The 144179-nt window shown below is 38.6% G+C and overlaps 3 long non-coding RNA genes across 3 annotated transcripts; 1 reads left to right on the top strand and 2 right to left on the bottom strand.

The window, feature by feature from the left end:
• Nucleotides 1-13992: 13992 nt before the first annotated feature.
• LOC123371203 lies at nucleotides 13993-27237 on the bottom strand. The gene is made up of 3 exons (XR_006579724.1): nucleotides 27141-27237; nucleotides 16067-16171; nucleotides 13993-14045 (listed from the first exon to the last, which is right to left on the bottom strand). It is a non-coding gene; the product is annotated as an uncharacterized LOC123371203 (long non-coding RNA).
• A 5978-nt stretch (nucleotides 27238-33215) lies between these two features.
• Nucleotides 33216-59458, top strand: LOC123371566. Its single transcript, XR_006579844.1, has 4 exons — nucleotides 33216-33288; nucleotides 35236-35360; nucleotides 35785-35870; nucleotides 58569-59458. It is a non-coding gene; the product is annotated as an uncharacterized LOC123371566 (long non-coding RNA).
• Nucleotides 56259-67006, bottom strand: LOC123371567. Its single transcript, XR_006579845.1, has 3 exons — nucleotides 66927-67006; nucleotides 66415-66515; nucleotides 56259-56493 (listed from the first exon to the last, which is right to left on the bottom strand). It is a non-coding gene; the product is annotated as an uncharacterized LOC123371567 (long non-coding RNA).
• Nucleotides 67007-144179: the final 77173 nt, after the last annotated feature.

Below are 144179 nucleotides of genomic sequence, written 5' to 3' on the forward strand. Positions count from 1 at the left end.
CCCTGCTCATTCATATCCTCCCATCACTCTCTTTCCCCACCACTATTCATTCCTTTCACTAACCCTCCCCAAATAAGATGTTGTGGCTTTTGACCCACCCTCTTGTGTGGTGCTGCTCCCCTCAGGGACACCTTTTGCTTGAAGAGTATAGGCATGTCAGGATCAGTCATCTCCTCACTCATTTGACTGATCTTAAATATATTGATCTATAGGGTACTGTGTAAAACCTCTGGGGTATGTGTGCACACGCGCACACACACACATCCTAATACCCCATACTTTTTACCGAGGTCCTAGACCCAATCTTGAAGTCTTTAATTCTCTGAGTAGGCTTCTGAAGCTTATGGGGCTGCACACAGGTTTAAGGCTGCAAGATCTAGCCACTTATCTTGAAACAGTTGATTAGCACAATGCTGGCACTTGCAGGAAGAAACAAGTAAAGCTAGATATTTACTTCAAAGTTTTTCAGCAAGGCAACATGGCATTCAAGAATTACAGTATTAATTACAATCTATTGTTACACAACGACGGGTCATTCTGCTCAAATGCTCACAGTTGCCCACGGTGCCACCTTGTCACGGATACTCAAGAAAAGTTATATTTTTTATTTTGTTTGAAATCTAAGTGTGCCAGGTGAATCATATTTTAGTACAATATGCAGGTGGTATTTAAAAACTCTGAGTGAAAATTCTTACAAATATGCTTAACTTTAAGTACACCAGTAATTCTTTTGAAGTCTTTTGGACTACTCATATGCTTAAAGTTAAGAATATGCAGAAGCATTTACAGGACAGTACTTAAGTTAGGTCTTTTAAATTAATTTAAAACAGATTATTACACAATACAGGAAAGAAATGCTTTATGTGTGAGGAAAAAAAGAGATTCATCTGGTTCTGCATGAGATGCACAATGTACGCAAACTGATTTTACTAATAAAAGCTATATAACATATTAAAAAAGTCAAAATAATTCTTTTTGTGGAGCTCAAGATGTTTATTATCCATGGGTAATGAGTGAGTTCTCTCTTCTCTTTGCACTCAAGGTAATTTAATTGTTTTTTTTTAAATTTTGTTCCACATTGAAGTTTGATCCAAGTAGCAAATTGTATTGTTTTTCACAAATACCTCTGCTGCTTCAGATATGAATTCCTGGAGGGGGAAAGGGCCTGTCAGGTGACTGCTGTTTGTTCTAGGAGATGTTCTTAGTGTGATGTCCTTCAAAATCAGTGAGATTAGCGGGCATTAATTGATCATAGCTCATTAACATGCATGTTGTCATTTGTCAGCTAATTGGTTACCATAAGTGCTGTATAGATTGCCAATGATGTTTGTGGTATTCTTTCTTTCAGATTTAATTTTTATTCCCTAGCTATGTTTCTCTATCTTATCAGTGTTATTATGTAATTACCGGTATCAGTCTTAGTGCTGTGTGTGCTAAGTTTATGTGGTTCTTTGTATTTTATCCCTTTATGATCAAGGATGATTGTCAATTAATTTGCATAAATCTTAGTCAAATATTCTTTAGTTGATACTACTTGGTATAATGTACTAAAGCTTCTGGGAATTTTTTTGTGTTCTTTTATTTTCCTGTAGCGCTTGAAAAAAAAATTCACAATGCATATTGATTACTCACTGTTTTATACCAGTTGTAGACCAATTTTTCCCCAAAATGATAATCTAAATTTGGTATTAAACATACATTTCACAAAACTACAATAAAAATGGGTTTATTTGTTGGGTATTAATAGTTTTATATGTGATTTTGTGATTTCATAAGTATATATATATATATACACACCACACCCTTTTAGGCCCCAAACCAAGCCAACAGAAAGGAATATAGGATCTAAAGCACCAAGGACAAGCTAATTAAAACTATCCTCCCTGTATCTCTGTGTGAAAAGTTACAAGGACAACATGCTAATTGTACTAGCACATCCACACACAAAGAGTCTGTTCGAGGAGGTGATAAGAGCTGTTGTAAAAACAACTGTGCTCTGGAATTGGTCTTGCAGAAACCCTCTAGCCCCCCTCCCCTTCATTTATTGCTCTGCTTGTTTTCTACTATTGTATCAGAAAAGTTAAATAGATTGATGGGAGTCTGTCACATCTGAAAAATAGAATTGTAAAATAAGAATGTCATGGAAGAGGAGGTAGTAAAACAAAAGTGAAAGATGTGAATTAAAGATAGAGAATGAATGTAAATGAATGCATGTGATGCAAATAAATAATTAGCAAATCAAAGGTGCCAGCCTAAAAGTTATAACTGTGATATCCCATGGCCGAAGAATGCAAGATAACCTGATCACCCAGCAGGGCAAGCCGGAATCCACCCAAGTGCCTCCCTCCTCCCCAATAGAGGGCTGAAGACTCGAAGAACAAGATAACACTCAATCATCAGGGCTGTGCCATCTGCTGATTGATTATCATTTCAAACAAACATCAGCATGATGAAGCAATTACCATAGACTTGTATAAGGACAAAAACCAAAAACCTCAGGGACTTTGAATCTAGTTCTGCAACCACCCTCCAGGAGCATCGGATGCGCATCTGACAATGACTTGGCTCCACCCTCATGTCCAGGCTACCTAGCCAGTAATTTGGCATGAGCAACCTCTAGGCTGGTAACTATAACAACTTCAGGTTGCAGATGTGTGTCTGTGTAGGGTTGTCTTTATAGAGGATTGTATTTTGTTTCCTTTCATAACTGAACTACTGTTTTGTATTTACAATAAATGCGGTGCTTTTGCGTTATCCCTTTTACAAGATTCTGTTGGTCTTTATTGATATAACATAATATCTCAATAGGATCTGCATCAACCTGCTAAAGAGTCCAAAAGCCCTTTACAGTGCATCCTGGCTTCTGAGTTCACTGTCATCTGGAAAGAGCTAGACTCTGTATAAATAATGTTTAAGGCCCTGTGGCAGGGTGATGACTCACTGGGTGTGGCACCTCCTGCTGGTCATCCAGGGAATTAGCTCTTCCAGTGCAGAGCACCCTTGGCGGACCGGTGTCCCGCCTGCCGTTATACCCCCCCTGCCCATGTCTCTCTCAGACCCCGGTGCCCTTGTATACCAGGGTTCTGCCCCCAGCAGTAAACCATCTGTCTCTGGGTCTCCCCTCCCAGGGCAACTCCCAACCCCCTATCCCCACCTTGCCTACTGCCAGTCATTGTCTAGCCCTCACTTCCTGGGGCAGACTGCAGTCTGTAAACCATTCATCATCAGCAAGGGGCGTTGGATCAGCTGCCTCTGCCTATATCAGGGCAGCCCCAGTACCCTCTTATGGGCCCTTGGCTTGGCCTGCAGCTTTGCTAGGCTGGAGCTCCCCAGCTCCCTCTGCACTTTCCCAGCACTGTTCCACCCCAGGTACCCTCCTCAGCTTCCCAGGTAGCCAGGTCCTTCTCCCTCATACAGCTAGAGTAAGACTGTGTCTAGCTCCTGGCCCACTGCCATCTTATAAGGGCCAGCTGGGCCCTGATTGAGCTGGCCACAGCTGCAGATGCTTCCTTAATCAGCCCAGCTTTTCTGGTTGCAGCCTGCTCCAGGGCTGTTTTTAACCCCTGTTTACTGGGGTGGGGCAGTTGCCCCACCACAGGCCCTTTGGTTTTGTTTTTTACTAAACTTCTCTGAAAAATTCCCAGGTTTGGAAAAAGTCATTTGCCAGTTTTAACCCAATTTTTGCAAGTGTCAAATCTCTGGACCTTGCTCCCCATTCAGATTCCTTGCTAAATGGCACAGTGCATCTGAAATTGGCAGGCTGCAAAGGTGGCACACAGTCATATAGGTGCCTCCCTTTCTAAACCATGGCTGAGCTCAGTTTGGCCACAGTTAAGTATCAAAATCAAGAGAGTTTAAATATCAGCTCTTATCCACCCATTACCATTTGTTGCCTATTCTTCTCACTTAGGACTCAAAGCAGTGAATGCTCCTGTGAAGTACTGACATGAAGGGAGCTGAAGGGTCTCAGAACCTCCCAGGAATGTTCAGCATAATGCAGAATCAAATTTTTAGGTTCCTTTATACATGGAGCTATAGAACCATCAAAAAGAGTGTCCACATTCTACACATTCATCTCTGATATTTATTTCAATACAATTACTGGCTTAATAAACTCATCACTTGCTCATAGTCGATAGTATTGATCTGCAGGAACCCCATCCCATATTTTATATCCTTATGTACAGAATTGTCTGGGTTTGGTGCATTTTGTATATTTTTAAACTATTTCACCAATAGTAACAGATTACATAGTGACTACATGAGATAATTGCAAAAATGCATATTAACTTGATGGTGTATTGATTTTAAACACTACCATTAAAAACAAAGTAATGTTGAACATCTGATTTAAACCCATAAAAAGGAGAGAAATTTGGAATTAAAGCTAAATTTATGAGCTGAAAAGGTAGTTATATGCCTAGCATCCATTGAACCTTTCAAGTTTAAAAACAAGTATAGTTTCTATTGTGATTTTTTGCAGTTTTAAAACACCTGGATTGTTGATTTTCTCATGGTAGAGCATATTATATATTGGTAACATATCTCTCCATTCACATTCTAGTTCAATTGTAATAAAGATGAGTTAAAACGATATTCACTGGTATTTTCTTTTTCTCTTATCAGAGGAACTTTACAAGTTACTTAACAATATTAAGAGTTAGTGTAGTCCAGTGGTTAATCAAGAAAGGGGAATATGAAGGATTCAGGGCTCAGATCCCATTTGAGACCCTTATCTTGCACACTTGAACATCACAGATGTGTGTAGTCTTATTGAAGTCAGTTCTCTGTGAGTGTAAAGGGACCTTAGCGTAAATGAAAATCAGGCCTATTGGGACTACTCAGGTGCTTAAAGTACAGTACATGCATAAATCTTCAAAGTTGGGCTGAGTCAAGAACTCACTATGTGATCTCCAGCAAGTCATCTGAAAGCATCATATTTCTGTTAGGCAACTTGTAAAACTGGGAAAACCAGATATGCTTTCCTAGGCAAATTATTTTAAAATCACAGATGTGTATTCACATATACTCAACAGTACAGAAACAAGCTAGTACATTTATATAATATCTTCTTGTTGGTTCTGGTCCTCGAAGGATTTAATATTCTTTTGATACATGCACATTTTGGAATTCTATTTGTTTTCCGTACATGTCCTTTTAGACCACAGGGAAACATCACTCAGCAGTTTTGGAACTATTTGGCAATTTCAGTGTTTTGTAATTAAGAAATTAGGAAGTTTGTAGTCATCTGTTTTCATGCTATATCCAGCTCCTCTATATCATCCCCTAGCTCTTCCCTCACCTCAAAATGAAGTGTTAGTAAATATGGAAGTACTTAGAGAAACCTTGCCATTTCAAATAAATCAACATGTTCAATGTTCAGAAGAACAATGATGGTCAAATCTGAAAAGGTTCAAAAACATTCAGAAATTCATAATCCTCTCCAGACTGCTAATAATTAAGCTAGAAATCTCACTGGCCTGGCTTTTCTCATGTTTTCCCCAAGGTTAGAAATCAAGTGAGCATGGCATTTCCTGTAGTGTTTTATTATTTTATTTCCACTCTGAAACCCAAAACATTTTTAAGTATATGAAAGGAAAATAAAACAGTTATCTGAACTTTGTGCTTCTAAGGAGGTTCAGGTCTGGTTTGGTTGAAGTTTTAAGTAAAGATTCAAGGCAGTTTTTAATTTAATTCAAAAAGGTTTAGTAATCCATACTAGAGAATAGATATGATTGCCTTAACTAAATGCAAGAGAATTAATTTTAAACTGATCTTGGGAGGAAAAAAAGTGCAGAATTAACTTTAAAAGGCTAGAGAAGTCAGGGAAGACCTGAGCTATTTATCCTTGAGGTCGTGGATGTGATAGTTCAATAATTGATTATGGTCTGTGAGAACTATAATGACTGAATAGTGCTATCAAAATAATATATACTGTAAATTTATAGTAAGCTTGCAGATTAATATTACTTTCAGGAATGCCAAAAAATATATTTCTATTTTCCTCCCACAGCTTTATTTTATGTTCCCACTGTTGCTTTCCCTTTCTCACTAGTCCCCAGAGCCTTTCATTGTGTCTTGTTAGATCTTGTATTAACTTAGTTCTTGATCCTTCATTTCTTACACACCCATAACTTTCATTAATTTCACGGAGAGCTTTGGGTGCATGAAGAATGTAAGATCAGACCCTTAGACTGTAAATTCTTTAATACCAGTGCATTGTCTTTTATACATCTATAAAATTCCATGTACATTTGTGGGACTCTACAAATAATACTAACACTATTCCCTTATCACTAGTCAAACCAATAACTGCAATGATTCCATGTAGAGTGCCACACTGAAAATTAACATCTAATGGGTGGCATGGTTGAACAAAACAAACTAGTATATCTTTTTACAGATTCTCAAAAGTATTGTAAAAATCAGGCCCTAGCAGTGTCAGAAGCTCTAACAGGATTTACAGCACCTGTAGATGAGGTAGCCAGAAGTATGAAAACATAAATTTTTTAGTTATGTTGTGAACTTTCTTTTTTAATGGAGTTTTCTCTCAATCTATGCCCTCCAAAGATATTGTTATCTGACGTGTATCTGATGATCAGCAGGGAACACACAAAGATGTGTGTGTGTGCACATGTGTGTGCATGCACATATCTGGTACCTGGATGTTTGATTTGATTTTATTGTACTAGGCAAATAATTTTTGTGGATGTACTAGGCAAATAATTTTTGTGGATGTGAGGAAGAAATTAATAAAACATAGTTGCTAAGGAGGGGGTCACTATTACAGATGATTTTGCTTTTCAGAAAAAAAATGTTTTTTCAACAAAAGCCAATGCTTTTATTCTTTCTCACTAAGGTCCTAGTTCAGCAAGATACTTAAGTACATTTGTCATTTTAAGCATGGGAGTAGACCTATTAACTTCAATGGGACTACTCATGTATCTTGCTGAGTTGGAGCCTGAATTACTACTTTCTTAATCCTGTTCAACCACTGGTTAGTTCTTGAGGAAAAACAGAACTTACCTGAAGCCTGCTCATTACAGCTGTAACTGACAGCTGAAAGTTCTTTCATTCTTGAGGGCACTACAACAGGGTTTGCCCTTTTCGGATACATGGAATAGCATACAGAAAAGGGAGGAAGAGTGAACAACTTGTTTAGGTATAACTGTGAAATAAAAAAAATACAGTAAGAAAACAGTGAGAACTTCTGTTATTCAATTTAAAAGTTGGTTGAAAGCTTTTTGCTACATCCTCATGTGTGTTTTAAAGTTTTTCTCAGTAAGATTCCCCTCCCCCCGCCAATATCATTGTTTACTGGCCACTGGCACATATCTGCCAGAGTTCAACAAATTTCCTTTGGGAAATTACTATGAATCTCTCAGCCACCTATGTATTTGCTTCAAATACCATTAGCTTTTTTCAATTTGTGAATGGGTGCAAGAAGTTGCCTGATTTTAAGTCCTTGCATAAGGACAACTGTTCCTCTGTTGTGTCACTCAGTTCTAAAGTGCTTGAACTCCCACATGGAAGTTCAGTGTAATTACAGCTGCTTACTTTTAACAATGATAAATGGGTGTAGGAATCTCTCTCTGAGCACTGGGAACTGAGATCTGGGACAGAAACAACCAGCAGGGAAATCTGTAGAAACACTGAGCCTCTGAGAAAAAGCTTCAGATGAGGTTTATCATGGTGATTATTTGAGTTACTAATAGAATCAGAGCTCAGGAAGGAAGCTCAGTGGCAGTGGTGCTCAAACTGCCCAGCTCTAACAGGTTAAAATAGAGAGGTGCTCAAGGCAGAGGGTAAGCTACAGTATAAATAACAAGAAGTTCTTACTTTCAACCCTCTTCTTCTACAAGTGAAGAGTTATAACATCTTAATTTAATCTAAATATATCCCCCAAAGGGCAATCTCCCCAGTCCTTTCAGCATACCATATCTCTTTGTGGTGTATTCTGCAATGACTGTTTTATCTAGGGAAGGGAAATAAAGGGAATAGTTGTTTATAATCTCAAAGATTTTTTTTCTGTGCTCAGACAGCTGGAGAGGATGAGTAAATCCAACAGTTCCCCACTTCAGCAAGAAGTTCTCTGTACTTCTTGATATGCTCTTACTCTACATCCTCCTACATAATAAGCTCAGCACAGGATTTGATTCCCAAGTCACACATCTATCTTTAAGCTTCAGAACAAAGCATATAACACAGGACCTAGGAAAATAGTTCAAAATAAAGCTTGGCATTTTGAAAAATAGTGATTTGTTAATTTTATGCAGGACACAGTATAATGGCCCTTTCATCAAAAAGGGTAAGCACTCCTGGATTAAAAGTTGGGGATTCTGATCTCACTTATACTGGTTCAAATCGGGGCGGGGGGGGGGAACAAATGAAGTCACTGAGTCACACTGCTGTGAAATCACTGTCAGTTAGATCATAATCTAACCCAAAGTGTTGCTTCAGTACCTTCTGAACAGTTTGTAGCACAGTGGACTAGAAACTCATTTTGGACCACCTCAGTGCCACTAGATGAAGTGAAGCAGTGGGTGAAGAATGAGAGGCAGTAAAGAAAATGCAATAAATAGCAACAGGAAATATCAAAGGCAGAGCTAATCTCAGAGCAGGAAGATGAAAACTCATTCTCATTTAATTCCTACCTCTCATCTCACTTTGCTGCTGATTTCATGCTAGAGTAATGCCACGTGCATGCTAGAATTGCATGCTAGAGTAATGCCACGTGCATGTTATTCTGATTGTAAAGATGCAGCAATGATGATGAATGAGATAGCAAAAGATTAATGAAGGTGATGTGAAATACTGAAGTATACTTGAAAGAGAGTAGTCTTTTATGGAAGAAACACAATACAAGGGCTCTATTTTGAAATCCTTCTTCACATGAGTAGTCCGATTAAGAACAACTGGATTACTCATGTGAGTAAGAGCTATTTGAATGGTTTACAAGACCAATACTCAATCATTTGACAAATTTCATTTTCTTCCCGCTGAGTGCAGCTTTCACTTTGGTTCTGCTCCCATTTATCCTGTTCCTGAATTGTAGCCATACATGAGAGGTTTTGACATCCTAAAAATGTAATGGTTTTATGTGTAGGAAATATGTCTAGGATGCAGAGGATGGACAATAGCTTAACATGTATTTTTGCCATTGTAGACCTAGTCAACTATTACAAATTGGGAAAACTTCAGGAAGTTTGAAGTTTACATTTCAAGCTTAAAAATGTGGACGTTTATCCAAACCCTTCCCAAACTCCTCTGAGCCTGATTTCCTCTGGTCTAGGAATTCTGCAAGAACAGCTCTTCTTGTGGTATTTTGGTACTTCCCCTTCCAATTCTTGCCATCTCTAGGAAGTACAGAGACATATATATATAAGCAACAAAAGCATATTAACACAATGGAGCTTCTGAAATCTACTTAACAAACAGTTAAATTCTGCCTTCTTCTCCTGGTTGAATACAAGGATTTGACACATGGGGTCTCAGAAACTGGAAAGGATCTTTCCTCCTCCCAGATAATGGAGTAATAAAAGTGATTTCACTGCCTCACCCCTCTCCTAGTCCAACTTTGCTCTCAAGTCCTTTTGCGTTTGTATATGCAGGGAGCATTCTGGGACCTTCTGTGGCTGCAAAGAAGGGATAAGATTTGCTCCAAATAGCTGAGATGTTAAGAAACGTTTGGTAGAGGACTGAAATTCTTATTTCAGAGTGATCATCATTCGCATACACTGTTAACCATGAAATGTTACCCCTGGTAGCCTCTGTCTGAAAAGGGTCCCATGTGCATTTCAGATTAGAGTACAGCTGTGTGTGTTTGCGGGGTGGGGGAAGGATTCTTAATGAATTCAAACAGAAAAAATAATACTTTATGAAGTACGGCCAAATACTTAGGAGACATGAACAAACAGCTTTTTATATATGAATACTTGAGGGGTGAAAACTGGTAGTGATGTACAGGTTTTGTGCTCAGATTCCCTTTATAGTGCTCCCATCTAACATGCTAATGAGATGAGACATCAGATAAGAAGCACCAACACATTCTATATATAGATTGATAAAAGAACCTCATCTCACTCACTAACAAGGCTTTCCTTCCCATGTTAAAACTGCTGGTGCTTTTGAGAGGCAGCTTGGATCATTATTTTCTTAATTTTTATCCATAAACTCCAGATGGCTACCATCCCACTAAAGCATTTTTCTTTGTCACTATATTATGCTGCAACATGCACTGGTCAATAATGAATACTTACATTATTTTTTCTCGTTGCATTTCTATGATTTTTTTTTTATTTTGGATTTCTAAGTAACTATTTCAAGCAAATGAATCTGCTTAGTTACTCTAATGAGCATTATCTTTAATGTAAGCCAATGGGAAAAGGAAAACTAACCAAGAAATCATTTTCTTAAAGGGATCAAAAGAACACAGAAAGAGGTAACAATATTCCTTATCATGAATAATAGTGTAGCTCTTTCTTCTGACACTGTTTCATTTTTTACACCAGTGCTGACCCTCTACCAAGTGGCAGAAGTCCATTGCCTTGCAGGTTGGGTTCCCAGTAGAGGAGAAATCAGTGTGACATGGAGGTTGACTATATTCTCATTGTCATCTGCTTTATATACATCAGTCCTGAAGAGAGGCAGTCACAAACAGTATGCAGGCTCTTCTTTGTACCAGAAATCTTAGCCCAAAACATCCATGTCCAGTTCTCAAGATGCCACTTTGCCATCAAATTTGCCTTGAAATACAGAGAATAACACAAAGAGACAACCTTCTGCCATCTGGCACAGCTTGTCTCAAAGAACTACTGCATAACAAAACAATTTAGTAGAGATGGTTGGGAAACAAGGAGTTGAAAGCCTAAAATTGTGGGAGCCACTGCTGAGCCATAAGCATCTCTGCTTGGACTCCAGGGTTAATTTTGTTTCAATATTTTAAAAAACCCCAACATTCTGATTATTTCAAAATGATTTTTTTTTCAGATTTCCTTTTCACTGGAAATTTCAAAATTCTGCTTTTGGTTCCAAAATGGAATTAAGTGTCCTTCAGATTTTCAGAATGTCCCATGGAACAGAAATTCTGTCTTTCAACCAGTTCTACAATACAACATTTCTTCAACTACTAAAAACATTCCTATAAACTAAGAAAAAGTTCTTGTAATACTATGTAACATCACCATCCAGTGACCCCCATCATAACATTAAGGAGAAAACAGAGGAGTTTGCAATTGTACCTATAGTGATGCATCTACCACCTATTCAACAGCTAATGTCAATAGTATCTTCTTCTTTATTTGAAGCCAAACAATGCTTCTTCATTTGTGTAAATTGACCCCAAAGGTAAAGAGGGAAGCTCAATTTATTGTAGAAATCAAACAACCAAGTGTTCTAAAAGTACAGCACATGCTTGTCACTAGAAGTATTTAAGTGTTACACACACGCTTATCTAAGAACAAAAGGACCTTGAGAAATAAAATGAGTATGCTTAATGCTATGACATTTTCCCACTTTGATCTTTGAAGGGAATTCAGGAGAGTTATTTGACATAAATAAAGATGTTTACTAAACAGGAGAACAATAAAAAAACTTACAAAGGCAAATGTGTTTTCCCTTACTCCATTGTGTTCCTTCAAATGTGTAAAACTCTAGCATGTCTCCTTGTAATGACCTAACTGATAATCTGCATGTAGAATTTTAAGGAGTCTATAGTGACAGAAAGAATTGATTTAGTGCAGAGAAGTTGGTGCCAGTACTTCATGCTTCCTTGGCCTTATTCTAATCATCCTGTCTTGTGTCTAAAGAAATAGGATGTTACAGGTTAAGTTAAGCAAGATGAGGAGCTCTCACATGTCATTATTTATTTATTTGCAGCAGTGGTTTGGAGCCCCATTCATGGACCAGAGCCCCCATTGTGCTAGGTGCTGTACAAACACATACCAAAGAGATGGCCCCTGCCCCAATCGGAATAGGTGATGGACAGGTGTTCAGGATTTCATAATGACCTTGAGCCTTTTTCTTACAAGGTGACTGTGAGGTCTGACCCAACTAGCATCTTAATCTAAACTGGGTTAGGTGGTGGCACCTCCAAGTAGGACCAGGCAACCACCTCCCTTGGACTGGAATTTGACCCACCTGCAGAGACACTACTGCTACTTGAATGATCCAAAGTTACTGAAGTGGGAGAGGTATTTTACTCTATATTTGCATATATTCTGTTGCTGTGTCTCCCAAGTTTATGACTGTGTTCCCATTCCCCTCTGTTCCCTTGTTTTGTACAGTCTCAGACTGCTTGTGAGTGGGGAAGTTCTGCCTGTTAAGTGAATGCAGGGACCATGTGCTTAGTTTTCCCAGGTTTCTGAGCTAGTTTAGTCATTGTCAAAAGAGACCCTTGCTGCCCTGTTTCCTCCTGTTAACCACTTTGCAGATAATCACATATGGAATAAACGGTTATTGGCAGAATAATTTGCTCTGTCCATATCCAAATGGAAACCAACTGGTTGCATTCACAAATTCAAAAAATTGTGCTAGTTTTCAATTAGCTATGAAAATTGCTGATTAGTAGAAAGAACGCTGCTAATACCTTTTAAAGAGATTTTTAAATCCTTTGATTAATGCAAATCAAAATCCTTAATCAAGAAACAATTCTAAAAATACCTCCAACTCAGAGATATTATAAAACTGAGACCCATAGAATGTCATTAAAAGATCTTTTTAGAAAGGATTCTCTTTAATAATCTTTACTTACAAAGCAAAATATTTTACAAAATCTGTTCAGTTTCAATGGCACTCATTTAAGGCTCTCTCCTGAAATTTAAGTAAAAAAGGAAACGTCTGTAAATATGGATGTGGTTAATAAGAATTGGTCCAAAATCCACGAGCAAATTTTAAAAAGTACCAAGCACTATTAAACAGTGTTTTATAAGAAAATACTCTCCACCATGCACAATCAGTCCTAAAAATGTTAATTGATTATTAGTCTTGGGTTTCTTATCACAGGGTACTACCTTTATGTTGCTGCTAAGATAGTGTGATAAGGAGGCAACTGATGGAGAATGCTGATTTGTAGAAACATGGGTGACATCCTTCAGATCCCAGTTACTGAGACACAGACCCACCAGCTGCCAGGGGGCTGCCTAGCCACCTCCCTGTGCCATGCACTCCTCATTTCTACTCTTCGAAGCTGCAGACTGCTATTGAGGGGACATCAGGGAGTGTGGGGAGTTAGTCACCCACATGGACAGAGCAGTGAACAGATTTAAAGTACTATTTGTTTAACTTTACCTGCATTCAGCTTCACTCTTTGCAAATGAAACAGGTTTACAGGTTTGTATGTAATGAAAACCAATCCAAACCCTAGGCCATAAAGAAACAAATACAAACTGAACTACTGAAGTTTTGGAAAAAAAAAAACTGGCCCACTTCTAAAAGCCAATTTTCATTTTGCATGCATCTGAGCTTCCTGATTCAAGCTGAGACTGGAAGCAGAAGTGCTGAAATATCCCAAAATCACTGCTTATAGTAGTTTCAACCTGACCAGAAATGTCAGGTACTAGAATCTTGTGAGAGATCCTTGTCTAATGAAATTAGTTTGAGCCCAGCTCTGAATACCCAGTCAGCTTGGATAATTCAGGTGAATATGTTTCTAAACTTTTGGGTGCATGTCTGAATCAAATCTAATAACTACTGTAGGCTAGATGCTGCCTCGCCCTACTGTGGGTTCATGGTGTGAGGTAGAAAAGATTGTCTGGAGCCTGCCCTCCCCTTGTAAGGTGTGCTTAAGGTGCAGGCAATCCTTGGACTCCGTACCTACTGCCTTAGGAATGCACATCCACCCAAAGAAGGCAAGGAGAAGGTGAACTGATGGCTCTGCCGTCCCCACAACCCAGCCATAGTATACAGTGCAAAAGATAAGCAACACCTCATAAACGGTTGTAGTAATATGGGCAAAACTCTCCTTGCATGCCAGGGAGTTCAGGACATCATTGTGTTTCTCTGGTCCCATACAGTGGCACTGGGCTACCATTCAATCTGGGTTGAATCTAAGTAGAAAACAAACCAACAAAGCAGGGTACTGCACACCTAAGGCAGAAAAGAAGGATTACTCAGCTTTTTCTGTAAGTATCTACCTTCCAACATATCTAGGGCTTCTGATTTTGGTTTTAACCACAAAACATTGATAACACAATAAATAAATAAAGTAATGAAATCTTTGTGTTTATCAAAAAAAACCCAGAAAACCAGCAGCAATTGTTATTTATCTCTAAGGGCTTGTCTAGGTGAAGCAGTAACATGGACTACACCGGTATGATTTCTAAAATGCACTAACGTGTTTTGCATTAATTGATCCATGTAGACCCTACTGGTGCTCATCAAAGATTCCCTGGTGCACTTTAACTTAGTGCTGTTTGAAACTACAGAACATTACAAAGAGATTACTCATTAGAGTATATATATTGCTCATTAAAGTTTATACAAAGAGAGAGCCCCAAACCCATCCGACCCTTCCCTGCAATTTTTGGATATCTAGATAAAACTTTAAAATAGCTAAAATAAACTCAAAAAATGAAATTAATAAACCCTGGAAAACATAATCCCTTATCATGTGTCTGGAATGGCTTCATCATTGCTGTTGTTTCTCTGCTTTTTTGACTTCTCTAAAATAGGAAATCTCCACAGCAACATACAGTGTTGCAAGGGTATGGGAACAGGCTATAGAAGTCCTGCTGAAAGTGGCTGTAAATCTGGTAATTTGTTAAAGGGATTTTCTATTCCAAACGGGTCATTTTACACCACTTAAATTAAAGCATGGTACTGAACAATGTATTACTGTCTTTTGGTCAATTCCCATGTTATGGAGATTCTAGCTGATGTTAAGACCCTGTGCATCACACCAATGAAGTTAGGCAGCTGAGGATTCCTCTGGCAATGAATATTTTGACTGGGGTAACATCTATCCTGATTCTATGGGAGCATTCCAGAGATGGGAAGCGGTCCAGCAAGAGTGCAGCGTGATCTGGAGACCCCACGCAGCATAACGGTCTCTAGAAGTCCACGACAATCTAGCATAATTTAGATAAATCCATTTTCGAGACTACTTGAAGTTGCACCTGAGGCCAAACAAGCCCAGAGCCAGTACCAGGACTGGAGGGAGCTATAGGGAAAGGTGCACGGAATGCTGCTCCAGAGCACTTGAGGACTGAGTCCCAACTCTCCTAGGGTTTGCCAGTTTAATTCCACTGATTTCAAGGAAGTCATTCTGGTGTTAATGAGAGAAAAAATTGGCCTGGAGTCAAGATTTATTTGAAAGCTCCTATAGAGTTTCATAACATCAAAAACTTCTTTAGATAAATGAACACAATCCTGAACTCTCCATTTTTGAACTATATATTAGCCAATCAATAAACATACAGTGAAATACAGTAAACCTACAACTAAACATTTTGTATGCTATCTGCAAGCACTATCTTTGAAATTGCAACACATAGGAAAACAAAAACCAGAAAATGGTGAGTTCCCAAAATGCACACACTTCCTGTCTGCTGAAAGCAGAAGAAACTTGCTTTGGGGAGATATCTAAAGTAATGAAAAGACCTTTTGTATTTTACTTTTTTTTTTTTTTTAAAATCAAGTTTCTTCTCCCAAAACCATCTGCCATGTAATCAGATTCTGGGGTCATCACAGACAGTTTCAGTAAAATCAAAGTACAGATGGTGGCTTATTACAAAACAACATAGCAGGCTTAGAATAGATGATACATTTGGTCATTTTTGCACACAAACTCCCTGATTAAGTATGAAAAATGTGAATGTTTGTTTATCTTGGAAAAACTGCTATTACTTGTCAAGCATGACCAATTAGGTATTTCTAAATGGTTACCCATATAATTAAGAAAAACAGCCATCTGTAAAGTTAGAAGTTTTGTCTCTCCTTTTTTCTGATCCACATGTAAATGTAGTTTCTCTAATCTGATTTACTCACAAGACAGTTACCAGACAGAGCACAGAGGCTGATGATTGAAACTGGTCTATTTTACTTTAATTTTTCCTTATTTTCCACTTACATTTTTCTTATGACAGATGTTGGGCGCTAATAAGAGCAGACAGGAGGAAATCTTCTCAAAATATTTATCACTTCATCCTCTACTGCACTTGAGGGATGTACAAGACTGAGAAAACAACAACAAAAGTTTCTTTTATATTATTATTCAGTGTTGTTTGATAGTTTGAATTTTAAAATTCAGAGAGAAAAACAAATAAATGTTCAGTCCATTTCTGAATTCTGTAAGATTAAAGCAAAGATGGGACATGGGAATGGATCTATTTTGACTCTTTTCAAGTAATAACAAACACGTAGGACTTTTTAATCCACAACCCATGGTGGAGGAGTAGGCATGAGAAGAGGCAGAGATGCCCCATGCCAGTAGGAGTCCCTAGAAGCAGTTCAATTCAGCTAGAAGTTATTTTATACTTGGAAAACACCCACTGAAGCAAAGGCTGAAACACACTTGCACCAGAAACACTGTCCACCATCATTTGCACACAGAAATACTGAGAGCATCCTGCACAGAATTCATATGGACTCAATTTTATACATTAAGGGCTCTCATCCAGCTCCTGCTGAAATCAATGGGACTCTTCTAATTGACACAAATAGGAGCTAGATCAGGCCACCAGGGAAAATCCCGATATGATTTCACTGTGCAGGATTTTGTAAGACCACATAAATGTGAGCTCAGTCAGCTCTTCCTGGTGCAGGGTAGCTGGAAATCTTCTGTTACTTTATGAAAGTCTAAGAAAGTATTGCTTTTTCTTTCTGAAACAACCCTAAATTTAGCAGGATAAAATAATTCCATTTAGCACTGTAACATGCCCTCCTGGCTCCTCCACAAAACTCAGTTGGAGACCCCCTCAAGTGTATGCACCAGTGTTCTTTTATTCCTTTGTGCTAGTTCCCACCACCAGCTATATACACTTTCTTCAGGCCAACACTCTGGGGGACTGCTAGTTTTCCCTAACAGCAGGGACCTAGAACCATGCACTCCTCCCTTTCTTTATGCTCATTCTAAGCAAAGAAGTAGCATGAGAGGGGAAGCAAGTAAGGGCCACAATAGAGGTACACTTCAGCAAGCCATGTTTAAAAACAAATTCCCCAAAGTTTCAGATAGTCTGGATAAGAAACAGAAATTTTGGGTGCTTATCCCAGCCAAATCACTAAATTGTTCAAAGGTCACCTTTCAGGAGTTTTGCAATTTACTCATCCAAATTGCTCATCAACAGAAGGTCATATTAAGTACAGTAGTACAGATAGTACATTATGTAAATTATAATTATGCTTTCCAACCAAAGCCCTAGTTCAGCAAAGGTAAATTTAAATATGTTAGTAGTCTCACTGAAGTCTGTGGGAATACTTTTGTGCTTACATGTAGGCAGACGCTTAAATACCTGTCTGAATTGGAGCCAAAACATGGATGTGAACCAAAGGAAATATACACAGTATAAGTGAACCTGATGTACCAGTTGCTCTTTGAACCATCATCTAAAAGTTATAGGATATTGACATCATTCTTTTGAAAGAGATTTGGAAAAATGTGTTTCGGGGTTCAGTAATGTTAAAGGAGCCTGTGAAATGCTATTGAAAAAATGTTAATGACTACAAAAGTCTAATAATGTAACATAACAGTTTATTTAGAACACAGAAACTATCAAATGAAATAGGAAGTTGGCATCATGTTTTGGAGAATAAGTCTTCTTTAAGTCTTGGATTTTTAGAAGACTGTGTATTATTGAGCAGTTGGGGTGAGAGAAACATAAGGTGGTAACATGCTGCCTGTTAGACAACAGCATACAATGTTTCATAAAGTTATTAATCATTCTGAATAATTAAGATGGAAACTATAACATTATTCATAGAATCATAGAATATCAAGGTTGGAAGGGACCTCAGGAGGTCATCTAGTCCAACCCCCTGCTCAAAGCAGGACCAATTCCCAACTAAATCATCCCAGCCAGGGCTTTGTCAAGCCTGACCTTAAAACCCTCTAAGGAAGGATATTCCACCACCTCCCTAAGTAACCCATTCCAGTGCTTCACCACCACCCTCCTAGTGAAAAAGTTTTTCCTAATATCCAACGTAAACCTCCCCCACTGCAACTTGAGGCTCCTTGTTCTGTCATCTGGTACCACTGAGAACAGTCTAGATCCATTCTCTTTGGAACCCCCTTTCAGGTAGTTGAAAGCAGCTATCAAAATCCCCCCTCATTCTTCTCTTCTGCAAACTAAACAACCCCACTTCCCTCAGCCTCTCCTCATAAGTCATGTGCTCCAGCCCCCTAATCATTTTTGTTGCCCTCCATTGGACTCCTTCCAATTTTTCCACATCCTTCTTGTAGTGTGGGGCCCAAACTGGACACACTACTCCAGTTGAGGCCTCACCAGTGTCGAATAGAGGGGAATGATCACGTCCCTCGATCTGCTGGCAATGCCCCTACTTATACAGCCCAAAATGCTGTTAGCCTTCTTGGCAACAAGGGCACACTGTTGACTCATATCCAGCTTCCCGTCCACTGTAACCTCTAGGTCCTTTTCTGCAGAACTGCTGCCTAGCCATTCGGTCCCTAGTCTGTAGCAGTGCAAGGGATTCTTCCATCCTAAGTGCAAGACTCTGTACTTGTCCTTGTTGAATCTCATCAGGTTTCTTTTGGCCCAATCCTTTAATTTGTCTAGGTCCCTCTGTATTCTATCCCTACCCTCCAGCGTATCTCCCACTCCTCCCAGATTAGTGTTATCTGCAAACTTGCTGAGAGTGCAGTCCACGCCATCCTCCAGATCATTAATGAAGATATTGAACAAAACCAGCCCCAGGACCAACCCTTAGGGCACTCCGCTTGATACCGGCTGCCAACTAGTCATGGAGCCATTGATCACTACCCGTTGAGCCTGATGATCTAGCCAGCTTTCTATCCACCTTATAGTCCAATCATCCAGCCAATACTTCTTTAACTTACCGGCAAGAATACTGTGGGAGACCGTATCAAAAGCTTTGCTAAAGTCAAGGAATAACATGTCCACTGCTTTCCCCTCGTCTGCAGACCCAGTTATCTCTTCATAGAAGGCAATTAGATTAGTCAGGCATAACTTTCCCTTGGTGAATCTATACTGACTGTTCCTGATCACTTTCCTCTCCTCTAAGTGCTTCAGTATTGATTCCTTGAGGACCTGCTCCATGATTTTTTCCAAGGACTGAGGTGAGACTGACTGCTCCGTATTCCCCGAATCCTTCTTCTTCCCTTTTTTAAAGATGGGCACTACATTAGCCTTTTTCCAGTCATCCGGGACCTCTCCCGATCACCATGAGTTTTCAAAGATAATGGCCAATGGCTCTGCAATCACATCCACCAACTCCTTTAGCACCGTCGGATGCAGCGCATCCGGCCCCATGGATTTGTGCTCATCCAGATTTTCTAAATAGTCCTGAACCACTTCTTTCTCCACAGAGGGCTGGTCACCTCCTCTCCATGCTGTGCTGCCCAGTGAGCTGCCCAGTGAGCTGGGAGTTGACTTTGTTCGTGAAGACAGAGGCAAAAAAAGCATTGAGTACATTAGCTTTTTCCACATCCTCTGTCACTAGGTTAAAAGAAAGAAAGAGTCCTGTGGCACCTTATAGACTAACAGTTATTCTATAAGGTGCCACAGGACTCTTTGTTGCTTTTTACAGATCCAGACTAACATGGCTACCCCTCTGATACTTGTCATTAGGTTTCCTCACTCATTCAGTAAGTGGCCCACACTTTCCTTGACTTTCTTCTTGTTGCTAACATACCTGAAGAAACTCTTCTTGTTACTCTTAACATCTCTTTCTAGCTGCAACTCCAAGTGTGATTTGGCCTTCCTGATTTCACTCCTGCATGCCTGAGCAATATTTTTATACTTCTCTCTGGTCATTTGTCCAATCTTCCACTTCTTGTAAGCTTCTTTTTTGTGTTTAAGATCAGCCAGGATTTCACTGTTAAGCCAAGCTGGTTGCCTGCCATATTTACTATTCTTTCTACACATCAGGATGGTTTGTTCCTGCAACCTCAGTAACGATTCTTTAAAATACAGCCAGCTCTCCTGGACTCCTTTGCCGCTCATGTCATTCTCTCAGGGGATCCTGCCCATCAGTTCCCTGAGGGAGTCAAAGTCTGCTTTTCTGAAGTCCAGGGTCCATATACTGCTGCTCTCCTTTCCTCCTTGTGCCAGGATCCTGAACTTGACCATCTCATGGTCACTGCCTCCCAGGTTCCCATCCACTTTTGCTTCCCCTACTAATTCTTCCTGGTTTGTGAGCAGAAGGTCAAGAATAGCTCTGCCCCTAGTTGGCTCCTCCAGCACTTGCACCAGGAAATTGTCCACTACACTTTCCAAAAACTTCCTGGATTGTCTGTGCACTGCTATATTGCTCTCCCAGAAGATATCAGGGTGATTAAAGTCTCCCATGAGAACCAAGGCCTGTGATCTAGAAACTTCTGTTAGTTGCTGGAAGAAAGCCTCGCCCACCTCATCCCCCTGGTCTGGTGATCTATAGCATGCTCCCATCATGATATCACCCTTGTTGCTCGCACTTCTAAACTTAATCCAGAGACTCTCAGATTTTTCTGAAGTTTCATACCAGAGCTCTGAGCAGTCATACTGCTGCTCTCTTACATACTATGCTACTCCCTCAACCTTTTCTGCCCTGCCTGTCCTTTTTGAACAGTTTATATCCATCCATTATTCTGCCTATGGAATAAAGTTCATCGTCATCGGCTACATCTTGATACAAGGATGATGTCTGCCAGGGGGAAAAAGCTATTGATGAGACTTAAGATGGCTGAGGAGTCCAATCTGTGCTCTACAGGTTTTTCCACATATATGTCAGGTGGTTGCTTGGCGAGAGCACAACTGCTGGCCAGTATTCTGTACCCTTTCCTTCCTCCTCTGCCATTTCTCAGCCTCATGAGCAAGTCAATTCTCTTCAAAAGGGGATGCAGCTTGATGTATGATGAAACTCCATTGCAGTCTATTGCCAGCCAGCTCTTCCCAATTTGTGGGGTCAATGCCGCCCTTCTTAAGAAATATTTTCAAGGTGTTCTTGTAGCATTTCCTCTGTCCCCCGTGAGTCCTCTTACCATGAATATGTTGAGAAAAGAGGAGTTGCTTTGGAAGATGAGTATCAGCCATCCTCACACAATGGCCAGTCCAGTGAAGTTGATGTTTCATAATCTTCACTGCAATGCTGGCGATGTTAACTAAAGCGAGAACACTGGCATTGGTGTAATGATCTTCCCATCTGATATGGAAAATCTTCCTAAGGCAGTGCTGGTGGTACCACTCCAGATGCTTAAGATGGTTTTGCTATGTCACCCATGACTTGCACCCACTAATAAGAGTGGGGATGACTACTGCATTGTAGACCAGGATCTTAGTTTCCATTCACAGATCTCTCTCAATAAAAACACAACAAAGCAACTTTCCAAAGGATGTGCTGGAACAACACATTCTGTGTTTGATCTCCACATCAAGATTGGCTATCAAGGAGAGGTGGCTACCAAGGTAAGGGAAATGATCAATATTTTCCAGGGGGTTCTTCACCAATGACAATTTGTGGGAGAATTGGGACAACTTGTGCTGGGGCAGGTTGATGGAGCACCTTCACCATGCCAATATTGAGGGAAAGTCCCAGGCTATGATAGGCATCTAAGAAAAGATATAGTGTGGATTGCAAGTTAACCTTGATATGCGAGAAGATAGCACAGTCGTCAGCATACTGAAGGTCAGTGATAACTGTCCTGATTATCTTAGTTTTAGAATGAAGATGCTGTAGGTTGAAGAGCTGGCCATCCATGCGATACTCAGTCCCAATTCCAGAAGAAAGGCGCTCATAAATGAGACTCAAGATCACGGCAAGATAGATGGAAAAAAGGGTTATGGCAAGCCCTGCTTAACACTAGTATGGATGGTGACCAGGTCCATCTCCAACCCATTACAGAAGACAGTGGCAGTCATCCCATCATGATTAGTCTGAGAACGTGAATGAACTTCATGGACAACCGAACCTAGACAGCACCTTCCATAATGCTTCATGATTGATGGAATCAAAGGCCTTAGTTAGGTCAATAAATGCCATAAACAATGGCTAGTGTTGTTCTCTACGCTTCTCTTGCATCTGTTGTGCAACACAAATCATGTCAGTGGTGTCCCGAGATGGCCTGAAACTACATTGAGATTTTGGAAAGATGTCTTTGGCAAGAACGAGGAAATGGTTCAAAAGGATGTGAGCAAGGATCTTCCTGGCAAGGGAAAGGAGGGCAATGCCTTGGTAATGCCTATACATTGACTTGTCCCCTTTCTTAAAAATTGTCACAATATTGGCATTCTTTAGGTCAGGTGGAAGTTCCTCGTTAACCCAAATTCTAACAAGAAGTTGATGAAGTTTTTCACAAGTGCTATTCCACCAGCTTTGACGACCTCCACAGGTATGGCATCTGGGCCTGGCCCCTTGTTGTTTCTAGTCTGAGTGATGGCACACTAAACTCCACTGGCTGAAGGTGGCTGCTCAGGGTTGCTGCTCTGTGCAGTAAATTCCTCCCAATGTGTTTGGATATCATTAATTTTTGTCAGGTAGGTCAGAGAGCCTCTCTACCACAACAATGTTATGGTCCAAGGTGAGGGGAAGGAAATGGTTATTTTCAGGGAATTTGAAATATCTGAAGACTACTTAACTGTAGTTTCAATTTGATAAATTATTTTTCTACATTTCCTCTCCTAAAGGGTCCCATAGAAACATGGTGTGAAATCCCAGCCCAAGTTCAAGTCAATGGGAATTTTGTATAACTCACTATATGTTCTGCTATTCAACCTATATTTCCCTTTCTAATTTGCATTCCATTGTTCCTTTATGTCCTATGCCCTAAATACTTTTCTTTCCTGCATCATGTTTATATTGCTGAGCTATAAATACAGATATTTTAATTTCCATGCATACATGAAGTCTTCCAGCCCCCTGCTTATCGTTTGTTGCTCTTAAAATTACTTCCAGTTTGTCGAAACTTGCAGATAAGGTGGCACCTAAGATATTCCAGATGGGCTGCAACAACATCATACAGAAAGCAACTGATCCAGAGCCACACAGGGGAAGACAAGATGTGATACCTGAGTATGCAGACCCAAAATGGCATTAGCCTCTTTTGCTGCAATATCACATAGCAAAATCATTGATGTTCACTAGCAGCCCTAAGTCTCTTTCAGCATCACAGTTTCCTAGGTTTCTTGCACCCATCAAGAAACTAGATTTCAGATTATTTTGTCCACAGATGTATTATCTTGTATTTTTCCTATTTGAATCGCATGCTAATTTCTGCCCATGTTTCCAACCTCTAAGGTCCCTTTGTATTATTACTTTATTCTCACAATTTGCAATTCTTTGCAGTTTAGAGTCCTCTGCAAATTTCACTTAAATGCTTCTTACTCATTTTTAATAAACCATTTGTGAAGATGTTAAATACTATCACAGCCAATGTGGATCCCTTCAGTTTCCCACTAGTATCTCCCTCTAGCCTGATACACTGCCTTTTATCATTCATTTTATTTCTTCTATAGCAGTTTTCTTCTAAATTTCCATATTTCAAGGGTGTGGCTAAATTCCAGCGTGGTACACTAGCATATATAGTCACATGATGATTGCTAAATTCAGCTGGAGATGTGCAATTAAATCCCTACATGACAAGTTGATATATAGGGGTTAGAGTTTACTCTATAAAGTAGTTGACTAAACAATCTAGAGTAATGAGTTAGAATGTTGTTGGTAGCTATTAGCAATTCTGCTGTAAAGCAGCTGCTTGATTTAATTGGCAGACACTTGTTCTTTTCATTTACAGGCAGAATTAGCACCTCTCCGCTTGCCAACAAGTTAAAGATTGTATGAGTTCTGAAATAGGCACTACTTAACATGGTTCATAATTAATTCAGAAAACTCCCTCCTTACATAGTTAGCCCTGCCTGGTATGGGCACTTAAAAATGAAAAGGTAATTAATGCTCAGCACATGATTTAGCTAGCAGGAACTCACTTTACATGAATCCTTGAAATCTCATCCCCTGCCCCCCCTCTACCCTCCACAAGGGTTTGTGTTTTTTTAAAACTGAGAGAATTCAACTGAGTCAAATTTTGGAGAAAGTAGTTTAGATGGGGCATAACAGCAACGTTACAGAGGGGAATGGATCAGCATTCATGTTGCATTCCCCATCCATACCCAGCCCAGCCCGGAAAAACTAATGATCCAACCAGCAGACAAAATTCGGTGATGAATCCTGGTCATGTGCAACCTGAGGCACGTTGCACATAAACTAAGAAGAAGTAATGTTACAGACACTTTAAATGACAACTGAAACTACCGAATTGAATTGTGATGTGTAAGCCCCAAATTTCTTCATGTTTTTATTACTATTTCCCCTTCAATCCCTGCTGTACTCTATAATATATTGTGTTATTCTTCCAGCAGTGGCTGGTCTCCTCTTAGTTTCTGCACAGAACTCTTCCCTTCTAATCATTAAGCTAAAAATAGGCTGGAAGTTGGACAAAATCAACTATAAGGTTATATGTTGAAAGCTGGATGCCTAAGTTAGGCACATAACTCTAAAATGTGCATTGGGACTTAAAAATAGCATTTTGCCATAGTGCTCTTATTAGTGCTAGTTCATTTGAGATTGTGGAAAAGGACTATGTATATGCCTAGTGTCTGGCTTGAGATGTGAGACAACTAGGTTCAAGTCCCTGCTCTACCTGAATTAGAGCTATCTGGGGTGAAAAAACTCTACTCTGAATTAGGCAGTGCAGGGAACTGAAGCCAGGTTCCTCACATCCCAAAGCAGTACCCTAAATACCAGACCCTAGAGCACATGCATGCACACACACTATTTTGACACAATTTCATTTTTACCAACATTCTAAAGGTGAATAAAAACAAGTTTTGATACCACAAAAGTTGTCATGTAACAAAATTGGTGTCGTCTGGTCAGTTGTAATAAAGACCCTTGTGTCCAAGGACTTCATACATAAAAGCAGCAAAGAATCCTGTGGCACCTTATAGACTAACAGACGTTTTGGAGCATGAGCTTTCGTGCATCCGACGAAGTGGGTATTCACCCACGAAAGCTCATGCTCCAAAACATCTGTTAGTCTATAAGGTGCCACAGGATTCTTTGCTGCTTTTACAGATCCAGACTAACACGGCTACCCCTCTGATACTTCATACATAAAGTCTGTCATTGACCATTTTGTCAAGTCCTAACTCCATAGTGATCTAGTGAGATGTTCCATGACTTGCTTTTAGTTAGTGTTATATACTCGATACAACTGTAGTCTGATGAACTATAATTTTCAACAGCTACTGATCCTGCAATCCCCCTTCAGATTTGTTTACACTCATTATGCAGGAATTATTGTTGTTGGGAGCTGTAGTTGCAGCGGAACATAGTGTGTCTCTTGCTAATCCTCTAGCCACTATCAGGTTACAAAAAATCCAGGCAAGATAAGACCTTTTGGTCTTGTAACCTCAGAAGTACAACACTTAAGAAAATAAGAATGGCCATACTGGGGCAGACCAATGGTCCATCTAGCTCAGTGTCATGTCTTCTGACAGTAGCCAGTGCCAGATGCTTCAAAGGGAATAAATAGAACAGGGCAATTTTGAGTGATCTAACCCTTGTTGTTCATTCTCAAGTTCTGGGAGTCAGAGATTTAGGAACACCCCAAGCATGGGATTGAATCCCTGACCAGCTTGGCAAATAGCCATTAATGGACCTATCCTTTATATCTTTCCTAGAACATTTAACTTTTTAACTTGGTGCAGGCCTCATATGTTTTCAGTCAGGTAAGAGAATCAAGGAAGATTAAAAGGTCATCAACATGTTTTCCAGTTACAAAGAGCTGTATTTTTAACTAGTTTGGGTAACACTGAAAAAAAATGGGATCCAAAAGGTGAACTGAAGGACAATCACAGTGATGGATTTAACATCTTTGGATTGTCTCATCCATTTGCTGAAAGGCAGCAAAACAGCCCAAACTTCCAAAAAGCAGCACAACCCTCCTACACCTCAAGTCTGGCCCTATATTTGCCATGACAGAAGTTTGGCTAGCAACAGCAAAGGTAATATCTAGTTTGTGAATGCCCAATAAGGGCTTGTTCTTTGAGAGCGGGCTATTTAATTGTCTCCTTGTTGGGAAAGAAATAGGCCAGAAGAGACTATCATGATCATCTAGTCTGAGCTCCTGCACATTGCAGGCCACAGAACCTCATCCATCCACTCCTGTAATAGACCCATAACATCTGGCTGAGTTACTGAAGTCCTCAAATCGTGATTTAAAGACTTCAAGTTACAGAGAATCCACCATTTACACTAGTTTAAACCTGCAAGTGACCTATGTGCCATGCTGAAGAGGAAGGCAAAAAACAACAACAAAGTTTCTCTGCCAGTCTGACTTGGGGAAAATTCCTTCCTGACCCCAAATATGGTGATCAGTTAGACCCTGAGCATGTGGGCAAGACCATTCTGCCAGACACCTCGGAAAGAATTCTCTGCATTAACTTAGAGCCCTCTCCATCTAGTATTCCATCAGCAGCTGTTGGAGAGATTTGCTCCTAGCAGTCACAGATTGCTTACAATGGCATGTAGCCTGTCTCATCAAGCTATCCCTTCCATAAACTTATCAAGCTCTGACTTGAAGCCAGTTAGTGGTTTGCCCCAACTACTCTTCTTGGAAATGAATGGAGTCAGACTCAGAATATTCCTTCTTAGTTTATTTTTATTTACATTTCAAATTGTGAACATGGATGGCTAAAACTTGCAAAAACAAACAGCAAAATGGACACAGATGTAGCATCCTATTCAGAGCTCTAGAAGAAGAGCTCTGTGTTCATGTTCTTCAGCCAAACACTGACAAGATACAGCATAACACAGTGAATTTACTGATTCGATATTTTCACCACTCTTGTTTACTATACAGCTACTACACAGCACGTGGGCCTCTTCACTTTAAAGTCTCAGTATTAAAATCATGGGGTTTTCCCCCAAGTTACCGCAAAAGATTTCACAAAATATACACATTCTAGTTGATTTACCTTAACTTTCATGTCTTGAGTCTCCCTCATTTTCACTTATTTCTGAACCAATTTCTTGACATTTCTCATGTGGGAACACTTGCCAGCATGTTTTGATACTGCCAGGGAAGGAATGCAAAAGAAACGTCATTTTCGTTCACCACCTTAAAATTGGAAATGAATTGCTGTGTGTTCTTTTGAATAGGATTTACAGTGTAATTTAAGAAGAAGATTTCATCTGCTGTTCCTGTTAACTTCTATATGGTCACCAGTCTTGTCTGACATGGTAGACAGCTAAATCTCTCTTCAGAGCTGGCTGTAATCTTAATATATCAAAAAGCGACCAGGGACCATTTAAATGTTACATTGTCCTTTAAGCAGTATTACACTGAAATATACAGAGAGACATCTGTTTACTGTTTCTGTTAACATCACTACAGGGCTGGGTCTTTCACACATCAACAGTGCTGCCATCTCTTTCGGGGGCTGTAGCATGTATCAAAACTTGAACATAAGACCCAGGTCAGGAAAAAAAGATTAATTTTAACAGGAATATCTGCTAAATCAAATGTGCTTTATGATTATTTTAAATGACAGGCAATTTTTGCAATGTCAAGAAAATATTTGTAATTTTTGCTACATCACATGAGCTTTTTTCTATTTTAGGTTTTGTAGATATTCTGTAGTGCAGTCTCTTTCTCTGGGAGATTCAGATGCTTGCATATACTTGTAAAAAGTTCTCATGGTGCTGCACACTACTCTACAAACCATTTTCTGAATCAGGACTAGTTTGTTTACAATTATCGATTCAATAGATTCTTAATGAAGAGTAATTGTTAGTTTAAAAATAAAATAAAGATTTTCAATTTCACTGAGCAGATGGGCTATGCAGCAATCGAACCTTGCACAGTGCATTGGCATACAGTTCTAAACCCAATGCTTCCAGGGGTTTATCAAAAATTACAGGGTTTTCTATTAAATTATAATTCTAATGGACAGCAGGTCAGATATTTTGCTTCAAAAGAAGAAGGAAATCAAGGAAATAATTCTAAAATATTGAGAAGAACACAGAAAATAAAGATTTTCTGGAGTGTGATTTTTTTTATTACATTTTTATTTGTTTATCCTTTAGAGCATACTGAAAAAAATAAGTAAAACAAACAACATAAGAAAAAAATTGATTCCACTTACCCCTATTTGTAGACTCCAGCCTCCAGCATCACAGAATGTGGGGAGATTAATATTACCATTAGGGTGTGTGTATGTATATACATACATATGTATAAATGGGCGGTCAAGCAATTTAAAAAATCGTGATTAATCACACTGTTAAACAATAATAGAATAACATTTATTTAAATATTTTGGATGTTTTCCACATTTTCAAATATATTGATTTCAATTTCAACACAGAATACCCAGTATACTGTGCTCACTTTATATTTATTTATTTTTATTATTTATAATTTGCACTGTAAAAATAAAATAAATAGTATTTTTCAATTCACTTAGTATATGTATTGTAGAGCAACCTCTTTACCATGAAAGTTGAACTTACAAATGTAGAATTATGCACAAAATCTAACTGCACTCAAAAATAAAACAATGCCAAACTTTAAAGACTACAAGTCCACTCAGTCCTACTTCCTGTTCAGCCAATTGCTCAGATAACAAGTTTGTTAACATGTGCAGGACATAATGCTGCCCGCTTCTTGTTTACAGTGTCACCTGAAAGTGAGAACAGGCATTCGCATGGCACTGTTGTAGCCGGTGTTGCACAATATCTACGTGCCAATTGCGCTAAAGATTCATATGATCCTTCATGCTTCATCCACCATTCCAGGGGACATGCGTCCATGCTGATGATGGATTCTGCTTGATAAGATCCAAAGCAGTGCAGACCAATGCATGTTCATTTTCATCGTCTGAGTCATATGCCACCAGCAGAAGGGTGATTTTCTTTTTGGTTGTTCGGGTTCTGTAGTTTCTGCTTCAGAGTGTTGCTCTTTTAAGACTTCTGAAAGCATGCTCAATACCTCATTCCTATCAGATTTTGGAAGGCACTTCAGATTCTTAAACCTTGGCTCAAGTATTGTAGCTATCTTTAGAAATTTCACATTGGTACCTTTGCGTTTTGTCAAATCCGCAGTGAAAGTGTTCTTAAAATGAACAACATGCTTGGTCATCATCCGAGACTGCTATAACATGAAATATATGGCAGAATGTGGGTAAAACAGAGAGCAGGAGATATACAAGTCTCCCCTAAGGAATTCAGTCAAAAATTTAATTAACACATTACTTTTTTAATGAGCATCATCAGCATGGAAGCACGTCCTCCGGAATAGTGGCCAAAGCATGAAGGGGCATAAGAATGTTTAGTATATCTGGCATGTAAATACTTTGCAATGCCGGCTACAAAAATGCCATGCGAACACAAGTGCTCACTTTCAGGTGACGTAAATAAGAAGTGGGCAGCATTATGTCCCATAAACATGAACAAACTTGTTTGTCTTAGAGATTGCCTGAACAAGAAGTAGGACTGAGTGGACTTGTAGGCGCTAAAGTTTTACATTGTTTTGTTTTTGAGTGCAGTTATTTAACAACAACAAAATCTACATTTGTAAGTTGCACTTCCACAATAAAGAGATTGCACGATAGTACTTGTATGAGGTGAACTGAAAAAATACTATTTCATTTGTTTATAATTTTTACAGTGCAAATATTTGTAATAAAATAATAAAAGGTGAGCACTGCACACTTTGTACTCTATATTATAATTGAAATCAATATGTTTGAAAATTTAGAAAAACATCCACAAATATTTAATACATATCTATTGGTATTCTATTTTTTAACAGTGTGATTAAAGCTGCGATTAACTGTGATTATTTTTTTTGAGTTAATCGCATGAGCTAACTGTGATTAATCAACAGCCCTAAGATATATATAGGTTATATTTTATAAAATGCATTAAGGGCTCAGTTATGTCACTTTTACTCATGCCAAGTTATCATTAATCTGCAAGTAGTGCCACTGAAATTCCATTAATATCTAGATTAACTTTATATAAAATGTTACATATTTGCTATTTTTTCATTATATTTGCAAATGCATTTTGCCATGCCATTTTTGAAAATATAAATATATTCACAGATGACCTTATATAATAGCCGTTTTCCATTCACTCTCAATGCCTGTTGAGCCCAATCTCGGTCCCCCTCTCATCTTTCAAGTATATTTGACATAAGAAAATAATATGTTACCATTGTAACTGTTCAAGAAACAGGACTGAACAACTAAAATAATAGGGGGAAAACATGAAAAATATAGTCTAATGAGTTGAGAAAAGTTAGATTTCTACTAATTGGGAACTGGGACATAGAGTCACAGGTGGGGTGAACTGGAACATGAAGAACAGAGTGGAGACATTAGGACATGAAGTTGGGAGGGGAGAACTGGCACTGACACAAGGAGTGGCTGGAGGAGTTAGGGGAGAAGGGTCTGTAATCCCTACAATACACTCCCCTCAGACCCTGGAATAGAACATAGGATTTCAGATTCGCAACATTTTTTTGCTTCAGCAATTAGCTGTGAAACCCACTGGCAGAGCTTGCCTTTTCTACTGTCTTGTTCACATACAGGATGGCCCTCCTGTTATCAGCTATTCTTTTAGCTCCAGAGTTTTGTACTGTGGATCTATAGGTTCCATCTCTGCTGACCATTAAACACAGAGGTGTCAATGTGATCCCACATGAGGGGGATTTCTGTTTTTGTTTTTTCCTATTCAGTTTGTTTTTTTTTCAAAATCCTAGGAAATAAAAAATAATACATTAAAAGAATGTTAAGATTAGAAACTCAAATACTCAAAATTAGGAAATGCCAGAATTAAGGTTGAAATTTTAATTCAGTTCCCTTGTGAATATGCATTATGATACAGTCTTTAATTACATGACCACATCCTTCTTTTTCCCTGCAGTAACCCTGGCTCATTCAGTGCACAGGATGGACTCTGAGGATGAATCAAGGTGGCATAATGAAGGAGTCTTGTCTGTACGATCCCTGCCTTATTTGGTGCAGAACATGGAAGGTGTGCAGTGAACAAAACAGGAAAATAACTTTATGTTGCTGAATTGCATCTGGGAGAATTGACTGCTGTCCCTGATTTTGCCACAGACTTCCTATGTGATGCTCAGCAACTATTTAAACCAAACTTTTCAGAGAGGGCTACTAATTGCATATTCTTCAATTTCTGGGTACCCAATTTGAGACAATTTGATTTGTAGAAGTCCTCATTTACAGCTGCAAATGAAGTCAATGACAGCTGTGCTCTAAACAATGTGTTTCAGTTTCCCCATCTCTAAAATGGGAATAAAAATATTACCTTACCTCAGAGGGGTATTGTGAAGATAAACTCGGGAAAATTTGAGAAGTTACATACTATAATGATGAGTGCCATAGAAAAGCCCATAATAATTCAAAGCACATTTGAATTATGTGTAGGCACAAAAGGCACTGGGACAAACATTCAATGATGTGGGCAAAACAAAATACTGACTAACTTCATTCAGTGAGCACTATCCATTCTGTGCACTGAATGAAGCAGAAGTCCTGTGGAGAAAATAGTATGTCAGCATATAATTAAAGACTGTATCATAATCAGTGGTGCAAGTATGATGGTGCGGTCCCTGGTACGCCATATCAGTAAGATATTTATAGCCAGTACTCCATACCAGAAACACACAGGAGGAGCAGAACGTGGGGCCACCGGGCAGCCCCATGCCGACAGCTCCTCTGGTAAGGCTGTACCCGCCCTCAGACCTTCCACACAGCTGCATCTCCTGTCTGGGGTCTGTCGAGCCGCCCCACCAGAGGACAGAGCTTGGGGTGGTACAGCCTTGCTGGAGGAGCTGCCGGCTGCCCTACGTTCTGCTCCTTTGGCGGCGGCAGTTCCCAGGAGAGCCCTGAGATTCAGAAGTCTCTGGTGCAGTAGCAGGAGGACAGAGACCCCCCCACCCCAAGTTAACATGGGATGGATCATGGGGAGGGGACGGGGAGAGCGCAGGGGCCCCGGGCTGGGGGCAGGAGGAGTAGCATGGGGGGAGGGCACATGCCCCCCTTTAGCTGGTGCCCCAACTTCGTGTCCCTCCCATGAGTGCAGCGTGCCAATAAGAAATTAATTCTACTTGCATCACTTTTAATATATATGCACAAGAGGGCCAAATTAAGTTTGCACAGGTTAACTTAATTCTGGCATTTCCTAATTTGAGTGTAACCCCCAGGCTTTATACTGCAACATTTGGCTGTTTCTCCAGGGGATGGGAAGAGAAATGGATTTTAGCTAGATACTCTGCCTTTGCACATCTGCAGAAAGCAAACGAAGGCAACTCAGAATGACCGGAAACTTCCAGAACAGAGTAACCAGACATGCTTAGTAGTTGTTCTGATGCTGTATGGGAAGTTTTCATTGTGGGCAACCTACCTTGCAGTTCATATCCTATTTACTATCTGTGAATTGAGTCAGTCAGTGGGTGTGTGATGGGTACAAATAGAGATGAAAATAGGCTTGTGGACTCAGCTGCTGATTAAGATAGCACCAAGAATTATGTTTGTTCTGAATGCTGGGTCCCAATATCTGTTTGATTTTAGATACAGGTAAGTGCTATTCCAGCTGTATTTATTAAGGAAGCCCCCAGTTAGGATAATGTTTGGTCCACAGCAGTGGACTAAAGGGAAAGATAGATGTAAGCATTTGTGACCCCATAGTGGCTAAAGAGCCTGGTGGAATTTAGATGGTGCTATCAGTTCACTGCTTTAACTGGGAATCTGTCTCAGTTGAAAAAGAATGGGGGACAGCGTTTGAATTCTTTGTGAATTCATTGTGAATTCTTACCTGATTTAGATGGACTTGTGGGGAGTAGAGAGCACCTTATAGAGTGAGAATCTTGTAGAGATTGAGGGAATGGATGTTTTATATGCTGATCTGAATCCCTATACAACTTTTGATACAGATTTCTGTTTCACCAGCAACTCAGATTACTAGTTAGCCATTAACCCAAGGGCTGAAATGCTGTTACCTCTGGAGATCCCCAGATTGCTTTTTTCTGACAAGTTCTGAAGCATTTGAGAGGACTGATATGCTACCATTCTCCTCAAACTTGGAGAACACCAGGTAACAAACATTACATATGATTACACTATAAAGACTGAGAAATCATCCCTGAGGGGAAAAAATTAAAGGAGAATGATAGTATTGATATTTATGATAAGTATGCATAATGTTATGTATTTGCATATTTGTAACACAAACAAAAGAGGGAAGTTACTGTAAGGAAGAGTAGATCTATTGTCTAAAAACTTTTGTTTAAAAGCTATTCATAATATTCCAAATACTATTTACAATGTGTTGTGTGTGTATTACGTGTTTTACTAAGAAAGTTTATGGTACTCTTTGAAGTTGACTGGAACTATTAACATCCATTTATCAGGGTTTTACATACACTAGCTCAGAGGTTAAATTCTTTGTAATGCTTTTTGAAAATCCTGGAAAGACAAAACTGTGGTCAGTGCCTCAGCAAAGTGTTAAGCTCTGGAGCAGGAGGAAGGAAAATATCATAGATGTGGACAGAATAGTGTCTGACCATTCTCTCTTCTGTTACATGCACACTTGGCTTTGCAACCTTAATGTTCTGTTAATGTAGGGTGATTTTTTTTCTTAATATAATTTAACATATATATTGAATTAGCATTAGTGGTCTCAGCTACATTGGACCCTATTATGCTGAACGTGACACAAGATTCAGAAAATAGCAGTCCCCTTATTGTTGACAGTCTAAAAAGATACAAAATCTCATGTGGATGAGACAAACAAGAGGCTTTGGGTTAAGGCAGGGGAGACAAAGTAACAAAACTAATAAGACAAATACCATACTTAATCACTCAGGAGCAGTATTCACAACTGGCTATTTGACTAGCTATTATCTATGCAGATAGTTTCCTATTTGTAGGAGAAAAACAATACATTGAAGGGAAAGGAACTAACAATTTTGCCAGAAATGTAGGAAAGTTCTCTTTTTGAGCAAAAATACAATATTTTGTTTTCTGAAAACAAGCTGTGCACCTCAGTCAAAGAGCACTGCAAAAAGTCAAGGGTAAATTCCAATTACTGTGACTTGTTCTCTGAAAACTGAATCTTAACCTTTGTAAAGGTTCAGATGAAACATTTACCAGCTGAATTAATCATGACATGTAAGTGATGGGGAAACCTCAAAGTTCAACTTACAAAAGTTTATCTGAACTATCCAAAATATTTGAGCCAGCAAAATCAGCTGGAAGTCTGTAAAAACAGACACTTGAAATTTTCCCATTTCCACTTCCAATAGCCACCAGAAATACCATGAGGGCAGATATGCTATTTTTGGTACTTCTAGCTCCAGCTCTACCTGGAAGCCAAAGTGAAAAGACCTTGTTTGGACTTTCCAGGATGTCAAATATGGATCATTTAAGTAATTTGGGGCAGGGATTGTGCATAACTGGCAATTAGCAAATCATAGGAACTACTGGAATTCCTCTATTGCTACTACTAAGTAATATAAGACAAGATTTTAGGGAAGTTTTTCCTCCCCACTCCCCCAAATTTGCCACCACTTCAAAAGATCTTTTGGACCTTCTTTCAAACTCGCCCCCCTCAACCACTCAATGGATAGCTGCTTCAAACATTGAAAAAATGATGTTTGGAACTATGATTATGAGTTTGAGAACAACAAAACAGGGGAAATGTGACTGGAAGGGAGGGGGGAATTTCTACTGTCCTACTGCACACAAGTATCAAGTTTTATTCCATTGACTAGGTAGGGGCAAGGAACATGCTAATGTGATATTGGGATAGCTGTAAAGGTAATATCAGCTGTAAGGGTGCCATTGTACATCATCTTTTCCTCACCCTAATAGTTGTCAGCAACTCATAATGCTCTTCCTTGCCCCAGCCCAGTTCCTTTTCTATAATCCACTATCACCTGTGTCACATCCCACAGTAGTCTAAAGAAGGATATTGTATTGCAAGAATCAAATAAATATAATCCTAATGAGTAACTTATTAGTGTTTTTATGTATTTTACAGGTTGTGACGTGTTGATATTCTAGAAGTATCTATCTTACGGGTTCTTTTATAACACCTGTCGTAGTAATTTCTAAGTGCTTCCCAAGTAAATTAGACACTCAATGAAGTCTCCAAGAGCACCTGAGGTGAGGGCAGAGGCAATGCATCCTTCACTTCGGCACCTTCTCTCTCCAGCATCATTGACTTAGTCACTATTCCTGTTGCAGAAATAGCAGTAAGCATTTTAGTGCTCAGTAAGGAGAGAAATATTAATGGAAAAATTTGTATATGCAAACTTGTAACAACTTAAGCTACATTCAGTTTAAATATTTTAGAAAGTGGAAGTACAGGAAAATATCAAAAGCAAAAGCATTGGATAAATGGTCAAATTTGTCGCATTTAAAAAAGTACATTAGCATGATGAATCTCCTTGATTAATTCCCTAATTATGTTTTTCTAGTCTCCTTGTATTGCTTATCTAATGTTATTTTTAAGTGCGTTCATTAGTGTATAGTATTTATTTTTCACCAATATCTCCTTCAACTGTCTTATTTTCTTTTCTTTGTACAGGTCAAAAGCTTTCCACACAAAGTATTAACACAAAAGACAGATGAATGAGATTCAGATAAAAATTGGGAAGCTGACTCAGTTACCAGGTTTGTAACCTTTGGCCTGTGGACTCTAATTGAGATTGTTAGTGGAAAATTGTATTACTTTTCAAACATGGCTGAAATTAATTGAAGTTATGAGGATGGCTACAACTTGGTCATTCTTCCTGTGAGAGAAGACTGAATTCCTAGAGAATAATGTGGATAGCAACACACAAACTAGTAAGCATGTCCATATTGATTGGTAGACTTAATCTGCAAAACTATTATAGGCATGCAGTGAATCACCCTTGCTGAAACTAACGTATCTTTAGAATAATAATAATAAAAAAGGCTAATATGGGGGAGGGAAGCACCCAACATGTGTTCTTCCCCATTTATGTATAGATCTATTGATCCCAAAATGGGAATGTTTTGAAAGCTTGTTGTATATTCTAGAACAGGGGTGGGCAAACTTTTTGGCCCAGTGGCCACATCTGCGTATGGAAATTGTATGGCAGCCCATGAATGCTCATGAAACTGGGGTTGGAGTGCTGGAGGTGGTGATGGCTCTGGCTGGGGTTGCAGGCTCCGGGGTGGGGCTGGGGATGAGGGGTTTGGGATATGGGAGGGGGATCAAGGCTGGGGAAAGGAATTGGGGCACGTGGGGGTGAGGGCTCTGGGATATGGGAGGGGGATCAAGGCTGGGGAAAGGAATTGGGGCACGTGGGGGTGAGGGCTCTGGCTGGGGGTGTAGACTCTGGGGTGGGGCTGAGGATCAGGGGTTTGTGATGCAGGAGGGGGCTCCAGTCTGGAACAAGGAGTTTGGTGGGCGGGAGGGGGATCAGGGCTGGGGCAGAGGGTTGGGGCACAGGGGGAGGGTGGGTGGCTCAGGGGTGCAGGCTCCAGGCAGCACTTACCTCAAGCAGCTCCCAGAAGCAGCGGCATGTCCCCACTCTAGCTCCTATGCATAGGGGAAGCCAGAGGGCTCGGCTCCACACACTGTCCCTGCCCCAAGCACCTCCCCTGCAGCTCCCATTGGCCATGGTTCCTGGCCAATGGGAGCTGTGGGGCAGTGCTTAGAGCAGAGAGAGTGTGTGGAGCTGAGCCCTCTGGCTGTCCCTATGCATAGGAGCTATAGTGGGGACATGCCGCTGCTTCCGGGAGCCACACAGAGTGGCCCCCAACCATGCTCCCCGTCTGGAGCGGGACAAGCCCCAGACCCGAGTCCCCAGCGAGAGCTCAAGGGCCGGATTAAAACAGCTGGTGGTCTGGATGCAGCCCATGGGCTGTAGTTTGCCCATCCCTGCACTAGAGGTATGATAAGGGCCCTACCCTGCTATTCCACTGCACACAGAACTCCAATTCACTTCTCTGAGAGATGTATGTGCTGAGCTGCTACAAGATTAATCTCCATGTTTATTTCTGGGAATTACATTATCATCAGAGCTAGGCAAAATATTTTGGACAAATTTATTCACTGAAAAATGCAGTTTCTGTAGACTCAAAACTACACAGTAATTTGACATATATGATCTAAATAGTTTTGGCCAAAAATGGGTTTTATGGGGACTTAGAGGCCATTCAAAATGGCTGGAGAATGAGAAGATGGTGTTGGCACAACCTTTAGCCCAATGATTAGGACAATCATCTAGGATGTGGGAGATCTAAGTTCAGGCACCTGCTCCAATGACTGTGTTTAGTTATACAAAACTGAACAGCTTTAACAGGAAAGAATGAGAGAGACCCAGATCAGAATATCCTATAGCCCAGTGGGAGACTGGAGTTCAAATCCCTTCTCCACATCAGGCAGATATGGGCATAGAACCCATATCTCCCACATCCTATTTGACTACACTAGCCACTAGGCCAAAGGTTAAAATAGAGGCAGCAGCAGCTCCTCCTCCAGCCATTCCATTTCTTTTGATTTAATGTCCAAAAGTGCCAGGAAACAAAACTATTCATTTTGAGTCAAACAATGTTTTGTTTGACATGGAACAAAATCTGTGTTGACCCTTTTGATTTGACAAAAGTTTCTGGAATTTTCAGTTTTGGATTGGGTCAACGTGAAGTTTTCAGAACAGTCAGTGAAATTAAAAGTCAATGATTCCTACAGCTGTAGTTATTGGATAGTTTCCAGGAACAAACATGGGTGTCAGTCTTGTAGCCAGTGGGAAGTCTGTGTGCAGAACAGTTGCAGAATATGACCCTCTGCTGTATCTAGCCCATTTTCAAAACTTTGGCAATTCCATTTTGTGATCATGGGGCCACACTCACCACTAGGATACCTTGGGCTGGGGATTAGCTCTTTCCAGGTCCAATGCACCCTTCCACTGCTTGTTCATATGCTCTGCTACCTCACTGCAATTCAGGGTGCTCTCTCTTCATGGCTTGGCCCTCTAGTCAGGTCACTATAGACAACTGTTCTAGGCAGTCTTCTGCTCCACTGCCTGATCCCTCAACTTCCCCAGCAGCTTGTCAGAGAAACCAGGTCCACCCACCACTCCAGATTCCAGCCCAGGGTTCCTACATTTGGCAGCCAAGGTTTTCACTGTCCCAAACTTTGCAACTGTTTTCCTGGGCTGTTTCCTACTTCACCTCAGTCAGGCTCCTTCTCCACCCTCCTCCGGGTACTCTCTTCTCCCAAGGCCAGGATCTTAGGGCCTCTATTCTCCACATGGTTTTAGCCTCTCTCTCTCTAAGGCTAGAGAGTAACTACAGGCCATCACATTGCAACCCTCTCTGTTCTCAGCTCCCTAGTTTTATATAAGCTCAGCCTGTTCTGGCCTAGTAAGGTTCCATCTTCTATTAGGGCTTGCCTATCCAGCCTAATCCTCCTCCAGGTGCACCCTATCAGGTTAATTAGCCCCTGCCTAGCTACCTTAACCCTCTCAGGTGAGGTGTGGAGTGGACTCCATAGCACATATCCCTGTATAGTAGGGACATAATGTGGGGGAAAGCATCCAGTATAACTGTCATCAAACTGTTTATTGCTCTAAGCATATAAGTTAGTTTTGGTGAGGGTGGTACACTTCATGTCCCTAATAGTCACACAGGTTCAGTCTACTAATCAAAACAAATATTTTATTGTAGATTCCATTTGATTGACAGTTTATGCTGACAGAAAGCATACACATCTCTCTGAGGAAGTCTTCAAAAGGAAAGGGGATTGACTTGTTAAAATAGTGCTTTTAAAAACACTTTTTACTGTAACGAATAAGTTTAATGACCTGCTAATGTCAACAAAGTGATGTTTTAATTAACAAAGTCATCCATCTCTTTTAGACCTCGGTTTAAAAGTTCTGTACTGAGAGGCATACTCATTAAGTCTCTATGCCATCTTTGCACTTATCACTTCCTACACACAGTTGTGGGAGTAGAATCATAATTTATTCCAGATTTTTTTTAGATAGGAAATCTTACATTTCATTTTCACTTTGACTCATACATCTGTGAAGCTTCTCTTGGAATTATTGTTAGACTGGGGAGAGGGTGGAGACTTTCAAAAATATTTACCAAAAGAATACATACCAAAATTGTGTGCCAGAGACAGGAAATTTTTGGAAACTGAAGTTGGACTCATAAATATATTTAAACTCTTAAATAAATACCCAGAAAGCTGAAAATGAAGGCATTCTGCATTTTTCAGGTCAAACTTATCTAGAAGCCACAGTATGGTCTTTCCCACTTATTTTAAAGCTCTAATGTTTGAAAATCTTGGCCTGTATATTTTTAAATGTCTCTTCCCTTGCTCTTTATAACTAAGGACTAGGGAACTGGGACTTTCCTAACCTTGAGTGGTTATTTACACATATGCAAAATGAGTGGGAAATGCTACCAAATCATAATTCTTTATTCACAGAGGCAATAACATTTTGTGCTCTCTTGACAAGATGTAAATGACAACACAAGGTACACAGGTGGGGGGAAATTAGGTCCAGAATACTATATGTTAAGAATTCATCTGCTCTTTTTGCTGAATTTGGATCTCTTAAAATCCTATCATACTTATTTCTACAGTATCTGAGAATATCACAGGGTATTGTATAAACAGCAGGATCAGATCAAATTTTAAAATACAAAGATCCTCTTTTTATGTTCATGACTTTTTATAAAGGCTAATGAAACAAAAAACACAGAAAATCATTTATCTAAGCAGAATGTTTCTAAAGAGAATATTTTTCAAACTCATCAACCATTTGTCAGCTGACAATGATCAATTATATACAGGCCAAGATTAGGAATAATCATTTTTTAAAAAAACAAAAATAAATAGTAATATTAGGACCAGAGCATGTGGAGTAGTCTTTTGCCAAGTGTAGGTGCATTGCAGGCCGATGTTTAATTTTTTTTTTTAATAAAAAAATACAGAGTTGAACTAATAGCGTTGATATCTCCTACAGGTACATTACCTAGGATGACTTTTTCATCTTGTTTTTCTTTAAGCAGACAATATATTTTTGCAATTGACTAAAGAACCATCAGGACTCATTGTTTGTCATACAACATATCAACTGAGAAGAGAAAAAAGACTCTAGTGAATCCATGTTTCATTTTTAGTGACCAACATTCTACCTTGGAACCACACTGCCTTGTTACCAAGAAATGTTCACTTATCCAAAATATATCCAAGAATCAAACTTAAAGGGAAGGCTCCAACTTACCATCCAATATCAAATCGGTCCTTTGATCCACCTCATACCAGAAATTCTTGATACAGGGTCACTCCCTAAACATATGAGCTAATGTAGCACCAAGGGAGTTAAATTTTCAACAGTGGTCAGGATTTATGAAGCCCATTACCATTAGCCTATGTGGAGACCAGTAGATTTGAATGTGCCTTTTGCTAAATAAGCTGTACTCTCAGGCCTATACTTGCTTTTCAACATTAGATACAATTGTATTCCATTAGGTCGGAGATAGTTGTGTATCCAAATCCCTTTTCCAAGCAACTCACAAATTATCAACCTTTGGCAGAGTTTTTTGGCCCAGAAAATCATAAAAGGATACTGCTGGCTATGTAAATCCAGGAAGTTTCTGGAGGTTCTGGAGCTCCCAATGAATCTGGTCCACATACATTTGTAAGTGCATGCTTTAACTGGAGGTACTACCATGCTCCAGAGCAGGGCAAACAATATTGTTGCTGAAGATCTACCAATGATCTACATTTATCATTGTCAATTAGCTGCAACACAGTGAAAATTCCTCTTTCCATCAAATCCCTCTACATTAATGTTTTGCCACCAATTTTAAGGAGAGGATTGCTTCATAGTTTTGCCTCTACCTAGAAGAATGGATGGAAGCAGAACTTTCTAGCCAAGTTTGACCAAGCTTGCCTCTCAGCCATTGTGGGATCTCAGGAATCATCAAATCTGTAATAATTTGATCCTACAATGCCTGAAAGGGAAAGAAGGTATAGCAATTCTCATTTAATCTGAATCCAAGGTTGGGTTACATCTAATAGCCACAAAAATGCCAGGCTTAACAAAAAGAAGATATAATTTTCCAAGTTGGGAAAATGAAGAGATGGGGGATCTGTAATTTGTTTAGAGACAGTCTAGATTTCTTACTTGCACCTCAAACATTCTCAAAATGTTATTGAGTTTATTAAAATAAATTTAGGGAACAGAAATAGGGAGACCGTTCAGGACATATTAAATTCTGGGAAGGATGTTCATTTTGAATACATTAATTTTACCACACAAACGGGGTTAATGAATTACTTTTCCCCAAATTTTTAGTCACTTAGGCAATAATTTGTTCTATCTTTATCTTAGAGATGTCCTGAATATTTTTGGGATTCAGTATTCTTAACTATTTCATATAAGAGGATTGCCATTGAAAATCCCCATTTGAGGAAAGGCCTTTGTGGCATATTTGTTAATGGCTAAGACTTCTGATTTATTCCAATTAATTTTATATCCTGAGAGAAGTCCAGTCTTAATAGTGGTTAGAAGTTAAGAAATGGTAACCTCAAGCTTAGATACAGATACCTTATAGAGCATAATTTTTGTGCTCACTCTCATACCATGAGTATGTTGATTTGCTTAGATGACAATGCCTAAAGGTTCTATTGCTAAATCAAATAGAAAAGGAGAAAGAGGGCAACTCTCCCTCATACCTCTCTTTAATGGAAATGGAACAGAAATAATACTATTGGTAACTACCCAAAAAGTTGAATTAGAGTATAAAAACTTAATTCAAGCAATAAATTAGTTACCAAATCCAGATTTTGCTAACACATGAAAAAGACTATGTGGTCAAAGTCCTTTTCAACATCTAAAGAAATGACAGCTAAGGGTTCTTTAGAATGTCTCGAAGTGGCAATAATATCAGTCAATCGATGCAAATTATCTGAGCCATGTCTATTATGAAGGAAGCCTACCTGATTTATGTGTATAATGTGAGGGAGAACTTTATCCAGCCGCATAGCAAGACCTTTAGCTAAAATGTTAGCATCATAATTGATTAAAGCAATTAGTCTATAATTACGACATAGTCCAAGGTCTTTCCCAGGTTTAGGAATAACTGAAAGTAAGAGTAAGCAGGAGAGTTTGCCAATTCTTGGCTTCATTAAACATATCCAATAATCTAGGTGTTAAAGTTTCAGAAAACTTTTTGTAACATTAATCTGGGAACCCATCTATACCAAGAGTCTTTCCAATCTTAATTTCTTTTATAGCCTAAGTCAGTTCTTCAATTTCTAGAGAAACATCTAAAAGTTCCTTCTGAGAATGAGAGATCTGTGGCAGAGACTATCCACTAAATAGATAAATAGATATAGATAGCATCTTTACTGATTCCCTCTTCAGCTAAATAACTGAATAAAACTGTCGAAACTGTTTATTAATATCTGACTGTTACATATAATGTATTGCTACTATCACAAATCGCAGCAATTTTATTTTTGTTAGACTTTTGCTTAAGTCTCTATGCCAACATCTTGCCTGCTCTCTCAACAGATTCCCACTAGGTTTGCTTCAAATAGAATAGAGCAAACTCAGCCTTTGGGGACAGAAGTTTGTTAATTAAGTTTTGAGTTTCTCTGGTGAGGGGACAGAAGCTTTAGCTCACGAAAGCTCATGCTAAAATAAATTTGTTAGTCTTTAAGGTGCCACAAGTACTCCTGGTTTTTTTTGCGGATACAGACTAACACGGCTGCTACTCTGAATCCTAGGACTTAGTTTCCTTCACAAGTGTATCAATTCTATGTTCACTCCATTACTTTTTAAAGGTGGCATAAGAGATGATATGGCCTCTAATGAAGGCTTTAAAAGCTTCCTATTGTGTGGTAATTGATGAAGAAGTGGGGGTATTTATTTTTTTAAATGTTCTAAGTCCCCCTGGATAGAGTTAACAAATGATGTATCAAACAGCAGAGAAGTATTTGATCTCCATATTTTAGTTGAGGATACATATCCTGGGGGCCTAAAAGACTTATTTATAAAACGTGGTCGGATGTAACAATGTCACAGTCAGTGACAGAACGGATCAAGTCTTGTGACACTAAGAAATAGTCCAATCTTGAATATACTGAATGAGCTGAAAAGAAAAAAAAACCTATAGTCTCTGGCTGTAGGATTACTTAGTCTCCACACATCTTGTGAACCTAAATCATATATGTACATATAAAGTACCTGATGAGTAGTTATGTTCTTATATGAAGATGGAAAAATTTGTCTAGGGCTTTATTTAAGTCTCCAACAATAATAATAGGATGGTGAGCCATGTCTTTTATACTAAAAAAATTATGAAAAAATCTGGGATCATCCTGGTTCGGTCCATAGAGACTGGCAAAGATGATTATCAAATTGCCAATTTTAGAACTTTAAATCTGCTCTCACCGTCAGACCTTGTGCTCAGAATGTTAACATTCAACTTTTTTTTTTAAAATGTATTAGTATACCAATGCCCTTTGTTTTAGTATTAAAGTAATTAGTTGAGAGGGCTACCCAACCTCTGTTCAGTTTACAAGCTTTCAATTCTGTCAGATGTGTCTCCTGGAGCACGGCAATGTCAGCATTCCCTTTTTAAAGCATTGAGTATATATCTTTTAAGAGGGCTATTAAAAGCCTTTATATTCAGGAGACACATTTAATTGCTGGAACCAAAATTGTCAAAATATACCACATAAAATATAAAGTCACTTTGTGAATAAATGAGAAATTGCAGGTTTTCCTGAGCTGCATACAGTTCTTACATAGCTATGCAGTGCAAGTTATATAATCCAACGATAGGGTATTGCTTCCCAGTACATTCTCTACAAGAGTAAGAAGAGAAATCCCAGCATGGAAAGGGGAAGAAAAGGGAATTAAATAAGTGAAAAAACAAAATGGAAAAGATAGTGGAAGAAGAAATACACATTTGACACCCAGAAAGGGTGGGCAAATCAGGTGAAACTTGGAGATCCTCAAACCTACTTGGCACCCAAACATTACAAGTATGGTAATCATGTATTACCAATAGAACCTTGATACATTAGTCAATAAGGAAGTACCATCTAATAAGGCAATTATATAATATACATAATTACTAACCAAATTATACATTTTATATTGATTCTTCTTTCCCATGAGTTAATGCAATAGGAAGTAAATTCATATTAACCCTTTAATCTTCAACCCCAATGAAAGAGAAAAAAGAGAAAAGGAGCTAACATATCAATTAACTCCCATCAACTTGTTAACTGCAACCATATCAGATTTCAGAGAGCAATATATACATTCCATTTGGTCAGATCATTACCGAGATGTCTCCTCTTCAGAGGGAGGAGTTTGCATATTTTGCAGTATTTTTCTGCTCCTGAGGGAACTTAATGATACCATCTTCTCACCACTGTTAATATGGAGTGTTGCTGGGTATTTAATAAAATACTTCATGTCCATCTTCCTGGCCAATTTTTTTTCTTGATTAAAATTTTCCCTCAGGAACTTTACAACACTTTAGGTCAATCTCCTGGAGCTGGCTTGGAGGCAAGGGCCTGGCGAGCCTGTACTGTATCAAAACAAAAATCTACCAGCAGATCCAACAACTTAGTTAGCAGTTTAGGACAAATTCAGTAGGTTTACCTTTCTGTATTCCCTCAGGGACACCCATAATCCTGATGTTACATCAAAGTGAGCAGTTTTCTAGATCAATTTGTTTGGTTTTATAGTCTTGATATCATTACAGTGCTTCATAACATCTAATTTATTCTCTTTAAAATCATCTTCCACTTCAAAAATTCTGTGTTCTGCTTCACCCATCCATCTGGATAGGTGTTGTAGTACACTCTGAATAACAGTCATAGTGGTCTGTAGGGTGGAATTTGTACATTTCATTTCAACAGTATCTGCAGCCACTTGTTGCAGTACAGCCATCAGCTGCATTCCATCAGGCTCAGGAGGGGAGGTAGATCTCTGGTTTTACAATACTTTCGGATTTGGAGAGGAAGATGCAGAGCTAGAGGGCATTTCGGAGGTTTCAGTAGTCAGGTGCAATATTTCTTGGTGTTTGATGGTGGGGTTTAAGGGACAATGTTTGGAGATTCCTCATGGGTTGCTTCAGAGCTCAAGCAACCTGTATCCACCTTGGTCTCAGCATCCTGTGGTGTCCTTCATCTGGCTTCTTGATATTAAACAACTATATTTGTCTTTACCTAGCACTTTTTCATCGTACATCCAGTACTTCAAGATGTACTTCAAGATAATTCAAAAAGTAGCAACAATAAATGAGAAATTGCAGATTCAGCTACACACGCAATAATGATTTATTCTGCTTCTCATCAGAGTTGTTTCCTAAAGCATGTATAGTATTTGTATCTATATTGAGTCCTCTGTCTAAACCTATTTGTTTTATAGAATCATAGAAGTGTAGACTGGAAGGGACCTCGAGAGGTCATCTAAGCGAGGCCCCTACACTCAAGTCAGGACTAAGCGTTATCCAGACCATTCCTGACAGGTGTTTGTCTAATCTTAAAAACCTCCAATGACAGAGATTCCACAGCCTCCTTAGGCAAGTTATTAATCATGCTGACAGCTAGGAAGTTTGTCCTAATATCCAACCCAAGACTCTCTTGCTGCAATTTAAGTCCATTGCTTCTCAACCAATCCTCAGAGGTTAAAAACAATTTTTCACCCTCCTCCTTGTAACACTCTTTTATGTACTTGAAAACTGTTATTATGTCTCCCCTCAGTCTTCTCTTCTACAGACTAAATTAACCCAATTTTTTCAATCTTTCCTCATAGACCTTTAATCATTTTTGCTGCTGTCCTCTGGACTTTCTCCAATTTGTACACATCTTTCCTGAAATGTGGTGCCCAGAACTGGACACATTAATCCAGCTGTGGCCCTTCCTCTTGTCAGAGGAAAAGGGGTAACTCAGTCTCCATCCCTGACTGCAGCCTAACAATGTAGGCTGCATCATTCAACAGCAAAAATTGTTCTTAAATTGCCATTTGACACAACATTTGGGGGATTTAAAATTTGTTTTAGTTAATAAAAATTAAAACAATTAATGTGTTTAATCATATCCAAGATATATTTTATAATTGTTAGTTGGAGATAGAATCAAGTACTTCATGGATTTGATGGTATTTGCTATTTGTTCACTTTTTTCATCAATTACTTAGTTCTAAATATCAATCTCCTTGTCAGCCAATTATTACTCTGAAGCAGAACTGCCCATTTTAGAAGTTATCACATGTTTAGTTTATTGTGTGATTTCTTTTCTAATTTGGCCAGAACATTTAATCCAGTGTGTCACTGTGTATCATTGGGCTCGGGGATTGATATCAAGAATTAAGCATTATATTTATTGATTTTTAGTAATAATGCATAACATACAAATAGGTCTTTAATGTTCAAAAGGTAAAATGGGATATAGTAACTCTGCACTGTTTACAGTGGTTGCTCTTAATGAACACTGCTGTTGAAGTACTGTATTCAATAGTTTAAACAATAGCAATTCCATTTCAAGAGGTTGTCACTGGTCTGTGAGAACAACAGTGCTGGAAATAAGTGTTACAACAAATTCACATGCAGTGGTGATCAATAATCCAGCTCTGTTATGAGGAAGTGTAAGCTGCAAACCAGCACAAGGTACATATCAGAGTGAGAGTGCATTATGAACTCCAATACGTTTCTGGGCATTAAATAGATATTGGGGTTCAGCTTCCATTCCTTGTGTTCCTAAAACAACCATCAATCCAACTGCCCTTCCCCGTCCCTGCAGCATCACAAGAGAAGAGGCTTTGTCTGAGATAGCAGCAGGGAACTAAAACCCTTGGACCCTGTAATGTTTGCACACACACACACACACACACACACACACACACACACACACACACACACACACACACACACACACACCTTGTTGGCACTCAGTCTCTTTGTAAGGTTGAAGAGGGGAGCTTTGTGGCTGAATGACTGGACAGAAGGGTGCAGCATAAGCTGCTTGGCTTCTCCACACACCAAAGGGAGGCTTATAAGTCCTACCCCCTACCCACACATTCTGTGCAGGAAGTAAAGCTCCCTACTAGGGGCATCATTTCAGAAAAATTCAGCAGGGAAGGGGAGGGGAAATTTATGTCAACATATAGAACATTATATGTAATTATATTATATTTTGCAAAGTCGGGGTAGGGGGCAGAGTGGGAGTTATAATGGAGCATATAGCTATATGAAAAGTCAGGGGGCATACCAAGGTGTAGGGGGAAACTGCCTGACTTGCCCCATTGCAAATGATGCCTCTGCTTCCCATTCCCCTCTCCTTACTATCCCCCTCAGAAGTAAAGCAGTATGGGTTCAGGGGTCTTGCTGTGGGCATCTTGTTAGTTGTGTTTTGGGGGATGGGGAGGAATTTTTTTTCTTTCACTGCTAGATTGTCCAGGGTGGGACAGGTTTTTTCACTGGCCTCTCAGAAGCCCAGGGACCTGGTGAGTAGGTTAGGTTATAAAGCACATTTTGTCACAACATGGCCAGTGAACCAGTGTTTCTTCAGCCTTTATAAATATGTCAGCTCTTTCCAAGTGGTTGCCTCTCTAAAATATCTCTCCTTTAGAGCTTCATCCTGGAATGCTATTTTTTTTCTTTGTACTAGTAGATGGTTTATTTTAATATTAGCAAATTTTTAGTGAGACTTGTGTGTAGTTTTTTTACATGAACTAGATACATAGCTTTGTGCTAAATGACCAAATAGAAAAGGCAAGAGGGGCTTTCAGCATAATTTTTAGTGCTATGCCCTATCCTACAACAAGTAAAAAATGACATTATTTTTAAGTTAGTATTAAAAAATGCAGAGTCCACTTCATTAAAACCAAAAATCCCCAAGCCCTGTCCACAACATTCAAAAGATTCAAGCAGGACAGCTCAACACATGGCTTTCACAAATACGTGGGGGAATTTTTATGACACTTACCTACCTAAAAATAATCTCAATGTACAATAGCTTTAGCAATGCTAGCCCCACTGTAACTACCTCAGTGAAGTATTTTTTGGATAGATTTGCTGTCCTCTGAGAAACAGCTGCTTCAGCTTCTTCAGTTAACACTCGGGCAATGGGTCAAGGGGGCATCACTTGGTTCCTCATTCTGAAAGCCAATAATGCCCAGTATCCGTCTTCAGAGGATGGAACATCTGCTGCACAATACTTCTAATCACTAGTTGCTCTCATAGCACTGGAGTGGTAAATGGTGAGGAAAGAAAAAAAAGACATGGATAAGAAACAAACAAACTGCAATGAGCCAGTGATCTAGAATGCTTAATCAGGGAATATTTAGAGGAGAGAAAACATAGACAAATTGAGACAGATGGATTTTCACTATATTTTTCAAAATAAATATGTGTGAGGAGAGTACAAAAGGAAAATAAAGATGAAACATGAACAATTATTTGACTGACACTGAAACATTTGAAATAATAGAGAAAAAATTATTTCTCTGAAGCAGAACTGCCCATTTTAGAAGTTATCTAGTTTACTACTATGGTCTAGTAGTAAAACAACAGGATTGGGATTACGGATAACTGAATTCTATTCACTTCTCTGCCACTGATTTGCTCCATGATTTTGGGCAAGTCACTTAGTTTCTCTGTGCTGCCAGATAAAGGTGTTATTAGCCTTAATATCTGTAACACTGTGAAAGGTACTATGTAAATACAACTGTTTGTTTTTGCATGCAATGTAGATGCTATATTGAAAAAAGAATCCTTTAGTAATTCTGGACAAGTAAATTTTAAGATTATTTGATTTGTCATATCGATACTATTTGTATTTTACAATATAAATTAGAAATACTGTACTCATTTTCCAGTTTAATAAGCAAGTTGGACATTTCTAACAATTTTGCTTCATGTTGTTAATACTACATTTCTACTTATACTGCAGTCTATGTGATACAACTCTTCTGTTCCATGCTTAAATGAATTCTCTTTTATATGTTTTGTTCGTTTTGAATAAAAAGTTAAAATGCTTAACTGCAGCTTTTCTGAACTACCTGAAACTCTTAACTCTCTTTCTATATGATCATCTAGTAATCTCCCAGTTCTGTTCCCTTTGAATAGGTTTTGTTTTATTGAATATTGTCCCAAATTCCTCTGTGTGTTTTATGAGGCCCAATTCTGCAGCTCTGGTCCCATTATGAGGAAGGGATTAAACACACACAGTTTGCCTTTACAGCTAGCATGAAATTTATTTGTCTCCCTGAAATGTTGAATACTACCCAGGGTGGCTACTTCCATTGTGGATCATGGGTTGTCTCAAATGTCTTTTTATAAATCAATCAGCTCTGCCTTTGATTCTATTTAACTTTAACATCAACATTGCAAAGTTTGAGATTAATAGTCTAAGCTTGTTTGTGAATACTGTATATGAGCAAATATCCCTGGAAATTAGTATCACTCACCCCTGTTTGGCCTTTATTCCTTTGCCTCCATACATATACTCCAAGTGTCCTTTTTTCCTTTTATTTCCCATACATGGCAGGGCAGACCTCAACTGTCCTGTTTTCCATTCACATTACTGCAATTCTAGAGAGAACTCAATTCTCTTAAAAGGAAATTGCTATAGCATTCCCTTTTTTCCACAAGAGAAATCTTTTCCTTGCTAACTCTTGTTTCTACTTCATTGTTGCTGGGCAACCTGTATTTTCATTTAATAACATGTAAGTGATATTTTTAAACATATAGGCTACTAAGCAGCTCAAGGGGACAGCAGAATGAGGGGATTGGAGCAAAAAGTCAGTTTTAAACTCTCCCTGTTCTTCCAAGGTGCCAGGCTCCAGGAGTAGCCCTCCAGACCTTTAACTCTCTTGCATTATGGAAGCAGAGCTTTTCAGAAAAATTCACCAAAATTAGAGGGGGTGGATGTTGGATACCCCCCTTCCTAATTATTTCTAATAGAAAGTAAGTTGGAAGTGACTGCTCTGCAACAAACTGCTTCTGAAAGAGAAGTCAGACTTTTAAAGAAATGAGGGAGAGATGTCCAGATAATCTAGCAAAGTCTTTAAACTGGGTAAAAAACCAAAACAATATAGATAAAATATTAAGGAATATGACATGCTTTTCTTCTCTTAGCCTTTTACTGGGTTCTACTTTTTGTAGGGGAAAAATATATTGAATATAACTTCTGAAGTATGGTTATGTTTTTTAAAAAAACTTAAGATTAAAGAGCCACCCTCTAATAGCAATAAACTCCATTGGTCTGTTTATGAGGCTACACCTACACAACAGGTGCTACAACATCATATCTACAACACCATATCCATACCAGTATAATCCTGTGGGTGTAGAGGTTGACCTAGCTACATCTACACTGGAGATTAGGTCAGCACAGCTATGGCACTCAGAGGTGTGGATTTTCCACACCCCTGAGCATCAGAGTTGAATCAATCTAAATTTTAAGTGCAGATTATGCCTTGGTAAGATACTGGTAAACTTTGCTCTTTTGCCTTGCAGCATGCTTGATGCATGCACAAATAGTCTACTAATGCACAGTCTGCTGTGGCTTATTACTATGTTGTGGCCAGATTTTCAGGAGTGTTCAATAGAAAGTCCTATTGTTCTCTGTGGGAAGTTAGCATTTTTGAAAATCTGGCCTCTTGTGACCACAGGCACAATACTTTACATGTGTTAGAGGGGCAGTGTGTTCTAAATATTTGAACAAGTGTTGCAAAGGAGGAAGTCCTACATTCTAATACCAAAATGGCCCTGTCATCTGCTCAATATAAAGCCTTGAGCAAGTTGCTTCTTAATGCTTAAGTTTCCTCACCTGTAAAATGGGGATAGTATTTATCCTACAGCGATATTAATTAATGCTTTGAAAATGATACAGTACATAAAATTATTATTAGAGCTGTACAGAAAACAGTTTTCCCATCCTATCAAAAGGTTTAAGATTTTTTTTTTAAATCCCGTTCAACATAAGGATGGAACAGATTTTTTTAAAAAACAAACAAACAAAGTAAGAGAGGAGGGACATGCACCCTGGAATAGCCAACAGCCTGGTGGTCAAGTTACTCACATGGGATATGGGAGACTAGGTTCAAGTCCCTGCTGTGTCTCCCATATCCCAGGTGAGTAATCTAACCACCAGCTATTCAGGGAACTCCCTCTCTAAATTCCATTCCAGACCTCAAAAAAACTTCCTGATCAAAGTTTCATTGTCACAAATAGTTTAAATTTTACAAATCTGCATTTTCCAACAAAAAAACCTTGTCAAAAAATTCTGAACCTTTGGACAAATTCTGTCCTTCTGTGCATAGCTAAAGTCAAATGGGAGTTGCATGTGCATGTGGGCAAAATCCACAAATCTTACTGTCCCATACTCTTATTTTCTACCTCTTGTTTTATTTGTGTACATCACTGTGACTGTATGGCACAAGGGACGACAGGGATGATAGGAAAAAAGTAGTAATTTACTAGAACAATCACCTCCTAGGCTTTCTCATATAAAGTCTATGAAATGTACTTGCCTGACTAGAGCATTTTTTCATGAATAAATCTTAATCTCCCTTACAAGTGTAGTACATTCTAAACAGTCTAATTATGCATTTGTATTGCTCATGCAATTTTGAACTAATTGGACTGCATCTAGATTAATCTCTTTCATACTTGTTAAACTTCAATAATTGTTCTTTTAACAATCAATACCCATTTAATTAATAGGAAAACAATTGACCTATTAAATTAAAGTTACTTCCCCATGTTTTGCTGAATATATGCATTGTGTTACCATTTCCCTTCCAGCAAAGAAGTTCAATTTAGAGATGACAGGATCTAATCCTGTAGGCCATTTTTCAGGCATTGAAGCCAATGTGACTTTTCATGCATAGGAAATGCAAGACTGAGCCCCGTACAGCTGTTATACATCTGATACACTTTCTTTAAACCCATTATCAGATAAGTAAAGTTTTTGTAATAAATAATAGCAAATAAAGCATATACTATGGATCCAGTAGGACTCTGTAGATATTCTGTATATGGAGCACATATTCTAATACCAGTCACGTAAGTATTAACATCCACATTAAAGCTCCTACTTTAAACAAACATCTAGGACACCTTCCTCTGGAAACACTGGGAAAGTGGGAAATAAACAGTTCATGAGATGCCTTTAGCATTTGTTCCTCCACTCTCACTGAAAATACTGCCACTAGGAGTTCATAGATACATTGTTGCTATGGCCTTTGCTGCTTTGAGATACTAGTTACCGGTAATACAGCAAAGAGTCCTGTGGCACCTTATAGACTAACAGACATATTGGAGCATGAGCTGGTATTCACCCACGAAAGCTCATGCTCCAATACGTCTGTTAGTCTACAAGGAGCCACCGGATTCTTTGCTGCGTTTACAGATCCAGACTAACATGGCTACCCCTCTGATACTAGTTAATACAAAAATTCTTTTGTCCACTGCTGATAGGAATGGGGTCATAGCCATTCCAGAGTATTGAAAGTGCAAAAGAAACATGTATGCAGTGCAAATGAAGGCAATTCTGTAATTTGGGTGTCAACTTCACTTGCATTGTAGGAAAATTGGACCAAAAGCCCCCACCATTTTTTTTTATAATCCTTTAAGTCGTATTCTATTTTTATCTTGTTGATATGCAGAACATCTCAAAATCTCTCTGTATCATTTAATTCTGCTTATATAGTGTGTACAATCAAACTAAGCTTTTTGCTAATGAATAGATAATGAACTGATTTTATGAAATGATTTTATTAATTAGTAACAACCAACCAATTTGGTAGCCCCTTTAATGAGCTTAGCTGCAATACAAAGCTTCAGCATTTTGGAGGACTGAATATGCAATTAGAAGAACACTACCAACTGACCTGGCTAGGTTATTAAAGAATTTCAGGCATAAACTAAACTAAATTCCAATTAACCTACCTTTGGACTGAGAAACTGCTCAGCAGATCTGTGAATCAGGCAGTGAAAAGTTAATTGGGGGAGAAAACTCAGTGTGTAGAAGTTATTAAAAATATTACAAATTCACTATTCCTATAACTTACTACTTCCATTAGGGTATACACATCTTTGAAGAAGACCCCTATTCACATATGAGTGAATGGAAAGATGACCTCAGTGCTTCATGGGAGTCTGTTCAAAATATGATTGTTCAACCAATATATGTTTCCATCTGAATTTGGGTAACATTTTCAAAAGTGCCTAAGTAACATAAGGCTCAAAGCCCTATTGACTTTCAACGAGACTTAGGCTTCTAAGTGCCTAAGTCACTTTGGAATTGGGACTTGGGCACAAGCGTATTTTATGAGAATGGAATTGGGCTAGATGTTCGAGGGGCTAGATCTGCTGCAGCAAACCGGTGTAGTTCCATTAATTTCAGTGGAGCTATCCCAATTTACATCAGCTGTGGATCCAATTAAATTATTTTTAAAATAATGTCTACACCACAGCTTAACTGTCAAAACATATACCTTAAAATGTACTAACATTTAATTTGAACAGATGGACAAAGCTTCTTTTTTTATCTGGAACAAAAGAAAAGCTTAAATTAAAATGTTTAAAACTGCAGGCACCAGTAAGGAAGCGACGTTTTAAGTGGTTGTCTAGTTTTATCTCAAAAGGTATTCATGCTCCAGCAGCACAGTTCACTCTGGATTCCAGAGGCAAATCATCTCATCTGGGTTTCAATGAAATAGCACCTTTCTAATTCACATAAGCATGGTGCTTATTTGGTGCTATCAGCTGAAGATTTTAAAACCCAGTTATCCAGAACTGTAGGAACATTTGGTCTGTGGTTTTACAATATTGAACCTGGAAGAAAAGCAAACAAAACAAAATCAGGGTACAGCGCAAGGCAAGGATCTGCAGTAATTCATAGATTAGAACTGAAAGTGTCAGCAACAATTGCTACACTTTTTTTTCTTTCTTTACTTCAGTGGCTATCAAAAAGGAATTATATACATCTTGGCTCTCTATTCGCAGAGTTCTGCAGGCAGCCAAATGCCTTTTAGGAGTTGGCATCTAAGGGTAGATCTGGCCTGCCTTGTGCACAGCATTTTTTTTAGAATGTTGTCTAAATATTAGGATAACGTTTACAAAGGGGAAGACCTCAAAAATGAGTTGCAGTTAAAATGTGAGGGTAGCAGCAATGACTTTCTATGATCTCCATTCACAAAATATACATAAGTCAAGCCATGAGTCTCCCCAGTCCTGAGGGTCGATGACCATTGGCTGGAGGAATTTGCTCCCATGGACAACACACTTACACCAGTTTCAAAATGGACTTGACTCAGACAGATTTTTTTTTTAATGGAGAGAATGGAAGGACGTGGCAATGCTCCAAACCAAACTATTGATTGCGTCAAAAGGGAGGGAAGTAAAACATGAGCACCTTTGTTCCCCCTGCTCCAGCTAAGGCATCCAAGATGCTAAGGATAGTCATGGAAGATGGAAACCAAATACTACTCTTAAATTACCCACCCTATCGACACCTGCGCACGCCCCCTTTCCCATTATTGCTTTTTTTTGTTTTCATAACTTGTCTTAAAGATTGAAAATAGGGATGGATCAGAATTGGCTGCAAGGCCATCAGAGAAAACTTCCAAGGTGTCAGCAGAATCTTTTCAGAAATCCACTTAAAATGATGGTCTATTCTGCTGTGGAGAACATAGTGTATCTACTAACAGGTCGTGTTCATCAAAAAGAAAATATTTTTTATTTTGTTTGGTATTAGTAAGTTTTAATTATATTAATTAGGACATGAAGGTGGAAAAATAAAATTGCTCTAGTGGAAATTACCACTTTTCATTACATATGTAAAAACAGCACTTAAAATATCAGATTTCACTGTTATATCTCCATATGTCAAGGTTTATATAAATTTCAAGTCATTATTAATTATAATTATTTGTGCTCGAGTTTGGATTTTAACAAAGAACTAGGCTAGTAATATGAAATACAGTGGAATTGATTGAATTCGGTGGTGCATACTTGGGTCTGCAAGGTCAGCTGCAAAGAGTGAAATCCAGCCACAGGATATGCAAGTGTAAGTACTGACTCTGCCTTCTCCCTGGATTCCTCCAGTTAAGAGAAACTTTAGTTTATGACTTGAGCTCCATGGTAATGTGGAATGTGTTGTCTCACTCAGAGTCAATTGGTGAACCAAAGGTACACCCGGTACAACTGAACAAGAAGTGATAATATGAGATTTCAAAACAAATTCCCATCTGAAATCAGAATAAAAAGTTTTAATCTCAGACATTTTACAAAAAAAGAATTCAGTTTGGGTCAACTGAAATTAAACATTTTTGTTTTGATTTGATTTAATTATCTTAAACTCTAAACAAAGTATTTTTGAACCAGACAAGAAGATTTATTTTGAAAATAATTTTAAAACTTTTTAAAAACTTTTAAAAAAATGAGTCAAGAAAAGTTTTGATTTAAGCAAATCAGATTTTTCTGATAAAAAATGCTTTGTTAAAAATTCCTGACCAGTTCCAGTTGCAGTGATTTGTGCTGGGTTTCTCCAAGAAGTCTTTCCAGAACATAACAGAACTGAATTCACTCCAATCTTCATTGTCCCTTTGACAAGTCCAAAATATATCCCTGTGGCCACACTGAGATTGCTCAAATCTGGGCAAACTGCAAAGAATGGGGCAGACAAACCCCCAAACTGGTAGTTATTCTAATATTTAGATCCACCAAGCTAGCAACAAAACAGCTTCTCTAATACCTTACTGGTTGCCCAGAAGCCAAAACATAGTTCCCTTAAAGCAACCCAGCCTGGCACTTCCAACCATTCAAATATGATGAGGATTACTGGAAATCTTGTTCATCATATAAAATGGTTCTACCAGTACTGGACACATTACCTCACAGGTTAATGAATATTTCAGATCTTACTTAAATACATGCTTACTGCCATTTTTATTAACTAAACTAACATTTATTTACAAAGAAAAGAGAGAGAGAGTATTGTTTCAAAGATCACTATACATACAGCGATGAATACAGTTTTGAGGCCAGTATCATAGTAGAGGTGGTAAGCTTTAGTGTTGCAAAGAGTTCTTGGATCAGGCTTGAAGAAGTTTATGCCATCACTGGTTCAGTCTCTGGTTGCTCTCAAATGATTGGAAGATCCTCAGTCCCTTGGTTAGAATGCTCCCACTTGTATAAATCCATAATCCAGAGATCAGAGCAGGAAAGAGGCAAAATGGAGATGTCTCCAGGGCCTTTCATAGCTTCTGCCCTGTGGAGGGAAACTCATTGTTCTAATTTGTGGAAAATTACAGGTAATAAGATGGAGTTTGGAGTCACATGGGCAAGTGTTGGCCACCGCTTCCCGTAGCTCCCATTGGCCAGCGCCAGTGAACTGCGGCCACTGGGAGCTGCTTGCGGTACCTGTGGATGCTCAGTTTTCAATAAACTGTCTTGTGGCCCGCCAGCGCAATACTCTGATAGGCCACAGGTTGCCCACCACTGCTTTAAGGGGCTTGCAAATGTCATAACAATCTCATCATGTGTCAATGAAAGTCTGTTGAGACCACACATTACAATGTCATGATGAAATGAAGCGTCAATGCAAGTCTACAGAGTCTTACTCCTACTATATAACATTAATCTGACAAAATTAACTTTAATACAATTCTGTATTAAAGCTACATTCAAAGCTACATTCAAAACACAATATACTGCTATTCCAAGAATGTCCAAACCGTGTTAATATAAAAATTTGCAAACTTGCAATGATTATCACAAAATTCTTAAACTAGGCTATTATTCCTTTCTGTGTCATCACATACATTTGTCCTCCACTGAATTCTAGAAGAGAAGATGTATTACATACAGACTGGAAAACTGCTTTTAAACTGTACTAATGATATTGTCTATGCTTTTGTATTTTAATATCATAATCTACTTGTAGAGAAATAGAAAGCTTCGTATTAGGATGATGTAGATTTTTTCAGTATTTTTACTCAAAATTTATTTTCTGTACTCTTATAGTAAGGTCATTACTGTCAATATTTATATTCACCATGCTTAGACAGTTGCATTGCTTTATATGGACTCCACGCTGCAAATTTCAGATCCATGTTTGAATCCAAACTTCATTCATGTTTGCAACAGACTTTTCTCTTCTACATACTTTCATATCCTTCCACTGAAATTTCTTTCATATTAATGGAGTTACAGGAAGAAGGGTTTGGTCTATTGTTTCAAAGTCTGTTAACTTTTGAAAACCTTTCCTTTTTCAAACTCATAACTTTTAAATTTACATCAATGCCATCCATGTGAAGGTCATGTAAGCCTAATATTATAACAGGATGTTTGTCAGTGATCAGTCCTCTGAGTTCCCTACTGCTCAGCCCCTAGACTCACATATATCAGAAAGACCACTATACTGGACATTGAGCTCGGTGGTATGGTCCCAGGGTAAATCAGCCAAGTGGGATTTGTACAAAGAAGTACTAGTAAACTGGTCAGGAGGCATTAGCAAATATTTTTTTCTGTTTATTGTGCCAAATCATATAAGAATACAATTTAGAAAAAAATATCTATCATAGTAATGTAAATTAGATATCAATACAAGCTTTAAATAAAAAAAAGGGGGAAAGGGTCCTTTCATTAGTGCATCATATATCAAATCCTAAAATCAACTCATCACAACTTAGTGGGCTAATTTTTTAATAAGAACAGACAAACATAAATCTTACAAAAATATATGAAATATATCTGTGAATAGGATTACAAATGGAAGTCAGAGTGGGACTGTAAAATAAGAAATTGGGGTGAAATTCACCTACATGTAGAGAGTTGTACGCTACTTAAACCTATTTAAAACTCTCAACAGGTGACTAAAGTGTTGTGTATGTCTTGTGCCAGCCCCTTCAATAGGGATGAATTTCATTCTCACAGGTAATGGGGGAATGCCATTATTTGAAATGATGGGTATAAGTAGGTTCTCTCTCTTATATTTCTCATTCTGCCCTGTTCTGCTCATTCCCTCTGAAGCCTCTGGCACTGGCCATTGTCAGAACAAAGAATACTGGGCTAGATGGACCATTGGTCTGACCTAGTATGGCTATTCTTATGCCATTTGAAAAGCACTAGGTATGAAACTTCAAAATGAAAGGGGAAGAAAGGCAGATTAGAAAGACAGCATAAAGTCAGAGTGGGACAAACTCTGATACTCCTCAGGTTGCGTAGCACCTGATTCCACAACTGATCCCATTGACTTAAATGAGTGGCTCATCTACCACACCTACGTAATCCTCACTCAGGAAGGAGAATGATAATGTTGACCTTGCTGTGTTCTCTTTACAGGATGCAGGAGCACATCTGAGCCCAGAGCCCTGGCTGGGAGGTCATGAATAGCCTTAATTAAAGAGCTACACCAGCAGGCTAGGAAGATGGTACACTTTGGCCTGGCAGAGTGATGAGCTGGGGACCCACTCCTTCCTAGCTCAATGAAGTCCCTGAGTGATGACTCAGAGCTCTCGAGCTCTCTCTCCCAGTACTCACAACACTGGGGCCTGCAACAGAGCACAGGGTTGGGAAAGCTCCTTCCACTTGGCCCACCTGAAAAGCAGCAGTGACAGCAGCAACCAGAGCTGTGACCGAAGACAAACATATGGCAGAGTACTCGTCTGAGAGAGAAGGACAACATTAAACATGGTGTTATTTCTTACTATTTCTGTCAGAAGAGCAGAGCAAATGTACCCATTGATGGGTGAGCTGGAATCTGTTCTGGTTTTCACACCACCAACAGAATTGTTCAACTTAGTTGTGACTGCACAGTCTTTATTTCTGTTGAGAATACTTGATCCAGAAACAAAACACTTTCAGATCCCAGATGAGTTTACAGGATTGACAGTTAGAACAAAGTTTTCATTGTCAAAGCAGATTTGGGAGTCATTGAGAAACAGTAAACATGGAACTTCATGATACACTTTTCACAGAGTATTTTTTCCAGAGTAGAACTTCATTAAACAGTTCTAGTCCTCGCTTCCACAGTCTGAAAGTATAAAGATACAAGGGACTGACGAAAACTGGACCATCATGTGAAGCTAAGACTAACGGGTAACAGAAAAGAGCTTCGTGTAGCTCTAAAGCTTGTAATTTTCATTAACAGAAGTTGGTCCAGTAAGATATTATTACCTCAACTTCTTTATCTCTCTGGGCTCAGGAACCCTGTGAAGTGGGAGGATGCCAGAGCCCGGGCTCCAGACTGAACCTGGAAGTTTTCACAGCAAAGAAAAACCTGCAAGCTGGCCTGTGCCAGCAGGCTTGGGCTCGTGGGGCTGTTTCATTATTGTGTAGACTTCCAAGCTCAGTCTGGAGCTTGGCCTCTGGCACCCTCCCATCACACAGGGTCCCCGAAACCAGAAGTCTACACAGCAATGAAACAGCCCCACGAGCCCGCAGCCCCAGACCAGGTCAGCTAGCACAGGCAAGCCATGAGTTTTTCTTTGCTGTGTAGACAAATCTTGTCTACTCTTAGCCAAATCTTGATACTGGTTTACTTTGTTTATTTGTCTACCCAATTATTGCCTGGTTCTGCATTCATAATTACAGAATGTTTCAAAAAAAATTCATGCAAATTGACTGTGCGGTTAGGTTTTACTCTCTAAATGCTGCGCACTGCTGTGCACTGCAGCTATTTGCTGCTCACTTTTTAGTGTTCACACTTTCATCAACTGCAGTACTAGGGACCAGTCTTGCACAGACATGAGTATTTTTTCTTTCTATTGAATTCAGTGTAGAGTTATTCATGTCAGTGTTTCTAAAATTGGTCTCTTATATTATATACAAGAGTATATGCTTTACAATCTGAGCATATCTTTATGTGTTTTCTTCAAAGATCAATAAAATGTCTAAAGAAAAAAAACACTTAAATATCAAGGCTTCCCAAAATCTTGATTTCTATTAATTGCAAAGGTTACGCAAGTTGGGTTTTAGAAAAATAAGGTAATTCTATTTGTAGGAAAGACTTACATCACTGCATTTTATTAGCAAGGTTTCCAAGCAGGTTTCTCCTGAGAAATATTGTGCATATTAAGCAGATTGTCTCTGTTATAAATAGTTGTTTGTTCTAGACATTGCTAGGTGAACTATAAATTGTCATGTTAAATGTGCCCACATAGATCAAAAATTTTAAGTGTTAATTGTGTTCATATTTAAATTTAAACATTGATGAGTTCAATTATTTTTCCCTAAGGAAGAAGGAATTAGCATCTAAGAATTACTGGAAGAGTACAAAGTCTGAGTGAAATAGATTTTTCAAAAGTCAGGGAACAAATTACAAGAATTTGAGTTGTTAGGATGAACAAAGAGGTGTACAATTTATAACACAAACTATTACAGCTAACAGTAAAAGATTTCAGTGTGTTCAAATTAGTTGTCAGGATACACATTTCAGACAAAAATGACATTTGCAAAAACAATATATACAAAACATTAAAATCTACTGAAGTCTTTAGATTTGTACATTGTTGAACCAATGCACTTGAAGAGTTATTGTCTTGTAAAGAGACTATCACAACTGAGGATAGAAATAGAGCTCTACGTATTGAAGAAAATGAGTATGTCTATTACATTTCTAATTAATACTCATCTTGAAATATTCCTCCAAATAAAGATTCCTAGAAATCAAATAGATCTTAACTTGATGTTACATCAAGTTTAACCAGTAATTAGCATATAGCCAGCTCTGCTTATTCTTGTTTCCAGAAAATTGCCTTTCATAGAATCATAGAATATCAGGGTTGGAAGGGACCTCAGGAGGTCATCTAGTCCAACCCCCTGCTCAAAGCAGGACTTTCCTATTTGCTATGTCAGGTGCTCCTCTTTGTGTTGTATCTCAAACAGCTAATCAATTAACAACAGTTAAAGCACTTTTGAAAGATATGAACCAAAGAAGTAGGCAACTACGGAACTTTATTTAAGCTATAGAAAATTGGTAACTGGGTGCCCAAGCACATACAGGCAGCACACATAACAATGCCTACAGTTAAGGCTGTCCAACTCTTTACATTATAAGATCCAGTTTTCAGTTCCTTATATTTTTGCTTTGAAATTTTCCAAGTCAGGTGTCTGATTCAGGATGGTGAGGTTTTCATGTTTTTGTTTTAATTTTGTAAAAACAGTTCAGCCTTCTCTCAGAAATGATGACTAAGTGCAAAGAAGTGGAGACGCAGAAGTAGTCTGTCTACCTACTGGGTGTTTTACTGACTGGATTTTACCCCCATTTCTAGACTCAGGTAAGCTGTTCAGCCATCTAATGGTTCTAATGTAATAGTGATATAGATGAGCATTATCCATATATTGGTGATATCGCAGGACATATCACTTCACTACTTCCCCATCAACTTTGCATACCTGTTGAACAGTAGAGGAGACACAGGAGAGCCCTGTGGTATCCTGCATGGCAAGGCCCTCACCACTACCCTTTGGATTCACCCCGCAATCATAATTCTCTCAATCCTAGCGAGGAAGAGCCATGACAGCAGTATGATCAACGTTATCCAGGCCAGCTAACAATTCTCAGGAAACCTGATTGTAACCTCTTGGGGGCCAGGACTGTCTTCATTCCATGTTTGGCAAAGCACTGGCCACATTAATTTAACAACAACAAAAAAAGACAATTTTTTTTCTCCGTCACCCACAGGTTACTGACTCATAAAGCCAGTCCATGTTCTAAATCATAATATCTGATTGACCGGTGTTAATGAAATCAGAGATCAGTCAAGGTATTGCTCAAGTCCCCCTGCCTGTTGAACAATCACTTCCTTAACTGAAAGTGGCATCTTGCCCTGCTATAATGGGGATGCACCGGAAGATTCCCTGTCTCTCCACGAGATTTTACGAGCTAGGAGAGGTACGCCTTTAATTTGAGTATGGAAGCCTGAAGTTCACCCAGCATCTACAGAATTTCAGTGAGTGATACTGGATATAACTCAAGCAGAGAAAATCCCACATTTCCCATTTTAAAGAACTGGCTCTACTGTCAAAGAGATTGACTCTGCCTAATCTGCACTGTAAGAAATTATTCACTCTTGTCATCTTTTGATAGTTTTTTCTCTTATAAATATTATTTATTTTGCTTAGTTAAGTATTGATGGTGTGTTCTTTGCTCTAGAAGGAAAAGAGCTAAGAATCTGATAAGAGATAAGACAAAATGGAAGACATAACCTAGAGTGTTAATTTGGACATTTTTTTCCCTTATACTGTATTTTGTGAGTTAGGAGAGTGTTTGAAGGGTATGGGTTAGAGTCTGTGTGTCTTTCAGAGAAGTCGCTCTGTAGGTGATAGTAAATGAGAAAAGGATTGGCATTACGTGCACTAGTACTAAAACGGTCATTATCTATATAAATGCAGGAAAGAAAAAGGCAACTTTTTCATTTTTAATTTAGGGTCTAATCCTGTACCATGGGCGTTAATGTGGCTTTTCCATTAACGTTAATGGGAGTGTTAGAAGGCCCATGGAAAATGATCATTTCATAGGAACAATGTCTTTAGACCAGAACATTTTCTGTGAAATAGTGCCCAAATAGTCCTTTTTAATTAATGCAAATTCCACTCTAATTAAATGATTAAAAAAATTAATGTAACTCTTTTTGAATATTAGTTTATATTTTGACTATATTTCAGCAAAGTTTTCAGTTTATCATACATATAAATTCTTTTGACCTCAGCAGAAACATAAAATCTCAATGCTCTAATCTTTAAATGCCTTCCAAATTTCAATTTAAAGAACCAGAACCTAAAGCCATGTGTTATGAAATTACAGTAATTTAATGCTTTTTTTATACCTGCCTTTTCCTAGAAGTCAGTGCCAGCAGACCATCTATAAGTGTCTAGTCACCAGAACATAAGAATATTACTTATCTTTTCAAAATGATTATTTTACCATTCAGTTGCAGACATAACTATTCATTGTTTGTTTGTAGGATTTTTGCATTTTAATTGTAACAGACTTGTTTAGATCTTGTATATAGAGAAAGTTTTTTTTCCATATAAAATTCAACCTTATGCTTTTCCCCACTTGTCCTATAATAATCTGAGCCCTATAATAATCTGAGTCTGAGGAATGTGAAATAATGGCATTCATACATCTTTAACTGAGAAAGACAAATGCCTGATGGAATTCTTTGCTTTCCTTGACTATAATGTAGCAGCTTGTTAAAATAATTCAGTGTTGTAGAATGGCAGCATTCACTTGTTACAAATATAGGGTGGTCTAACTGGTTATTTTCCAGGCATCACTCATTTTAATGAGAAGGGATTGAATGAATAAACCCATTTATTTATTTATTTATTATTTTAGAGCCTACAACAAAGAATCCTTTTCAAATATTCTGGGTGGAATTATTATTTTGTATTTGCATTTACCTGCACTCCATAGCATTGCTATAGCAAAACTAGAGCTTTCAATTATAAACAATATATTACAGAGGGGAGGAGTTATTATTTGTATTTCATTCTTCCTCATGTTTTTGGTAGCAAAACAAAAACAAAGTGGGGGAGGGGAAAGTGAGTGGTTTCTAATAAAATGGATTTAGACTAAAATCATAAGGGGTCTAATTTATACTGATTTTTTGGAGGGGGAGGATTAACATTTTGGAGATTGGGAACAAATGCAAGCTATTATGCAGGATTATGGCTATAGAGGACAATCAGGCAGAATCTAGTCTATTCAGTACTGTTCACATTAATGACAAATGCTCCACAAACATAAATTAAAATGCTGATGAATCAAGCCACTGAAAAAGAATACTACTATACTACCTAGATCAGTTTGCATCAGAGAAACAGATCAAAGCGAGAGACAAAGAAAACAAAGTGGAAACATATAGTTTTTTTTTGTTGTTTTTTTTTAAATCTGCCTATAACAGAGTACAATTTTAAAAATCAGCAACATATTATCTGTCCCAAATTCACAAATTCCTTGGATTACATTGCAAAATTACTGGAATTAAATACAAATACAAAGTAGTTGTCATAGACTACTTTTTTTTTTAACATTCCATGAGCTTTGATAATATTTTTATTTCTAAAATAATGAAAAACACAGAAACCAACACTAAAAGTATTTCAAGAAGGTATTTTTACCACCATCCAGGGCCTTTTTTATTTTTTAGGCAAATAATCCCAAATGAACTAGTTGGATCCCAAGAAAATAACCAGCCATATCCCCGCATATACGCCCGCATACACAAACACCGCAATAAAAAGTGTTTCTCATGGAGTAGTGTCACATGACTTGGACCAGAGTATGTCCAAAATTTAAAATTTACCAAACAAAAACACAACGCTTTCTCCCCTCAGCACAACTCATTGTATATATAATGTTTTTAGAAATACAAACCTGTGAACTGTCTCTCTCTCCCAGGAGGCCATGGGTAGAACAAAGTAAAAAAGTGTGAAAAAATGAAATAATGAAAAATACAAAGGAAAAAAAAATCACCACTCAAAAGTCATACTCCCACTGAAATCCATAAGTGCTAAATCAGCCAGATATTTATTCTTTATTTCAGTAATTTAATGTAGCAATTTATTAATAATAATCTCTCCTGAACCTATCAACTTGTAGAGGGTAGATTTTCCTGACCCTCCAGTGGGTGCTGTTGAGTATTTAACACTTCCCAAAGTCAGGCTGCTTATATGCACCTAACTATGGATTTAGGAGTCTAACTTAAGACATCCACTTTGAAAAAAAAATAGGCTTGATCTAGTGGACTGTGAAGGTAGAGGTAATGTTACTGGGATCAATAAAGAGGTCACTGTGTGAAAGTGAATGGCCTGTGCTATATAGATCAAACTAAGTAATGTAATGGGGCTTCTGGCCTTAAACTCTATGAAATATGTGAACCCATATGAAATGACAAGAGCTAGGGTATTATAAATTTACTTTTGCAGTAAGAAGATATCGGAGGTGTTATAGTGTACCATCTTTCTGGAATGGTCCAGTTGTCACAGTAGGACCTAAGTGAGTGGCTGGCATACTGCTGGATTTTGCTGACCACTTTAAAAGAGAGAAAAAGAGGACAGAATATCTGTTATCTGGAGTACAATGTAATTTGGTCTATTGCATTAGCCTTATAAAAAATAATGGAACACTTGCTGATTAATGGCATGATCCTACAAGGAGCTGAGAATTCTGGCCTTAGTCTGACAAAGCACTTAATCACACAATTCACTTAAAGCTTGTGAGTAAGTCCCATTAGATATTATGCAGTTGCTTATAAGTCAGATTTTCAGAAGAATTTTGAGCCAGATATTCAAAAGTGCTCATACCTACAAGGGCCAGGTATTTATAGGGTTCTGCACCTATCATCTCTCATTGTGACACTCATGACCAGATTTTCAAAAATCTTACCACCCAATGAGTTGATTTTTTTATGGAACCACCTTAAGTCTCTAAATGAGAATTGTGCACTTTTGAAAATCTTGTTCCACATGTTTTGTTGGATCATGGACAGAGTATTCCTCTAACATTTGGATATAGCAAAAATGTAATTTTTACTATATGTTTGTATTGTCTTTTATTTCCCCCTTCATCTTTTACATAATTATGATCCCAGAACACTTTCAAGGACTGCTGTGCTTTATTTGTGTTGCATATTGATATAAATGGCTCAAATATACATGAGTAATTCACATTGCAACTAAGCAGAAAAAGAACTAACTTGTTCCGATATATATGTGGGCAAAGTTAACCTCAGTGAGGCAGTTATGCTTCTATTGTAATGGATACTGTATATGATTCCTAAACAACAGAAAAACAAACATAATTGTGTATTTCTCTATTAAGCCTGTTCATGACTCCATCTTTTCAATAGCACGACTACAGTAGTTTAAAAAGAAAACCTTGATTACATAGACTGTACTGCTTAATCTCAAATTATGTCTACCTTACAATGAACTAAAGTTAATACTTTTAGCATTTTATGGGAGTTGAAACAGCATCAGATCAATTTTGTCCCCTCTGATTTCAGCCTTTGACTGCAGAATTATTACAAACTGCCTTGAGACATACCTTTCTTTTTAATAACATGCAGAAAATGCAAACCTTCAACTGTAGTTATTGTTCAGTATTATGTAGTGGAAGAGAAGTGGCATATAGTTATTAAATTGTCAGAACATTAAAAATGCATAAATCATAACAAACCTTGTAACACATTGTGCACCAGCCAAGGTTTATAATTTTTCATGAGAAATTCCAGGAGACGGCGAAACAACTTGAGTGTGAAAGATGCAAATGACAACTGTCTGCACACACAAACATATACAAAGGAACAAAAATAAAGAAAACTAAACCAGAGATAATGTGATCTAATATAATATGCAATACCAACCATAACTCATAGAGGAAGCAAAGTGGAGAAGGAGTTACTCTTATTCCTGGTGCAGTATATAACATTTTCTTTACTTAATAAATGCATTTGAGCTCTGTTTTTTCAGTTGTCTTTGTACAGTGCCTAGCATAATTGGGTCTTGATCATGTCTGGAGCAATTGGGCACTATTGAAATATAAACATTGTTAATAAAAAAGAGAGCATGCTTTGTATACTAAGGTTAGCATTTGATAGGCTGTAAACTAGAGATTCCTAGAGATCAAGGGGTAACATGAACTTTGTTCCATATGATTTTTTTTTAAAACCAGAATCATTTGTTGCTTACCTGATCATTGCATTTATATCCTATTAATCATTTGATAGCGCAGGAAGAATTCATATTCATTGAGCACCACTAAAATAGAGAGACCTTAGAAAAGGAAATAAGGTTAGTAATAAAGCTATCAATAATAAAATGAAATAAATAATTCAAAGTAAAAGCATTTAAAGAAAAAAGTCCTGTTTTTGTTACCTAAAAAGTTACTGTAAAATATTTTGATATGTTGTTACAATGGAATTTCAGCTACTTCAACATTGCTATATAACATTGTTGAAACCTGAGATTTCTTGAAGTATTCAATCAGAACAAGATTTTCACTCGTTTTGCCTCAGTGTAGCGTCCTTCACTGTCTCAGAGGAAAAAAATCTAGAACACATTTCAAAAGCTTCTTGCTTATTATTTTAATAAATATTAAGATGAATATTGGCATAATGTTGTCAAAAGGCATACATCACATTATAGCTTTACTGAGCTCAGTAATATCAGGCACTTTCTGAAGAAGGGGGAAAACAGTATACCAATTTTAAATATCTTAATAATTAAACTTGTCATTTATAGCTCTTCTAAATTAAAGAAAGTTTGAACTTATTATTACAGTAAAATATTGAACAAATTTGTATACACTAATAATTGATACCCATGAGCATACTCTACAATTTTTAACATTTAGTCAAGACAGCAAGATAAAAAGTTCAAACTATGACGCTATTGGCATCAGCACTTGTAAGTATTTGATCATATTCAGGTTTGTGGCATTATTCCATGCACTTTATAATTATTCATGATAGGTGAGTTTCAAAAGTTTCTGAAGGTCAGTTCACTTATTTTATTTAATCTTTATCCCTTTTCAGCCTCCCCAGAATCTCCTCCCCATTTCCTTCCCCAAAGTACTCCTGTTATAGTTGCTGTTGCCAGAAACTCCAGGGGACTCTGTAGTTCCCTTCCCTGATCCCCTTTGTCCCCGACACACACTCTAATAGCATGAACAGTCTTAAAAGAAGCTTTATGAATCCTTCCAAAAGAAGGTCAGTTCAGGGGATGTTCTGTCTTCAGGGGATCCTCTGTCTGGTGCACAGTGAACTACAAGTGCATTTTTTTTTTGGTCTGTAGAGCAAAACATTCTGAGAAACGAACACTGAAGAATTAGAAAGTTAAAACAGGTAAAGTTTCATGAGGGGAATTTTTCTATTATGAAGCTGTCAGTAGAAAGAAAGAGAAGGAGGCAAAAAGAAAATAACCCCTTTACGCATTCTTGATGCTGCACCATTAAATATATCATCACTCACTGTGAGGCTTCTGTTAGTCATGTTTCAAGGGAATGGCTCACGATTCTGAAGTAAGACTAAGAAAGAAGCTCCAAAGGTTATTTGAAGGGATCAGTGATATAAAGCAGTCACAAGACCCTTACCCCAAGACCCTTAACTAACCAACCAAACATGACTGTTGCTTTGTCTGAAGTTCACCCACTGAAAATAGCTATCAACAACAGTGCATAAGAAGTTAATGCACACATGAAAACTCTTTGAATATGGATAGAAGCCCACTGGAGATACAAAGTGAATCTTGTCCATTCACTCTTTTCCCCAGTTAATAAAATAAATAAATGCAAATAAAATTATTTACTGGGACAAATAGGAGGTGGGCATGCTCTGTCCTGCTCTTGGGTGAAGGATCAGAGAAGAGAAAGAAAAGAGAATGTGAGCAATGGGAACTGAAAAAGGAGAGGACTGTGGGGACTCTAATGGGAAGCAAGGAAGGAGGAGAGGGATTGAGGGGACTATATGTGGAAGTGATCAGAAGGAGGGTATTTAGGGTTGAGATTATGAAGAAGTTAACTGTGAAAGGGGTTATGCTTGATAGAGGTTATTTTTCCCTCCCTGGGCAATTCAGTAATAGGAACATTGCTATGCTAGATCAAACCTGTCCGAACTCTCTGGTCTGACAGTGGCCTATACCAGATACTTCAGAAAAAGTACTTTAGGGAAGTTTCCCTGATGTGCACTTTCTATGGAATCAACTGCTCATAAAAAAAATCATTCAAAATCTGTTTGTTAATGGTTGGTTTATTCCCTGAAACATAAGGGTTTATATTCTCTAAATATTAAAAAAGCTATATAATGTTCTCCTTACCAAGATACATTTTAATCCTTTTTAAAAATCCTACTAAACTCTCAATTTCAGTGATTTCTTATGGCAGTGAGCTCTACAGGTTAAATAAGTACTTTCTTTTATTAATTTTTGACATTGTTGACTTTCAATGTCATTGGATGTTCCTTTGTTTCTGCATTATGAGAAAAGGTAAACATGAGCACCTGATTTACCTTTGCTGTACCTTTCATTATTTTGAACCTCTCTAACATAACTAGGCTGATTGCTGAACAGAGTGATTATTGCACAGTTCAATAATTTCACTTTAGGGAAGTTTCCCTGATGTGCACTCTAAATTTTCATCTACTTATTTTCATTCCATTTCTCCAAGTTAATACCCCCTTCCCCAGCTCATTTATAACATGAAATAAATCCTTTCTTCCTTATTCAAACATATGTAGACTCTTACATTTGTTGGCCTTGTTTTTTGAAGCTTTCAGAGCCTCCAAACTTTCTCAGGTTCACCATCAAACACGGATGCTTAAGCATCATGTTTCTGATTCACGGACACAAAGACAAACAGTATGATAATTTTACTCAACTGACAAATAGTTTCCTTGGAGAAGAATTTTTATATGAGCTTTTACTTTTGCAACTGTCAATTTAAAGTAATAGAATGTTACCTTAATTAAACATAAACCAACTTTGAATGTCCTTTGTCATATATTACAAGTTTCTAGATGTAACAATATTAAAAACACTAAAAAGATGTAGTGTGTACACAGGGACATTTCCCTTCCTTCCCCCTCAAACGTATTTGCCAGTTACATAGTCCATACTACAATTCATCCAGGAAATAAGTGCCTTTGCATTCCACAGTGTCCATTGTTTATATTGGTGAGACTCAGATGAATACATATTTAAATGAAGAAATTTACTACGAGGATGGGATAACATTCTGTGTTTGCCAGTAAAGGATACCAGCAATAGCGGGAACTTATGGATGTCTGTATTTGATGCAAAAGCAATTCTTATACTTTACTAGATGGTTGTAATTGCAAGAGCTGGTGACTGAAAAGCTTGTGTTTTGGGTGCAGTTTGCATCACCTGTATCTGCAGGATTACCTTGGCCCAATATTTGTATTTGAATACTGTAAATAGCTGGATCTGAGATGAAAGAGAAAAGCTCATAACTCAAATATATAGTAATGACACCCAATTACCTATATTATATATATGGTAGTGGATACTGACTGTATGAGACTGTGACACTGAAAGGCCAGCTGAGATCAAAACCATAGACTAATTCACAATTGTGGGTGAATATCAAAAAATGTCAGTGTTATTGTCTCCACTTACCTATAACCTGTTGTTTACTATCACATTCCATTATGTATACCTGGTAATTAGATAACCAAAAATTAAAGTGTGTGTTAGTGTTAAGATTTGAATGTACTAAATGTGTAAACTTCATGAAAACTAATGAAGGATTTCTTCTGGCTATTACATTATGTTTACATTACATTTACCCATCATAGGAGATTGGAGCCTTGGAAATGTAAAAGATTGTTAACTTCAAAGCATGGGTCATTGTGTTCAACAATGGAAATTCACAGACTCTGTTTACATTTAAGCAACAAAGGAAGAGCCCATGCTGTGAATGAAAACACTTGCCAAATTGCCTTCCATGGAAAGATATAAGAATGGATCTAGGGATCGATCCTGTAGCTCTGAACTGTTTTGGATTCTACCAAGGTGGAATACTGAACAAGTGGACCGAGATCCCCAAAATTACTGGGTATCCCTGAGGAACGTTTTTGGAAATTTAGCAGATTTCTACAACTCTGTTAATATTTTGGACTTACAAAATTTGACTAATCTGTTAATGCATTTTACCTGCTTTACCCCCTCAATGACTCTCATTACTTTTTCTTAACTAATAAACCTTTAGTTAATTACTAGAGAAATTGGCTGCCAGCATTGTCTTTGGTGAGAGATCAGAAGTATTAATTGACCAGGGGTAAATGACCAACCCTTTGGGGTTAGGAGTAATGTCATGTGATGTAGTATTTGGTACAGCGGACAGTATCACAAAATCCAGTTTGTCTAAGTGGCAAGTAGGCTGGAGAGCTTAAGGGAACTGTTTGTGACTTCATGGTAAGACCAGGAGTTCACATATGTTACTGGCTTGGTGAAATCTAATTATAGAATATGCCACCAGTTTGGGACATCTGCCCTGTTTTCCGACAGTCTGACCTGAAATTGGCACTCTCAGTTGAGAGCAACTTCAGACACCATGACAGAGACCACTTCTCTCTGCATCCTGGTGAGTCAACTTCAGTCAATAGTGGCACTTGGGCTGATTTAGCCCAGGATATACCTCAGAAGGTCAAGGGACAAAACATTTCCATCAAGTCTTAGAACAAGCTGAGTGCCAGTCTTGCTATAGTCAGAGCATGGTACAGGATTAATCTCTTAATGGACACATTTTCCTGACAGCTGTGTGGTCACCACACTACCATGTAGAATTGCTCTGTTCTGGTAAGAGGTTCTGAGATAGCAGAGTGTGGGAGTACGTTTTCTGCAGTCCTGTACACTAAACTTTAGGAAAATAATACCCAGCAACTATAGTGTGAGTGCTTTAAAAACATGTAATAATAATAACATAATAAATATAGTACAGTGGACATATTGCAATTTGCATAATTATTTTGATGAGATGACTGATGCGTGTAACAGCTTCCGCCTCTGTCTGGTATTTCACAGCAGTGATGTGACCTTTGAAAGGAAGGCTGACAGCTTTATTGAGAGTGAATGTCTTGCCACATATGTAATTTTTTCTTCCATATGGTGGTAAACACACCATCATTCAGCACATTAAAATTAGAAAAGAATCCATGATTATCTTACTACGGCAGTCTTCCAACTACAGGAAACTTTAGAAAAAATATTCAAGTAATTTACATTAAAATATATTAAAGGAAATGACAGTTTATAATATGAATTTGTAATATACTATTTAATCTGTAGAATAAAGAATGACAGTGCACAATTTGGGACGGTGCTTTGACATTTCAGTGCATCATCAATTTTATACTGAAAAGGGGATGGGTGGAAGCAAAACCTACAGTATATTTCTTCTTCTTCCCTTCCAGTGTTCTTTAGGTTTGGGTTTTTTTTGTTTGTTTGTTTTGTGGTTTTTTAAGAAACAGATTACACGGGTCAAAGCAGGAGTATATCTGTGGTTGACAGAATCTGAAATATGTAATATCCAGTAGCAGTTTCTTTCTAAGTCACTATAATTATTGCTGTTCTGAGGTAACTTAATAAATAGTGGACAGTGAGTATTTTATTTAATGATACTCTTCTTCCTTATAACTTACAGATAATAAGCATGTGAATAACTCTCGGGTGAACCAAAACTGATGTTATCCTATACTGGAATCTCACAAATCTTTGCTTGCCTCAACCCTATCATCATGCCAGCATGCAACTGTACATTAAGCTTCTTTATAGGAAGAGTCCACACTAGGTTATGAATAAAGAAGTGGATGCAATGGGACAAACTGTGCAAATTGTTTGTTTTACTTATTTATTAGAAGTAGAACACAGGTATGACTATTTTAACAGATCATAAGGGTTCCTTTCTACTGGTATTTTTAAACTATTGCACAGTACACTTAAGTTAGTATAGATAGAAGAGAAGGTGTTGAAAAAGCTAAAAATTGGAATATTCTTTATTGCACAGATTGATTATAAAAAAGATATTATTAATAAGTGGACTGCCACAGAAAAAAAGTAATTGCGTAAGTCCAACTTCAAAACATTGGGTCAGACCAGTGGTTCTCAAACTTGTTCCACTGCTTGTGCAGGGAAAACCTGGCGGGCCAGTTTATTTACCTGCCACATTCACAGGTTCGGACAATCCCAGGTCCCAGTGGCTGTGGTTCACTGCTCCAGGCCCATGGGAGCTGCTGGAAGCAGTGCAGGCCAAGGGACGTACTGGCTGCCGCTTCCAGCAGCTCCCATTGGCCTGGAGCAGCAAACCGCGGACACTGGGAACCGGGATCGGCCGAACCTGCGGATGAGGCAGGTAAACAAACCATCCTGGCCTGACAGGGGCTTTCTCTGCACATGCGGCAGAACAAGTTTGGGAACCACTGGGTTAGACAGACAAACTATAAATCCAAATTCTCTGTCCAAACATATTTTAAATACTACCTCCTCTAGAGCAATTACCTTTCATAGAGTTCATATACCACTACCTTTAGGTATTATAACTTGTAATGTTATTTGGCATTTCTTGTGTATGCTTAACTGTGATGTCACACTCCATATTCTTCATAGAAATATTGTTATGATATGAATATGGAATAACTAAGATTGTTTTATGCAAGATAGGTCATGTGAGAGATCATTGGAAAGGTTATTATTTACTGAATATGATTATCTAATTTGTATGCATGCATCATTTCTGTATCTATAATTAGGAATATTGAGTATAAGCAACAAAGAATCCTGTGGCACCTTATAGACTAACAGACGTTTTGCAGCATGAGCTTTCGTGGGTGAATACCCACTTCTTCAGATGCAAGAAGAAGAATGCTTCTTGCATCTGAAGAAGTGGGTATTCACCCACGAAAGCTCATGCTGCAAAACGTCTGTTAGTCTATAAGGTGCCACAGGATTCTTTGTTGCTTTTACAGATCCAGACTAACACGGCTACCCCTCTGAATATTGAGTATGTAACAATTACAAGTGTGTGTGTACTTGGGAAACACCCACCAGACAGCAGTCCATCAGCCTTGATGGGCCATTAGGGAGAAACAATAAGACTTTGAAGATACTAATCTCTCTCCTTCCTGAGAAGCTGGGACATTGCTTTGACACTACAAGGTCACCTGGTACTAAACAACATCTTGGACTTCTAGTGATTTTCCACTAAAAGGAGGGAGAGGTCAAGATTGGGAAACAAAAGGTTCCTGCCTTATGTAAATTCTATTTAAGGCTGGGGAGTAAGTTGATCTAGGTTCACTCTTCACTGAATCCTCACCCAGGATGGCAGCTGGAAAGATCTGAGAAATAAAGACACGGTGGGGGTGGGGGGAGTGGGGGGGAAGGAGTCCAGGCTGGAAAAGGGATCTGGTCTGTGAATATGAAGTCTGAAGATTTAAATTGCAAGCAGGGTAGCTAATCTTCAATAATTTCCACATACTGCCCAAAAGCAACATTTAAGGTGAGAAATTACTTTTTGAAACAAATCTCTTTAAGATCTTAAGTTTAGTATGCATTTTGTTTTATTTGCTTAGTAATCTGCTTTGTTCTGTTTGCTATCCTTTCTAATCACTTAAAGTCTGCCTTTTGTAGTTAAGTTTGTTTTTGTTTATTATAAAACCTAGTTTGTGCAATCTATAACTGGAAGCGGGGGTGGCAAGAAGTTGTGCATGTCTTCCTCCACATTGAGGGAGGGGGCAAATTTATGAGCTTATGTTGTATAGATTTCTCTACAGCGCAAGACAATATTATTTTGTCCAGAGGGGAGCTGAACTTGAGTGCTGGGAAATTTCGTAACTGAATTTTTCCATAGAGAGCTGTTTGCAGACTCTGTGAATCTACAGCTGGTGTGTCCCTGCCTGTATACGTGTGCGCCAGAGGCCAGATTCAGCAAAACCCAAGCTAGTGGAGCAGGCAGGCTCCGTGAAACCCTAGTACATCAGATGGCATCTCGGACGGGGGACAGGGTCCAACCCGTCACTTTTACATTTTTAGGATCTTCTAGTAATTGCTATTTATTATTTAACTCCCCATTACCCTTTTAAGAAGCATTTTTTCTTGGTTTCCTCTGCTTATCTTGGACAAGATTATGTCATCCTTATTTATATTGAGTAGTACACTAAACTGTGAGCATTCTTAATGATTTATTAGGCCTATTCATAGACTAAGGGGCTACGTAACATGAATGAAAGTGGCAAAATCTGGTCCTTTAGCATCTTTGACATAGTGTAATGCCTTACAGAAACAGCTTCTCATTTAAAAATAAATTGGAGATACTAGTCATGACTGTCATTTTAAAGGTTAGCTCCTTCATATTTTTATTTATAATCTTCCACTATATTTTTCATGGTTTCACTTAAACTTCTGCAGTTCAAATGCTCTCTGGCTCCAACCATTTACTCTGATTCTAAACTTTCCTCACTGGTTTCTCTAAAATTCCAGATTGATTTGAAAGTTGACATACTTTAAATTTCTCAATAATAAAATACTCTCACTAATCATGTTCTATAATAACTTTCTATTCACATTCACACAGAACAATCTTGCAATCTTTACTCAACCCCATCAATGCTCAAGTCATCCATTGATTTAAATGAGACTTTTGCCTAAGTAAGGTCTGAATAAGTAATGCAGGATGGGTCTTCAAAGTGAAGTCTGTGGACTGCTTTGTATGTTGGCAATATAATTATCAGAGCCAGAGCTCTCAGTAATTATACTTCAGAGCTTTGATATCAGCTTCAGTTGGAAATTTGTAAAGCTGAAAGTCTTTGCAGTGTAGCTGAAGTACAGTCAAGTGACTCTCTGAAAATTAACATTGCAGAATTACGATGGCTTTTCTAACTGCCAACCCCGCAAACTCAGCTTGAGATCTGAACATTGAGTGCTATTCTTTTAGCCTGTTTTATCATTACCAGGATAGATTCTGAAACCAGGAAGTTTTATTTTAATCTGATGACACAAGGGACAGAATACCCAATTCACTGTGCCACAGGTTCACTTGCACTACAGTGCTATTATTAAAATTTTAGTTGTGTCCATAAAGAAGCAGATGAATTCAGAACACACAGTGTGAACAAGAAGATATTTTACATAGTTGTTTTTATGGATATGGTCATGCTTTAAATCAAAATAAAAGAGGTACTTCTCTGTATTTCATGCTGCTTGTAACTGGAGCACTCAATCTGTAAAGCATTGTGAATATTATTTTGAAGCACTCTAAAATGCACTCAGTATAGGAGAGTTGCAGTATGCTACATGAGTAGTACAGTCTATTGGTCTGAACTGCAGTAGCTGAAAATCAGCAAAAAGAGCCCATTAAATGGTAGCATGCATTAAACTGCAGAATTTTGATTCTGTATTGTTATTTCAAGCTTCTCTCCTATGCCATCTTAATCTTGTTTCCAGATTCACAGATTAATGTGGAAATCTTGCTAGTATGTAGACTTCCAGCCACCAAAGACTTCACAGAGGAATGATTCAGATGCTGTATGATTAAGTCCACAAGTTTCATTGTCTTTGGAAATGTTGGTGTTCACATGAAAAATGCCTCTGATTTGACAGCACCAAGATCTTATCAAAACTCCTCACCATACGAGGTCTCACAGACAATCCTTTCAATCAAAATCCACTGCCTGCCAAACCCTGGACTGGCTCCTCAGGCTGAACTTGGGCATAAGAAACACAAACTATCTGTTGTCCTGATCAAACAACTTTCTCCTTTATGGAAAAATCCAAACTCTCCACACTCCAAGTTTAGAACAAGCCATGACAATAGTCCACTCCTGAAAACTCTTGGACCCTTTGAAATTCCAAAGCTTACTTAGAGAAAACTCTACTCAAGTCTACTCAATCAAGATGCCAATTAATGGAAGTATTCATGAGGCACTACAACCACTTCCCAACTACTGTTCCACTGCAATGCCTTTTCCACTTCACCATCGCCATAGATTGTCATAAACATTGCTTTTAATACACATTTTAAACAGTATTTTTTTTATGTAAGAATCATTCGAATTATTGCAAGGAATGCATTGTGTGTCTGCTCCTGTAACTGATTTGTTAGTGGCTCATGAAGCCATCCAGAGTATGGGTGGGCTCCTCTATGATGTTATATACTCATTCTTTGCAGCATGAGACACTGAATTCAGAGGTTGAGTGGAGGTACCCTGGGATTACAAAAACAATGTATAGCCTATACAAGTTCTACAGGATGTAACTTTTCTTGTTCTTTGTTGCAAAGAAATAGGCATAGGTTTGTAGAAGTTCCTTGTGTTGAATCAAACAAGTGTTTGGGTTATTTGCTTGGATTTGCTTGGATTTTCTTCCATTCTCCTTTTATTTTGTTCCAAAGTTGTTCCAATAATTCGAATGATTCTTACATAAAAAAATACTGTTTAAAATGTGTATTAAAAGCAATGTTTATACATGTAATTTCAATGTGTTCTCTCTTTGTATCAAACACAACTGAAGAGAAGAAGGAAGAAAGTCGGTCCCTATTCAACTTCCTCCAACAAACCCGAAGTAGCTACATGGTTTTGCTAAAACAATCAGCAGTGAAATAGTTAATGAGAATAAAGTGGTCATGCCTGAGTTTTCTGAGTTTGCAACCCATTAGATGAAAGGTGGTGTTCTGTACCTCTTTGGAGTTTTTATATCAGGCAATGGACTTTATCCTGCAAACTTTTAATCGGAGTCCCATTGGAGTCACTGGGACTACTCACATGAATAAGGGCAATTAGTGTCTTTGCAGGACTGGGGCATTGATTTTATTTATTTAAGCTTACATTTTGAAATATTTATGCATTATTTCTTCCTTGCCCTAACTCCCATGGAATACCTTTTGAAAGCAGTCCACACAGCTTGGACACACATTTTTAGCATTATTTTCCCCTCTCCAAGTTAATTTATGCAATGTGGTCCAGGATGTCGTAAGCCATCTCTAGGTCAGTGGCCAGCAAGACAGACCATGGAGTTTAGCCCCAAATCCAAGGCCAGGTCCACGGGAGGAAATCAACAAACACCCACCACTCCAAAAGTGCAATTCTGAGAAAACTATATGTGTGAATCTCTCTTGTATGAGATGTTCCTGTTTGTGCTACAATCTATTCCACGCATATTATAATAAAGTGGCAATAGCACAATAAATATAAAACATGTTACTTCAAAGGGAACAGAGAAGGTAGTAGAAATGACAATATATTCAGCCTTAACTGTCTCTAACTTATCTTCTATATATTATTCTACCCCTTCACACATTGTGGAAGATCTTGATGCTGCAACATGTTACACACAGCTGCGTACATGATGGCCAGTGGAAGTCAATGGAGATTCACATGTAATAACACTAAGAAATGTTCCCTTTGTGATTTATAATAGGTAGATATTTTGTTTCTTAGTATGAAGAGAAGGACTTACAGTTTGTACTTTTAATTTAGCTTGATAAAACAGAGTCAGCTACCCTTCTTTGAATAAATAGATGATGAGGAAGAATCTGAATTTAGATTTACTTTGTTAAAGAGCAAAATAAGAAAAACTAACACCCTTAGTCAATAATTTTTGGGTCAACATGTGAATTGTATTTCCCATGGTTGCTAATAAACATACTCATAACAGCCCAATATGTCCCTCGGTAGGCTATGCTGTCATTCTTAACTGCTAAGTAATATGAAACTGCCTTATGGTAGCAAACTTTGCCTGACTCCATACTATTGAAGATTTGTTTCTCATCTGTCAGATATTAAGAGATTAACATTAGAACCATTTCAATTTTAAAGATTGAAGTAAACAAAGTAAAACTTGGTGGGTCAATTGGAAAGTATGGAGAACTACATGTATTAAAACCTTTACAGATCTAGTTCACGAGAGATCATATGAATCTTTTCAAAACATCATGCAGCAATGCTCTGGGAAGAAATGAAGTAAAATAAGTGAGAAAGGATACTGTCATCAAATCTGACTTAAGCAGGATTAAAAATGGTTACGGTGTAAATGTTTACACTGCTTAATAAGATCCATATGGACTTTTCTGTAAAGGATTACTATGGTATGACAATTGTTGGAGATGCCATCCAAGAAGCAGGTATATTGGGCCAAAGTCAGATGTAGCATAAGCAGGCACAGACATTCTAAATTAATCTTATTTTGCTCAGATATAGTTAGGTGGGACTAAAACAGATGGAAGCTTTGTTTTATCATGAATAGAGCATAGTCAATTGGCAGCATTAACTTTTATTTTAAATCAAATCTGAACATAACTTCACAATGCCTCAGACCACATTGTGTACCTGGGCATGTGAGAATTAAATATGGAGGAGAGAAGCAGCTGAACCACACAAAATCTTTAAATGATGGGGTGAGATCTGGGAACAAAGACCACTTGCCTGGGAAGCCATCTGGAAAACACAGTGCAAAACAGAGGCAGGAGAAATTTGAATGGATGGTGGTTCTAGGGTGAAACAAAGGAGGAAATTTGATAGGGGCAAGACAAGATTTGATAAGGGGCTGTTGTGAAGAGGCAGATTTCTAAGTCTCCTGAACTGAACTTGATCCCTGTGGTGTGAGTAACAATGTAATTTTTGTTTCCCCCCCTTTCGTTGTACTTCACCTTTAAATATCTAAACAGTGTACTGATCTGTACTGGCAAGCTGACATCTTGTAAAGCAGAGAGATGCAGCATGCTACAGAAGCGATACACATGCTTTTTCATGAAGAATTTATTGACTTTTTCTGTTCACCTTAACCTGAAATAATAATTCATGATGAAAGTATAGAGTTCCTTTTTGTGCAAGAAAATAACATAATACAACAATCCCGAACCTTAAAGAATGGCTTGTGTTCCTTGAGGAGAATAAATTAGATTCAGATATTATAATTGCTAGGTATAATTGACTTAAGCTAAATTACATACAACTTTGTATAACTGTAAATAAACCCGCCACGTGGTCCATTTTAATAATATCATCAGTAGTTAAAAGTTAAAAATGAGAAATAATTTCTTGCTGATTTTTTTTATGGTTGAGACACTGAAGGAAAATTATCTAAAATATTGTTGGTTTCAAAAACACAAACTATTTTATAAAAAAATTGACTAGTTTCATGTCTGTAGATTTTTTAGAGCCATGATTGTTCTCCATAAAGATAAGGCTCAAAATATCCATTAGTTTAAATCCATTAGAGTGTTACTATTCTGCTCTCTCTCCCTCTCACTTACTTGATGATAAAATTGATAAAAATCAGGCAGTGTAGCTAAAATATGGGCAATGTGCTTAATAAAAGTTCACTTTTAGAGAGACCAGTTCAGTTTAACTCCAAAAAAGTCAGAGGAGGGCTTCTACTTTGAAATTGACTAATTTGGCACAAAATGACTTTTCCATGAAAAAAAAAATCAAGATTCTGTGCTTTTACATAAATGAATGGCTATAGTAGGCTGTATAACATAGTCACATGTGAAAGCGCTGCACATTATGGTTGCATTTGTACTCATTTAATTTTCAAATAATGTTCTTCCTATTTTTAGGAAGTTGAAACTTATGCACACATTGGTCATTGCTTCCTTCTCCTCTTCCCAGCATCTAACAATAAATCACTAAGGTGGACATAGAATCAAACTATAGGGCTGGAAGGGACCTTGAGAAGTCACCGAGTCCAGCCTCCTGTACTGAGGGAGGAGTAAGAAAACTTATACCATCCCTGACTAGTGTTTGTCCAACATGTTCTTAAAAACCTCCAGTGATGGGGATTCTACAACCTCCATCGGAAGCCTATTCCAGAGCCTAACTACTCTTATAATAACAAAGTTTTTCTCTAATAGCTAACCTAAATCTCCCTTGCTGCACATTAAGCCCATTACATCTTATTTCACATTCCATGGACATGGAGAACAACTGATCACAGTCCTCTTTAAAACAGACCTTAACATATTTGAAGATTGTTACCAAGTCCCTCTTCAGTCTTCTTTTCTCAAGACTAAACATTCCCAGGGTTTTTTTTTAAACTTTCCTCATAGATTATGTTTTATAAACCTTTTATCATTTTTGTTGTTCTCCTCTGGACTCCCTCCAGTGTGTCCACATCCTTCCTAAAGCATGGCACCCAAAACTGGACACAATATTCCTGCTAAGTGCTGAACAAAGTGAGACAATTACCTCCTCTTTCTTACATACAGCAAAGAATCCTGTGGCACCTTATGGACTAACAGACGTTTTGCAGCATGAGCTTTCGTGGGTGAATACTTGCATCCGAAGAAGTGGGTATTCACCCACGAAAGCTCATGCTGCAAAACGTCTGTTAGTCTATAAGGTGCCACAGGATTCTTTGCTGCTTCTACAGAACTAGACTAACACGGCTACCCCTCTGATACTTTCTTACATACAACACTCATGTTAATACACCCCAGAATTATAGCAGTCTTTTTTGCAACTGCATCACATTGTTGACTCGTATTCAATTTGTGATTCACTATAACCTCCAGGTCCTTTCAGCAATATTACCACCTAGCCAGTTAATCCCCACTTTGTAGTTGGAGATTTGATTGTTCCTCCTTACTTGAAATATTTTGTACTTGTCTTTATTGAATTTCATCTTATTGAATTCAGACCAATTCTCCAATTGGTCAAGACCATTTTGAATTTTAGTCCTGTCCTCCAAAGTGCTTCCTCACAGCTTGGTGTCGTCTGCAAATTTTATGAGTACACTCTTCATTCCATTAACGTTATTAATGAAAATATTGAATAGTACTGGACCGAGGACTGACTACTGCAGGACCCCACTAGATATGCTCTCCCAGACAGACAATGAACCACTGATATCAAACCTCCGAGTATGGTCTTTCAACAAGTTGTGCACCCACCTTATAGTAATTTCATCTAGATCATATTTTTCTAGTTTGCTTTTGACAACATCAAAAGCCTTACTAAATTCAAGAAATATCATATCTGTTGCTTCCCCCGCATCCACTAGGGCAGCAACCTTGTCAAAGAAGGAAATTAGGTTGGTTTGGCATGATTTTTTCTTGAGAAATCCATGCTGGCTATTCCTTATACCCTTTATCTTCTAGATGCTTACAAATTGATTCTTTAATAATCTTTCCAGGAATCAAAGTTAGGCTGACAGTCTCTAATTTCCCAGGTCCTGTTGGTTTCCCTTTTCGTAGGTGCTATGTTTTCCTTTCTCCAATCCTCTGGGACCTCCTTGAGTTCTTGAAGATAATTGCTAATGGTTCCAAGACTGCTTCAGCTAGTTCCTTAAGTATTCTAGGATGAATTTCATCAGGCCCTGCCAATTTGAATCTAAGTCATCTAAATATTCTTTAACCTGTTCTTTCCCTATTTCAGCCTGTGTTCCTTCCCCATCATCCCCATTTTATATGCATTTTAATCACTGTCACAAAAGGCACTGATATCATTACAACAGAAGGCCTGATGAATAATAATTAACCTTCCAATTGCCCTTAATAATCTCCCTCTTCCCTCTCCATATCAAAAAATAGAAATTATGCACTGTAATGTAATAACATGTGGCTACTTAAACCCATGGGAAGTTGTGGTGAAAGGAGGGGAAACTGAGTTACTTTAAATATGGACAAAAAATGAAACTAAAGTCTATTTGAAGCATTGAGCTTATTGCAGAGGACATGTCTATCTGTATCTCTTCCCCCTTCCCCTCGCACACTAAGTGGAAGAACAGTGGGGGACCTCCACACTTTTTGGCTTTGATGGTGAGTGGCAGATATCAAATCAACCCCCTGCACACCCTTTATAATTAACTGCATGTGTATCACTGCTAATCCATCTGCAGTACAGACCATATGTCAGCTACATTACTGCTTTATGAGTTCAACAGGGCAGTCACAGGACAATTAGGAAGCTCGCTATTTTACTTTCATCTCCTTTCCTGCCCAACCAGAAGATATTGCTTCTGCTGCAGATGCTGGTAACAATCCAGAAACTCATAGTGACGAGTATCACAAATTTCAGTAAAAAGGGAACAAAATATGAACAGCTATTTTTATTTTCTTCCTGCCTTCTTTAGTTTAAGTTTAAGTTGGTGAAAAAAACAGGGCCACCTCATCACAACTAAATTGAGCCCTAACCATTGTGTAACTTTTGACACATTATAGCACAAACCTGATAGGCAGTAATAAATTTATATAGTGCAGTAATCAGGATAGCTTTATTTAGGCGAGCTGTTAAAGCAAGGGGAATGAAGTTCCCCATCTTTAAGAAAAGCATAAGAACTCCCTTCCTGTCCTTATCTAGGTATTTATGCGACCTTCCTCACAATAATATTTGAGCACGTCACAATCATTAATACAATTTATCCTTATAACACTGTTGTGAGGAGGGGAAATACTATCCCCATTTTACAGATGGCAAACAGACCGAGGGTAAGTTATGTGACTTGTCCAAGGTCACATACAGTCTGAGCCTGAGCTGGGAATTGAATCCTGGTCTCCCAAGTCCCAATCAAATGCTCTAGCTACTACACCATCCTTTCTTCACTTTCTTAAAGAAATGCTGCTCCTAGGCTGATGAGAACTTGCCCAGTAAGGAACTCTGAAGTGGGAGCGTGAGGAATAGCTGGTGCCTGGCTAAAGGAGATTTTGGTGCTGCAGCCTTCCTGACAGTAGGTGGAGGACATGCATCACTTATCAGAGATAGATATGTGCCTCCTCTAGGAATACCCATCCATATCTTCTCCTCTAAAGGAAATCTGTTCCATTCTTTGGCTTTTCCTTCATTGTTAGGAGAAAGGGAAAGAAGATCTTTCATCAGTCTCAAAATACCATCTTCTCTCAGATAGTTGTTGGCAGACAGAAGGTGGTAGATTAATAGAAAAATGATTTAAATAAATCTGTCTTTTGATTTATCTGAAATGTCATCGTTTCAGATACATGCATTTTAGACTTTTGAGAAAAAACTCTGACACCTTCCTCTCTCCATCCCCAGTTTATCAATTCAGTTTTTATCACCTGGTTAAATCTTCATGCATTTACAGAAATGGGGCTGGAAGCACCTAAGGGGATAGGGATCATTACATCTTTGGGATAGAAAGAGGTTGGATGCCAGATAATTTTCAAAGTCAAAATTACCAAAAGAAAATAATTTGCAAAATTGGTAATTGGGAGAAACAATAATTAGATAGAATTATTAATTGGTTCTCATATGACTACTCCGGGGAAATCAAACCCAGATGGAATTGTTGATTATAGTTAATGGCACTACAAATTTACCAAGAATTTTTTTCCTGTACACTAAGGGATTCTTCAAAATAAACAACTGAAATAAAGAAAATGATAGCAAAATGATAAACATGACAAAAAAAACCCCAAACAATTAAATCAGATACACCAGATAAAAAGGAGTGATACAATGTAGCAACTCTTAAAACAGATGATAAACTAAACATGAAATTTTAAAATATTAAGTAAATTAAAACAAGGTTGGTTATCTATATTGAATGGACTCATGTTATAAATCTGAGTATAAAATTCAAAAGCTATGAACATTAGCCAGAATGATGCTCTCTTAATTACTAGCATCAACAAGTTGTTTACCCTTATTAAGTTCAACTTATAGCTAAGCATTAGTAACATAATTCAACAGCTGAAGATAAAAGTACACTACCAAATAACCAAGGATAAACTCAATGAAGTAAATATAGTGCAATGATCATTCAACTCAATATTAAAACTCTTATGAACTAAAAATTATGATGAATCTATGTAAGTTGGATAGGACACTATAATCAGAAATAGTGTTAATTTACATAACAGCTAGACCATTATTACTATGTTTACTTCTTACCTAAGAAAATAGTATTTTGATGATAAGCATGATTTTTAGGCAACTTCACAGTCACATAATCACTACAACTTGAAAATAATCAGTGTTTAGCTACACAGAGCTAGCTGATGATGATTATAATAATACATAAAGCAGAGGTACCTGAATCAACCAATATAATTATTATTCCACAGTGCAGAGCAGATAGGATTAGCTCTGATTTGATGAGTTAACAGCCTAAGGTTGGGAACTGATGAAAGATAGTAATGCATCTTAAGCCAGTAGAATATAAGATTACAAGCTGAATTTCTAGGCAAGATGAACAGTTTAGAAGTTGAGTTAGATGTGAAGGAGGTGCTTTTGTCTTTCAGTTAATTAGCATAATTTTAAACTGTTTGAAGGTTCATTATGAAATGTCTTATCTCCAACTGGTTAGAGTATTCTAGTTTATTTTAAGCATTGTCCTAGACATTTAAACCATTAGCAACACATTAGCTAATTCTTACTAATAAAATCTAATATAACTTCACAATTATTATGCTTATTTTTATACAATGTTCTTAGATTTACTAAGAGCATACACAATGATTTTATATACCACTATTTTTTACTAACAAAACTTTAAAACAATCTTATATGTATGTGAATTTATCCAACTATATACATTTCTGCAGAGATGTACTTTTCTACCAAAAAACTACATTTCCCAGCATTCCCTTGGCCGCTATCAACAGGAAAGGGAGGGGGAGGGAGTATGGTAGCTGAAACCTCATGCTTCAGCTTGCTGTGAATGGAGAGCTTACTGCTAAAGCGGGGTGGCACTGTGAATGGGGAACAAGTGGCCCAGATATCACCCTCAGAAGACTTCCCCAGACTGGCTTAGGTATACTGGTGTGACCTCACCTTACAGCCCCCAAAGAAGGAATTGGGCAGACTAAATGGACAGTGCCCCTCTCTATCTGAAGCCTAGCAAGGGAGGTATGTGGATCCCACTAGAATTTAAAATGAAAAGTAAGGGAGGGGAGGCTCTGGACCTGGGCAGCTTTAGATACAGTACCAGGCACTTAAGAGGATTTCCACTTCTGAGCCATGGAAGCAGAAATTGACTTTTCCTTTCCAGATTTAGCTAATATTCAGAAAGGGAATCTAGCACCTGCCTTCCAGATTTGAACACCTCAAAATTCAGGAGTGCTCAAGCTCAATTCGGGCAGCTGTTACTTCATTTTTCCCAAATCAAATGTACTGATCCACTGTAATTTGCTGTAGAAAAAGTAGGATAAAATTGAGCAAGAAATGCTTCCCAGTGGTTTTTAGGACTGGAATTGCTATTTTCAACAGCCATTGCCTTTTTTTTTAAAGTTTTATTTGTTTAAAAGGAAGACTGCGATATTGCATTGGCAAATTCCCCATAGAAACAAAGAGTGGAACAAAAGAATAATAAAGGCACCTCAACTTTTCCTCATTTATGGAGGACAGTCTTATAATATGCATCCAGATATCCTCCAATCACACAAGCTGAAAATTGTTCCACTTTACTGCAGTCCTGGAACCATATGGGAACCAATCCTGTTTGTGTTCTGTGTACATCCAAAACTCCTGCTGAATGACCCGCCCTGGGAGCAAGTTACCAGTGACCCTGGGCTGGGGTGGCAGGGTGTGGGGGGGTGGATGGGTGGGGGGGGAGAGAGCCCAGGGCTGGGGTGGGAGGCTGTGTGTGGGGGGGTGGGGGGGCACTGGTGGGGGGGAACAGGGGAGCCCAGAGCTGGGGCAGCACAGGGTGTGGGGGGGGGGAGAGCCCAGGGCTGGGGAGGCAGGGGGGTGTGGGGGGGAGCCCAGGGCTGTGGTGGGGGCAGCCAAATTATTTTTCAATTGGGGTGGCAAAAAACCTAGAGCTGGCCCTGGCTGTGAGCTAACCAAAGGTCAACTGCCTCACATAACTCCAGAATTTATTACCTCTGTTTATGTGATGTGATGTTATACAAAATATATATGAATATGCACAGTCATACATAGGTATATTTATCTATATGAAAAATATATAGAAAAAATGTGTTGTAGTCAGGCACAAAATAGATGATTCATCTCTTACTTCTCACCTCTCTATAGCTTTGTTTGAGTTAGGATTATTTTCAGTGAGAAGAAACACATATGATAAAAGGCCATCAACATATTATAGTAAGCCTACAAAGAATACTTTAGTTGTAAAGTATTAGTAAGTCATTTAACAGATGCAAACCTGTTTGATGAACTGGACACATTTTCTGCTACTGCACCATTGTTTTCATTTCATATGAATCAGTGTCATATGTGCTTATAGATCAGAGCTAATATGAAAAAAATCAAGAGCAGAAGACAGCAGCTTTATGTTCCAATATATATACTTGTTCTGAAAAAGCTGCATTAGATAACACTGATTCTTTAATGGTTCAGTTACCTCAGCTATTTATTCTCAACTCTAAAGAAGATACCAATTTCACTAGCTTGGTTATATCCACAATAATCCTTTGCATTTCCTTTACAAAAAGATTATGCACAGCAAGAAGCTTAACATTTTCTAGAAAATGACATTACCAAACCTTTTTATATTACGCTGGTATCTCTGACCTAAGTGGAATAAACTTCTCCTGAACTTGCAACCCATATTTAATAATCAAACACTGTTTTGTTGTGGACAAAGTGATTTTTAATACTCAGAACAAGCACTTTTATCACCTTCCATAATCAAGACCTTATTTGTCCTTACCTACATATATATCAAGTCCTTATAACTGAACTGTCATTTAGTATTTATTTATTAATGCATTGCTTTGGACTCATTCACTTAGTTTGAAAGCAATTTTGTTTTGGAATGATTTACTTTCATTTTTATTGCCTTGTTCGCATTACTGAAAAATGCCTGTATCAGTACATTAATTATGAAGTACCTGTATTGTGAAGCATAAGTAGTATTCTGTATATTAAAATCCCTGTTTATAATAGAGGAACAAAAACAGTCTGCAAAACAAGGGATGAGCTTTTACCAAAACATTTAAACAATTCATCACATTGACCGCTGAAGGCCCTTGTACAGAATTTGATTTTTACAGGCCACATTTGGACTTAATTTTCACTCTTGATCTGGTAAATTCTTACTTGATAATCATAAGAAATGTTCTCATACACAAGTGTCAGAGATATCCCCTGTCACTCAGATCCATTAATTGACAGATTCAGAAGCAGAGTTGGCTCATTACAGCCTAATAAGCTGGGTTTAAAACTTGTCTTTCACACTGAAGCTGAGGGATTTTGCCTGTATCTATCAGTCACCAGAGGTCAACAACATTGCTGGTGTTCTTTCACCTAATTACTTTCCAAACTCTGAAGTCCATCTATTTATTCCTTCTCAGTTTATCCAGACAAGGCCTCAGTTGGGTTCCAGTCTTTCCACATACATTCTTTTCTCAGAGAGTAATTAGTTCAGAAAAGGCACTCCTCATGTGGTAAAGCATAAAATGATCACAAATGTCCTGCAGAGCTTTCCATAAAAAACAAACAAACTTAAGACTTGTCTAATTTTGTGCGTGCAAAGGTGTGGATGTAGGCAAAGAAAGGGGCTGGGAAGACTAAATTTGATCTTTGTAATCTTGGTCAAACAAATTTTCCTGTATTTGCCATAAGCAATTCCCCACAAGAGAAGAATTATCTTTGGCAATGGCATGCAAGAATTCTGATGCTTACTTGCTTGAGTGTGACACCAGTCAGTTTAATTCTCTCCTACCACAATAATATTTTATCAGATTCTGCTCTTAAAGACCCTCCAAGCAGCACCTTTTTACTGCAGATTTCAGAAAGCAATTTGAAATCTGCATATGAAATACAGTGCACAATATTAATCAACGTACATTTACTACAGTGAAGTGAAAATTTGTTTTGTGTTTTTAAGGTGATAGCCAAAGCAACTAAAACTAATACAAACAGAAAGTCCTTGGATTGCTTTAGGGAAACTTTAGTACTTGAGATTTTCTTGATTATTTCTGAGTAGATAATTTGTTAAAGATGGAATTCACTTCATAAAAGGAAGTTGGGAAAGAGACGATCAACCCAAAGATCAAAACTGAGGAGCATGTTTCTTTCAAACCAAGAGCTTCTATCACACACCTGCGCTTTTGTGTACAGTATCAGCAAAACAAGCTTCTGCAATAAAATTTATTTCTCACAAATAATTAGTGTTCCATTCTGGATTTCTTTTTAAAATTTGCATTGATTCGAATATCATCCTTGATATATCCAATGCAGCAGGGAGGGTCCACCAGTGGACCACATAATCAGCTAACAGCAATACAAACATTCAAACACACACTGACCTTTAGAAAGGGATCAATTGAGTGCTCATGTATGTATGTGAATTTCAGTTATTGATATGGAGATTGTATTGAAACAGTTTAAATATTATACATATGCATTCTACATAGAAATCCATAAGTAAGAATAGTGCTTTCTACTGTATAAGAGCTAGGTATTGTTATCATATAAACATTCCCTTAAAAGCTAGGATAAGCCCTTAAACATTCATGAATTTGATCACACAACTATGCTGAATGAGGAAAGGCTTGTTAGCTTATATTTATGGATGAGGTCATTGCATGAAGAATTAAGGGTTTATGTAGTTCCATTGACTTCAGTGGTTTTTGAACTGGGCCATAAGTGATTTCCTACGGTTGCAGAGGAGTCTGTGGTAAAGCCAGAATAGAATACAGATCTCACAACACTCGATCTTGTGCTTTAACCACGTCGTCCTGCCTGAATACATGGCATTGGGGTATCTCTTCCACTTTATGTGCTTCATGAGTGGTATAATTTGTGTAAGAGCCTTAAAGTGAGGCTGAGCAGTTTCAGCAGTTACTAAGAGAATGTCCTATGCTATGAAGAGTATCCAGAATGCTACTCATATTTTATTAATGCCTCAGGACACTGGTATATTTTGACCGCTAAGTGATTAGCAATATTTAGGCTCAAAGAGAAATGCTGACTGGCTTAAAAATACTGAATCACTTAAAGCTTTCAAAGCAGCAGAGTCCTGTGGCACCTTATAGACTAACAGATGTATTGGAGCATGAGCTTTCGCGGGTGAATACCCACTTCATCGCTGCATCCGATGAAGTGGGTATTCACCCACGAAAGCTCATGCCCCAATACGTCCGTTAGTCTATAAGGTGCCACAGGACTCTTTGCTGCTTTTACAGATCCAGACTAACACGGCTACCCCTCTGATACTTAAAGTTTTCAGGCAGTAGTTGGTTTCTTTTGTTTGAAGAGAAACATTTAAAGGGGTTTGAGCCAATTTCTTTTGTGGAGTTGATGTAAGATAACTGAAGTCAGTGGGGGGTCCCACAGACCTAGAATATGCCTTTTTTCTTCATCTGATTATCAAGAAGTGTCCAGAGGAGTGAAGCAACATTTAAATAAGAAAGGGTTTTATGTCATTTTAAGAGTTTCTAAGGACAATAAGAAGTGCAAATGTGTGGAGGCCCATCAGTACATGACACAACTACTGCAGCTAATTAGATATTTGGTTTCTTAACTTATTCTTAGGTCAGTGGAAGAGATTCAACTATTTCCCCCATTTATTTGCCATGTTCAATGATGGTATAAAAACACATCGTTGTTGTTGTATCCTTGGGGGCAGCAGTATTAGGAAGAAATCACTTGAGACACAGAGCTGTAAACCTTGAAAGCAGCCATTTATTGCCACACGCTGAACTAACCAACAACCAGCCAAAACTGGCTGGGCCATAGCAACAAGATTCTATTACTAAGATAACCAAATACACAACAGTCTTCCCATTCCTCTGCTCTTTAGGATTATTAGTGGCACATTCTCTTCTCCCTTCCCCATTTCAATCAGTGCTAACAAATATGATGAACAAACCTTCACACATTATAAAAAACAGGAAACACCTTTCCCCCAGCAACTCATTCACACTTCCTCTGAAGTAAATGATAGTTCTGAGACTTCTGACATATACGTACAATTTGAAAACCATACCCCAGAGTCACAGCCAAATAGTATCATATTTCATTGCAGAAGTCTGTGCTGTTAGTAGAGATGTCCCCCTTTATCATTTTACATTTTTTTTTAAATGAGATTGGCCATGAAATTTAATGTCACTTGATTGGAGTTGTTTTTAATAATATCTGCTTATTATTTTAAGATCAGCTGTGACCTGCCAGAGTTCCCTAAATCCCTATTAGACTTTTTAAATGATATATGAGGAGGTTGAATGTTCTTTTCCATGAGGAGTGGAACTTGAAATCTTTATAAAGATCTATAGAAATAAAGTCTTGGATTTTACCCAGTTAGGTCTTCCTCCCTCTCTCTCCTGTTCTTCCTCGACTCCTTTTTTCTCTTTTCCTTTTCCACTTCTGACTCAGATTTTCTCAGGCTCCCCCTCCTAGTGACTCAGCAGACTGCTATGAGGGGATCCAGCCATTGAATCCACCACCGTTTTAAGCCTCCCAAGTCTGAATGGAATCCAGACACTATCCCAGTCTTGGGGTCCCTAGGCACATTCTCAGGTGCAAGACCCTCTGGCTAACACTCTATCCTGAGAGCTGGGACCACACTGTCTTGCTCCTGGGAACCAGTGTTGACTCCTTAGACTCCTTCTTCCCTTCCCCACACATACTTAAACACACACTATGTCAGAACTCCATCCAAAGGTGAGAGCCTTCTGGTTTACTTCAGGAGGACCACATGATAGATGTAGCACATGTAATGCCTACATACCCTGGCGGCTGAAATTTAACTGGGACTTCTGAAGCTTAATGCATGAGCCTCTACTGCATGAGCTAAAAGACATGTATCTCCCAGCCAGCACTGGAGAAGGCTCATCATTCAGGAGCTGGCTTAGTAGGCATTAGCAAGGTCACAGAGTGCCAAGAAGAATGGGTTAAACATATGACAGTTTGCTCAGAATTCGAACACATTCTTGCTTTTTTACTTAATCACACAAGAAATAGCTAGATCTACAGAAAAATAATGAATCCTACACACATTTCCCTGCCTCAGCTTCCTCACTATTCCCAGGCATTCTTTATTCTGAGGTCAGAGTCCCTTGGGTCCATCCTTCTGCTCCAGAGCATAGTTTTTGTTCTGAAACACAGCCTTTCTAGGTCAGCTTGCTTGCTCTGACCCTGGTCTATGCTCTTCCTTCCCTCCTGCCCACACTTCCTGTGTGTCTTCCCCTTGTGAGTCCTTTTACGGACTGCTTCTTGGTCACCGGGTCTTCTTTGACCTGTATTTGTGAATTTTTGATTCTCTTACTTCCACCCCTTTCCTTAGACAGGAAGAGGTACGTTCTCCCAGCTCAAGCAAACCCAGTTAGCATATCTATTGCCCAGTCAAAGAAATCATTAAAATCCCTATTGTCCTCAGTCTGGTGTATTTGTGGTGCAGGTCCTGTCAGCAATAGTGGACACACAGTTACACAAGGGCTTCCCATTATACAGCAATTCAATAACTTAATAATAACTTCACAGTATCAACTAGAATTCATAAGTGGCAGACAGATCCCCAAATCACCAGAGCTTCTCTTTTCCCTCATTTTCACATCTGCTAGCCCACCATGGAGGTGGAAAACAGAGAGGTCCCCAAAAGGTAGGGAACAATAGGACCCGATGATTCTCTACCATATAGCTGTTTTGCCTTCTCTCAAGACCTGGGTAGCACTTTGTTTTCCCGTGAACAGAAAGACTTCTTATTGTACAATTTCTCCTTCTGTATTCTCAAGCAGACAGTAAGAGCACTCCTTCAAGTGTTCTCACAGCACTGTATACTGTAAATCAATGCAATTCTAGTTATTCCACATTGATTTTATTTATATTTTAATTTTTTGATATTAGCTAGATGTTGCCAAGGCATTCCTGTTCTATAATATTGTGCTGATGTGGCTCTTAACAGAAAAGAGTAAAGAAGGCGGGGAGGGGAGAGAAGAGCTCCTAGGCACAACTGTAGTACAAATAAAGAATAAACAATAATAGGAGTGAATCAGAGAAATAAGTTCCAATGGACCCTCCACCAATGCTAGGGACCTCACCAACTATCTCTTAGGATGAGATTTTCAGAAATGCTCAGTGTTGAACTAACTCTGCTCACACTAAAAAAAAAAAAAAAAACAGGAGTACTTGTGGCACCTTAAAGACTATACTACCTTTAGTATTAACTCCAATGGAGCAGAGTTAGGTCAATACAGCACACTTGAAAATCCCACCCTAAGTATCGAATCTCCCTTTTCTAAACAAGATAATTGAGAGGGCTCTGGGTGAGGGAAAGTGCGGGGGGGTGGGGGGAGAGAGTCTCAGGTGCAACCTGTCAGTTCCCTGTATCCTGGATTCCTCTCAGTCAGGATAAGTAGTGAGAGATGTAGTCAATATAATCATGGAGAAAAAGACCTTGTAAGCATTAGACATGCTACATGCAATAATTAGACAAACACTAGGGCATAAATCCATTGTAGACTGGAATGTGCTGGGCCATTCCTGTGGAGCAGCAGTCCTTAACCTACTTGTGACAACCTTAAGAGAGGTTGCAAAAATCTGTTTCCTCTCATTTTCTACAAATACTAAACTTTATTTTAAAATGACTGTTTCTGTTCCTTCTGGTTGTGAAGATAATTTTCTGAATGGATATGGCTGCAGAAATTAGGTTTACAGTACATTTATTTACATATTTGAATTAACTCTTGTTTGATTATGCCTACCAAAATCTCTAGGTGCATTACAAAAGTTAAATGAATAAGCAATAATGAAAAAAAAATATCACCATCAGGGATATATGTATGTTTGCAATTTTCTAATTCACTCACATGGAATGTTAATACCTTCTATGTTTACATATGGCATCATCTGGAGTATTTTGGCTGAATCACAGAATCTTGAGCTATGGCCTCACATGAGAAAGTGGTTTATGTATTACAAACAAAAAAGGTGCAGTTTGTGTTCTTGGGGGGAAAAAGGGTAAAAATTCCCGAAATATTTTTTTAATTGTGTGGTTACATTGCAAATATTTTTAAATTTATCACTGCCTATATTGCATACCTCAAAGTTTTTTACTCAAGTTGTATTACCAAACTTATGCTCACGGGAGTTTGAGTGGGGGGTGTGTGTGAAAGAGAAAACTGATCTCTGACAATTTAAAAAATAATGTTGTGCTAGTGTATATTCAGGGTCACATCCAGAAAGAAAGCAGCTTACTTTGGCAAAAAGTTATATAATTGTGAAACAGCATCTGACTCAAAAATTACAACATGTACCAGTAAACTTGAGAAACCAAAAGCAATCAACTCAAAGCCATAATAAAAATCAAAATGTAGTCTGGAATAGACCTTGAGAGGTCATCTAGCTCAATTCCCTGCTCTGAGGAAGAGCAAAGAAACATTGACCATCCTTCAGAGGTCTTTGTCTAACCTGTTCTTACTAAACATGCACAATTTTTATTTATTTAAATATTTTTTTTTGGCATAGATCAGTGTTTTATTAACCTTTTATCATTTTTGTTGCTCAGTCATGGACTCTGTCCAATTTATCCACATCTTTCCTAAACTATGGTGCCCAGAACTGGACACAGTACTTCAAGTGAGGCCTCACCTGTACCAAACAGAGCTGGACAATTATTTTCTGTCTTCCATACAAGATTCCTGTGAATACACCCCAGCGTATTAGCCTTTTTCACAACTGCATCACAGTGTTGACTCATATTCAATTTGTAATCCACTATAACCTCCAGATCCTTTACACCAGTGCTACTGCCTAGCCAGTTATTTCCCATTTTATAGGTGTGCATTTGTTTTATTTCTTCCTAAAAGTAATACTTTGCACTTGTCTTTATTGAATTTCATCTTGTGGAATTCAGATCAATTCTCCAATTTGTCAATTCTAACCCTGTCCTTCAAAGTACATCCAACCCCTCCCAGCTTGATGTCATCTGCAAATTTTAAAAGCATACTCTTCACTCCAGTATTCAAGTCATTAATGAAAATATTGACTAGTACTGAACCCAGCAAAGATCCCTGTGGGACTCTACCAGATAGATCCCTCCAGTTTGACAGTAAACCATTGGGAACTACTTTTTGAGTATGGAATTTCAACCAGTTTTGCAACCACCTTATAGTCCCTTTATGGAACAATCATAGCTTGGCCACTCCATAGTGGAAAATCAAAGCCAGATTTGCATTATAAACCTGATTTCTATACTTGCTAACCGACTCCAAAAATACTTACTAATTTTTGCAGAGGAATTTTTGGAAAAGTCTTTCTTTCTGATTTTTGCCCTAGTTTCCTCACATTTCTTAGAATGTCTCTAGTTGTGCCAGCGGAGCAAAGTCTCTCTAAATTGAGGCATCAGTGTTTGTAGGTCTTCTCTCAGTGCTGCTGCTCCATGAGTTGGACAATCCATCATCTATATAACACCCCAGTCACATTTCAGTTCTGTGATGTTTGCAAAGAAACAAATACCATGTTTTAAACAAACACGAACAATGATCCCCCATTTACGACATATATACCGTGAACAACCTGTCACCATACCTCCCTTATACGTACCAATATAAAACCAGGAATAGAACAATGTAATTCATGAAAGACTAATTAAAATTGTATTAATCATCAAAACACAAACATATAAAACCAATAAACAAGGCTGGAGTTTCAGGGTGACCATTGGTTGTTCAGGATGAGGTTGGTGATATAGGGCTATGAGTGGTGGAAGGGAAGAGTTGAAAGGGAATGAATGAGAGGAGGGGTAGTGTGTTTGTGTTGGTGGAAGACATGCAGTCTAGCAAATTTTATTCAAGGTTAAGGATTTTTTGTTTGAATTAATTATAAATCCAACACAGACTGGCAAAAAATAAAAGCTAATACACAACAGCAGAAGTGAAGGATAAATGTAAATTATAGGGTCCAACTGCCTCTCCAACAGAAAAGAAATGGTGGTAGGAAAGCTCATGAGGTTTGTTGTACAAGCTACACAAAATTCCATCCCAGACTTTCTGTGCAGTGGAAATAAAGTTTGCCTTAATACAGAAAAAGCAGAGATTTTGGCCCCTCACAAGCTGTTTATAGCTCCAGGTTACCTGAAAAAGCAAAAGGCCATTTCTGGGGTATCAGTTCTGTGGGGCCCCCTTCAGCTGTTCCTCTCTCATCAAAATTGTAGCTACAAGAAAACTTCATGCATGGGCCCACCTTAAAGGCAAGATTTAAGTAATCACCACCATAGTATTTTCTCTCTCTCTTTTAACCCATACATATATTACATACCAAAAAATACATTGAAAGAACATGAAGGTTAGTAAGTTAAGCATGCAAAAATCAGGAAATAAGGTCTGCTTAAACATTGATGGATGAGGATTGAGTTCATTCAGTGAACACAATTTATCCTGCACAAGAAAAAAAAATAGTATATAATCACATAATTAAAGACTGTATCATAATGCAAATTCACATGGGAGCATTTCACAGGCAACCATCATTCAGGCATTTCCTAGCTTATCATTGATGTAATATCTTAAGTCTTTAACAATTTTACCAAAAATAAAAACACAACAATCAAGCAGAACCAAACTGACCCCACACATCAGCAAGGTTGGAATCTTTAGATCCACAGTGCATTCCTCTGTCACATGAAGTAACAGAGTATGTGGTAACAGCTGAAGATTGCTATCGCCTACATGTTGCTATCACTAGGGAGGTTGGAGACAGACATTTTGCAAGTGGGTTTCACAGTTATTTGCTAGACAGGAGAGAAGTGTTGGGACTCAGGAATCCTGGATCCTATTCCACTTTTTGAGGCTTTACTAGAGAGACCATATTTCCCAAAGGAAAAATGGTACACTGTGTGGGGCTAGCCCAAGCTTTTGCCCCCACAAACATGGGGCTGGCCCAAGCCACTCGCCCGAGCCCCCCTCCCCACACAGGGCTGGCAAGAGCCCTGCTTGCTATGCAGGGCTGGCGTAGCTAGTTGCCCGAGTCTTCCCTGTCCCCCACCTCCACATGAGGCTGGGACTGGCAGCGCTGCTCACCCGAGCCCTGCCTATCCCCCCACCAAAGCCCTGCCACCACACCTGTGTGAGGCTGCCATTGCTGCTCATCCTCCTGCACGTTCCTCTGCACCACATTTTTTTGCAAAAGGTGGGCATTTGTCCTGTTTGCTCTTGCAAACTGATCAAGTTGGCAAGTGCAAACGGACAAATGCCCGCTTTTGCCAAAAAGTCAGGATGGCTGGGACAGGGCTTTAAAATGGGACTGTCCCTGCCAAAATGGGACATGTGGTCACCCTAGGCATTACAGAACCCTCTGCTCATGCCCCATCCAAACCTGACTCCCATTCTGCCCCTAGGCCCTTCAGCCTGTCTTGACCCAGGCTCCTAATGCCTCACATGTTATTAAGCTGTCTCTACTTATGATTAGCAGACAAACCAGATACCAGGGCTTTGGAGCTGTGCTCCAGCTCTGCTCCAGCTCCAGGCAAAAACCTGCAGCTCCACTGCCTTGGAGCTGCTCTGCACTCCAGCTCTGGGCTCTGCTCCAAAGCCCTGCCAGATATATCATAAGTTGTTTGCCAACAGCTGGGATAGTATTGTAGCACCCTAGTCCCAGCAGCAGCAGCAGCACCACCCCTTCTACAAACTTTGAACTGGTTTAGTTCTCCTTCCCTAAATTCAGGGAATCCATGGCTGTAAATTAGTGGGCTCAGAAGGACAAACTTAGGTCACTCTTGTGTCAACCATAAATAATGCATGATCTTCACAAAAATCAACTAAAGATCTAACCCCGGTACTATAGCTTTCAAGATATTTTTGCAAGGAAAAAAAAACAAAACTAGAAACTTTCCTATATATAAGTGAATGCAGAGATTAGCCTTGGAATTTCTTGGTCCCTAAAATCAGGAAGCCAATGGCACCATAGGCAGTCTCCAAAGGCCAATTCTATATGTAAATATAATATATTCACAAATTAACACTGAATATTTATTAATTTATATTGAATATATGTGCATAAATGGATAGATAAATATATAAAGAGCTGTATAGATACACAGACAGAGAGAATACTTCAGGCCTAGATTGCCAGTTTGAGAAGATTTAGACAAGACTTCAACCATTTCTTTTTGTAAAGGCATCTGTGATTTTCTAGCAGTCCTACATATCCTTGCTAATCTTAGTATTCTGATTCCCCCTAGGACATTTAAGTCATCTTTTTTCCTGCCTTTAGCAGGCTCTTCTGCTCTGCTGGGAGAGAAACTATTCCAAGTTGCTGATCATTTTGATCTCTAGGAGGATTAATCAGTAGTCTAAAAGAAATTAAGTGACTATTGAGGAGCATAGTACATAAAAAGATGTAGTGGTTTTTTATTGAAATTTTTTTCTCCTTTTCCCACCTCCAAGGACATGCTATACTTTAAATATTCTATCAAGTAGTCCTTGCTATGGATATTAGCAATATTTTGTTAGAAATAAAGTTGCCAGTGAAGCATCTAGGATTTAGAAATGCCACCTTAGGTAATTGTTCCTGATCTCTCCCCATATTTTAATTGCATTTAGCTTTAGCTTCTGTTTTACACTATTCTCATTTAAAACTTTGTGCAGGCAGTTATCATTTTAAACCTGATTCAGGTCCCCTTTACTTGTATACATTGAGAGTACTTGACCCTCTGCACACAGCTCTCCTCTTTCTGCATGGAAGGGGTCGGGGGCTCAGCCACCTGCATCAATGTGTACTCCCCTGCACTCCTGCTTGGAATCAGTGGATGCTTTGGAGATCTATGCCAGTGCCTGTAGGTGGAATGGGTCAGAGGACAGTTTGATCCCCAGTGATAATGTAGAACTCAGGGAGGCTGAAGTTGTATTACATTTCCATGCCCTAAGAATTCCACAGTGGGATCCCCCTATAAAGGAGGGTCAGTTACAGTTGCAGACAAGAATGACTGTTGCAGCCTGGCTCCATTGAAACTGTGCTGCCAAGGAATAAGGTCAGAATGCAGTGGGAAGGGGGGGCAGAGCTGAAACTCGTACAAAGAGCTGATGCCCAAAGATCTGTACAGATGTTCTTGACCACTTCTGTGGTTTGTTGCTTAGGAAATCACACACCTCCTGCTAGAATGATTGTGAAGAAATTTCTGTAAGGAAAAAACGTCTGGACATTTCTTTCCTTTTAAACACTGTCTCATAGGTTCACACACAGGCATGAATGAGTGGCCTGATGTTCTTTTGCAAGCAAAATTTCACTAAATTCAGTTAGAAATTTTCTGTGTAAGGAATCAATAAAAACCGAATAAAGATGTTAGGATTTGGCCCTGTACAATAAATAGAGATTCTTTCCTGCCTTAAAGTATTTCAGAACAAAAAGTTATATGAAAATAGCCCTCCAAGCCAAAGACAAACTAACAAATGCAAGAAGATATGTAAGCAACATACCATTCTATTGTTAGCTCACTCCAGTCTGTGTGAATGTACATGTGATAAAAACAGCATACTGTTCTGACTATTGTAAACCTGCAGTATCAGGGCTTGAGGACTTAGTATACCCAGTTTCTCATAAATTAAAAGAATTTATATGAACTGAATGTTTCTGGTTTTTATACTTGTGTAGTTTTTTAATAATTCAGTGAAATCAAAATTTTTTGCAATGGTACTTTCAGTTGAAATTAATGCGAGTCCTGATAAATGATTGAGAAATGGTGGACCTCAAATAATTTAGTAATTTCAGTTTTGAGAAACTGCGCTCACCAGAAGGCACTGATACTGGTAATGTTAAAAGAATGAGTAATGCTATAACAGTGTTTGGGGTGAAAAAAATCATTTCTTGCTATAAATTCTAATACTTTTAAAGGAGAAGTTTTAGGACTTATTAGCTCAGATGAAGCTATTAATTCATCATACAATTCTACTCCATCAATGTCAGCAGCCTTATCAGTACTGAGCGATAAATGTAGGTCTTGACAGTGCTTCATGAGGTCTTCTTTGGAAAACTGATTTTTAATATTTCCAATATCGTATAAAAATTCAAAAGTTTCACAATGACCATGCAACTGATAAAAATCTTTCTTCAGTGGAAGTTATAGCTACATCCAAAATACAACAGAAACATTCAACTTTAAACCTTTCTTTTGGATTGAGAATAGGATCATCATGAGCCTCATAACAAAACTGTCTTGTTTTTTTCCCCGAGGACGAATGAATTGTTGAAAGGCAAACGGTTCAAAATCAAGATCCTCTGCTATTGTTGTTGCTTCTTTGACAGTTTCTTCAAATCCTTCATCTGAACAGTATTTTGTTCTTCAGTTTTAGATTTGGATAACAGTTCTTTGTTTCTGGACTCTTCAGCTGAAGAAGTAAATCTTTGGATGGATTGTGATTGTTCGTCTTTATCAGTTAGCGAAGATAATCCTTGGTCAGATTGTTGTTCATCTTTATCAGTTGATAAAGATAATCTCTGGTTCGATTGGTCTTCATCAGTTGATGAATAATCACTTTCAATGCATTGCTTAGAGCTTTCTCCTTGATAGTCGACTTTTTAAAAAAATACTTATTTGAAGTACAAGATAGTTTTTCTAATTGCTTTTGCCTTTTCTCTCTTTGTTGACAGTAGGCAGCATCAGAAAGTCATTTTCATTTTTGTCCCAGCATTTTAGCCCTATGACCACTGGCACCAACACGACATGGAAATTGGCACGAATGGCGCCAATAGGGAGGCACAGTACATGCAAATAATTGTGATTCCTGATTTAATCAATCAATAACCGTTAACATTTACACATTTATGCACGTTTACATTATGAGTGACTGTGTCATGACGTGACAGTATTTTTCACGTCATGCTCCTATCACACTACTGGAGATTTTTTTGATCTTCATGCATTTTTTTCTTCTTACATTGGTGGATTTTTCCTGGGGAAAAAAAGGATGGCCGGAATGCCACCCCTGGAAGTGTGCTGCCCCAAGCACATGCTTGCTTTGCTGGTGCCTAGAACCGGTCCTGATCGCAGCTTAAAATTATTGGTCCGAGGTCTCAGAGCTGCATTTGCATATCCATACTGCATTATGCAGACCTTCTGACAGGTCAGTGGCTGGAGTTGCATCCACATTGCAAAATGACAGTGCTCAGACACTTACACTTTGATCCATTCACCAGCAGGGTTCTACGACCCGGATCCTGAGTGCTTGCTGACCCAGGTCAAACTGATTTTTGAGGGGATAGAAGGGGGGCTTGGGCTTAAACCTGGGTCAGAGCCTGAGCTTAGTGTGGAGGGTAGACGTACATTACCTCACTTGAACACAAATAGGTAACATTTTCACTTCAAGAACAGCCATCCAGTTATTCTCTAAGCAAAACTATTAAAGATTGTCAATGTTAATAAAACTGGCTTTATTTTACTATGTAAATATGTAGCCATGGTAGAGGGTTTCTTATGCTGTATATTTTTACGTATATATATTAAAACTATTGGAATATAAAGTGAGAGGAAGATAGAAAAAGTTTCATAGTATAAGTCACTGTGGGATACCCACCTGCAAAGCATGGGTTTTACAATCACAATAAGAACAAGTCAGGTAATTTATGAACCCCTCCCTGTGTGTACAGCCATTTTAATTTACTTCAGTTCAAAGCAGTCATACGAAGGAGGGCAGAAGGTAGGCAGTGGACTGTGACAGCACAGGTAACTTGGCCAGCTTCCATACTAGTTATTTTCCCATTTTAAAAGATTCAAAAATCTGAGCTCTTTTTCCACTTTACATTTTAATATCATTATCTGATGGTTTAACAGATATGAAATATGATTTTTGCCAGCACAGATCTACAGTACATCATAACCATACAAGTGTTTCTGTGCACTTTTTAAAAGTAGTCTCAACTGATTCTAAAATATTTGGCATATATACATGCATAACAAGTAACTGTGGATAGAATCATTACATCCACATTATTTATGTATAGTAATAACTTTTTTGCAAAATTAAATTACTTGTTCCCGCATGTCCCCAATCTTGTGATTCTGTACAGCACAGCATCCATTAATAATGCATCATAAAATTATATATACAGACTACACAATTTAGCATTTTAGCGCACTTAAGTTGGATATAGTATAACAAAAACCCAAACTACATTCTTTTAAACCAGGCAGTGGCAGATACATTTAACATTTCAAACAAATCAGTTTTATTACACTTGTTTTCTGACCAGTTACTCTTTTAAGTGGCATTATTTTAACTAGATCATAGTATTTATTTTTCTTTGCTTCTAATAGTTCTATAATTGAAATCTTTATTAACAAGTAATAAACCAGTCAGCAAGCATCCACAGCATTACTTTGATTTATCTATATGTGGATGGATATGAAAACTTGTAATAGGATTCAGGGCTCTAGTCTATCAGACAAATGTCAATAAGTTAACAGGTGACCATTGTTCCTTTATGACTCTTGGATCTGTAGATTGTCATAAATAAAAATAACTCACACTGCCTATACCTAGCATTATTTTTTATAGCATCTCCATTGCTTTCACAGAAATAATAGTAAAAAACCCAAACAATATACATTTATACTAGTGTGTGGCTGCCATTCTGACTTCTTTTGGCAGTCGACCTTCAAGGTGGCATTCGTTACTACTTGTTATTTGGTCTGGAAGCTGAAGACACAAGCATCTAAAGACAGTCATTTATTAAGAATCCCAGTGTTATTTTTCATGCTTTGGCCAGAAAAGGCCAGCATGCATTTGTTCTAGAAGAAGCTCACTTTCATTAAGTGTAAAATTCACTCCAGGTAGTTCCTATTTTAACATTTGTTTGAAATTTTCAAATTTGTGCAACATTTACAAATTTGTAAGTGAAGAAGTTAAGAGTTCTGGCAAGTAAGATTCAACATTGGGCTGGATAATCCTAACCTATCCTTCAGATGTCACAACAAATTAGCTTGATCCATATTAGAACTAAACAAAATACTTCCACATCATCATACACAGCCTGCCACAATAAGTCCTCAATCCTGTTTGTGTTTTCTGGGCACTGCCGTAACATCACCACCACCTGACTTGGAGCTTCATTCAAAACTCAAATTGAACTCAGATTTTCAGCTACCCCCCATTTTCTCACATGTCTTTCCTGGTCTTGAAAAGTCCAATAAAACATCATGAAAAAGGCTGTCTTTAAAAATAAGAAGATAATTTTTTCCTACCATGTCATACACAATTAGGGGCAACTTAGCCCTTCCCTCCTTGTGCAATTGAGAACTTGTGTGTGTTTTTGAACTTGTCACCTGCACTCTTACCAATTCACATATTCTCCCTGATATTTAGGCTCTCCTTCCCCCCACCCCGCCCATGTTTGCTAGCTACACCCCTTATGTGATACACTTCAAGGGGAAGGAATATGTCTGTCTATGCCCTGTATAACAGATCACGAGAGGTGGTTAGTGTCATAAACAGATAGTTAAGGGTTAAAGTCTGTTTTACCTGTAAAGGGTTAACATGCAGTACCTGGTGACCACCTGACCAGAGGACCAATCAGAGATGAGATAATTTCAAATCTCTGTGGAGGGAAGCTTTTGTCTGTGTTCTTTGAGAGAACTCTTTTGAATCTAAAAGAGGACAGTCATGTCTCCAAGTTCTCCTGGAGTAGTTTCTACTAATTAATAGTGAGTATTAATTAGAAAGGCGAATTAGTCTTATGATTTGATTTCTATATTTGCAATTGTGTGTTTGCTAAAGGAAATGCTTTATTCCTGTTTGCTGATATTGCTTTTACTGAGAAAAGGGGGAGAGGGGATTCTCTCCAGAGATTGATAGGTTATACCCTATGAGTGTCCAGCTTGGGCTCATAGAGATTCTGTACTTTCTTTTTGTTCTCTTAATAAATTCTTTTCTATTAAGGACTTGTTGGTCTTTCCTTGGGTGGATTCTCAGGGAAAGGGGAGGGGGAGGTATCCCTCTGTAGTTGGATCCCGGTATCTCTCCTAGGAAAAGGGAGGGGGGGGGAGGAAGCAGGGGGAATGGTTTGTTTCTCCTGGGTGTGAGAACTCCATGGATTTGGGGCTCTTGGAATCCCCTAGGATTTTGGGGAAGGACTGTGTCTCAATCCACATTTCTTGATTGAGTGGTGGCAGCGAGAAGGAACCCCACCCTAAGGGTTAGGGTGGTGGCAGAATACCTGCGGGTCCCCATCTTTGAACCCACAAGCTCAAAGTGGGGGTGAGATCCCATGACATGGTGGCAGAATACATGCGGGTCCCCATCTTTGAACCCACAAGCTCAAAGTGGGGGTGAGATCCCAGGACATTATCTCATCTCTGATTGGTCCTCTGGTCAGGTGGTCACCAGGTACTGCATGTTAACCCTTTACAGGTAAAACAGACTTTAACCCTTAACTATCTGTTTATGACAGTTAGTCTCCAGAAATGACTTACCCTCTAGATCCTCTATTTAGAGGCAGAGGGAATCTTGTGTCTTTGGGGTCATCTGTGTCAAGTTACCCACAAAACAGCAGTTTTCCTAAAATGTGATTGAAGATAGAGAAAATCCTAGCAAAACAAGTTATTTGCATAATTTATCTAGCGTTACTCTTCTCATAAACTAAACTAGACAGGCATTCTTGGCTTAGATATATATAGGGTAAGATTTTCTTTTCTTTCACATCTAGACATAAGTCCCATATGATCATTTCCTAATTAGCCCTGACACAGCCTCTTCCATGTGTGTCCAGAGGAATTCCTCATATCCTTCTCCTGACTGGTTTACCAAGTCTCATGTGTTTGAAATTCTGTACTTGGAGACATCTAAGGCCATTCGGATCTCCACTTTCATAAACACTCCTACCCAATGAAGGTAACTGACTTCTAATTGTTTAATCCCGTCTTCTTGATTTGTTGGATCACATCCAGTTTCCATCTTAGCTGTTTACTGAGGTAGCATTGATTTCCCATGCTTAAAATTTTCCTTTGCCATGAAATTTGGTGACATACCTTAGGCTCTCTCTCACAGAACTCTTGAAGAAAATTAATTTAATCCAAGTTAGATTATTTTAACTAAACCATTTAGCTGGCTATCCTTTCACCAACACAACTCTTTTTAAATATGCCATATTTTGTTTAGGAACATAAAAAATGTCTTACCATCTATTCCAATTCAGTTGTCTGCCTGATACATTGGTTTTATTTGCAGATCCCTTTCTCTTTGTTGCTATTAAACCAATGTAAAACTACACCTGCTATTGATATGACAGAAATCTTCTTCAGATCAGAAGCATCTTCAGATATTGTGAAATGCAACCATCTTAGACAAGGAATGTGATCACTATTGTGATAGTGATCATTATGAAAAAATCCAGCTACCTTAGGCTGTTTAGCTTTTGATGGCATTTTGGATTGCCACTTATAGCTAAAACTATAAAAGGCACAAGCATGAGGAAACAAGCAGTATACTCTGTGTGCGTTCACTGTTAATTATTTTCTCATGCTGATGTGACTTCTTAATATTTTGATCCAAGTATTCTGAAGCTTTAAGAACAGGAAGTTGATATAATGAAAAGTATTATGTATTTGTCCATTTTTCTTTTTCAAATTCTATTCATGATAATATACATTTATTTTTAGCATCTAAATGTTGTAAACCTTTCTAAAGCATAGCTGTTTTGTAATCTGGTTTCTGCTGTCATGCCCCGACATACTGCACATTAACAAGCACCAATAAAGAATACAAAAAAATCTCTTAATGTGCTGCATATTGTCTTGTAAACCTGCTATTATGGTGTGGGGAAGAGGAGGCAAATGACTGATTCCTTTTGTACATGTGCAATTACTTATGGTTTACCTGCTAAAAGAAATCAATTCAGTTTTCTTCACCATTGTTTGTTATTTTCTGAAATAAATGAGAGGCTTACCATTCTTTGGACTAGATTCTGACTGAGTGACCAGTAATGAATATGGTCCATCCAGCACCAACAATTTTGTACAGGTCCTTATCTCACTCATTGGATACTGTAGTCTTTTCTTCTTTTGCCTTGCTGACTGAAATCTTGCTCTCAAGTCCATTCAAACTGCTGCCACCAAAATATTTTTTTTCCTTATTGCTGATTGTCACTCCCCTCTTTCAGGCACAACACCAGTTCCACCTTCTTCATCACATCAGATATAACACACAATTATCCCCCTCAGTTTCAAAGCACTTCAGTACTGAGCCCCACCCAACTTAACATTAATTTGAATCGTTAATTGTTGCCCTTGTAATGCTAGTCTTTCCTGCCTCTGCTGCCTGTTAGTCCAGTTCACCCACAGACATTTTCACACTTTCTCCCACCATGCTTCTTGTGCACAACAGACACTCAAATACAAAAAAAATGCATAAGACAGATCCCATTTCAAATTTCTTCTTAGAACTCTTCTACTATAGTATTTACATAACCCTACCATGATAACATCCAGTTAGGTAGAGAATTCTATGTTGTGCATAGTTTGTCTACATGAAAATATACACCTATTATTCCTACCACACCCGTCCTCCCCACATCCATACCTGTCCATTTCATCCTCCTGATGTGTCTTGTCATTAACAGAGTGCAAGTCCTTTACTATATGTTTTTACCATACCTAGCCTTGGTCCCTAACTGAAGTTTATAGTCTGTACAGTAATATACATATTAAATAATAATAAAAACAGAAATGTAATAAGGAGTGGTGGAGGGAGATGGGGGGATAAGGGAGAAAAAGGAGGGAGGGGACTTCAAAGGAGCTTGTTTTAAAGCTAAAGGGAAAGGAGCCGAGAGAGACTGAGGAGATGAGACACGGAAGGAAACAAGAACAAAAAAGAATAGGGTAAAGAGTTAATTGTTGGGTGAGAGGTCTTAGCATCTGAGTAAGGAGAGCGGGAAGGGGTAAAATAGGAGTGGGAAAGGGACAGCTCACATAGGGTGGCACTCCAGTCTAGTAAATTATTTTTATATAGAAAGAGTTTGCTCCTGATCCATTTTTAGGCAGAGAAAATATTTACACAGGGTTTAAGTTCATGAAAAGCATAGCTTACACTACAAATTTTGTCAGATTGTAAAAATGTGGTTATGTTCAGAAAGACTCCTCAAAAAGAAAAAAAATCACACCTGGCGTTCTGTGCCATCTATGTTCTACCTTAGTTACTTGACTATCTTATTTGCTCATCCCAAATAAAATGATCCTAACTGAAAGTCATTCAGGTAGTGGAAAATAAAACTGTCTTTCTTTCTCATATCACCATCAACCACAAGGTCCAATTGTACCATCTTATTATGAATGCCAAATAGTATTTCATTGTGTGTCAAAGGACAGTCAGTCTTAAGTAGGAGGTATTTAGTGAAGAAAAACAACCACCATCTATAGACACTAACAGTTTTCCACACAGCTCAAGTTCCAGCTTTATCTCCTGGTGCTTACCAGGTACAATACCATATCTGGAATTCTACACAGAGATATGTAGGCCCAGATTAAGCAAAGCACCTAACCACATGCTTAACTTTAAGCAGGTGCATGACTGCTTTATTGAATAGGGATGAACTTAAGCACATAATTAAGTGGCTTGCTGAGTAATATACTACAAGTAAAGACATTATAATCTGCAAGATATCCTAACCAGGTCTTTAATTATCTTTCGTGACCCCTCTCGGGGTCACAACGTACTTGTTGAAAATTTTATTACAATCTAAACAAACAAAATCTCACTCTCGGCACTCTTTGTGACAGAGGCCCATCAGTGCTTTACTACTCTCTGTCTGCAACTTCTCATGTTTGACATATTCAATACACTGCTGTTCTAATCTGTACCTAAAATGCATCATGTAAGCTCTCTTATACAAACTGTTAACACGGTGGTCCCAAAAAATCACCATATGATGTATGTACAGGGTATGTTCAAAGAGTTACAAATATTTGCCAGAATTATGTTTTTAAAATGTGTTTGGCAATCAATGCATAAACCCAGTCTGCCCTAGACAAAGGAATGTGTATTTGCTTGTCTGACCAGCCTGATCATCAGGAAGAGACACTGAAAGTACACTTTCATGAAAGATAAACAAAACCATCACCCTAGCAAGTGTGGGAGATAGCCTCTTACCTATATCAAGGTGGGGGAAAGGACTGCAAAATTTAACATGGTGTCAGCCTCCCTTGTGGGCACAACAAGCTGACCTCCCAGGAGGGCTCTCTGCCTCTTGAAGCAGAGTCAATGAACTTTGGAAGATATAAGGAGAGAAAAAGCCATTTTGATATCCTTCACCTGGACAGAGAAAGGATCCGAGCACTTTGAGATCCGTGAAGGGTCCTGGCCAGAGAGTCTGGTCAGCCATGCCAGTGAGAAACATTTCTTTGAACAAGAGTTTGTAATTTGGTAAATAATATCTTAGTCTTAGTAACATACTTTTAACTTTTGTTTGCTTGTAACCTTAACTTTATTCCTCACACTTGATATCACTTAATCCTATGTCCTTGTCTTAAATAAAGTTGTTTTACTTTAAATAAATTCAGTGCACTGATTGAAGAGAAGTGTGTGTTAACCTCAGTTTAACTCTGCAGCCCATTAGCTTAAGGAGCAATATACAATATCTGTGAGTGTTCAGTGAAAGGGCTGGACACTGCAGGGAGATGTCTTTGGGATTTATTGTTTGTTACTTGCAAGACAAGGCTTAGACTGGCAGAGTCCTGAAGAGCTTGCCAGCAAGCTGGTGTGTCAGAGAGTTATCATACAGTTTAACAGTAGCAAAACTCTCACAGGCTGCGGCTGAGAAAGATCACAGTAATTCCGAGTTCTGAGAACCTCAGCAGATTGCCACACACTTCAAGATCAATTATTCTCTGTTCACCTCTCAGAAAACACACAAAAATTACCTTAAACAATATTAAGGGGTGCCAAAATATTTAACTTCAAGTACAAGGTCGCCAATCTGAAAAGATAGAAAAATGCTGCCCTAACATATTGTATTTTATATGAACATAACTTGTTTGATTTTAAGAGAAGAGTTCAGCAGGGCAGCTTGATTGCAAATTTCAGTGAGGCTTCTTGTCACTAGTGTATATGGGCACTGAATTGTCATTTGTGAAAATGTGCATTTCTGCACTGGCAGTAGAACAACCTAATGGATAAAGCACTGGACTAGGACTCAAGAGAGCTCAGTTCTATTCCCAGCTCTGCTACTAGCTTGTTGGAGGACCATGGGCAAGTCACTTCGCCTCTCTATACTTCATTTCCCCAAGTGTAAAATGGGGATAACAACATTTATGTCCAGTGGAAAGCACCTTGAGATTTAAGGACAAATATCACCTTATAAGAGGTATGGGTGAGATTTTAAGAATAATAGATTTCTCTCAAGAGACACAAATACCAACAACAGTATGTGGACAAGCAGGTTGCCATTTAATTTCCTGACCATTACCACAAATTATCACTCAGTACCACAAATCAGTCGGGTTTTTATTTTCCCCACTGACAGACTCAGCAACCTATATATTTCTTGCCAAGTGAAAATAACATGGTTTTTAAGACAGGAATTGGCTTTTACTTACAAATGAAGATGAAAATAAAATAAAATATAGGAGTGTCTCAATGAGTTGAACTATTGAGTGTCTTCAATAATTATCTAACTAAACATCCATTTCAATAGTCATTGCCATGACCCCAGTAAAAAAAGTGGGCCCTTTTGTAAAAAATAGATTTAAGTAGAATCTCTTTTGTCAAGATGATCATTAGATTTTAAGACTGTCCGTCCATTATAGCTTTGTGTGTATCTAAATATTAGATTTCTATAAAAGACTATTTACACATATTCCTTTCACAATTTAATCCTAATTGAAGGACAAGTTTAAACATAATATAGGTCTGATAAACATTTGTGCTTTTGAGATAGTTTTAGGCTAGAGAACTGGCTTGTTTCTCTTCTTTCAAGTCTCAGAGTCTTACTTTATCCTTAAAGATTGTCTTTCAGCAGTTAATTAGATTTCTCAGTCAACTGTCTCAAATTGGATTACCAAATCCTTTTTAAAAATCTCAGATACTTCTGATTGAAATGGTGGGGAAAAAGAGAAACTAACAGCTTGAGGTTGGCGGTGGGCATTTAAATATGGTAAAATGAGAACACTGAAAAGATTTGCAGGGTTTCTTTTAACGTGCGTATCTGAACAATATTAAAGGATCAAAGCTCTATCATTTGCTCTTTAATATCTTTTTCCTCCTTTAAGATTATATACTCTGGTATGCACAGAATATACTACTGAGAGATCATCTAACCATGGTGAAGTTTTTTTCATTAGTTATATTAATAAGGTTTCTCAGGAACTTGTAGAAATATTTGATAAGACCTAATAAAATGCTTTTGAAAGGGATGATTTTAGGGAGAATGGGTTGATCAAGTACCAAAAATGAGCGTGGATACATAAATTATGTTCCTGTCATTAATTAAAAAAAATCACTACATTAATTTACAAGAGGAATTAGTGCAATTAGATTATAGCTGTTGCATCACGTTTGTTGCCAACAGGAGCAATTTGTTCTTTTAAGTGATTTCCAGCCAGTTTATTTCTGATGTTTAAATAAAAATATGTCCCAGATTGTTTCTTGCAGTGGGTGCTTTTCTTACACATCTATCTAAACTGATTTCCAGATGACATCCACTCATGAATCAAGATTACATTATGATGTAGGTTCAGATATATGTACTGACATGTATATTTCATTGTATGTAAAATGAAGTCTGCAGCAATTACTATTTTTTTATTCCACCATCTCCTTTCACAGAACAACCATATTTATGTTAATTGTCACCTTTTGAGTCATATGCACTGCTTTTTTTTTTAAACAAAGTTTTCTTGAGAAGCAATATTTTACAGACATATTCATTAAAGAATTAATTTCCCTACATTAAAGGAGTAATAAGCGTTTGTCAAATGTGACCTGCACATTTAAACACAAGGAATACTTTCTAAGTGAAATTCTCTGAATGCAATATTTTCAACCCTATATAGGGCAGGTAATCGAGAGACAGGGACCCTGAGTTTCTCTGCCACTGATTTGTTATGTGACCTTAAGCAAGTCACTTAACCTCTGAGCCTCAGTTTAATCCACCAGTAAAACAAGTGCTGCATTACAAGGATTCTTTGATTCAAAGGGGCTTTGTGAGGCTTATAGTAATTAATATTTGAAAATCACTTTGATATTCTCAGATAAAAGGATCTAAATGCAAAGTAGTAGTAGTAGTTAAATATTCATGCAGTGCTGAAACTAAGGAAGATAGGGTTAGACAGACCAACAAATGGGGCATTGCAGGTTTTGCCCAACTTCACACAGAAAAAAAAAAAGACATTTCTCTCCTTACCTGAGTGCAAAGCAATTTTTATATATACAGTATCACTTTTCAAGCACAGAATGTTTTCCAGTTGACATGAAGTTATTTAACATTAATATCACTAACTTTAAGGATTAGAGAAATAAGTAAGTATTGAGAAAGACCAGGTATAAAAGTTTAAAACAGATTTTGTTCTTTGTTTAAAAACAAAAGCAACAAACCTATGCCTGACCCCAAATCACTGATAAAAGTTGTACCTTCTTTCAGATGTCTGAAAATAGCTGGACAGTAAATGAAGCAGAAAGATGAAAAAGTAGAAAGACTGAAACAAATTGAGCTGCAGAGAAGAAGGTTCATTCCATTCACAGTTTCCTGATTGTATGTAAGGAGTGCAAATTTTCATTAGTAGGATTTTCAGAAGCTTCAAGGTACCTACCATCCACTCGAGTTAGGTGCCTAAGTACTTTTGAAAATCCCACTACACATTCTTATTATGCACTAGATAGTGCAGCCAGATGGTGGGTCAATTTATTTAGACATGATTAAAGATTACTTTAGTGTATATCAGTTTGAAAATACTGTAAGTCATATCACTACCTAATTGCAAGGCTGCCCCCAATGTTTTTCTGTATAGTTAATGGGAATTACAGTCTTCAAACCAGGTTTTGAAAAAATAAACTAGCTATTGCTGTAATGTCACTGACAGAATTACACGTTCAAGCAATTGTATTTAAGGACATGATGTCACACTGTAAAGGTTTATCACAGCCGTAGGAACCTGAGTTCTGGGAGGAGAGCCTTTTTGTGGTGAAGATGCCAGAGTTTTCTGACTGGCTTAGTTTATAATATAAAGGAACTTCACCAAACATTGCATTTTACCACAATAAAATCATCATTACTGATCAATTATGCTCTTTTGATTATTTTCCCCTCTCAATGTATTTGTGCAGCTGATCAGAATATATTCCCATGTATAGGAAAAAAGTGATAGAATCATCTGGATACTGGTCTGTGGTAACAAGATTTTATGAAAGGAGAAAAAATAGATTTATGTGAAAGCAAAATTATTGTAGGCCCTTTCCATGCTGTATTTTCCCCTCCATGAGAATGCTGCATCCATTTGAGTTTTTGCTGATGAGAGAAAAGTCTGATTACTACACTATATGAATCTTTTCATTTAGTAGATTTAGGGGCAGATCCTTAACTGCTGTTGAAGCCATTGAGCTGGATCGTTAGCTGGCATAAATCAGTGTGGTTCCATTGAAGTCACTTTGATCATGACCCAGCAAAAAGCAGTTAGGCACAGAAACAGAGAAATTCAAGGCTGGAAGGGAACTCAAAAAGTCTAGTCCTCTGTGCTGGACCAAGTATCGCTGGACCTTCCCTGCCAGGAGTTTGTTTCATCTGTTCTTAAAAACCTCCAATGACAGAGATTCCATAATAATAGTGTTTAACTAACTTTCCAGTTAGAAAATTTTCCTAATATCCAACCTAAGTCTCCCTTGCTGCAGATGAAGCCAAATACTTCTTTTTCTACCTTCAAAGAACATGGAGAACAATTGATCACTGTCCTCTTTATAACAGCCCTTAATATATTTAAAAGACTATCAGGTCCCCTGTAATCATCCCTACTTACAGTCATAGCACCTCCTTGAATCAGGAGTTGGTGTTGCCCTGATCTGTGCCTCAAGCACTCCCTTGGGTCGCTTTCTCTGCACTACACAAGCTTGTCCTTTGTCTTTGTGCTCTGTAACCTAGTTCTCTGGATAGGACACTTCTCCAGTCTCATCCCCTTCCAGAATATCAAAAGTCCATCATCATCATAAGCTTCCATCAACAATAAACAAAGTGAGTTCTCCTGCACCTTAACAAGGTGGCATTAAGATTGCCTAAATTTCCTCTCAGGTCTTCTTTTACAAGAGCGTGCTTGCTTTGTTCAATGGGATTCTCTCCCTGCAAGAGAGTCCTGCCTCCTCAACACTCAAGTTCCTTTTATTGAATAAGGTTTTTATTGAATGTTAGCTTATTGATTTCAGACCACTTCCCTGACTTGCCAAGGTTGTTTTGAATTTTAATATAGTGCATGTGCTTAACTTTAAGCACGTGATTAGTCCCATTGGCTTCTACTGAAATTGCACTGTGTTCAGTGAAAATTAGCCTTGTACTGTTTCACAGTAGAGAGGCTGAGAGGGAGGTCAGAGATACATTCTGCCTTTAACAGGTTTCTGCAGTCTGAATTTTAAGCACGTAATCATGTGCTTGAGTGCTTTGCTGGACTGGAATGCTCAGCATCTTGCAAGATCAAGTCCCTAATGAGGCCAAGTACTGTATCTCTTTCCCCTTTGCAGCAAAGTGCATTCTTCAGTATTTGTCAGATTGTGATGGCTCCCTTCTTTGGTCTGTCTGATGTGCATAAATCACAGGAGACCACTCATGGAAGAACTCCTGTGATTGCTGTTCTGCTCATTCTGCTTAAAGACAGTCAAAGGAAACTGTGCATCCATCAACAGAAGCTGGCAGTGTGGAAGCAGCATGAGCAGCACTCACAGGATATCTAGCAGGGTTGTCTGGGAAACATGTATTCACCCGGTTAGTGTCAGGATTTACCCTGCTCCCTGGGTAAGTGCATTTTTCAAGCCATCTGTAAAATGAATAATAGTCACATTGAACCTTTCCAAAACCAACAATACATGAGTTTAGTCCAAAGGGAATTCATCTAGGCCTCCTTGTCTAATCTTTGTGGTATCTTAAAAAAGAAGACCCTATATCCCCAACAGCTTGTCATCTGCACATTGACGTGCACTTTGTAAAACAGATTATTTTCCTCATAGTCTTCATATCAATACTGCCACTTGAGACATGAGCATTGTAACCAGCACCTTTCTGGTGCAACTGCTGCTGTTTCTCTGTGTGCAATGACAGGGAACCATGGGTGGGAGGGGAGGGGGACCAAAGCTACATTTCTTCATACTGCGTTGGGCCCTGGCCTGACCTGCCAATTCCTCTCACCAATGCTGGATCTTTCCCTGATCTATCTCCCCATAGCGCATTCCTTTGCACTTTCACATTTCCATATTTTCACATTCAAAAAGAAAAAAACTTTTTTTAATTAAAAGAAGTTGAAGAGAGGTTGTGAAGAGAGGCAAATTTCATTCCTTGGTAAAGTTTTCCCAAACTTTTCTTCTCCCATGTTCTGGGACTCCAACAAAAACTTTCCTCTCTTGGCACTCCTGAGTGCTGCTAGTCATGTGATTAAGATTATGTCTGAAGAAAACTATCACAGCAGGCAGAATTTATCTTCTGACCTTCCTGTCTCCCTCGCCAATGTGACACAGTACAAGGTCACTTAACAGTTTCACTGGCAAAGGAGGCAAAATTTGCCTTTTTTTTTTTTTAAGTAAAAAAACATTTTATCATAGCACACACACTGCTATACTCAAGTTTTATCATAAAGGATAAAGGATATTTAATTGTACTCTAATAGTCTATCTGTGAATAAGGGCAGGTCTACACTAAGGGCGGGGGTCGAACTAGGGTACGCAAGTTCAGCTACGTGAATAGCATAGCTGAATTCGAAGTACCCTAGTTCGAACTACTCGCCCGTCCAGACGCCGCGGAATCGAAGTCCGCGGCTCCAAGGTCGACTCCGCCACCGCCTTTTGCAGTGGTGGAGTACCGGAGTCGACCGCGGCGCTTCCGGAGTTCGAACTATCGCGTCGACCCGACTGGTAAGTGTAGACTAGCCCTAAGACATATAATCTACAAGAAAAGGTGGTAGACAGCAAAGCAACTGGAAAGGGAATTTGATAGGTTGAGAAGAACATTTGCTCAGCCCATAACCAAAGTAGGAGGTCGTCTGTGGCAGAGCGAGACTCACTGGTGTGGTGCCTCCTGCTGGTTGTCCAGGGAATTAGCTGTTTTCCAGCTCTGGTGCACCCTCTGCCGGCTGATGGCTCGCCTGCTGCTGGCCCCGTGTCCCTCACAGACCCCAGTGTCCTTTGCCCAGGGGTTCTGCCCACCACAGCACCCCCTTTGTCTGGGCCTCCCCTCCCAGGGAACATCCAACACCCTATCCCCACCTTGCCTCAGTGGCTACTGCCAGTCTCCATTTAGCCCCCTCTCACTGAGGCAGACGGCAGCCTGTTAACTACTCATCATCGGCAAGGGGGGGTGGGGTTGACCAGCTGCCTCTGCCTATTCCTGGGCTGCCCCTCTGCAGCCCTAGTACCCTTGTGGGCCCTTAACTTGTCCTGAAGCCTGGGGCTTAGCTTGGCTAAGCTGGAGCTCCCCAGCTCCCTCTGCCCTTCCCCAGCACTGCTCCACACTAGGTACCCTCCTCAGCTTCCCAGGCAGCCAGGTCCTTCTCTCTCAAGAGGGTCTGTTTTTCCTTCTGGCCAACCGCCCTCTTATAAGGGCCAGATGGGCCCTGATTGCACTGGCTGCAGATATGGCTGCTTTCCCAATCAGCCCAGCTTTTCCCCTGCCACAGCCATCTCCCAGGGCTGTTTTAAGCCCTTCAGGGCAGGAGCAGCACCCCACTACACACCCTTCCCCTTAAGAATGCATGGGGGATCCCTATCACCCCAGCGTCTCTCGCAGCTGGGCCCACAGGGAATCTCTCTCCTGCTGCTGGCTCTCCACTATTTGGAGCCAACTGCTTCCCCCCACCATTGTCTGGGTCCCCACCATAGCCCACTCATCTCCCATGTGGGTTCCCCTCTCTACTCAGGTTCCCACTCTGCCCCCAACAATCCCCTTTTGAGGGCCCTGGTCTTCCCCACCCCCTCCTTCGTGGCAGTTTCAGACCCAGCCTGATCCTTCTGCCTCCCCCTCCTTCGCTGGAGGGACGGCCATCGGACATGGCCCCCCTTGTGGCACAGGAAGCACATGCACAGCCTTCCTTTGGCCACCTCAGGGCTAGCGTGGGTCCTGTGAGTTCCGCAGGGGCACTCCCTCTTCCTGTGCCCTGGCTCCCCACAGGCCCAACAAATTTGGAGCCCCCCCGTTAACTTCACAGGGCGCATTCTCCCACTTCCCCCTTTTTCCAGTTGGGGCCTCTGTGCTCCATTCCAGTAGGAACAATCCCGTTTATAGTGTTCCTGTCACCCACAGGCGAAACAGTTTTTAGGCCATGGCACTGGCCGCCAGCCCCAGGTGCCCGGCCTCCCATGAAGTCCATGTGCCCTCCCCCACAGCAGCTGAAACAGTCCCGTTTGCTGCTCTGCAATCCAGGCCACACAGGCTCTCCAATACCAGTCCATCTGTCTCCACCTTCCGTTCTGCACGTCTCTCAAGTCTGGGCGATAATCCCACAGTCCTTGCCCTTGCCCCTTGTATCGGGGCAGACTGCCTATGCCTGCATTCTCCATCACGTGTGGCAGAGTGATGACTCACCGGTGTGGCACCTCCTACTGGTTGTCCAGGGAATTAGCTGTTTTCCAGCTCTGGAGCGCCCTCTGCCGGCTGATGCCTCATCTGCCGCTGGCCCCCCATGTCCCTCCCAGACCCAGGTCCCCTTTGCCCAGGGGTTCTGCCCACCACAGTACCCCCTCACTCTGGGTTTCCCCTCTCATGGGAACACCCAATGCTCTATCCCCACCTTCCCTCGGTGGCTAATGCCAGTCTCCATTTAGCCCCCGCTCACTGAGGCAGACGGCATCCTGTTAACCACTCATCATCAGCAAGGGGGGGGAGGGATGACCAGCTGCCTCTGCCTATTCCTGGGCTGCCCCTCTGCAGCCCAAGTACCCTTATGGGCCCTTAGCTAAGCCCCAGGCTGCAGGACAAGTTAAGCTGGAGCTCCCCAGCTCCCTCTGCCCTTCCCCAGCACTGCTCCACACTAGGTACCCTCCTCAGCTTCCCAGGCAGCCAGGTCCTTCTCTCTCAAGAGGCTAGAGAGAGAGAGAGAGAGTCTTTTCTTCCTTCTGGCCAACCGCCCTCTTATAAGGGCCAGCTGGGCCCTGGTTGCACTGGCTGCAGATGTGGCTGCTTTCCCAATCAGCCCAGCTTTTCCCCTGCCACAGCCATCTCCCAGGGCTGTTTTAAGCCCTTCAGGGCAGGAGCAGGGTAACCCCACTACAGGGTCTGTTTGAGAATAGAGATAATAATGTTTGCAGAAGATTATAGGTAGGAACCATAACATTGTAGGTAATTTGACAAGGTTTTTGATCTTCTCAATAGGCAAAATCCTTAAGTATATGAAATTCTGGTGGAAATGCAAAGGGAAACATTGAACATGTCAGCCTTCCAGTTTTTCAGAGATGTGTTCTAAGTGATTCCCATTGTTTCCACAAATTGTTACAGGAAACTGTTAACCATGAATTTTGATCAGTGTCAAATGAACCACTAGCCACTTACAAAAGTACCATGTGTAGTAAGTGCAGGCCCTGATAAAGGCCCAGTATGAGGCCTGAGGCCTGAACTAAAGTAATGGTCAAGACTTTGCTAACATAAAGCAAAGTTAAGCTGTGAGCCAGAGGTAGGCCCTGCTCACAGAAGCTGGCACGAAAAGGGCTGATGCTGCATAAACATATATTCACGTAGCATAAACACAGCACTAGAACACACTATACTGAAACATTCCATAGATAACAGGAGGACAGGCCGACCCATCCCAATGACAGGGGCAAAAGGGTAAAATGATGGATAGAGTTGTTTTGATCGAACCAACATGTACAAGGTAGAAGGCGGTACCTTAATACGTAGAGGGGTTGTAACTTACTACGTAGAGAGGTTGCACCTCAATACGTCAGGTGTGATGTGTAACTTGTTTGTATCTGTGTATAAGAATGCATCCCTGGGGAGGTGCCTTTGTCCGGCCGTAGGGGGAGTGGAAAGTCCTGCCACTAAGCCGGGTCCTTGCCAAGAGGCACTTTCTCGTAGTATGCCCTGAATTAGGCTAAGAAACCTACAGGGAACTGCAATTGTGTCCGAGGTCGCAATAAACCTAGCCCGATGTGGCTTTGCATCTTACTGGACTCTGTGGTCATTGGGGATTCTCGTCGGGTCTGCTGTGTCAGCTTCTGCAGAGCTGGGGCAGCACACAGAGGGACTCACACACGCAGCCGAGTGATATCAACAAGGAGACAGCAGAGCACCACACCGGTACCGCTCTGACAACACTGGTGACCCCGACCGCTGATCTGGTGAGTAAGCGAGCCTGCCGTGGTAAGAATCGCAATCCAACATGGCAGCAAACCTCGAGCTAGGGAACCCCCTTATCCCCTCCCTTTTGAGCCCCACGGAGATTGATAACTCCTGGACCCGCTGGATTGCCAGTAAAGGGGGTCCTTATGAATTTAAAAAAGAGAGTGGGGAAACATGGACTGGCATATGTAGAGCGACGGTACAGACCAAGGCTCTGAGAAATAGTAATAAAAGTAAAAAAGCAGTGAAATGGCTTAAACAGCATGCTGGCATGCTGGCCAAACAAGTAACAGTAACAAAGAAAGAGTTAAAAGAATCAAAAGAAGCTACACAGCCCTGGAATGCTCCCACCCCCCTTGCCGGGTGGCAAGCAGCCCAGAGACAACCAGTACAGGAACAGAGTGAAACACTGGAAACAGCTGTAAGGAACCTACAAAAAATACATGTGCCGTCCCCTGTTATAAATATTGGTGGTAAACAGCAGGCTTCAGGTAGCTACCCTGTGCCTGAAGAATGGGGACAGAAATGGAAAAAGGTGTCCCTAGTAAAATTAAAACATGAAACAGGGTCCACTGCATTGCAACCATCACCTTATGATAAAAGCCAGGTTCCAGTTAAACTTAAACCGGAACCTAGACTGGTGCCTGTCAGAACGGGACAAGTAAGTGCACAAAAGGAAAGAGTAGCAAACAATACTCTCACTGAATTGGTAAATCAAATGAAGGAAAAAATGGAACAGTTCACAGAGCACATTAGGAGACAGGAGCTGCGACTCGATCGCAGGGGAGTGAATAAAAAAGAATTTCAAAGTAAAAAACTAAAATTAAGCGGGTTAACACCTAGAATTGATGAATTAACACATGGAGCTGCCCAAAACCAATTAACTGCAGCAAAAAAGGGCACTCCCACTATCCATTTGGCATGCACACAAAAGCAACAGACACTGGGGGAACAAATTCAGGTTTTACAAGAGCAGGTAACTACCCCCAATCTCCTCTCACAGCCAGGATAAAAACCAGGGGCACAATTCCCAACTGTGCAGGTTTCCAATTGCTTTGACCCATGGAACCACACTCGCGCTCATATCTAAAAATATAACCTTGTTTCTTAAATATTTGTACATACCAATTAAGTTTTGTCCTTTATATGTTAGGACAGTTTGCTAAATTTGTCTCAGTTTGCTAAACTTGCTGCTGCTGTTTGTACTTTCAAATACCTTGATACAGTTAATCTCTCTTGGCTCAGGTCTCGCTACCTTCCTAGGAAGAGCTAGGTTGCTCTTCCCCCCCCTCCTTCCCCCCCTTCCCCCCTCCCCCCCGCCTCTCCTCACTTCGGCTCTCTTTTTGTTTTAAAAGTTAAGTTATAGTTTTTACAGAAACCTCCAAAAAATAAAGCAATTGAAAACAGAACAAAACAAAAACAAAAAGAAAACAAGGTAAAAACTTTAAATCCAGTAAATTAATTATTTTAACCCTTCAGGAATGCAACAGCTGGAATTATTCCTAACTTTCTTAAAGATATGGTTGCCAAGCAACAGAAATGCACTCTCTGCTTCTGATACAAACCACTAACTAATATTTGAAACATGGGCTTTTCTTATATCCATATAGCAGAGTTTTAAAATAATGTTAAATATAAAGTAATGCAAAATTCCTGGTTACCAAATTGATACAATACATTTGGCAAATATTAATATATTTTTATCAAATTTATGCTACAAGTTTTAAATAAGATAATAACTTGTTTATTCAAATGTTTAACCCTTTTTATTTTTTATTTTTGGTTGTGTTATTTTGTATAGTTATGAATAGAATTTTGGCGCCATTTGTTTTTCATTGTAAGTTTGTCCTGTATGTCATGTATGTGTCTTATGTCTCTGTTGTGTGTGTCACGTGACTATTTTTTTTTTTAAATTATTTTTATTTTGTTGCAACAAAAGTCAATTTTATACCCTTTTAAAATATATATAAAATGTGGTACCACAGTATTTTAAAATCATGGTTGGGGTGTAATCATATTATTAGCACCAATTTTTGTGCAAAGTTCAAAAAGGTTTCAGTTACAAATATATGTACATATATTTCTGCCTCAACAAATAATGCAATTGCAAACAAAAAGAATTCTCTTTTATCAATCACAGTTTTGTTTTTTAAGTTTTTTTTTTAAATTTGTTATTCAAAGAAAAAAATGTAAGGGGAAACCTCAACATTAAGGTCAAGATAATATTAACAAAATGTCAATTCCTTGTTTGGGCTTTTTATAAACTTGTTTGCACTTTTAAATATAGTTATAAGAATGTCATAACCAAAATGTTTTAAAATAACAATTTATGCATAAAGCTAACCAAACAATTTCAACAGGTTTCCACATTTTCGACAGGTTTCCACCTTTGGCTCCCAAACATGGCAAAGCATCATAAAAGTATACCCTCAAATACCCTCAAAGTATTTGCATGTATCTGTATTTAAAATTTATTTTGGTTTAATTTTATAGTTGGTTTAATTTTATATGCTTTTCTTTTGTTATGTTATGTTAATGGGAAGCAATGGTTGTTAAGGTTTGTGCTTCTAAACAGTTAATAAGAATGAAGTTGGTATCACAAGCAAATTAACTCTAAAAAGCTTGTTAAAATTATGTTACTAACTCTTTTGCTGAAACAAAGTGTTCAGCAAAGGAAAGTAATACACCTTCTCATGGAAGATTGTCAGCATTTATTTTAGCTGTTAAGCATTATATTTACTATAAAATATTAGTAATGGACCTCAAATGAAAATGAATGTCTATACAATAATTGCAAAAGTATAGCTTGTGTTATAAAAGGCTCGGTCCCTATTACATTGTTCTTATTACATTGTAAACAAAGTAAGTTAAAACTGTGTATTAAGTTTGGGTTACTGAAAACAAACAAACAAACAAACAAAAAAACTTTATTGTTAACTAACAAAAGTTGTTTAAGTTGCATCCAACAGATCAAAGATGCCAAAACATATCACACCATGAAGACACCAGTTCATATCTGTATACAGTGAAGAAACCCCCAAGCATTAAGAAAAGAAAAATGAAGTGTTTTATAAATAAGAGACTGGTCAATTACACCTCTATCTACAATATATGGACAATTAATTTAACAATCAGCTAAAAACCACTAGCTGGACCAGAAAAACTGTCATTTAATTTCAACTTGGTTATTGTGTAAAAACAACTGTATGATTGCTGTACTATTGTATTATCATTGTACTACTGTATTGTTGCTGTATTGTATGATTGCTGTACAACATGTACAATGTGTATTACCCTGCTAAACTGTTTAACCAACACACAGGTACAAATCAACAAACGAATGGCAGCAAACAACATGAAGACAAGGAAAAAACAAATTGGTAAAAAAACTAAGTTACATAGTAACTACAAATTGGGTAAACAAATTGCCTGTTAGTACCAGTCATAATTTGGGTCAGTAACACTGCATCCTAACTGAGGCACATGTTATTCAAAACAATCTTGTTCAGTGTCTGGGTACCAATATTAAATCCTGACACAGCAATATTTCATAAATTGGTTACTGTCCATTCAGTAGGTTATCTGGAAGACAGCATCCATGGGAGGCAACTGGATCTACATCAGCCAGTGGAGCGGAGAGGCTGCCCACTTCTGATTCCTGCCCAGTGGGGCTGACCGGAGGGTGGCAACCAGCTTTAAGGATAACCTATAACATGAATGGACAGTACTGTGTAGTAACTAATTACAATATATTCATCTATAAAGGCCTCAGTGGTAGTGTCACTGCTCCAAATTTTTGTTTTACTTCTCATATACACAGCACTGTGGGACACACTATCACAATCCCCATCCCAGTATTTTAAAACACTCAGCCTACTACTAAAAATGAAAGAGATAGTCACTGAAACGGTCATTATTCATGAACATTTGGAAAACTTATTGGTTAATTTGTTTCCATCTGTAAAATTCTTACATTTAAATATACATGAATTAGTAACAAGGACTAAGGAATCCCTCATACCAATAGCCCACTTAATCCAGCAGCAAATGCCTGAAGTGGATGGGGTTCAACAAGCGGTGGAAACACCCTGGTGGGCAATCCCCGAGGATGTAAGCATATTCCTAATGGGGATCCAGGCCCTAACGGTGGTGGTGTTAATAGACATGTGCTGCTATAGGTTCCATCAAACAAAGCCAAGTTGCAAGGTAAAGTGAACAAGGGAATGGAAATATATGGGTGTAATAATTAGTATATATTACATATATTTTATATTACATAATATACATATTCATATCTATATACACAATATGTATATTCTATATTTTATATTTTACATTCACATTTACATTTATATTTGTATGGTCTCATGAGGCCCTCAATAAAACACCAAAAAGGCTACTGACCCCCATGTATCCATGGTCCCGGGCCTAACATTCCCAGGCCCAACATAAGGGACTAAAATAATTGGATAATAAAGTCTGTCTAATAGTCGTACGAGGGAATGTGCAGACTAAAAAGACAGATGGGGCATGAGTGTGTGGATGGTAAAATAAGGTAACCACATAACAGTGTTTAGCCCACTGGGTTATCTTTAGTCCGTACATTATGCTTTTCCGGGACGATGGGTAAACATCCTCCCCATAAAAAGACAAAAAGTGGGGGAATGTAGTAAGTGCAGGCCCTGATAAAGGCCCAGTATGAGGCCTGAGGCCTGAACTAAAGTAATGGTCAAGACTTTGCTAACATAAAGCAAAGTTAAGCTGTGAGCCAGAGGTAGGCCCTGCTCACAGAAGCTGGCACGAAAAGGGCTGATGCTGCATAAACATATATTCACGTAGCATAAACACAGCACTAGAACACACTATACTGAAACATTCCATAGATAACAGGAGGACAGGCCGACCCATCCCAATGACAGGGGCAAAAGGGTAAAATGATGGATAGAGTTGTTTTGATCGAACCAACATGTACAAGGTAGAAGGCGGTACCTTAATACGTAGAGGGGTTGTAACTTACTACGTAGAGAGGTTGCACCTCAATACGTCAGGATGTGTAACTTGTTTGTATCTGTGTATAAGAATGCATCCCTGGGGAGGTGCCTTTGTCCGGCCGTAGGGGGAGTGGAAAGTCCCGCCACTAAGCCGGGTCCTTGCCAAGAGGCACTTTCTCGTAGTATGGCCTGAATTAGGCTAAGAAACCTACAGGGAACTGCAATTGTGTCCGAGGTCGCAATAAACCTAGCCCGATGTGGCTTTGCATCTTACTGGACTCTGTGGTCATTGGGGATTCTCGTCGGGTCTGCTGTGTCAGCTTCTGCAGAGCTGGGGCAGCACACAGAGGGACTCACACACGCAGCCGAGTGATATCAACAAGGAGACAGCAGAGCACCACACCGGTACCGCTCTGACAACACCATGGTGGTATGAGGCCAGGGGTGACTGTGATTCAAAGGATGTATGATTAGGTGTGATGGCTGAAAAGACTCTGTAAGTGGAGAAGCAGAGAGGAGCCTAGGGAGCGAGAACATGCTGATAAAGATACAGCAGTTCTCAGGACAAGAGAAGAGCCTGGATATGGTAAGAAATATGGAATGCTAACGGAAAGATGTTTTGAAAGGGACTGTATTTATATCACAGACCACTTTGGACACAGATGAGATGAAAGTTAGGGCTTGTCTACATGGTACATTATTCTGCACTAGTGGTGTAAGTTCTAGTGTGGACTAGCATGTCATGCACTTCCTGTATGACAGTAGCACCTAAAGGTCCCAGCTGAAATCAGGATTCCTACTAGATAACGCACACTTACTTCTGGAATAAGGTTCTGAACAGTATGGTCTAGGCCCGTGCTGAGATACACTAGGAATTTGTGCAGGTGCCTATACTACCAGATCTGGATGCAGAATCAGAATCTATATTTCTTGTATGACTTGTGCCTCAGTTAAACACGGGGATGCTGGAACAATTTGTATAGTAGGGGTGCTGAGAGCCATTAAACAAAACTGTAAGCCCTTTATATAATGGAAACCACTTCAAGCCAGGGGGTGCAGCAGCACCCCTAGTTCCAGCACCTTTGGTTATACATACCAAGTCTTACTCCTCTGGGAGAACAATTTAGGAGACTAATTTGAACATTGGAGACTAATTTGAAAAGCCGTGTCTAATGTATGTTTTGGTAAGACTTTGCTATCTGCTTGTATAAGGGATCTCATAAATTTTCATAATTTGAGACTCTTACCTGCAGGTAGTCCAAAGAAATGTTGGTTTAGTAAAGACACTATAGCAGGGGTCGGCAACCTTTTGGAAGTGGTGTGCCGAGTCTTCAGCTATTCACTCTGATTTAAGGTTTTGCATGCCAGTAATACATTTTAACATTTTTAGAAGTCTTTCTATAAGTCTATAATATATAACGAAACTATTGTATGTAAAGTAAATAAGGTTTTTTAAATGTTTAAGAAGCTTCATTTAAAATGAAATTAAAATGCAGAGCCCCCTCTGACCAGTGGCCAGACCCCGGGCAGTGTGAGTGCCACTGAAAATCAGCTCGCGTGCCGCCTTCGGCACGCATGCCATAGCTTGCCTACCCCTGCACTATAGTATTTCACAGGTCTCTTCCACTTCCCTTGACCCAAATTTCTCTATTTGTTACTCTCTAGATCTTTAGCCATTAATTACAATGACTGGGAGTTCAGACACACATCCATAATCAGAGTGCTTTGTTGGCTGAAATTAGAAATTGTACAAATCCTACCTTTTTCAGGCCAAACACCTTTGTGTTACAAACATTGATTTTCTCTAACAGCACATCTAAAATAAGTCTCTTTTCCTTGCGGCACACAGATGCTTTCAGTGTTCCATTCTGAGCTGTGTGTGATCTCTGTCTCTACCAACCTGATATTGCCCTGTATTAATCCAGGCCCTACCTCAGTCTATTGGTGTTCTTTTTTGTAATCTGATCTCAAAGTACCCTTTGACCTTTCCATTAGACTCCCTCTCCTTCCTGCGAATTTGGTAGGTAGTTCATTTTACTCTCCTCAACCCCAACAGTTCTGGACTATAAATCATCTTCCATTTTAATATTTCTTCCTCAAGACTTTAGCCATTAGTTTAATGACTTTTAATTAGTTTTTCTAGTCTTTTTTTGCACTCAGATAGCCTGATACATATTTGTAAGTACTTTCATTTGAACCTATGTTGTGTTAGATGGTTACCCTGACCTCCTCTAATAGAAGTTATTTACACAGACAATATACAAAAATCTAAGTATTGCACACAACAAAATTGGACAGCATTTATCTCATGCAAATCTAATTCTTTGTGGATGGTAACTCTGCTGTACTATGTACACCTAGGAGAGGTAGCTTTGCTCAGTGCCTAGGGCACTGGACTGGGGGACTCAGAAGACCCTGAGTTCAAATCCCAGCTCTTCTGGTGGTTTTCTGGGTGACTGTGGGCAAACCATTTCACCTTCCTATGCCTCAATTTCCCTAGATGTTAAATAGTGATAACGATAGTGACCTCCTTTGTAAAGTGCTTTGAGATCCAAGGATGAAAATTGCAGTCTAAAAGATAGGTATTATCATTGTATATCTCCTGCTCTGCCAGGAATCCCCCTTTTTTGCCATGGCTGCCCTGGTCTTTAGATCAAGTTTACAAATCCTTTTCCCACACATGCACATACCTCTCATTTCTGCTGAGCTCTGTGAAATATGATCATCTGGACTCTTCTGGCTCCCTTCCGCCTCTCAGTGCAATAGATATTTCTCTACCATTTCTTAGCCGTAAGAGGACACAACATCTGCTCCATACTTGAAGTACAGATCCTCTTCCTCTGGCCTCCAGTCCCATAGTCCACTCACAACTCTCTCACAAAACTTCTCCAGCATGGTGGCTTTTCGTTTGGCTATCCTGAAGAAATGGAGAAGGAACAGATGTTGGTAGAGAGGATAAGTAGGAAGGAAAAAGTGTTAGTGTGAAAGATGGTTTAAAAGGAAAGAAGGATGAGGACACGACCACATACAGCAACAGAAAGAAGAGGGTAGAAATAAGAGAGAAACAGAAAATCCAAAGAACAAACAAAGGGACTGATATAGTTCTGGGTTATACCAGCTTTCCATGGCATAATCCAGGTTTCAGGGTCTCCCCACAGAAAATTGAAAACTAGGGGTTGAGGGTGGAAAGGATGGCAGGAAACTGTGGGTGGAGGTCCTGGCAGAATGGGCAGGGGGCAAGGGACAAAAAAGAAATGATGCCTCCCACATGTCAGGAGTAAGAAGTTAATAGAGACACCTTATGTGCATACATGCTGCATGAACTTATGATGTCAATATTTTAAGATCATAGTTTTAAGATGGATGCTCCATGCACAAAAATGTTATATTTGAACAAACATTGGTGCAGCTAATTACATGCAGGCAGGCCATTGTATCCTCATAGATCCAATTGCATTAGGGTGGCTTAAGAGGAGAAAGCAATGAGTAACCCAGTATGCACATATATCCACCACCTCTCTCTCTCTTCTCACATAACATCTCAGGAGTCCCAGCTGGATCAGAGCTAAAAATGGGTAACTGTGCCCATAAATACCTGTTTGTATATTTTGGAGGATTCAATACAGAACCCTTTCTTTTGAAACCCAGCCCTTTAAACAACATCATAAAATGCAATGTACTTTTCTCCAAAGTGTTCATTTTTTACTTGTCTCTAATTTTATCACAGAATTAAACATTTTCACGCAGGCAATGTTTTTATCATTTAAAGACCCTTTTGTTTCTTAAGAATCTGTGTGAAATTAATTACAATTGTATAAAGGGTTGTAAAAGAAAGGGAGAGAAAATTCTACTGGGCTTAATCCATAAAGGCAAATGCTTTATTTCCTTATCCCTCGCTTCACTACAAGTCTGCCGTTTTTATCAAGTAAATATTCTGTGACTGGGATCTTTTAAACACCTAGGATGACATTTTATCAATAGTTGTAGAACATCTTAAATTTCAGTAAAGATCTTCCTACGCAATATTTAATGATCTTCAATTTATATTGATTCCTGGCACATTTATGGTGCCAATCAGCTTAAAATTTAACTCATTTTCTGAGACGAAGTCATTTAGCTGCAAGAGGCCTGCAGACCATATGAATGGGAAAATATTTTACTTATGAGGGTGACAATAGCAGTGTATTTTAAAATGTTCTCTTGTGAGATAACAAGCAGTGGAGACTTTTATAAGCTACCTCAGAGTGCTCTGACTTTAAATTCAATGCAAGCCTTCACATTTGATAGTCCTGATTTCAATGGCAGTTATTTTTGCAGAGTCATTTTCATAAAATGGCTCATTTTGCTTTATTGAAAACTGCTGAATTCATGGGGAGGGGATTGTTTTACTTTATTATCATGTCTATTTAATATTTTTCTCCCCCACTTTTTCTTTTTAAACTTGTTATGTAGTTGTGGTTAGTGAAGTTTTCCTACATTTTTAGGTGCTGTTCAGGGCAAAAAACCCAGAAAAGCCCCATGTAGAAGATGTGAGTAAAAATAAACATGGTTTAATCCCACAATAGTTCTAGATTTTTATTAAGAGTTAGATTTTAGAAATATGTATTCAATTGTTGTTTTAATATCAAATATTTAGCACACACATGCTTGAATTATGCAGCTGAAATTCAGTAGGATCTGGGCACAGCTCCCTTAGGCTGCTTTAAAAATCCCACCCAAACAGCACATTTACACTTCAGCCATAGGTGATGGCATCTGCACACACATAAAATGAGCGTGAATCCCTCAGTCTTCATGGATTCACCCAGATAGATGTGGAAGATGTCTGCAACTAGGACAGTAACCCGTCCCTAGTGCACAAAATGTCATTTTCTCTTTGTTCTGCATTCTAGCCTTAAGATAATACATGTTTCTGAATTCCTTCCCTGCCAGCAGTCATGTATTACAGACTCCTTATAGCAATTGCCAGTTTCCCATGCAAATATTTTATACAAGTATTTACTGATATTAAGCGATGTGACATAGAATCATCCTTTTGCTTTAGATCTAGTATAAAATAATGTGATTTGTTTGCATATTTCGCAGTAATGTTCTGGTAAAATAGAATTTTAGTTTGTGGTTGACAGCAGACATTCTCACGTCACAGGGCTTATTATAATTGCAAACTTTGTACATGTTATTCAAACTTCTTTTTATATCGATGCAAGTTAATGAAATCAAGTTTTTATGTTTCCTGTCATTGCACACTACTCTGAACTCTGACTTGTTGTGTTTGAAATGGATAATGCTTCATGTTCTGTAATTATTGGAGGTGTTAAATAATTTCTGCCTTGAATTTTTCAACTCTCTAATTGTCACATCAAAGGTAATTTCCACATGTATTACTATCACAGGCATAGTGTAAATTTGGATGCTACATATCAAAGAGTTGTTTGGGTATAAACTAGCTGTCACATTTAGAAATGATAAAAAGTAGGTTTAGCATATTTTAACACAATCATCACAGAGCCACAGCTTCTGAAGTTTGATTTGGTAGACGGTGATGTACATGTGTGTGTTTTACACACACACACACACAGAGGCAAAAGCTATACCACTTGACTAACTATACCACTTGAGCAAGTACAATACATTTTAGACTTCAGTAGGCAAGTCCACACAGAAAAGTAGTCTCATAAAAAGTACTTGTAAAAGTGAGGCAATAACAGCCTTGTGATTAGCAGAACGTCATAAGCTTCCATTAAACAGCTCTAATTCCACTGCACTCCTGCCTAGTACTCCCACCCACCTTGCAATCTTTGACTTCTCATAAGAAGAAACTTCCAGTCATGCTGAAGGATAGAACATTCTTGTGAAGTGAACAAATATCTCCTGAAAACTAAGATCAGACTACCATCCACATTTTCACTTGTAACATAAGCCAGGATTAAACCCAGGGTCCTAGAAGTGGAAGGCTAGCACAATAATTTGCTGTGTTACCAGTAAATATGAATGTAAAGATTGCTATGGTACTGTCTATTTCTGATGTGACAGTGTTCCCCATACAGATGGTAGCAGGGTGGCTTGCTCTTTTAAAGGCTAGCATCCTGGGGCTAGCCAACCCTAGTTATTAAGCAGACACATCTGAGCAGGGATCGGCTGATTCCCCTATAAAGAGCAGAAAGAAGGTGGACACGGAGATCTATCTCAGGGAGAATGGAGGCTTCAGGGAATGAGCAGGCTACAGGAAAGAAAAACACACCCTGGAATTTGAGGAGTGGAAAGAGGCAGGAAAGACCTGGAAGTGAACTGATAAGGGATGGACTTGTTTGGACTTGAAGAGGGTTCTGAGAATTTTATTTTGAATGTATGTTCATTTAATAAACCAGGATCCAAGAAGGGCTGGGAAATGTTCAATAACTCTCAAAAAGTGTTTCCCCCTTGAAGGGGGAAACTGAGGCAGGAGGCCATTTGCAGTGTTTCTCTGAAGCCATGAGGGGATGTCCTGGAAGAGGCTGCCCTATGACACAGACAATTAAATATATCAATGAAACATTTACTCTTCTTTTTCTGAAGAAATAATAGAAAATAGGGAGACTGAGATGGTATGATGTGTACTAATACAAAGATACCAAATTTGGGAGTGAGTCAAATTCTGAATGTAATGTTCATATAGTATAGGAGGTCTGCCTTTAAGTGATCAGAATCATGGAAACTGATAGAGTAAGTGATAAATTCTGCAGTGCATATTTTTCATATATTGTTTCACATGTAACTTTCACAGAGCATTGCTGTTTCATTGCCTCTAGGAATGGCAATATTTGTGGATATTGTTTGATTTATCGATACATTACCATCAAACCAGAATTAGAGGAGGCCAATGATACAGAATTTCAACATTAACCTTTAAAACATGAAAAGATGGGAAGGCACTGCCCCAATGGCAACAAATACCCAATTACAAAATGTATATCCAAATCCTTAAAAGTTTGCATCATTTCAATTGCATGTTCAGAAGCTAGTTGACTATCTGCATCTCAAACTATGATTTTAAGGAAGTTTCTCTTATGAGTTTTAAACCAATTGGGAACAATAGCATATATTGTTATTTAAAAGTATGAGACCATTTCAAAATAATATCAGGGTGGCACAAAAAATGTATTTATTTACTGTGCTCCTAAAAAGAATAATAATATTTTGTCAAAACTATTGCTATACTGTATAGATATTAGAACAGTTCTATAACTTGGATCATTGATGCAGCCATTTAAAGAGTGGATATTGGCTCTCCGTCTCCCAAAGTCTCTAGACTATTACCACCTGTTAGTTATGCAAAAGCACCACACTCACCTGACTGTGCAAAAGGAGTCCCTTTTGATTTTTAACAGCAACGAGCCATGCCCATTTTCACATGCTCCAAACACATTCGTTCTAATTCTCTCCTGGGATGATGCCCACCAGTTGGATTTTGCCTAATATCTTAGTTAACTACAGACATTCTAACTGTCAAAGTGCTTTCAGGAGCATGATTCACCAGTGAGTTATCAATCCTGCCACTCCACAGCAAAGGAGCTCACCTAGCTTTCAAAACTCACCTCCCTAAGGTTTGGCTTATTAACAAATTAGCAGCAGCATAAAAGCTAAAACCTTCTCCCCAGTCATGGTTGTTACTAGAATTCCTTTCTCAGGACTGCCCAGCTCACATCCTAGATCTTTTTCTATCTCAGACTCTAGATCTCTCTAATAAGACAGCAGGGCTACATTTTTATTCCCTCCATTTGGATGTCCTTCCATCCAGGCTTGCTATTGCAGTTAGGTTTGCAAGGCCAATAATGATGATAATAGACTTCAGCTGCCATCTCCTTGACAGGTCATTAACCTTTTCCAGCCCTAATCCAATGTTGGATTGGTCCACTCCACCACAGAGCATACAGGCTGCCCCTCCCGTAAGAGAAATTAGGAATTTGGGCAGATAACTTAAGAGGTTGCTTCTTGCTGACATTACCTCCATCCCCCACAAAGAAAGAGGAGCTACCTGTTACAGCAATGGGAGGGGAAGGTAGCCAGCAAACTGTCCTAGAAGATCGTGAAGTGATCAGTTACCCTCTGAAACAATCCACAGCAAACAACTCATCCTCACCTACACATGATCTCTCTCATTCGCTACTGTGCTGTGGATGTTCTACTCTGACAGACTGATGATACTAGCCTCCATTTCCCCCTTGTTATGTCTTCAAACAAGTACCATTGTGCTTTTTCCCATGCTACATCTTCCTATAAATATTCACAGAGCTACCTCATTACCCACCTTCAAATTGCTCCTCAAAACTCTCCTTTTCCATGATGTCTACAAAAAAACCTAAACAGACTGCTGGTGTGCTGAGGCCCCTGTCAAGATGACCAATATTGTCTTATTGTTTGCTGTAACTCCCCCATCTGTCTGTATCCATCTGATGTCTTATATTTACATTATAACTCTTTGGATCAGTGACCATTGTTTTGTTCTGTGTTTGTACAAGCAGCTAGGTCCTGGTCTATGACCAGGGCTGCTGGGTGCTATAATAATAATAATAATAATAATTAATATAAAGGAGTTTTAATGAAGGACTGCAGGATTTGGTTCATAGCCAATATAAAGTACAATAGGTAAGAATCTACCAGATTTTTAGCTTTATATAAAATAAATATGCTGCTTTTTTTAGACCATAAAAATATTTTACAGCATGAAATGTGAGGATTAACCTAAGAACAAAAATGAAATATAAAAAGCTTCGCTCATACACTCATTCTGCTACCTTTGCTCACTGTGAGAAGTACCTTACTCCCAGCTACTCAGGAGTATGGTATTACCCAAGTGTGGCAGAATCTGGGTGATAGCGATGCAGTGGCTATACTGAACTTGTTGGTAGCTGTGCAGTACCTGTATCTGAAACATAGTACAATAAACTAGCTGCATTCAAAGTAACTTTTACCTGAGGGCCAAGCATGTCTATTTGATTCCAAGTAACAGACATTTTATATCCATCATGCACATTTACAGAATGATTTAGGTTTTAAAAAAAACTCTTGGCCTATCCCCTTCCATCATAGCAGGATCAGTTATCCCTACAATCTCTCCTTATTAGATGGACACCAAGCCTAGTGTTCCTAGTGAAAGTGATTCCACAACTTCTCTTGTAAATTAAACCATTTCTCTGAACATTAAAAAACAACTCATGAATTTGCAATTCAAATGATAGCTACTAGGGAGAGTGAAAAAAAATCCTGCTTTTCACTTTTTGTTACTTGCATTACAGCAGTTTGCAAGATCTTACATCACATCACATACAACAGAGCATAATGCAATATGGCAGATAATGATTCAATATAACCTAAAGCAAGAAAAGTTATGAGTTTCATACATTAGAAAACTTCCACCCTGAAGACAGAAACCAGGCTGGTCATTTTTAGGATACTCAGAGGGATTGTAAGGCAGTATAGTGCTTCTGTACTTTAAACTGATGTCACTAGCACACCAACACAGATGCGAAAAAAGGTACAGTGTGTGTCACCTTTTACAGTTATTGGAATCTACAGCCACTTGGAATTGAGTATAGGGAGGTCTGCACCACAATGTGCATTCCATGGCCTTAAAGGAAATATTGGTCCATATGGGTCTGTAGGAGGCCAATATTATTTTCAACTCCTGGAACAATTACTGTGCAATACCTCCTCCATAACATATATAAATGAATTAAAGAAAAATCTTTTAAAAAAATTATTCACACCTTATCACACATAATATACACTTCAGTACCGTTCACATATTTCAAATAGTAGTGTAGATGTTGACTAATAGGAAGTTTTTCTTACTGCCTGATGGAATCAATGTGACAATCAAAGGCATGGCGAATGTAAAGATGGTGAAAAGGGGGAGAGAAGAAAATGGTGTTTGAACACATACAAGGATGTTGATTTCGCCTAGCTGAGTGCTAGGGATCAATTTAATTCACAAGGCCAACTGACTTGCACAACATGAAACCCCACTGACTTCAAGGACTTCAAAGACTCCCATAGGACCACACAGCATGAGAGTCCGAAGAATTTGGCTCAACGATTAAAGCTCCCTGTGGTATAATGACCTAATGAATTCTGACTACAAACACCATAGCAACAGAGAGGATCAAACCTCTCCCCAAGCACACAGACCTCTACCACTAGAGTTAAAAGAAGTACTCCTTTACCTATGAGAAAGTAGCAAACTGTTACATGTACTACTAGGACCACTCATTAGGAGACCTGATCACATCACATGTGCTAAGCCAATGTATTCTAGTGGCATTAGATTAGACTATTACAATGGGATTGCATGCTGTTTGGTAATACTTGATATAGGAATGAAGTGGTGATAGAGAGGGATTCCCCCTTGTAGGACAACAACATGCTGAGTGAGTAAGTTGATCTTAGGCAAGGCTTAAAATTTTTTTAGAAATACTGCATTTCTGTGACACAGTCCTACCATTGTTATTTAGCCTTTTATCTTCAGCAATAAGTTTGTTGTCCCTTGTGTTGGCTATCTCCTAAACAGACAATCCTTAGCTCCCTTCAGATATCCTCTGTTTTACTGAGATATCAATTTGTGAAGCTATTCCTGTTTGAAAATAATTTCACAGAAAGTACACATGGCTCAATATTTGTCAAGGAGATCAGTTATTTAAAAAAATAAATAAACTGGAATCTAACCATTTTGACTATAGTGCCTTCAGTCAGAGAAATGGGGAACAGAGATGGCACATTTCCAGTCCCCAGGATACGAGAGAGAGAGAGAGAGAGCATGATAGATGAAATGCCTGAAAGAATGTAAAACAAAACACAAAAAAACCCTCTCTGCATAATATCTCATTTATTTTGTGTGGGGTGAGGGAACAGGTGAGGGAGAGGTGGTATTTTTAGATCCTCATTTTGGGGGTGTCCTTCAAAAATAGGGTTTTTTTTGGTTCGTTTTATCTGTGTTTGCAAATAGATACAGATGCCCCAAACTTTACTGAATAGAGATAATGATATACAGTGCCTCTAGCTGAATAGTACAAAGCCACTGTTTGCTTCATTTGCATTAGCAACTATTCAGTTACTCCATATGTCCATATGATTTCTGTGAAAGCTTTGAGGTCTTCATTTTTCTGTCAGAGGCTCCCAAGATTAACTAATGTGTTTTTCTTTAGGAATAAAGAATAATTCCATATGCAGATTCATGTGTTCCCCAATGGTTTATTAAAATTCATAATGCCAAGTATTGCATGGTATTTTGCTGCTAGTAAAAGAATAGGAAGCAATACATTTCTTGTGATGACTTCTGAGTGACTGGCTTCAAACCTCTTCGCCCCCTGCAAAAACAAAAAAACAAAAAAAACCCCACTTTTCATCTCCAAATGGCCTAATCTTTTTTAATAGTAACAGTATAAAAAACATTCTGCTTTTACCACATTTTTATTCATTCTTCCTTTAAAAAGTAAGAATGGTAATGTGAGTGCTCTGTGTACATACTAACGGAGGAAGACACCTAAAATCCCACTTAACAGAAGTCAACCCCATTTCACTCTAGCACACAAAGTCACATTGCCAATATGGCCTGAACCGGGGTCATTTAAAAAAAAATCTTCAGAGTCCCTAGTGGAAGAACAGTTGTAAAAAAGAATGCTTTATGCTAACAGTGATTTTATGGGTTTGCTCCTATTTGGAATGGGGGAGGGAGGAATTTAATGTGGTCAAGGACATTGTTATGCTATGGTCCATGTTTCATATGATTAAGGACAGCATAAAGGGCAATGTGACAGTAGTTCAGGACATATTTTACAGAGCTAAGGATTGTGGTCCAAAATCTGCCCTGGCTCTCAATGGAAATTCCCTTTTAGTCCCTCCCAGAGGGAAGGGATAGCTCAGTGGTTTGAGCATTGGCTTACTAAACTCAGGGTTGTGAGTTCAATCCTTGAAGGGGCCATCTGGGGCAAAATCAGTACTTGATCCTGCTAGTGAAGGCAGGGGAATAGACTCAATGACCCTTCAGGCTCCCTTCCAGTTCTATGAGATAAGTATATAACAATTGCAGTTTCTGCAAAGAAAAACACATTTTGAAAATCGATCTGTTCACTTTACTGAAAAAGTAGTTAACTATATTTCTTTTACTCCTGTTCACACAGTATATAGGCTCAAAATAGTTATAAAACTAAGGAGAATACATTTCCCTGCTCGTGAATCATCAAAAGAATTTTTAACTATGTTCTAATTTCAGGGCCAAATTCTGCCGTAACTATATGTATTTGCATATTGCACAAATACCACAAACATACTTATGAAAATCAACTTAATTGTTAGGTCCAAATGAACGCCCTACTTACCTTGGGTGTATTACGAAATATAATTTGTGCTGAACAGATCAAAATATATGCAAAGGGAGTCTGAAACACAGTATCCTGTCAAAAAATTCACATTTTACAGAACACACTTAAACCTGAATGACATGATTGGCAAATTTCCCCATAAAACTGAATCCAACCTTCTAAGATAGTCAGACATTTAAAATGGTGCTCTTTATAGTGCATTGAATAAAGCCCAACATGAGAAATACTACATTAAAATAGAAAAATAAAATGATTTCCTGTTTAATAAACAGTTTTTTCAAGAAGTTCAGTATTTTCTGATTCTGCATTTCTGATCTCAATACCTGAAAGTAATAAAAAGTGGAGTAACAGATCTACCTGTGACAGAGGTTAATTAGGAGCTCAAATGAGGAGCCAGTGAATGTTATGCTATTCAGTTCAGAAAGTTTACTTCACTGAGCAAGTATGGGAACTATGCTTGACTGATGTATACTTTATACAATAAATCTGACCAAAATATTTCTGATAATAAATTTGCCTAACTGTACCCAGTAATCAGTTTTTGATTAATTGTTTTGGTTCCGCCAGTAAACTGAATAATCATAACGACGTAATCAGAACAAAATCTTCTCTGTCCAATTCAGGGGAGGGATTTGACTCCACATCCCCTACCACCCAGGTGAGTTCCTTAAGAACCAGGCCATAAAGTCGCTCTCATGCTCTCTTTGGCCCAAGGAATATTTAAGTATTTATACAAAGTGGTATCACTTCAACAAGAAAGACTTAGCGCAATCTACCCCAAAATAGCTTACAGCCCAGGCGTAAGGGCAATCATCAAAGTAGGGATTCAAATCTCAGTCTTCCATATCCCAAGCAAGTGACCTACCTAGTAGACTAAAGGTTGTATGGAGGAGAGAGAAAGAACAAACCAACACACACACACACACTTTTCTGAAGCTGGCCCTGAAACACTTTTTCAAAGCCAAAACTCAACAAGTCCAATAGTTTTGGTTATAGCAAAACTGCATTTTTGTTGAATAAACTATTTTTTCTAAAAATTGCATCCAGTATTGTGTGCATAGGAAAATAAAGGGACATAAATGTTGCCATTTATGATATAAGTTAAATTACAGGTACACCTCTACCCCAATATAATGTGACCTGATATAACATGAATTTGGATGTAACACAGTAAAGCAGTGCTCCGGGGGGGCTGCGCACTCTGGTGGATCAAAGCAAATTCGATATAATGCGGTTTCACCTATAACGCGGTAAGATTTTTTGGCTCCCGAGGACAGCGTTATATCGGGGTAGAGGTGTACTAACTTTTAAGATGGAAAACCTTAGAAATAACATATCTGTAGTTAGTCTGCTTGACTTAATGTGAAACACTGCATAGCAGTACAGTGAATGAACAAACAGATGGATGTCATGAGTGTTAAGAGAATCAACACATGTAGTTATGGACTTTTCAACTTGAACAAGCCATCCAGTATAAGCCAATGGGTGTCAGTTTGTACACTGACTCCATATTATGGAGCCACTTTTATTTATAAGTCTCAAAAGCTTAACATAACTTTGGTGCAATATGTGGCCAAAATCGATGGCTTCTATCTGACGCCAGTAAATCAAAGAAGGTAAGGACTTTGTGAGATTAACTTAGAAATAGTGAGATACAGTTTCTTGCACTGAATAGACCAATTCTGAAAAGCATGGGTTCTATTACAAACACGTAGAAGGAATATTAATCAGAACAGGAAAAATCTTGAAGTCTGTATGCAGGAAGTCAGTGAAAACCCTTGTCTCACTGGGAGTTTACTTGAAAAAGAAGTTCAGGATTTGGCCTATTAAATACTTTAGCTAGAAACGTGAGTATGAAAACATGTGCCTGCAATTTCCTCTGCTTTAAGTTCTACAGCACCTGAATTTTTAGAGCACATTTGGGCACATCTATATTTAAATTTGTTAGACTGAGTCACAATTTCTAAACATAGTCTCCATAGTCCTCTCTTCAGCTGAAAGAAGCATTTGCTATAGAATAATGAATATGAATTATGCAGAAAAAAATCTTTAAAGAAATTCTTCTTGCATATTTTAAACCTGTTAGAAAGTTGAGTTTGAAAGTCCAAAGAGATTCATTTCTTTTCTATAAGGAAAACCATTGCAAAACTATAGAACAGAGTATGTCAGTATGTTACTCTAGGCACAAACTTGTGCCATAGTTATTCTTTTTGATTTTTTTTTCTGAAGGCCCTTATACTGTTCCCATTATAGAAACTAAAAATAATTATATCTGTGTCTCATAAGTGACTTGAAGCTAAGTTAGTGCAAGAACCTAATGTTATCAGTCTAATAAAAACTTCATGTGAAAATTTAAAAGGTCAGTTCAGCCACATAAAGATGTGGGAATGAATTCTGCTCTCAAATTCAAGGGGGCAAACTCCACTGAATTCAACGGAAGTAGTATCTGGGCAACTGGCAGCAGAATTTGTCTGTGATTTTTAAGACTCCAGTTAGAAAAGAGTTAGCCTTTTAAATGGTTATATTAAACAAGAAATCATTTGAACTATCATGGCCTTCACTCTAGGTTCATAGACTCTCCCCATGTATGGTCTGAATTGGGGATGACAGGAAACCATATGACCCTGCAACCTATTCAAAATAGGCAGTATCCTGCATCTACATAGACTTCAGTGGGGCCCTGTGCAGATGCAGGGATACATATGTGTGGCTCAGCTTGCAATTACTGTCCAACTGTGTGTTAACCTTATCCATTATTCAGGAAAAGAAAACTTAATTCCCTTCCCAGCATGACAGGCCCCTGAGCATCCTCATCAGCCCTCCATATCCTTATGCAGACTCAAGGGAGTACAAAGGGTAGCTCACGGTGAAGGGAGTGTAGATACCATAGAAATATCATAGCAATATGGATGAGGAAGGTCCTTGTGGCTTTCTGCACTCCTTTCTAAACCCAGGCAGACCATCACAGTCTGCCTCCATATAACAAACTCCTATGGCAATTGGGGAACAAAGGAACTATTTATTTTTGTATGTATTCTTTTATTTTTTTCCAATATCAGTACAATGAAATACGTGAAGCAATTCTGTTTTCATTTCTTTTTTTCTGACTATAAAGCTCCATTATAGTTTGAAGAGTGTTTTTAGAGGCAGTTTTAGTACACAGAGAAAAATGACACTTGCCTCCCAAAAGAATTGCAAGTAAAGAGAAGACTTTTCCCCCCTTTTTATATATGCATTTTCAAAGTCATACTGACACTGGGACCTGAATCTACCTTAATCTGAAAGCACTTTGAGCTTTGCAGAAAAGTCAAGTTTACATTAACTTTGACAGGAGCTTTTATCCCAGCAGACTTTACTGCTTTTGTTCATGTTGAAATCTTTCAAATTACAAATGAATTCCAATTTCTGGGTAATAAAAGAGAAATGGACTTTGAAAGAATTTTAATGTTATGGTATTTATTGGCTACAGTCGCGCACAGGGAGTCTGAAAATTAGATTCATTAAGGTGTTTTTGTTTTGTCCTTTTTAAAAATTTCAATTGTATGCACTTGCAGGTATTGATATGTATGTTTGTGCAAGGCTGTCTCTCACACTCTTGACTGATTTACAACACATACAATAAGATTTAAATAGGATTAAGGAAAGCAGGAAAACAAACAAACTTTCTCTATTTGATTAAGAATCCTTATCTTAAAAGCCTTCCACACCGCATGTCAGTCATATGGCATTATTCTTGTGTATTTTAAAGCTGGCAAACTCAAAGGCAAGTCAAAGGGAAAGAGACATTTTTTCTGAGACTTAAATAACTAAGTGATAAATAAAAGAGACAACTTTAGAATAATCTGCAGTATTTGCCTATGAAACCCACCAAATACGAAGTCTCATTGCTTAAAGAATATAGTACCTTCTGAGAGTTTCATCATCTGTTTTTTATTGTATTCAGTGTGCACCAGGGGAACCTTTCTTATCCTTTCCACATATAGAAAAAGAAGGGGAAGGAGAGATTGTAAAATTCAGCACATAAAATATATAAAAATTGTTGCCAAGAAAAAAAGAAAGGCTCAATTGTTTAGCATTCTGCTAATGTAGATTGGAAATTTAAGAGAATAAAGTATAGTTTATTTTAAAACAGGTCCACATCATTTGTGTTTGTGACTGCATCGACAGCAATAACACTACACTAGCCCTTCAAGAATTTTCTTGCTGCTTCAGTTCACATGAAAAGGAAAATGCTAAAGGTTGTTTGTTTGTTTTTTTGAACGTCAAATATGTAAAGCCAACCACAGTTCATTTACTGAGGTGAAGCGCAGACATTTATCATAAGCTGACCTACCAGAAAACATATATTCAAAACCAAAGGGCAGGTAACTATGCTGGATCATAGAATTTTACAGCTATAAAAATAAGCATAGAAGAAAAAAAAAGATACAGTAAATCCTAACTGAATATCTATAGACAGAGATAATAGGGTTCTAGAAGTGTTAGTATTCCTAGTCTTTGGCATGCAAAAACTACTTAGCACAAAGGAATTTGGGGCTGGATTGTGTCCTCCTGGAGCTACCTGGAGAAAATCCTTTTGTGCCAGATTGGAGGAGCAGGAAGGAGGTTGACCACCTCTGTAGCACCAGCCCCATTAGGCCTAGACTCCACATCAAGACTGGAGTTCCATGTGAACAGAGGGGTGGAAACATGGGGGAAGCATAACCAAGGTAGGGGGAAAGCTATGCAATAATGAATAAAATGTAAAATACAAGGTCCATGATCTCCAGTAGATTTTCTCCCCGGATCACAGTGGAGCATACTGCTCCTTCCATTGCAGAGGAGGGAAAGAAGCAGCTGTATAAAGTGGAGGAAATTCAAATATGTATCTGCAAAAAAGTCAAACTAAACAAGAAAACTGTCAAACCTAATTAATTCCAGATCTATTCATTTGCATAATTAATAATCTGGCTAAACTAATTAACAGAGGGTTAAATAGGAGACTATAATTACACAAGCATCAGGAAATTTTAGGCCCCAGAAATATATGATGATCTATATAAGATGAACCCCGCATTCACAAAGAGCCCCACTAAAATCAGCTTTTTTTTTTAACTGCATAGTCAGTGCAATCTGAATCTCCTTCAATGTTTAGAAACATTTAGTCTCCACTGAGCATGTGCAGAATTTTAACATAGCATTAGTAAAGTCATTGCTAATCTTATTTGCATAGTCAAACCCATAATAGTAACTTTATACTTATCACAGCTGATATGATGAAAAATAACTTAAAATAATTGGTTCTTTTAATTGACATTTGATTTTAACTTAACCTATTCTACTCTTTGAATAAAAATACATCATTCACTATAAGGCTCTGACTTCATTTAAGCCAAGGAATGTATTTATATTCCAAGCAGCTCACAACCAAAGAAACAAGCACAAATCATAGACAACAAAATAAACAAAGGCTACAAAAGGCTAAATTAAAAACATTTGAAAGGGGAGACAAAAGAAGTTCTAACTATTTTAGATACGTGGCAAAAACATTTCTTGACAGACGTCATGCACCCCACTAGCTGCACTTCTTGGTTAGGATGGATGAACAACTAACTGAGCAGACAAATGAAAATAATAAAAAAACAAATATTCCCCCCCACTTCTGAAAAAAGGTATTGAAACAAACTAATACTAAAATACCACCAATAAAAACACACCCAAAACCTAACAAATGTTAACTAGAAAAGATTAACTATTTAATGAATACAAATCTAAGTTAAGCATAGTGCCATTAATGGAGCAGCACAATTAGTCACAATAAATGAACATCTGATGGAAATTCTTGCTTATCACCCTAAGAAGGATGGTGAACATGCAACTCCAGCTTGGTCTACTTTTTTCTCATTGTAGAGAGGATTTATATGCAGAACTCAAAAGAAAACATATTAAGTACACAAAAAGAGGTAATTTTATAAAATAAATGCTTAATAAGGGTCTTAACAGTACATCTGTCATCACAGGGTGCAGATCAATGCACCTCACTGACAGGGCAAGGTATTGGGAAGGTATTAGCAGCTGGTGGAACATGTTCCTTTTCCCATTTAGGGCAAAAGGATCCAGAAGGGGGAGAAGGAGGTAGTTAGAATTCAAGGTAGGTCACCTGTTATTCTCCCATTGGACGATGCTGCTTCACATATTTTAGGAAGTCTTGGAGCCCCTCCAAGTTCCTTAATCAGGGACCATCTCCCTCTGCTGCCCCATTTAAGATTCCACTGGATGGTGACAAAAGTGTTCAAAACTTCTGCTTTTATTTTAATGGAAAACTGATTTTTTTTTATGAAAGAAACATTTGTGGAAAGTGTTATCTTCATTAAAAACATGGGGGTTTTCATAAATAGTGATTTTTTTTGGCAAAAATACAAACTAAATTTGGCAAAATTCAGGCAGCTGTAATGGCAAGCCCTCACATCCTCAGCCATAGGAGAGCGAGAGAGATATCTCTGGAAGCAGTGCTAACCAGCAAAGGAGGGGGAGAGTTTAAGGACTTCTTTCTCCACTTTAAGAAGAGCCCCAGGAGTCAGGCTTCCTCTTATTCTACTATCTGGAGGCAATTTCTTTGAAGGTGATATGGTTTATATATGAGGGATATTGGTGATCTTGTTTAATCTGCACATAGTATTCATTGATCTTGAGGAGGTTTATGACTACATACCAAGAGAAGTCATCTGGTGGCATATAAGAATGTAACAGATACCTGAAGACTATATCAAACTCATCCCAGACACATACAGGGTGGTGTTACCACTGGTAGAAGGCCATGTGAAAAAAAGTGACAAGTTTCTAGTCAGAGTCCGAGTACATAAAGGCTTGACACTAAAACTTTTTGTTCATATTGGTACTTGATGCTTTACACCTAGAGAGTGGCAACCCAATTAATATTTTTTGCAGATGATGTTATGTTCATGGGGGAGAGCAAAAAAGAAGTGGAAGAGCATTTAAAGAGATGGGAGTGCATACTTGAAAAAGGTGTCATGAAAAATCAGCAGAAATAAAACAGAGTATATGGACTGTAGATTTGATGATATCTTGCAGGAAGACAACGAGGTTGTATGTCTAGGAAGCCAGTCATTATCAAAGGTGATGAAGTTCAAGACCTGCATTCAATAGTATAGGACAATGGTGAACTCAATGATGAACGTATAAGAAAAAAGGCATGGACTAAACAGAGAAAAGTGAGCAGAGTGATATGCGATAGGAGATTGCCTATCAAACTGAAAAGTAAGATCTACAAGACAGTAGTTAGACCTACACTTTTGTATGACTCTGCATGCTGAGCATTGAGGAAGAGATAGGAGCAGATCTTGAATACAGTGGAAATGAAAATGTTAAGCAGGATGCTTGGAGTTACAATGATAGATCAAGTTAGTAATGAAGGAATTAGGGGAAGTGTGAAGATGGTAAGTTGTAGTAAAAGAGACTAAATCTATTGGTGGTTTGAGCATGTGAAAAGAAGATCAGAGGAAATAGGTTGGTAAGCAGAGAAGTGGAGGGTACGAGAAGCGCTGGAAGGAAACTAGATGGATGTTAAACAAAAGTATTGGATTAGCAGTGTAGTTTGAGGAACTGCTTAAGACAGACTGGAATGTAGAAGAAGAACTCAGAGACCCAATCCCATATAGATAGGAGTACAGCTAGAAAACAACAAAGACTTATGGTTCTGACCGGGTCATGAAGGAGCTCTTTACATCATGAAACACAAATGAGAACTCTTATTATGATTAGGTGTGTTACACCCCTATCAATAAATTATTCTTTCTAAAGGGATTGCTTCAGTAGTTTCTTTGGTGTCAAAATTAGCATGCAATTTGAAGAACAGTTAGAAGAACAATCTAGTTTTTGTTCACTGGTCTTTGGCAAAGTTATGGTTGCCTCAAAAAAAAAAAGATGATTTCCCCCTGTATCCCCAGCTTTGTTTATTCAGTTTTTCAGTATTCCTCAGATTAGTGAAAGGAACTTCACAGGTATAGAACTCTTAAAGCTCCTCAGTTACACTTTCTATCTTTTATGTCTTGGCAGAACTGAGACATCCCTCTCTCTCATTCCTCTCTGTTGCTTGCTTTCTTCCTGTTTCCATTTCCTTCTCTAGTATCTAAAATACAATCCTTTAAAGAGACAGTGACCTTGCAGAGCTATATTTTCTACCTGGTATTCATATTTCCAGAGACTGCACCTTCCGGGCCAAGCCCTGGTACCTGGTCAACAATCAATGGGACTTTTCACCAATAAGGTAATTAAGACATACCAATTATAGTTAAATGTAAATGTTTGGGATGATTGGGATTAAGGATTTTGTTTTTATAGGGGGAATAAACCAAAAGGAGAAATATCAAAATATTTATGGACGGAAGCATAGTGCTTAATCCTACAAACAATTTCTTCTAGCGGTAATGTTTACTATCAAGACTGAGTAAAAGGGAATATGTTGGGAGATATATATATATAATCCATATATCCATGTAATATATTATAGGCCTAGTGTGGATGAAGTGTGCTTGACATGAGTTGTGTGTTGACAACCGAAGCAAGAATTTGAGGTTTTAAGCGGTCAAGAGCTGTTTGTGAAAAATAACTTTGTTATGAGAAAGATGGATAAATACCAGATAAGAAAATAACACTGGGGACAATGTACCTGTTGCAATATACCTGCTGCAGTTGTAAACAAGAACTGGGGAAAGAGGAACATCTTGGGCCTGAGACTGTTTCTAAACGCCTTGGGGTTTTGGCAATTTGCCCAGAACTGTCTCTATGAAATTGCTC

The sequence above is a fragment of the Mauremys mutica genome, chromosome 5 (genome assembly GCF_020497125.1).
Source record: "Mauremys mutica isolate MM-2020 ecotype Southern chromosome 5, ASM2049712v1, whole genome shotgun sequence".
In the NCBI taxonomy this organism is placed as follows: domain Eukaryota; kingdom Metazoa; phylum Chordata; order Testudines; family Geoemydidae; genus Mauremys; species Mauremys mutica.